The following is a 135656-nucleotide window of genomic DNA, read 5'->3' on the forward strand; positions in this document are numbered from 1 at the left end:
TCCCTGATTCCTGAAAGGATTCCCTGGGTCATTTGAATAAAGACTGTTTAAAATTTCGTCCCAAAGGGTAGCAATTTCAGTAATGCAGCACATTATCAAGATGTGCTAATTGTCCCAGCCATTATGGCTTGTGCCTGATGCAAAGCCCTGCGTTCCACGAAGTTTTGTGAAATGTGGACAAAGACCAGGAGGACCAAATGGTTGATGCAATGGCATTTTGCTCAGTTAATCTACATTCATATAAATCCATGAGCAAAAGGAAACGTTTGATGCTTCTTTTTTTGTAATGAACAGGAGTGATCTTGATGCGCAATATATTCCTAGTTAGGGTTAATCAAACCACCTTACACCTGTACAATAAATCAGACATGCGCACGTGTTCAGTAGGCTTTTCAACTAGACTATTACAGATCATATCCTGGAACTGTAAAGAATTTATTTTTGAAGTATTATTTTGTTTTGACAATTTGAAGGTCGAGGCAGTTAAGTTGCTTTATGGCACAACGAAAGCACATTGTGAGATGACAGGAGTAATTGTGACGGGTCGGCGCCTTTCCGTCACCAGGCAACAGCCACTCAAAACTAATCAAGGCCGAGCAGATAAGATTAAGCCAATGGGAAGACAACATAAGTGATTGACGGAAGGAGATGTCCAATAGAAACTGCGCAGCGATGACGCAGAATTATATAAGCAATGTTGCGGGCGTTGGCAGCGCAGTCGCCGACAGGAGTAGTGTAGGGAGAGTTTCGGTATGCGGGAAATCGTGCATCTGCAAGCCGGCCAGTGCGGCAACCAGATCGGGGCCAAGGTCTGTAGAGTTCGCCGCTTTAGGATTAGGGAAAGTTGACCACCTGGGGAGAAGGTGATGGGCGCGGGTGCACGGCCCGGCGGTCACCTGAGCGGCTATGCCGTTGGGCGCGCCCCCCCACCCCCCGGCCGGCGTGCCCGTGACTGCCGGTGGCAAGCCTCTTATAAAAGTGTTGCTGCCGTCGGCGTACACCGACCTGGGTCTGGCGCCGCAGTCCGTGTGTTGCACAGGTGCACACCAAGGATCCTATGGAGGGGGATCGTCCCACTGGCGGCTGGGCTAAAATCAAGTGACCGACGGTTCAGAAACCATTTTCACACAGGGTCTCTGTGGGACTAGTTTCTCCTATTCTTTTTACTGAGCACTTCAAGCAGTACTTAACTGCTGTGTAAAGCCCCAAGGTCCTGGAAAGATGCAAGGACAGATTGCATTTATGCAGAAGGTGCTTTAACAAGTGCATAAGCAAATCAATGTTTGTCACTGATCCTCTGCAAGAGAGGAAGTAAGGCCGGTAGAGTTATTGGTTTGCACCGCTGGGCAGCGTTCAGCTTGCTGATTGGACCTATCCCATGCAGTTCCCCTCCACTTGTCCCCAGAACACCTTCGTCTGGCACTGGAGTCTCTGAAAGCTCCAGAATGGCGCGCAACTTGTTAAGATCGAAGGAGCCACACAAAATAAGAATGTGTATGTACTGTTTCATTGGTAAATAAGTCTTAAGATACTGCCTGTACAAGGCAGAACGATTGAGTATTGAGAGACGGTGGGAAGCTGATCTCAAGCATTGTCAACAGTATGGATGAGGGAATTCAGCGATAGTGAATGTTTTATTTATTGATTTGAATATTTCTTTGTGACATGTTTGCATTTTTTAAATTTCTGAATGTCAATTGTTATGAAATCTATGAGATTAATGAAACAACTCTCCAAAAAATGGAAGTATGAATCAAAAGGTGAAAGGATCTTGAATGTTATCTATTTGTATAACTTGATCATTAATATATTGATGATCCTCGATAATATGCCATATTGATATGTAGATATTCAATCACATAGTGTTTTTCAACGATGTAGGAGTTCATATAGCCCAATGAGTTATGCCAGGTAGGAAACTTTGGCAAATGGTGTGAGCAGAATTATCTGCAGCTTAATGTGAAAAAGACTAAGGAGCTGGTGGTAGACCTGAGGAGAGCTAAGGTACCGGTGACCCCTGTTTCCATCCAGGGGGTCAGTGTGGTGAAGGATTACAAATACCTGGGGATACGAATTGACAATAAACTGGACTGGTCTAAGAACACTGAGGCTGTCTACAAGAAGGGACAGAGCCGTCTCTATTTCCTGAGGAGACTGAGGTCCTTTAACATCTGCCGGACGATGCTGAGGATGTTCTACGAGTCTGTGGTGGCCAGTGCTATCATGTTTGCTGTTGTGTGCTGGGGCAGCAGGCTGAGGGTAGCAGACACCAACAGAATCAGCAAACTCATTCGTAAGGCCAGTGATGTTGTGGGGATGGAACTGGACTCTCTGACGGTGGTGTCTGAAAAGAGGATGCTGTCTAAGTTGCACGCCATCTTGGTCAATGTCTCCCATCCACTACATAATGTACTGGGTGGGCACTGGAGTACATTCAGCCAGAGACTATTTCCACTGAGATGCAGCACAGAGCGTCATAGGAAGTCATTCCTGCCTGCGGCCATCAAGGTTTACAACTCCTCCCTTGGAGGGTCAGACACCCTGAGTCAATAGGCTGGTCCTGGACTTATTTCATAATTTACTGGCATAATTTACATATTACTATTTAACTATTTATGGTTCTATTACTATTTATTATTTATGGTGCAACTGTAATGAAAACCAATTTCCCCCGGGATCAATAAAGTATGACTATGACCATTTTTTCAGGCTGGGATTATTTCAGTCCCATGTAATGGGAGATGTTAAAGTGAAGTAGAATGAGAGGGCAAGCACTTGTCCCAGAGTGCTTAAGGAAGTAGCTCAAGAAATAGTGGATGCATTCGTGATAATTTTTCAAAACTCTTTAGATTCTGGACTAGTTCCTGAGGATTGAAGGGTGGCTAATGTAACCCCACTTTTTAAAAAAGGAGGGAGAGAGAAACCCGGGAATTATAGACCGGTTAGCCTAACATCGGTGGTGGGGAAAAATGCTAGAGTCAGTTATCAAAGATGTGATAACAGCACATTTGGAAAGCAGTGAAATCATCGGACAAAGTCAGCATGGATTTGTGAAAGGAAAATCACGTCTGACAAATCTTATAGAATTTTTTGAGGATCTAACTGGTAGAGTGGATAGGGGAGAACCAGTGGCTGTGGTATATTTGGATTTTCAAAAGGCTTTTGACAAGGTCCCACACAGGAGATTAGTGTGCAAACTTAAAGCACATGGTATTGATGTGGATAGAGAATTGGTTGGCAGACAGGAAGCAAGGAGTGGGAATAAACGGGACCTTTTCAGAATGGCAGGCGGTGACTAGTGGGGTACCGCAAGACTCAGTGCTGGGAACCCAGTTGTTTACAATATAATTGGCTTAGATGAGGGAATTAAATGCAGCATCTCCAAGTTTGCGGATGACACGAAGCTGGGTGGCAGTGTTAGCTGTGAGGAGGATGCTAAGAGGATGCAGGGTGACTTGGATAGGTTAGGTGAGTGGGCAAATTCATGGCAGATGCAATTTAATGTGGATAAACATGAGGTTATCCACTTTGGTGGCAAAAACAGGAAAACAGATTATTTGAATGGTGGCCGATTAGGAAAAGGGGAGGTGCAACGAGACCTGGGTGTCATTATACACCAGTCATTGAAAGTGGGCATGCAGGTACAGCAGGTGGTGAAAAAGGCGAATGGTACGCTGGCATTCATAGCACGAGGATTCGAGTACAGGAGCAGGGAGGTACTACTGCAGTTGTACAAGGCCTTGGTGAGACCACACCTGGAGTATTGTGTGCAGTTTTGGTCCCCTAATCTGAGGAAAGACATCCTTGCCATAGAGGGAGTACAAAGAAGGTTCACCTGATTGATTCCTGGGATGGCAGGACTTTAATATGATGAAAGACTGGATTGACTAGGCTTATATTTGGTGGAATTTAGAAGATTGAGGGGGGATCTGATTGAAACGTATAAAATCCTAAAGGGATTGGACAGGCTTGATGCAGGAAGATTGTTCCCAATGTTGGGGAAGGCCAGAACGAGGTGTCACAGTTTGAGGATAAAGGGGAAGCCTTTCAGGACTGAGATGAAGAAAAACTTCTTCACACAGAGAGTGGTGAATCTGTGGAATTCTCTGCTACAGGAAACAGTTGAGGCCAGTTCATTGGCTATATTTAAGAGGGAGTTAGATATGGCCCTTGTGGCTAAAGGGATCGGGGGTATGGAGGGAAGGCTGGTACAGGGTTCTGAGTTGGATGATCAGCCATGAACATACTGAATGGCGGTGCAGGCTCGAAGGGCCGAATGGCCTACTCCTGCACCAATTTTCTATGTTTCTATGTTACACATGCCTCTAGAAATTTGAGCAGATGCTTTTGGTAGCGATCCATGCTAATATGTGTGACAAGAATGTTTTCAGATGTTTGTATTGATAAGGCTCGACAGGCTATGGACTAAATTGAATTATTTACATCCTTCATGTACATGAGTAAAAATCTTTACACTATGTCTTGATCTAACTGTGCAATTATAGTAATTTATAATAAATGTGTACAACAGGACAGTCATTATAGCATAGAAATACAGTTGTGTCAGCATGAGTTAATCAGTCTGATGGCCTGGTGGAAGAAGCTGTCCTGGAGCCTGTTGGTCCTGGCTTTTATGCTGCAGTACAGTTTCCCGGATGGTAGCAACTGGAACAATTTGTGGTTGGGGTGACTCGGGTCCCTAGTGATCCTTCAGGTCATTTTTACAGACCTGTCTCTGTAAATGTGCTGAATAGTGGGAAGTTCACTCTACAGATGTGCTGGCCTGTCTGTACCACTCCCTACAGAGAATGATGGGTGATGATAATGGGATTAATATAGATGGGTTCTTAACGATTGGCATGGATGTGGCCCGGTTCCCTGCTGTATAACTAAAACAAATTCACAGGGTTGGTGTTGGGCTTGTTTGACAGCTATTCCTTCCCATAACTTCATTGCAGTGCTGTGTAAAGGGCCACTCACATTACACTGTGGAATGACTGCACAAGTGTCTGGAAGCCACTTTCATAGACTTAGGAATGCTCAGTTACCACAAAAAAATTTGGGCAGCACAGAGGAGCAACTAGTAGAGCATCACCCTCCCAGCTTCCTAGGTCTATTCCTGACTTTGGATGCTCCCTGCATGGAATTTGAATGGTCATCCTGTGACTACATTGATTTCCTATATTCCAATTTTCTCTGAGTGTCCTGGTTTCCTCGTACACCCCAAAGCTGTGCACATTGTGAGGATAATTGGCTTCTACAAATTGCTCCTTGTGTGTAAACAATTATCGAGTGCTGGGGAACACTATTTACCCTCCCAGGTTGCAGTTCTACTGTTATCCTTCATTATTTGCAGACTTCTTGAGGAATGAGTAAGCAAGTGTTCTGATTTGCTGTGACCCTGTCCTTACTCACAAGCTCCAGACTAGATTTGGATGAGGTTGTCACGTTAGACTGAGTAGCTAGGCTCCAGTAGGTGAATTTGGTTGGTAGCAATTTTGGGGTAATAGATGTGTGTTTGGTTGGTGGGTGGCACAAGTTCCCAGCATATAAATGTGGGAAAATTCAGTCCCAAATGCTGGGGAGGGTTTGTCATGATCATTAAGGCCCTCCACATCCCATCACTCTTCTCCCACTTCATCTTGCCCTTGACAGATGTCCTGGGTTTAGGCTGCCCTTAACAAATGCTGGAGCTCAGTGCTGCTTCTCCTGGTAATAGACTGTTTTGGGTCATAATGCATTTGCACCAGCCTTCTCAAAAGTGGGCCTCTACCATATTCCTCATTCGAGTGTCCTGGACACAGTTGCCTTTCTGGCAAATCACTGGCCCAGAATGCCAGTTGCCCCCTGCCACTAGTGCAGGTTGCTCTTGTGTACCATGCCTCTCTGTGAGGTACCATTCTTCCCCTAGGCTTCCAGTATCTGATGTTGTGCTTAATGTAGCCAAGCACAATGGGGCAATATTGCTGTCCATCACCTTCATTCTTGCCCTTGTCACCATGCTGCTCTTGTTCCTGTGCAGGTGGTTCAGCTGGGGTGGTGGAGAAGCCTCTCAGCAACTGAAACTGCAGAGGCTGTAACCCCCAATGCTATCTACTTTATTATTGTTGCTATAATTTCGCATATCACAGTTGGTTAGCTCAACCCTCCCCCAACTCCTCTGCTCCAAGGAAAATAAATCCAGCCTATCAAATCTCAAAATTAGCCTCTCCATCCCAGACGTTATCCTCCTCTGTGGTATCGTGTTCTTTCTACTCGGCAACCAGAATTGCATGCAATATTTCCAGCTGTGACCTGATCAATGTGTTATAACGTACCATAACGTTCCTACTCTTAGATCTGTGCACCTTCTAATGAAGGCTCATTTTTGCCACCTTATCTCTACCCATGCTGGCATTTTCAGAAATTCTGAGATCTTATTCACCAAGGTCTCTTTGTCCCTCAATATTCCCTTGAGTCCTACCATGTATTGTATGTCTTGCCCTTATTAATCCTCCCAAAATGCATCGCCTTGCACTTACCAGAATTAAATTCCATCTACAATTGATCTGTCTGTGTTACCAATTAATATCTTTCCGTAGCTAAGACTGTTGTCCTCGTGATAATAAAAAAAAATGTTTGTGTCACCTGTGAATTTACCGATTAGTCCTCCTGCATTCATACCCAAATTGTTAATTGATATGTCAAACAGTTAAGATCCCAGAACTGATCCCGACAACATACTACTGGTATCACAAAACAACCCCCTACAAGTGAGCTTAAGAATGCTTCCTTGCCCCTCCCTCACCTTAAATATTGATTGAACTTTTCCACTTTAAGTGTTTTTCAATGACATTTCTAAACTGAATGCATCTTGTATGGGTGACAGCTTGTGATTTAGAGGGGATATTGGTGTGAATGATGTATCATTAAGAAGTTTTAGTGTTATATCACTCATCTTAATAAACAAGGTTGTTGTACGTAGAAGTCAGGATTTCTGTGACTTTCTGCAAATGCATTGAATGGCTTCATGACCCCACTGGCACAATGTGCGTCCTGTACCTCTAGAACAAGTAAAGGGTGTGGCCTGCCGCCTTCCCTCTCCCGCTTCTCTTTCTCTGTGATAGTTACTGTGTGTGTTGCTGCTGTTGGCCAACTCTGGAAGCCCTCTCATCGTTACTGTGTGGCTAATTATTGGCAGCTGCTTGAGTTCAGATGAGCCACGGTGATCTGTGCAGCCTCCTGTACAAGATAATGACCATTTTCTGTGGATTCACTGGACATTGGCACAACATGCAAAGATTTTATAGTGCTTCATAATGGGGCTATTTAGTTTCCAGTTAAGTATCCAAAAAGGCTAATCTGCCACCCCCTCCAATTTCCACCCTTATTTTGTTATTAGGATATTGAATTGTTTTCAGTGTAATCAGTTGTTATGGAGAAGATACACAAAGCTGGTAGATATTAACATCAGGTATACATTTTGGTGCCTGCAGCCATTGATTTGACAGACACCCATTTTCAGCTCAATCTGGAGTGTTAGCCAATCTTTCACAAAGTCACAGTGGAGATCCCCAAGATAATTTGCAATGTAACTGTTCAATTGTGCACAGTTAATTATGTAGGAATACATTTAAACTGATCCACTATGACATTGTAACTCAACTTAAGAAAAGGTGATTAAATGTACAGCCCCATTAGTTTCCTTTGAAAGATGATGAGATGAAAGGCTGGGTGATGGGTGCATTTGAGCCGGAGTAATAGAGGATAGTAGTTTGATAATTTTATGGTCCTCATTTATATATTGATTTGTTTGATTATTATTTGATCTCATTTATTGATCTGAGGTGAGAGTAATGGAAAGCTGACAGAAGAAAAATTAGAACTAGTAATAGCATGTGAAGAATTAATGAGAGAGAGAGCAGTGATAAGAATCAAGGCTTGAGATGAACTGGAATGTTGTGCATTGGCTCCAGGAAAGGAAGCTGGTTCTACATTCTGCAGTTTCCGTGTCATTAATCCAAAGAATGTCTAAGCAGCGTCTAGAACTGTGACATCACTAAACCCTTCCCTCCTACATAGCTGCCCCCCCCCATTTTTCTATAATCTCTGTGCCTATCTAAGAGTTTCTTTAATACCCCTAATGTATCTGTCTCTACTATCACATGTTCCACACATCTGTGTAAGGAACTTACCTCTGACAATACCCTATACTTTCCTTCAATCACCTTAATATTATGCCCCTCCATATTAGCCATTTCCATCCTGCGGAAAAAAGTCACTGGATATCCACTCTATCCTTGCCTCTGGTCATCATGAACATCTTTATCAAGTCACCTCTCATCCTCCCTTGCTCCAAAGAGAAAAGCCCTAGCTCGCTCAACCTACCTTCATAAGATGTGCTCTTTCGTCCAGGCAGTATCTTGGTAATTAGGAGAAAATCTGCAGATGCTGGAAATCCAAAGCAACACACACAAAATGCTGGAGGAACTCAGCAAGTCAGGCAGTGTCTATGGAAATGAATAGATAGTCCATTTTTTGGGCCAAGACCCTTCTTCAGGACTACTGGTGAATCTCTGTCTCCTCTCTAAAGCTTCCACATCTTTCCTATTAAGAGGCAACCAGAACTGAGCAGAATAGTCCAAGTGCGGACCACCCAGAGTTTCACACAGTTGCAACATTACCTCCTAGCTCTTAAACTCAATCCCCTGATGAATGAAGACAGTCACACCATATGCCTTCTTAACCACTCCAGCAACTTTCACGGCAACATTGAGGGATCTATGGACGTGGACCCCAAGATCCATCTGTTCTCCACACTGCCAAGAATCCTGCCATTAATCCTGGATTCTTCCTTCAAATTTGACTTCTTAAATGGCCAATTCTGTTTGAGTAGCTGGAGAACAATAGCTGGGTAAAGGTGGTCAAAATATCAGAAGCAATGATCCCAAAGATTTAATTTAGAATGCAGAACAAGGTGTGAATGTATGTACAGTAAACACAGGACGCTCAGCACCATGGCTCTGGGTTGGCAGATTTTCCACTCACTCAGATGTTACTTCATTTTCACTCCAAAGCATTTGAATTCGAGACATTGTGCTGTCTTAAAGATCAAGTGAACCATCTAAGTTTAAAGGGAGTGCTGGAGCCAGGAACATAGTGAGAGGAAAATGAGCACAGAGATAATGACCCTAGTAAGTGGAAAGGGAGTACAGGAACTGAGGCCAGGGGAAGTGGAAAGGGATTGTGGATGCCAGGATCTTGGTGATGGAAAGGAGTGTGCAAATCGCGCCGTGGATGGAAAGGAAGACTGAGAATTGGGGCCTGGGGAGCTTGGGGGGAATGTGGGAACTGGCACCCTGGGTGAGTTGATCAGGAGGGTGGGACGCATTACCAAGTGATCAAAATACTGAACAATCAGGAATTCTGAATGTCAGAAAGCTTATTACTGTACTGCTTTAAATACTGAAAATACTTTAAAAAGGATAGGAACATTGCAGGGAGACAAGATTGAATGGAATATCATTAGAAAGATGGTTTCAATGTTGGCTGCACAGCTAATCGACATTTGAGAAAGTTGTGAATGGTTTGTGGATGGAGTGTTATGAGGTAAGAAGTTTGCTGTTTGATACAGAAACCATGAATTACTGGGGTCCACAGACCTCTTGGTTAATGGTAGGGGCTCATGGCGTATCAAAGGCTGTGGACCTCTGCATTAGAATGATACACAAATACCAAGAGTCAAACAAGTAAAATATTGAACAGTCAAGCTGATGAATGACTTGACCAGAAATATACCACGTACACTTCAGAGATTTAACACAAGAAAGCAGAGATTGGGTGTCTGTATGGAACAAGAGTTTTGAAGCCAGAACTGTGGCAGCACGTGCCAAGTCACCAGTGCCAGAAATGCAAACATTTGAGTGTTTGAACTAAACCTCGAGGTTTAACTGGAAAGGAACTTACAGATGATTAGATTAGATTGAGGACACTCAGTCCTCGTTTATTGTCATTTAGAAATGAATGCATTAAAAAATGATACAATGTTCCTCTTGAAAGATATCACAGAAAACACAGGACAAACCAAAACTAAAACTGATAAAACCACATAATTATAACATATAGTTACAACAGTGCAAAGCAATACCGTAATTTGATAAAGAGCAGACCATGGGCACGGTTTTAAAAAAAAGTCTCAAGCCCTGATAGCCCCATCATCTCACGCAGACGGAAACGCCGCAAACTTGCCGATGCATTGGAAGCACCCGACCGCAGCCGACTCTGAGTCCGTCCGGAAACTTCGAGCTTCCGACACCGAGCACCATCTCTGCCGAGCGCTTCGACCCCGACCCCAGCCCCGGCTGCCAAGCATCAGGCAAAGCTGAGGATTCGGGGCCTTCCCCTCCCAAGATTCAGGATCACACAGTAGCAGTGGCAGCGAAGCAGGCATTTCAGAAGTTTCACCACATGTTCCTCCGTGCTCTCGCGTCTGTCTCCATCACATCAGGATTGTGCACGGCACCCTACTTGACAGATAACAGATATTCATCACCGGAGTGGCTGCTGCAAGCTGTGTCGTGTCACCCCATCTTCTCCTCCCTCCACAGGAGACAGGCAGATGCTGAAGTTATTTGAGGAAACTGGTGGTCATGGCTGGCATGGTAATCTCTGACTCTCTCCTACTGGAGATTGAGATCTGAGGAACGACAGAAGGAGAACCGTTTTGAAGGATGATCTGAGCAAGAAGAAAGTGACTGAATTTGGAAATGGCATGGATGGTGTTCAGTGCAGATTGAGAATAGGTTTTATATTTAATGTTGAATGTCATGAGCGAAATACACAATTCTTATTTAGCTGTTCTTTGAAAGAGTAGGAGTATCCAGCTCTCAGGGTTCACTGTTCACTAAGAAACTGTTGTCAACTTTAATATTTCTGTAGATACTTAGTTTAACAGGGAGATCCCACAGGTGGTGTGAGAGACACTGTCCGTGTCCACTGGCAACAGGGTTATCCAGCCTTTTGTTCTGCAAGCAAAGAAAGAGTTCTATTGTTGTAAAATATCCTGCAAATGCTGCACTTTGTGGCACGTGGTGTAATTAAATTTTAATGATGTAACTTACTTTGTAAGTTCTCTAGCCGTAATTCTAATATTACACATCTGGATTTTAATTCCCTTGCATATTTCAAGCTAAACTGGACTTCAAAATGCTTTAGTCTGTAAAGAAGAATCTTGAAGGACCTAGCATTCTAAAATCAGAAATTCGAGCAGCCATAAATAAAACAAGACATAACAGAGCAGCTGGTCCAGACAACATCGCTGTTGAAATGATACTGGCCTGGGAAGATTTTGGAATAGAGAAAATAACAGAAATAGCAAATGAAATCTATGATCATGGGGAGATACCTGATGATTTAAGTAAATCAGTGTTCATCATACTTCCAAAGAAAGAGGGAGCAACAGAATGTGAGTTACATCGTACAGTAAGCCTGATGAGCCACGTGGCAAAAATTATTCTCAGAGTAATCATGATGAGAGCAAGACGCTGTATAAAACTAGAAATCAGTAAAGAACAATACGGTTTTGTGGAAAACACTGGAACCAGAAATGCAATTTTCATGCTACGGATGATCTGTGAACGAGCCATCCAGGTACAAAAAGACATCTACCTATGTTTCATTGACTGTACAAAAGCTTTTGACACTGTCAGACACCAAGATCTTCTGGAGATGCTTCAAGATCTTGACACAGATGGGAAAGATATACGTTTCTTAAGAAACTTATACTGGGACCAGACAGCATCCATCAGAATAGAAGGAGGAGTGAGTGAGTATGTGCATATCATAAGAGGAGTCAGGCAAGGTTGTGTCTTTTCACCAGACTTATTCAGCCTGTGTAGGAGGAGGAGGAGAAGATGGCGGCTCCGGTGAATGATACCTGTTATGTGTCAAGTAGGGGACCATGCACAATTCTGATTTGATGGAGACAGACGTGAGAGTACGGAGGAACATCTGGAGAAACCTCTGAAATGCCCGCTTTGCTGCTGCTGCTACTCTATGGTCCAGAATCTCCACAGGAGAAGGCCCCGAATCCTCGGCTTTGCTTGTTTCGGTGGCCGGGGCAAGGTCGAAGGCGCTTGGCAGAGGATGGTGCTCAGGAGGCTGTATCAGAGGGGCTGGTTAGAGGCTTGAAGTTTTTGGACAGATGGACTCAGAGTCGGATGTGGTTGGGTGCTTCCAATGCATCGGCAGTTGTCGGTGCCTGGAGGTTTATGGCAGGGAGTTTCTCCCTTTGCCGCCTGCTATCAGGGACTATCGGGAGTCGATCGGGACTTTGAGACTTTTTTTTATCGTGCCCATGGTCTGCTGTTTATCAAATTATGGTATTGCTTTGCACTGCTGTAACTATATGTTATAATTATGTGGTTCTGTCAGTGTTAGTCTTTGGTTTGTCCTGTTTTTCTGTGATATCACTCTGGAGGAACATTGTATCATTTCTTAATGCATGCATTTCTAAATAACAATAAACGAGGACTGAGTGTCCTCATAATCTAATCTAATCTAGTGAAAATATCTTGAGAAGTATCAAAGACATCAAAGGATTCACAATTGGAGGCCATAATATAAATAACATCAGATATGCTGGTGACATCATATAGCTGATTCAGAAACAAAACTTCAAGAACTACTCACTATAGTGGCAGCAGAAAGTAATCGCAGAGGCCTCTCAATCAACACCAAGACGACAGAAAGCATGGTCATCTCCAGGAAGACAAACATCCCACAATGTGTGATCAAGATCAGAAATACAAACACTAAACAAGTCAACAAATTCAAATATCTTGGCAGCCTAATAACAAGTAATGGTGGGTGCGACACAGATATCAAATACAGAATAGCAACGGCGAAAGAAACTTTCCAAAAAATGAAGACCATATTAACAGACAGAAAGTACAGTAAAAACAGAATACTGCAGTGCTACATTTATTCCATCCTGACTTACGGAAGTGAATGCTGGACCATTTCTCCAGCAATGGAAAAGAGACTAGAAGCAGCTGAATTATGGTTCTACAGGAGAATGTTAAAAATATCATGGACCACACACACATCAAATGAAGAAGTTCTCAGAAGAGCCCAAGCAGTTTGATCAATCATACCAACAATAAGAGAAAGACAACTCCGATTCCTAGGACACATCATGCAGAAAGATGAACTAGAAAATCTCATACTCTCTGGAAAGATCAAGGGGAGCAAACCTGGAGGAAGACCTCGGCTTATGTACATCAAACGTCTAGCCAGGTGGCTACACATCGAGGAAATGGAAGTCATCCAAAAAATGAAGGATAGATCTATATGGAAAACCGTGGTCACCAAAGTCCGCATCGGATATGGTACCTAGACAGACAGACAGTCTGCATTTATGATTTCATCATTTAATTTAATGTTGTATATATTCCAATCTTTATTTTGTATTACTATTTGCTAAATAGATTTTTTAAATTTCTCTTTTCAAATCAACGTGAGGCTGATTTGGTGATTTACTACTCAGCCAGTTTGATGTATTTGTGAGTAAAGACAAAGCTGGTGTCATTAGATGTCAGTTGTAAGTGTAGCTGCAGCTGCCTCGTTGCTGCCCATAAAACCTGGGCCAGTGCGGCTGCACTGATAGGAAATATTCTCTTCTCTGCTAGATCTAAGTGGTCAAGTCACAAGATTTTTTAAATGAGGGCACATTAACATACCGTGTATAGAAACTAATTACAATCAAATTGATAAATTCTGCAGAATTATTTAGTTTCTAGGAAATATTATGGCTGAATAACAGTGTAAGTTGGTTGTTAGATCAGAAACCTTTGGTTGTACAGTTTCAGTTCTTTTCTTGCCTTGGAATCTAGGAACTGTCATAAAAAATCTGCAGATGCTGGGAATCCAAAGCAACGCACACAAACGCTGGAGGAACTTAGCAGGCCAGGCAGCATCTATGAAAAAGAGTAAACAGTCGATGTTTCAGGCCAAGACCGTTTTCGTAGATGCTGCCTGGCCTGAGTTCCTCCAGCATTTAGTGTGTGAATCTATTCATATGCAAGTGACACTTAAAGTTAAATTGGACAGCTATATGGACAGGAAAGGAATGGAGGGTTATGGGCTGAGTGCAGGTCGGTGGGACTAGGTGAGAGTAAGAGTTCGGCATGGACTAGAAGGGCTGAAATGGCCTGTTTCCATGCTGTAATGGTTATATGGTTATTAAAAGCCATCATAATCTGCACTGTCCGGCCAAGGGAAGGCTAATGGAATGTTGGACTGGATTACAGAAGATGGAATGTTGTGTTTCAAATTGTACACAATGTGCTCATTCATCTGGGCTGCATTGTATCTTGCTCAGGCTGTTGGTCATGTTGGAAGGACTTTCATGCAGATGAATCGAAGTGATGTTGGGGCTAGGTATTAGTAGAAACGACTTTTATTGCTTTGAATATATGGGATTAAGGGGGTTTCCCCACCAGAAGCTGAGCCATTAAAGAGGAAAGTCCAGAAGCATTTTTCCCCAAAGGATGGTAGATTTTGGAACACAATTTTAAATTCTGGGAAAACTGAATCTGAAATGTTGATCAGACCGTTCCTATTCTTTTGGCAGAGCAGGCCTAGTGATTGTTGGGTCTGCTCCTGCTTATAATGTCCTCTTTTAGGTAAAGGGTAGTACCTTTGCAGTTGGGTCATTGTGCCTTCACTAACACGAAATGACGGAAATACAAGTGTCCATTTGTTTCACTGTCCAATTATGGGCATATGTTATTTAGAACCAGACTGACGAGTTATTTTGCAGTCACTCAAGGATTTGAATAATTTCATGATTATTTGCAGGAAGAATTTAGACCAACGAACAGGCTTTTCAAATGGCTTTAATTTTTATGTGTATTAGATAGATGGTTACCTCGTTTACTATTTCAGAGAAAACATAGCACATGCCATTAAAGTGGCTTTCTTTGATGCTTCAGTCAATCAAGGTTTGATAGAAGCATCAAGTGTGTTGTGATCTGAGCCCAGATGATATCTAAATCACAGAAACAATGTCGATTTTGGACATTGTTGAACCAGGCAGACAGGAAATGCAGAGAAACCATCGCAGAGGGATAGCAATGACCTCTACTTTTGGTGTTGAATGAAGCTAATAACCTACTTATATTATTGATTAGAATTAACTTAGCTTAAACACAAACAAGGCTTTACAGGCCAGGTTGCCTTTTGTTCACTCAGGTGTAAGGGATCCTAGTAGTCCTTAAAGATTAGATTGGCTTTTATTTGTCACATGTACAATGTAAAGTGAGTCGTTAGGCATCAGTGACCAATACAGTCCGAGGGTTGTGCTAGGGCAGACTGCAAGTTTTGCCGTACTTCCAGCGCCAACAGATGAGGCCCAAACTCACTAACCCTAATCATAAATCCTTGGAATATGGGAGGAAACCAGAGCATCTGGAGGAAACCGGTACGGTCACAAGACATGAACACTCTTCACAGGCAGTGGCAGGAATTGAACCTTGATTGGTGATAGTTTGTGCTGTAAACTGAATGTGCTAACTGCGTCACTACCTTGGGAACTGTGCTGACAGAGCTACTGTTCACATTATTATTCTTAGCAGATGACTGATGCTGAGCATCATCATGGAAAACATTCTGGGTCAAAAGTAGTTCTGTATTCACAAGCCTGTAGGAATTGATGGTACTGCACCTGCAATAGTGTTACCCATTTGCTAAAAGGTGGATAGTGAACAGGGCTGGGACCAACATGGTGGTAGTAAAATAATTTAAGGCAGTAGAGCTAACTTTGACAGATTTTTATTTCTAACTCTTAGACAATAAAGATGACCCTTAAGAAATGGAGAGCTAAGGAGACTGGCAACTAAAATCCTCTAAGGAGAAAATTATAATGATCAATTTACCAAATATGATTAAGAACAATCTGAAAAGCTTGGATGTCCAAAAGAGCTGCTGCCTCACAGACCCATAGCCCCATGGCCCCAGGTTCAGTTTGGACCTTGAATGCTGCTTGTCTGGAGTTTGCAAATTCTCGCTATAACAGGTAGATTTTCAGCTGATGCTCTGGTTTCCTCGCCCCAGTGTGTAGGTGGTTAATCTTCCCTTACTGTAGGTAAATAGCAAGAAGAATCAAAAATGGGGAGTTGCTGGGTATGTCAGAGAGAGTAAGTTTCAAGGCTACAGAGAAAATAAAAAGAGAGACCGGATGGGATTGCCCTATTAGGAATCAGCATGGATCTGATGGGCCAAGTGGCCTCCTGTTTTATAATAAGTAAACAACAATTTAATTGGTAGAAGGTGGATCAATGTACTGTTGCAGGCATTTGTCAGCTGTCAAATAAAGCATAAACCTATAGCTCTGTGGCTGGATTGAAATAGTCTGAAAAGCTTGAGCATATAGACATGAAGAAAGTATATGCTGGAACTTTTGGAAAGCATCAAGTTGGATAAGTCACCGGGACCGGACGAGATGTACCTCAGGCTACTGTGGGAGGCAAGGGAGGAAATTGTTGAGCCTCTGGCGATGATCTTTGCGTCATCAATGGGGATGGGAGAGGTTCCGGAGGATTGGAGGGTTGCAGATTATTATTATTATTATTATTATTATTATTCAAGAAAGGGAGTAGAGATAGCCCAGGAAATTATAGACCAGTGAGTCTTACTTCAGTGTTTGGTAAGTTGATGGAAAAGATCCTGAGAGGCAGGATTTATGAACATTTGGAAAGGTATGATATGATTAGGAATAGTCAGCATGGCTTTGTCAAAGGCAGGTTGTACCTTACTAGCCTGATTGAATTTTTTGATGACTAAACATATTGACGAAGGTAGAGCAGTAGATGTAGTGTAAATGGATTTCAGCAAGGCATTTGATGGGGTACCCCATGCAAGGCTTATTGAGAAAGTAAAGAGGCATGGGATCCAGGGGGACATTGCTTTGTGGATCCAGAACTGGCTTGCCCACAGAAGGCAAAGAGAGGTTGTAGATGGGTCATATTGTGCATGGAGGTCAGTGACCAGTGATGTGCCTCAGGGATCTGTTCTGGGACCCCTACTTCTTTGTGATTTTTATAAATGACCTGGATGAGGAAGTGGAGGGATGGGTTAGTAAATTTGCTGATGACACAAAGGTTGGGGGTGTTGTGGATAGTGTGGAGAGCTGTCAGAGGTTACAGCGGGACATTGATAGGATGCAAAACTGGGCTGAGAAGTGGCAGATGGAGTTCAACCCAGATAAGTGTGAGATGGTTCATTTTGGTAGGTCAAATATGATGGCAGAATATAGCATTAATGGTAAGACTCTTGGCAATGTGGAGGATCAGAGGGATCTTGGGGTCCGAGATCATAGGACACTCCAAGCTGCTGCGCAGGTTGACTCTGTGGTTAAGAAGGCATATGGACCATTCGCCTTCATCAATCATGGCACTGAGTTTAGGAGCTGGGAGGTAATGTTGCAGCTATATAGGATACTGGTCAGTCCCCACTTGCAGTACTGTGTTCAGTTCTGGTCACCTCACTACAGGAAGGATGTGGAAACTATAGAAAGGGTGCAGAGGAGATTTACAAGGATGTTGCCTGGATTGGGGAGCATGCCTTATGAGAATAGGTTGAGTGAACTCGGCCTTTTCTCCTTAGAGTGACGGAGGATGAGAGGTGACCTGATAGAGGTGTATAAGATGATGAGAGGCATTGATCATGTGGATAGTCAGAGGCTTTTACCCAGGGCTGAAATGGCTAACACGAGAGGGCACAGTTTTAAGGTGCTTGGAAGTAGGTACAGAGGAGATGTCAGAGGTAAGTTTTTTATGCAAAGAGTGGTGAGTGTGTGGAATGGGCTGCCGGCAACAGTGGTGGAGGCGGGAATGATAGGGTCTTTTAAGAGACTCCTGGATAGGTACTTGGAGCTTAGAAAAATAGAGGCCTATGGGTAACCCTAGGTAATTTCTTAAAAAGTACATGTTTGGCACAGCATTGTGGGTTGAAGGGCCTATATTGTGCTGTAGGTTTTCTATGTTTCTATGATGTAACAGTTTAAAACAGTATGTTTTTGTGTAATAGTCATGATATCAGTGTGATATGGAACTTTACAATCTTCCTTAACTTGTTCTGCATGCAACTGATGCCCTTTATGTGATATTTTTACCAGTGTCCGTAACGGGTTTTAGCAGATTTTTATCTGAATGCATACCATATGTATATTTGATACCTGGGGTGATCAGTGTGTTTAACTGATGGCCATATTTATTAAAGGAAAAGGTTACCAAAGGTTACCAAATCATACCTATCTTGGGACAGTTCGAGGGCCGCGGTGGTATAGCGATTGGCATGACACTTGCATCTTGGAGCGTCACAGTTTGGAGATTAATTCATCTGTACATCCTCCCTATGGAATGCATGGGTTATCTCCGATTTCCTCCCACAATCCAAAGTAGGCTAATTGGTCATTGTAAATTGTCCTGTGATTGGGCTAGGGTTAAATCGGGCTATGCGGCTTGTAGAGCCGAAAGAGCCTATCCTGTACTGTATTGTTAAATAAATACAATAAGTTAAGCATTATTTATTCATCCTGCCAGATTTCTTGCATAAATTATTTCAAATCAAATGTACTTTTAAATTTGTAAGACCCTTTGCAAGAATTTAGAAGGAAGAAAAAGTGCATGATCTTGAAAATGTATTTTCTTTTTGGTTAATGTACCAAAAAAAGAAATAGTAACTCTCTGTTAAAAGAAAACAGACCTCATTACAGAACATATTCAACTGAACCCAGTGTGCTCCTTTAAATGACATGATCATAGACATCAAAGACATAGGAAGAGGCCATTAGAATCATTGTTTCCAAGCTGATCAAAAATGAAGCAGTTTTTAAGATTCACGTTTGAATAGCTTTTATAGTTTGCACTTCTCCCGGTGTTTGTAAGGTGGTACTGAAATGTGATGAAGGTTTTTGGCTCTGCTTCTGTTTCAGAGAGTGAGTTCCAGATCCCAATCACTCAACTGCCCTTTAATAAAGCGGCAAATTACATTTAAAAATAACGCTAGCATGACATAACATCACGTAATCATTGAGCGTGAGTAGGCGGAACGACATCCTTCCGTTTAAACAAGATCGCCCTCCTAGCTATAAGAGAAGTAAAAGCCAAAATGTGCAAATCAGATGCTCCAAAATAATATCTTTTCCTCCAACAATACCGAATAGGGCGGGCAAAGGGTTCAGCTTAAAATTTACCTTAAAAAGTACCGAGAAAGTTTGGAATACTTCCTTCCAATATCTTTCAAAACTCGGACATGTCCAAAACATGTGAATTAATGAAGCTTCTCCATTGTTACATCTATCACAAAAGGGAGATATATCCGAATAAAAATGGGATAGCCTATCCTTAGTCATATGAGCCCTATGGACCACTTTAAATTGTAGGAGGGAGTGGCGGGTACATAACGAAGAAGTGTTAACCAATTTAAAAATTTCATTCCAAGTTTCCTCAGAAGTTGAAGTCTGTAAATGTTGTCATTCCATCTACTCACGCTCAATGATTACGTGATGTTATGTCATGCTTAAATTTAGAGAAGATCTGTTGTTCAGTTTCTGAATCTAGCCAAACCTTTGACTTGCTGTTAAAGTACGGATGGTGGCTAATAACATATTTCACTTTATGATCAGGGTTTTTTTCCCTTTTTTCTTTCTTTACCAAACAACTTTGATCTTGGTAGTGGGTTTAGATTTTTTTTCTGTATAACATTATTATATTTCAATATTACAATTTAATTTAATTTACATGAATATAGGGTAATGTGATTGCAAGTGTGATTCTAATATGCATTTGGTACTTTATTTTTTTTGACTTATAATATACATCTTGTACTCTGTATTCTTATATGTAGAAACTAATAAAAATATTGAAAGAGAAAAATAACATTAACTTACAGCCACTGACCCAGCAATCAAAAGGAATGATCATATTGGATTTCCACTGTAATCAATTTAACCTGAACATTTTTTTAAAATTTTGAAATATACTACAGTATTAGTATTTTCAGTGTCACCAAAACCAGAGTACAATGCAAGATGAACACCACTAAACACAATTTAATATACTCAGTGGCCACTTTATTAGGTGCACCTGTACACTTTGTTAATGCAGATATCTAAATGGCCAATCATGTGGCAGAACCTCAATGCATAAAAGCATGCAGACATGGTCAAGAGGTTCAGTTGCTGTTCAGATCAAATGTCAGAATGGGGAAGAAATGCGATCTAAGTGACTTTGACCTTGGAGTGATTGTTGGTGCCGGACAAGGTGGTTTGAGTATCTCAGACACTCTCTGATCTCCTGGGATTTTCACGCACAACAGTCTCTAGCGCTTACAGAGAATGGTGTGAAAAATGAAAAAAACATCCAATGTGGCGGTTCTGTGGGTGAAAATGCCTTCTTAATAAGAGAAATCAGAGGAGAATGGCCAGAGCCGTACAAACTGAGAGGAAGGCGTCTTTTTCTGTTAGCACTAGAATTGATCATTTCTGCTGTAATTTTGTATGTCTGTAACTCAGTTAATTCAATTCTTCCCTTCCCACAACACTGCCAGTCTGAAGGACATTTTTGGGACTCTGCTGTATGTTTCGAACCTCAGGAACAGCTCTGACCTGAATTTCACAACTTTACCATGTTGCTATGTTTCCTTGCTGTCTAACTGGCTTCATTAATCTGTAATCAGATGGTGCATAAATAGTGGAATTACCTAGACACAGGACTACTCTTTGTCCTGTGCACCCATCTCCACCCACTCGGCAACTTTAAACCAACTTTTGTTTTTACTTGCCCAGTTCTAATAGGCTTCAACCTGAAACATCCAACTCTTCTCATTTGCTGGTTTTTTTTGACAATTTTCTTTTTAGTTCTGTGTTTAAATAATAATTAATCTGCAACCACTTTGTTTTATTTATTTTTATATGTTTATCCATCAAAAATTTATCCATCTTAAATTTTTATATTGGTTTCTCTGCTGAGGGAATTCAGAGCCTTGCAATGATAAATAGTTCCATTTGTCCAGGTATATGATTGGATATGTGGCCACATATTTGAGCTTCCACTATACACCTAATGGAGTCAGGAGCAAAATTAGAGATTAGTAATTGGTTGCCTCTGGTACATACCGGACGAATGTGGCAACAGGGCATGCAGGTAATGAATGTGTCTTATGACATTAATTTAGTATGTTCAGTAGCCCCAGATTTTAATTACTTCCTTCAGTAAAAAGTGATCTCTGCAACAGGACTAGCCACTAGCTGACTAAGTGTAGCAAACTGGAAAAGTGCTGAACTATCTGTGATTGATTTGAATAATGAGCCACTGATTGAAGAAACCAGGTTGCAAATCTTTAGTATTACCCTCTCTGAGCTGTGGTTTGATGTGATCAGGTTACATTATTTTTAAAAATATATTTCTTATTGTAATTTGTTTTTTTGTGTTGTACTGTACCGCTGCTGCAAAACAACAAATCCCATGACACGTAGTGATAATTAAGCCTGGTTCTGATGCGTCATCAACATGTACCATCCAATGTGCTCCGGTGTCTGAGTTTAAACTCCCTGTCCGAGTGGGGAACTTGGGCTCTGACAAAGACTCGGTGCCTTCCTTAATTCCAGAAGGAATCATTGACTTCAATTGATGTCAGTGCAAAATTCAGAGAACAACATTGAAGTTCCCAATGTACTTTTGCATAGAGGTAGCCAGTTTGTTCATGGCCAGTGGTCTAACCCTGTAGAAAAGAAATTTAGTTCAGTTTCCCAAGCAAGAGGTGACTTCTATCTCTAGTTTAGGTAATCTATTGGGCTCCCTTGAATGGAAGAGATTGCTGTGCCATTGGTGATCATCTTTGTGAAATCACTAGCCACAGGAGAATGGCAAATGTTATTTCTTCTTTCAAGAAAGGTAATAGGGATAAGTCTGGGAATTACAGACCAGTGAGTCTTAACATCACGGTGGACAAACTATGAGAGAAGATTCATAGAGACAGGATTTACAACTAGTTGGAGAAGAGTAATCTGATTAGGGACAATTAGCAAGGATTTGTTAGGGCAGGTCGTAATTGTTTTACACTTCCTTAAACAAGTCAGATTGATGAAGGTAGAGCGGTTGATGTGGTGTATATGGATTTTAATTTAGTAAGGTATTCAGCAAGGTTTTCTATGGTAAACTTATTCAGAAAATCGGGAAGCATTCAACCTAGGGAAACTAGGCTGCGTGGATTGGAAATTGGCTTGCCCACAGAAGTAGAGGGTGGTAACAGATTAAAGCGTGTTCTGCCTATGGTCCGTGACTAGTGGTGTTCCACAAAGGTCTGTTCTGGGTCCTTTTTTTTTTATATAAATGATTTAGATGAGGAATTGCAAAGGTAGGTTATTAAGTTTGCAGATGGTGCAGAGGTTGGGAGTGTTGTGGATAGTGCAGAAGTTTGTCATAGTTTACAATCAACAAGGTGCAGAACTGGGCTGAGAAGTGTCAGATGTTCAATCCAGAAAAGTGTAAAGTGACACACTTTGGAAGGCCAAACTTGATTGCAGAATATGAAGTTAATAGCAGGGGTCAGCATTGTGGAGGAAAAGGTGGACCTTGGGGTCCAAGTCCATAGATCCCTCAAAGTTGCTGTGCAAGTTGATAGGATGTTTAAGAAGGCATCTGCTGTGTTGGTCTTTGTTAGCGAGGGGATTGCGTTCAAGAGTCATCAGATAATATTGTAGCTCTATTATTAAACTTGGGTTACACTAGGTGTATTGGGGTCAGTTCTAGTCACCTCTTTAAAAGAATGATGTAGAGGCTTTGGAGAAGGTGCAGAGATTTACCCGGATGCTGCTAGGCTTTTTTTTCCCCAGAGGAGACATGATAGAGGTGTACTGTATAAGATTTATTTTTGTTTATTTCAAGATAAGTGTGGAATAGTCCTTCTATTATACCAAGCCACCCACTGCAACCAGCAACCCACTGATTTAACTTAGCCTAATCACAGGACAATTTACAATGACCAATTAATCTATTAACCAACACATCTTTGGACTGTGGGAGGAAATTGGAGCACCCGGAGGAAACCCATACATACTTGGGAAGGACGTACAAACCTTCTTCCAAAGGATGCTCAGAACTTCAACACCCCAAGCTGCAATAGTGTTGCACTAACCACTACGCGACTGTGGCATAGACTGGACAGCCAGCACTTTTTTTCCAGAGTGGCGATGGCTAATATGTCCACATCACGCAATTTGTATCAGCAGACCAACCTCCAGAGCACCATATAACATCAAAAGATGTAAGCATTCTGCAGGTTGCTCAGGATTGGAAAATGGACGTGGACTTGGAGAAAAAGCTTTTGTTTCCCCCAGACATTGCGGCTACAGTACTCTGGCCAGACATGGTCCTGTGGTCCACAACAGCCAAGCTGGCATTGTGGAATTGACAGTACCATGGGAAGATGGTGTCGAAGAAGCTTATGAGAGGAAAAAGACCAAGTACTCTGAACTTGCAACTGAAGTTGCCCAGAATGGCTGGAAGACCAAGATTTTCCCTGTATAAGTGAGATGCAGGGAATTCGTTGCTACATCTACGACCAGTCTATTGAAGAAGATGGGGGTGAGGGGTTATTCCCTCCAACAAGCAATCAAGTCCTTGTGAAATGCAGCAGAAGAAAGCAGCAATTGGATTTGGATGAAAAGGAAAGACAACAACTGGGCTGCAAGATGAAGATAGGAGGGTATGGAACTGAGAGAGGTGTATCTGGGACGTCAGGTAGCACAGTTGAGCCCTCTGGAGACGTCGTGGGCTTATCAACGAAACGTCAAAGAAGGAGGATGCCCACCTGATGACCCCGATGACGTACCTACCCTCCCTCCTTGTCACCACTCCAAACCCACTGCCAACATCGAGAGTGCCAACTTACCATACGGACTGAAACATCAAGTTCTAGTAGCTCTACATATTCAAGGTGACTGGAGGCAAATATAGGGGGTGATGTCGAGGTAAGTTTTTATACAGACAGTGTTATATGCAAGGACGAACTTCTTGGAGTGATGGTAGAGGCAGATACAGTAGGGACATTTATGAGACTCTTAGATAGGCACATGGATAACAGAAGAATGGTGGGTTATGTGAGAGGGATGGGTTAGATTGATCTTGGAGTAAGTTAAAAGTTCACAGGAAGAGCTTGCTCTGTCCCACGATCTATGAGTGCAAGTACACTTTCAGAATACACAGTATGTGGGAAAATATGAAAATTTGAAAACTATAAGGCTGGAGATTTCAATTTACTTAAAGTCAACGGACATAATGTTGCTTTGCACTGTTAAGGCAAGAAGGGGTTTCTGACGATTTGTCAGTTGTAAAGCAGACAACAAGAGAAGAAAACATTTTAGATTTGACCGAGTAATGGGACTGATGAGAACTTCAGGTGAAACAGTGTGAGATTAAATGCCTGTGATAATGATGCATTTGACATAACACGATTTTGGAGATATTATTAAAATTCAACAGATTTTTTCAAATATAAATGCTTGAAACCTCGCCTTGGAAGTTTGAATACAATTGGAAGAAGAGAGCCCATCTGGAGATCCTTCAGTATGGTGATTCTAAATCCAGTGAATTTCTGTCTGGTTGAATGAGAAGAAGGAAGAGAATATAAACACATGAAGAAAAATAAGCACAGAAATTATTCATTTGATTCCAAAAAGCATAACCCAAGACTGAAAAGTATTAAGATGATTACGATAGTTTTTCATTAAATTTGACTGTAGGAGTTCTTTTGTTTCAGTTTTTATTGAGCTGAAAATGGGCAACTTATCTGATCTGCCAAATAAACCAGTGAGGTTGTTAAAAACAAATCACAATACTATTTGTTCACAATACAATCAATGCTATTTGTTAGCACAAGAGATTCTGCAGATGCTGGGAATTTTGAGGAGCACACACAAATGATGGAAGAACTTAGCGAGGTAGACAGCATCTATGGAGGAAAATAGACAGTTCTGATGGAGGATATCAGCCCGAAATATAAACTGTTTATTCCTCTCCATAATTGCTGCCTGACTTGCTGAGTTCCTCCAGCATTTTGTGTGTGTTGCTCAACACTCTTTATAAGTTTGCAAACTTAAGATGAAAGGCTGTTAAGAGCTGAAGATGCACCCATAAGGAAGTATAGAGAAAGTTGAAGGTTCTATTCTTCCATTTTGATGATGATTTAAAAAAAGCTAGTGTTATTTTTAAAAAGATAGCAAAAATGACTCTGGATTTGATCAGTAGATTTGATTTCATTTCTGTGAGTAGATGGACAACACGTAGATCATTTTTCATTGGAAAATAGAAGTAATTTGTATTGATTCCTATAACGGCATGTTTAAGTTGCCATTGTATAGACTTGCATGTATGCAAAACTGGAGCAAACTCCACACACATGATACCACTCAGTTAAAAATTTGTGAATGTAAAACTCGAATCCACAGAAGTATCTGTGAAACTTTGTGATTCAAGCAAGATCTAACTGGTTCATCAATGTCCATTAGAGGAGAAAACATGTCAGTCGTTCCCACTTGTGACTCAACAATACCTCGTACAGGTAGCTCTTAATTGTTGTTTGAAGTAACAACTGTATTTAATCTCTTTAAAGGACAACAAGCTGATGATAGACAGTAAATGTAGACTTGCCAGCTATGGCCACGTTCTAGAAGACAGCGCAAAGGACATTTACCTGAGTATTGTAAAGGCTCTTGGGTCTGAACTGGAGGTCCTGCTCTCCCAGTTCTTCACAAGCTACAATTATGGGATTAACATGTAAGATTTCAATTAAGATTCAGTTTTGACCCATGTGGGATATAACAACACAGATTTTTGGATTCTCCCATTGTAGAAGGAAGTAAAATAAAAACAGAAAATGCAGGAAGCCCTCGCAGATCAGGCACTGTCTGTAGGAAGAGAAACAGTTTAATCTTTCAGGTCAAAGACTCTTCAATCGAACTGGGAAAGAGAAAGAAGTTAGTTTTAATTTGCAGATGGGGCGGAGGATGGACCATTACTGCAGTTTAAGTTACCTAGCTCTTCTTCACTGTTGTCCCTTTAAAACTGTCTTTCCGGTTATGCATTGTCAATGTTGAACCAGGCAAATATAGTTGTAGTGCAACCTTTTGAACTGTAAGAAAAGCCCAACTTACCTTGAGCTTAAGCATTTCTGGATAGCTGAAACCACACCGTTGTGTACAGAAATTGGATTTGAACTCTGTCATTATTTGTACATATTTTGTTATTGGACAACTTTTAAAGTTGATTAACCAATTAATAACTCAAAATTCCCAGGGTGTGATTATTTGAATGCATCACCAGGCAACCAGCTGACAATAAATGCATTGTCAGCTGGTTGCCTGGTAATAAATGCATTGAATAATGTAAAATCCACCTCAAATCAACTTTTCATAAGTTATTAATCCTTACTGTATTACTGTGAAACATCTCAATGTATTGGAAGAAAAGAACACATTTGTAATCCTGTATACAGTAGATGCATAGGGTCAATGAGAGGGTCAAAGTGTCCGTTGTCTTTCAGCATTCAAGCTCTTTTTTTGCAAGTATTGTAACTATTATGCTGTGAAGCTATAACTAAGGCAGGGAAAGAAGAGAGTAAGATTTGGAATGAGACTAATAAAATGAGGAAGAGATGTATCTATTTTTGTTGACCAGTTATTTCAGAAAATATTAGATAAGCCAGGGGTCTAGCGTGCATGTTATGTAATGGACAAATGAGTTTACAAGGTAGCCAGTTGATGGTTTTCTTGGAGAATAGAGTTCAAGGAATCAGGCTGCTGGTGGCTGCTGTGCATGCTGATTCACTGTAGTCCTTAAGAAAGCAACTCAAGATTGGTGTGTCTGTGTGATGAACGTTATGGCAGCATCTGTTCTATATGGTACTTAACATCATATTGATATTGGGTCTTCACCTGGCCATCAGGTTTTATATTTCAAGATCATTATTTCCTTTGAAGGCTTAACTTTAGAAACAGCATCCTCTAATTCTGCTTTGTCCCTGAATGGTGCTCAGCTTGACGTATTCAGGCAAGTGAGGGCTATTCCATCACAGTTTGATTTATGCCTTGTGGATGATGGGTTTAACTTTAGGTATTAGAAGGGATCACGACTCTAACTTACCTTAGTAACCATAACACTTAGATTAGGTCAATGTCGGGGAATGTGATGGTGATAATGTCTTTGAATTTCATGGGGACATAATTTACTGCTGGCGATTGTTCATGCCTCGATGTGTACAGGAGTGAGCTATGTCAGCTGGTTGCCTGGTGATGAAACAACCCTGTGCCAGTGTCAGTAAGACCAAGCAATTGATTGTGGACTTCAGGAAGAGGAAGTCAAAGGAACACACACCAGTCCTCATCGAGGGGTCAGCAGTGGAAAGTTCCTAAGTGTCAGCCTCTGGAGATCTATCCAGGGCTCAGTATATTGATGCAGTTATGAAGAAGGCACACCAGCATCAATATTTCATTAGGAGTTGGTATGTCACTGAAATCACTCGCAAATTTCTACAGATGTACTGTGGAGAGCATTCTAACTGGTTGCATCACTGCCTACTATGGAGGGGCCACTGCACAGGATCAGAAAAAGCGGCAGAGCTTACAACTCAGCTAGATCTATCATGCCATTGAGCTTCTTAGCATCGAGGACATCTTCAAAAGGCGGCATCCGTCCGTCATTACAGACCCTACCACCCAGGACATACCCTCTTCTCATTACTGCCATCTCGGGAAGGTACAGGAGCCTGAACAGTCAACATTTTAGGGTTAGCTTCTTCCCCTCCGCCAACGGTTTTCTGAATGGTCCATGAACCCACAAACCCTACCTCACTATTTCTTTTTGCACAACTTGTTTAAAAAATTTTAATACATATTTCTTATTGCAATTTACAATACAGTGCCTATAAAAATATTCACCCCTCTTAAGTTTTCATGTTTTATAACCTTGAATCACAGTGGATTTAATTTGACTTTTTTGACACTGGTCAACAGAACAACGCTCTTTCGTGTCAAAATGAAAACAGATCTCTACAAAGTGATCTAAATTAATTACAAATTTTAAACATAAAATAACTGCATAAGTATTCACCCTCTTCAAGTCAGTAATTAGTAAATGCACCTTTGGCAGCAATTAGAGCCTTAAATCTGTGTGGATAGGTCTCTATCAGCTTTGAACATCTTGATACTGCAAATTTTTCCCCCATTCCTCTATACAAAACTGCTCAAACTCTGTCAGATTGCATGGGGATTAGCCCTTTTCTAGTTCAGCCACACATTCTCAATTGGACTGAGGTCTAGACTCTGACTTGGCCACTCCAGGACATTAAACTTGTTGTTTTTAAGCCATTACAGTCTAGCTTTGACTTTATGGTTGGGGTCATTGTCTTGCTGGAAAACAAATTTCCCAAGTCGCAGTTCTCTTGCAGACTGCATCAGGTTTTCCGATTTGATTTCCCTGTACTTTGCTGCATTCATTTACCCTCTACCTTCACAAGCCTTCCAGGGCCTGCTACAGTGAAGCATCCCCACAGCATGATGCAGCCACCACCACACTTCACAGTAGGGATGGTGTGTTTTTTGATGATGTGCTGTGTTTGGCTTACACCAAACATAGTGTTTAGTCTGGCCAAAAAGCTCAATTTTGGTTTCATCAGACCATAGAACCTTCTTCTAGTTGACTTCAGAGACTCCTGCATACCTCTGGCAAACTCTAGCCAAGATTTAATGTGAGTTTTTTTTTTCCAGTAGTGGCATTCTCTTTGCTACGCTCCCATAAAGCTGTGACTGGTGAAGCACCCGGGCAACAATTATTGTATGCTCAGTCTCTCCCACCTCAGTCACTGAAGCTTGTAACTCCTCCAAAGTTGTCAGTCTCTTGGTGGCCTCCTTCACTTTCTTGCACAGTCACTCAGTTTTTGAGGATGTCCGGCTCTAGGCAGATTTACAGCTGAGCCATATTCTTTACATTTCTTGATGATTGACTTAACTGTACTCCAAGGGATTTCAGTGACTTGGAAATTTTCTTGTATCCATCTCCTGACTTGTGCTTTTCAATAACCTTCCCATGGTGTTACTTGGAGTGTTCTTTTGTCTTCATGGTGCAGTTTTTGCCAGGATACTCACTCACCAGCAGTTGGACCTTCCAGATACAGGTGTATTTTTACCACAATCAATTGAAACACCTTGACTGCACACAGATCTCCATTTAACTAATTATGTGACTTCTAAAACCAATTGGCTGCACCAGTGGTGATTTGGTGTGTCATATTAAAGAGGGTGAATACCTATGCAATCAATTATTTTGTGTTTATATTTGTAATTAATTTAGATCACTTTGTTGAGATTTGCTTTCACTTCGACACGAAAGAGTCAAAAAAGCCAAATTAAATCCCTTGTGATTCACTGTTATAAAACAATAAAACATGAAAATTTCTGCTGGGGGGGAATACGTTTTATAGGCACTGTATATTTTACATAATGTACTATACTGTACTGCAGCCACAAAACAACAAATTTCATGACATATGTCAGTTAAACCTGATTTTGATCTGTAGGTCCTGTTGCATGTAGGTATGGGCTAAGTGCTGCAATCATTGGCCAGTGCTCTCACTTTTGACTACAATAGATGGAAGACAAATGATAAAGTGGTTATAAATAATTGGATTCAGGATACCGCCATCAGGAACATCCACAGTCATAGAATTGGTCATCAACAGCTGCACTCATATTTCTTTTTTTCTAAGCATGGCTCCATCTACTGAAGAATTTCCCTGCGTTCTCATGATTTTATTTCTTTTTACATGTGTGTGTTGAGGAAAGGAGTTCATGACTCATGAACTGATCAGGTTGGCAGAGAGTAAGTGAAGAGATTCTCCAGTTTGTGTCCACATGGAAGCAGACCTCTCAGTCCACTGTGTCTATGCCATCATCAACCACACATTTACACCAGTCCTTCCCTAACCCATATACTCAAGTGGACTATGATATTTTTCTCCTGAAGACAGTTTCTTTTCAGTTGCTGTTGTCTGCACTGTAAAATTGAGACATTGTTGTATATTGCTACTTGCTAGTTTTTTTTAGGAAGTCGGTTTTGATGAAGAAAGCCTTTAATTTATTTTATCCTTCAGAATACATTTGACCATTCTCAAAATTGTTTGCTTAATAAAGCTAGTGTTGTGGTCTAAGTCTTCCAGCTAGATAAGCCAAATACTTAATGGGATACTCACTTATGTGTGTCTCATCTGTATTTAACTTGTATATCTTTTATTTCAAAATATAACAATGCACAAGTTTTTTCATTAGCTCAAGTGGGCTCTGTTAAGAATGTACCACTTTAGAAGTGTAAAAGGCTCAGGGATCAGGGATGAATTACCTCCAATTGATGATAGTGTCCATACATTCTAGGTCTAGTTCTCTTAAACATGCCTTACTGATTTACATATGTTAACAATGACTTTATATTTTATTTTAGTTCTGGGAAGTTATTAGTGATGAGCATGGCATCGATCCTACTGGAACCTACCACGGAGACAGTGATCTCCAGCTGGAGAGAATTAATGTCTATTATAATGAGGCTACAGGTATTAATTGGCATATTTATATATCTTAGGTTATATAATATGGATAAAAATAGTGATTGCTCCCTACATCACATTCTGTGATCACTTCCACCATTTACAATTCTAGAATTGTTTAGAACTTTAAAAAAAAAATTCTGCTGCCAATAACATTTGGTAATTTGTGTCCCATGAGAATGGTACAACCTGGTACTTCAGGACAAAGAGAGATAATTTCCTTAGAAATTTTGTGGATTTGATCAAACACCCTCAAAGTTCAACATTATTTTTAACACTTGATTCATAAAGAGATGTCAGGTATTAAAATCTCTCCTCTTGCAATAACAATCCAAAATCAGGGGGCTTTTAGTAACTAATACCAAGTGGGAAGTACAGAAATACCTTCTGATAATTAATTTAATTATCTGTATTTTGAATGGAAGCACAAACCAATAAGAACATATCCAAGTTCAAACAAGTGCAGAAGACATCACCAGAAGGCAAACAATTTGGGGGCATTTTTCTACCTTTGACTGCTGTCTTGCCTTCTTCCCTGCCCCTTCCCACTGCCACTCTGGTGAGTAGAGAAATGAATACTCCCTGATGTCTACTGAAATCAGTATGTAAGGTAGTAATATTCTGTACATGCAATAAGAGTCCCTGTTGGAAGCTTCCATTACAGGTTAAGTTTGATGAGAGACACATGGTACAATCAGACTTTAGGATCACCTGCTACTGAAGAACATATATTTTTCTAACATTTACTTGTACTGTATGTGACGCTCATTCCAACTCCACATTTAGAGAGCTTGGGCCTCCACTCACTGCATCATAGTCCCAGATCGATTGACCCTAGCTGAGACTTTTAGCAATGGAGATTCAATCTTCATTGAATCTCTCCCATTTTATGCATAAGCCCCATATCCCAATATCATTGCAACCTTAGAGCTTCGACTGCTAATGTAAGATAATCCTCTGAAACCCCTACATATCCTAACCCTGCAGGAATGTGATTGCCTATTTACACAGCTTCTGTCTCAGACATGGGTTGCCTCACAAGAGGGTTCAAGGATAAAGTTTAAAACCCTTCAAATTCAATTATGCTTCTAGTCTTCTATCCTAACCAAATCTATGAGTTACAGATATCTTGAAAGACCAAAAGACAGTAAATGCTTAGCCCATTAGCCAACAGTTGTGGAGAGAGAAACAGAATTAATGTTTCAGATAAATGACCTTCCATTAAAAATTACATTTGGAAATCAAAGATATTCTCATCTGTGGCAGGGCAAAGAGGGTGGTAGGAACGAAAAAAATATCTGTCATGGTGTAGAGACCAAGAGATTTGTTACTAATGTTTATTAATGTTACTATTGCTGTTTGAGAAAGGGTGGTAAAGATTCCTCCTGGTGTTTAGCCTTCCTTTCATAAAAATGCTGCAACAAGAAGTGTGGCCGTTTAGACCCTCAAAGTTTCTTGGCAATGAGCAATTGTCAGTTCTATTCCCTTGCTTTTACCCTGCAGTCTATCTGTTCCCCATACCAATATCCTTGATGTTGTTTCCAATATACCTTCACAGGAAGCAAATTGTGTTTCATAGCTACAGGATCTGATCAGCAGCTGTGTTGTGTCCTTCATTAAGTAACTTGTTTCCTGTCAACTCAAAAACTTTCCATTACAGGGCACCAGTCAGGAGAGTGATGGAGTATGCTTCATTTAACCGAATAAGTGTAGCTTCAACAACACTCACAAAGCTTAGAGGAAACCAGCCTGCTCGAATACCTACCAGCCTAAGCATTCATTCCTTCCACAAATGTTTTCACTCTGTAGACTACCCTACATTCTTCTGACAACACCACCCAAAAAATTCTAGGATAGCCAGCACATGGGAACATGACTACCTAAATGGTCTCTTCCAAGTCCTCCAGGTGCCAAGATCAAGGAAATTCTCAGTCTCTTGAAAAAGTAGCGATTATATTCACATTTATTCATGGGAATCCTTGGCTCATCACTGCCCAGAATCGAGGAACATATGGAATTGGTCTGGATGCCTAGAGTTTCTTGATTGTGTTGATTGAAACACTTCCAATTGGGAATCCATACAGAAGCATGGAGTGAGAGGCTTTGTTCATGTTACCATTCTATTCTTTAAAGATCTGTAGGAAGGCGAGGAATCCCCAGACCTGTAGAAGTTTCAGCAGCTCTCCTTTTGTTCGGATTGAAGCAGAGGGATTTTGTCTTTGACGTAGACGACCACAAGAGGAGCTGCCCAATGGGGGCTAACCTGGACAATAAATCTCATGGCAGCCACTTTACTTATAATCAAGCAGCACCAAAAAGAAGGTTAATGACAAGATATTAGGAATCGACCACACCATGTAGACAGAACAGTACCTGGGATATTCAACTCCTTAATCTTCAGTCATATATACTATGAGTGCACAACTTTGCTTTATCAATATAAAAATGTAATGTATTAATTTTATCTTCCGGACGTGAGATTTGGTGATGTTTATAACCGTCTGAAGTTGCTCTTGAGAAGGCAGCAATGGGCCCACTTGACCACCTAAGGTCTATGTTGTGAGTTGCCAGACTTCAATCCAGTAGTTTTGAAAGAATACTGACACATATGCAAACGGAGATGCTGCAGGAGTTGGTGGCATTTCCACCAGTATGGCTTTTATCGGTTCATCTCCGTGGTGGTGTGCTGATGTAAAGTATTGTTATGATTATACTAATGAGTCATTCTGCATTGCTGGAGCTAATCTGTAGTCACAAGGTGCTAAAGAAAGATAAATATCAAGCTTCCTCAGTGTTGCTGTATAGGGCGTTCCAGAATATTGATTTATTTTTACGAAGGTAAGCTGCTGTCAGGATAGAGAGAAATGTGGATATGGTATATTGCTGTGAGGGAAGCTTCAGGTGTGAATGGTGCCGTTCAAAAAAGCTTTGAGTTGTTGAACACACCTTGTTAAAAATGGTTATTGCTTGAGTGGTGTGATTGTTACTTGCCACACTTCAATTAAAGCCAAAATGTTGTCCAGTATTTTCTGCAGGTAGCCACGAAAACAAACCTCATGGTTGTGTATGATGACATGTATGTACTTTAATAATAAATTTACTTTTGAATATTTAACTTTGAATTGTTTCATTATCTAAGGAATTGTAAATTGTGCTGAACTGTGTGTAATAATTAGCGACTGACAGTATAAAAGTGAGTAAGTCATTGATGAAGCAGCTAAATGTACTTGAGCCTAGAAGGCAGCCATGAAGAACTCCTTCAATAATTATTTGGACTGAGATAATTGATCTTCAAGTGTTAGTAGCTATAATTTTTAGTCAAGATATGCCTCCACTTCCCATCTTGATACCCTGTGTTTTAGATTTTGCAACAATTTTTGGTTGTCCTTCCTCAAATTATTCTTCAGTGCCAAAGGCAGGCATTCTTGCCTTATCTTTGGAAATCGGCTGCTATCACATTACATTACAATTTTATTACAGGCAAGCCTTGTTTGTACTGACTGTACTAAGAGTGAGGGGTCTAGTCTGAATTCAAATTCACTTTGGTAATCACATTACTGGTTAATAGTGGGTGCTACTTGATTGTTGATCCTTTCCATCACTTTTGGAATGGTTAGGAACAGGTCTGGTTAGATTGTCCTTTTAGGGCACAGGACATAGCTCCATTTTTCCAACTGTGGTGCAGTTCAGGACCTCGGGGCCTCAGTACTCAGTGCATGCAATTTGTACAATAATTTTGTATACCTCAATCAGATCTGCTCTTGTTCTCCTAACACTCTAGTCCTAACCTATTCATCCTTTTCCTGCAATTCAGGTGTTCGAGTCTGGCAACATCCTTGTAAATTTCCTCTGGACTGGTAGTCTTATTGATATCTTTCCTCTAGATAGGTGACCAGAACTGCACACAATACTCTAAATTAGGCTTCACCGTGGTCTTGTATAACTTCAACATAGCGTCCCAGCTCCTGTAACACAATACTTTGATTTATGAAGGCCAATATGCCAAAGGCTCTCTTTACAACACTATCTACCTGTGATTACACTTTCAAGGAATTATGTATCTGCACTCCCAGATCCCTCTTCTGCCACACTGCTTCAATGTGATTGTGGCTGATCATCGAAATTCCATACCCTGATCCAGCTTTCTCTGCATTTCCCTTGATCCCTCTGGCCCTAAGAAAAATATCCAACTCCTTTTTGAATTTAATGATTCGGCTTCAACTGCTTTCAGTGGTAGGGAGTTATATAGGTTCACAACACTCTCTGGGAGGGACATTCTCCTTATCTCAGTCTTTAAAAAATGCTAGCAGGGCCAATCAGGACATACTGTGTGCTTCAGATCACGGTAATTATGCACTTGTCAAGGACCAATAAAAAGAATTCAGATTTAAGTGGAGCAGTCATTGTGGATGTGACCATATTTGAGTGGGCCCGTGTTAGAATGGAGAGTTTGAGGCTTTGGCTTAAAGGTGCTTTGGTGAGAAGAGGTGAGGGCTAAGGTAAATTTCTGGGAAGTTTCTTTCTTTCTTTCTTTGTCTATTAGTGCCTAGCTAGTGTGGTGAGAATGGGTCCAGGGCTACTGGTTCAAGTCAGACGTGGGAATTCCGGGAGACCTCCAGACTACATCTGTGTGAGGTACACCCAGCTGCAGCTCCTTACAGACCAGGTTAGGAAAGCGGAGCTACAGCTGGATGAGCCACAGTTCTACGAGAATGTGGAGACAGATAAGACCTACAGACAGCAGGCAGGTAGTCAACCATAAGTTATGGGAGGTAGGCAGCTGGGGGAATGTCAGGGTAGGGAAAACAGAATAGACAGACAGTGCAGAGTTCTCATTAGTGGGTATACGGCTTTGCACGGTGTTGGGGGAAACCAGGGGAAGCTGCAGCAACCAGGTTTCTGACACTGACCATGTCTCTAGCTCCGAAGGGAAGGGGGAGAAGAGCAATGCTGTTGTGATGGGTGATTCAATGGACTATAAGACATAGGAACAGGATTAAGCCATTTGCCCCATAGAGTCTGCTCTGTCATTCCATCATTGCTGATTTATTATCCCTCTCAACCCCATTCTCCCGCTCTACCTGTACCTTTCATGCTCTTACTAATCAATCATGGCTTTAAATATACCCAATGACTTGGCCTCCACAGCCATCTGTGGCAATGAATTCCACAAATTCACCACCTTCTGGCTAAAGAATGTTCTTGTCTCTGTCCTAAAGGGATGTCCCTCTGTTCCGAGGCTGTGCCCTCTGGCACTTGACTCACTCACGATAGGAAACATATTCTCCACATCCACTCTATCTAGGTCTTCCAATGTTTGACAGGTTTCAATGAGATTAACCCTCCTTCTTCTAAACTCCAGCAGTTACAGGCCTGGAGCCATCAAATGCTCTTCATACTCAGGATCACTCTCATAAACCCCCTTGGACCCTCTCCAATGAAAGCACATCCTTACTTGGAAAAGCAGCCCAAACTGCTGGCCGTATTCCAAGAGCGGTTTGACCAATGCTTTATAAAGCCTCAGCATTATCCTTGCTTCTATATTCTTGTCCTCTTGAAATGAATGCTAACATTGCATTTGCCTTCCTCACTACTGATTCAGTGACTTTGGCTGAGTGGTGTAATAACAACAGCCTCTCACTCAATGTCAATAAGACCAAGGAACTGATTGTAGACTTCAGGAGAGGGAAACCAGAGGTCCATGAGCCAGTAATCATTGGAGGGTCAGAGGTGGAGAGAGTCAGTAACTTTAAAATCCTGGGTGTCATTATTTCTGAGGACCTGTCCTGGACCCATCATATAATTCTGAAGAAAGGATGACAGTGCCTCTACTTCCTTGGGAGTCTGTGGAAATATAGCATGTCGTCAAAAATCTTGGCAAGCTTCTATTGATGTGTGGTGGGCAGTGTGCTGACTAGCTGCACTATGGCGTGGTATAGGAACACCAATGTCTTTGAGTGGAAAATCCTACAAAAGGTAGTGGATTCGAGTACATCATGGGTAAAGCCCTCCCAATCAATGAGCACATCTACATGAAACATTGCCATAGAAAAGCAGCATGCATCATCAAAGATCCTCACCACCCAGACCGTGCTCTTTTCTTGCTGCTGCCATCAGGTGGAAGGTACAGGTACCTCAGGACTCGCACCACCAGGTTCGAGACCAATTACTACCCCTCAACTATCAGGCTCTTGAACAAAAGGGGGTAACTGCACTCATTTAAGGACTCTTTTTTTCATGTTATTCATGTAAATTATTTATTTATCTGTCTCCCGCCAGTCAGCGGATCTTCTATCCATGCAAGTATCTTTCCTGTAATACCACAGGCTTTTATTTTGCAGCCTGAGGTTCAGCCGCCTTAAGATCTAAGTAACAACATCTACTGACTCTCCTTTGTCTATTCTGCCTATTATCTCAAAGAATTCCAATGAATTTGTCAGGCAATATTTCTCTTTAAGGAAACCATGCTGACTTTGGCCTATTTTATCATGTCCCACCAAAACCTCATCTTCAATAATGGACTCCAACATATTCCCAACCACTGAAGTCAGGTTAACTGGCCTATAATTTCCTTTCTTTGGCCTCCATCCCTTCTTAAAGAGTGGAGTGACATTGCAATTTTCTGGTCCTTTGGAACCATTCCAGAATCTGGTGATTCTTGAAAGAACACTGCTAATGCCTCCACAATCTTTTCATCTACCTCTTTAAGAGCCCTGGAGTATAGTCCATCTCATCCAAGTGACTTATCTACCTTCAGACTTCTCAGCTTCCCTGGCACTTTCTCCTTAGTAATAGCAACTACACTCACCTCTATCCCCTGACACCCTTGAATATCTGGTATACTACTAGTGTCTTCCATAGTGGAGACTAACGCAAAATACTTATTAAGCTCGTCTGTCATTTACTACCTCTCCAGCATCATCTTCCAGAGGTACAAATTCCTCTCGCCTCACTTTTACTCTTTTATATATCTGGACAAAACTTCTGGTATATTATTGGCTAGCTTGCCTTCATATTTCATCTTTTCTCTCCTTAGTGCTTTTTTAGTTGCCTTCTGTTGGTTTTTAAAAGCTTCCCAGTTTTCTAACTTCCCACTAATTTTTGCTATATTATGTACCCTCTCTTTTGTTTTTATGCTGTCTTTGACTTCCCTTGCCTGCCATGATAGCCTCATCCTCCGTTTAGAATATTTTTTCTTCTTTAGAATGTATCTATCTTGCACCTTCTGAATTGTTCCCAGAAGCTCCAGCCATTGCTGTTCTGCCGTCAATTCTGCTAGTGTCCCCTTCCAATCAACTTTGGCTGGCTCACCTCATGCCTCTGAAATTCCCTTTACTCCATTGTAATACTGATACATCTGATTTTATGTTTTTCTCAAACTGCTGGGTGAATTCTATCATATGATCTCTGCCTCGTGAGGGTTCCTGTACCTTAAGTTCAAATCAAATCTGGTTCCTTACACATACTCAATGCAGCATTTCCTTTTCCCAAGTGGACTCAACCACAAGCTGTTCCAAATATTTAATTGGGGGAGGGAGAATTATGATTCTATTAGTCAGGAACTTAGGAATGGATGTAGTCAGTGAAATGCGCAGCAGAAATATGGAGGTTGTTCAGGGAGCAGGGGATTTTGGATAAGACTATTCCAATTGAGACAGGGATAGGATGTTAGGATTAAGGAACCGTGGTTGACAAGAGGTGGAACATCTAGTCAAGTGGAAGAAAGAAGCTTACTTAAGGTTTAGGAAACATGGATCAGACAGGGCTCTAGAGAGTTACAAGGTAGCCAGGAAGAAGTTGAAGAATGGACTTAGGAGAGCTGGAAGGCAGCATGAGAAGGTCTTGATAAATAGGATTAAGGAAAGCCCAAGGCATTCAACATGTATGTGATGGCTAGAATGAGGGCAGGTCTGATCGGGGTAGAAGAGGAAACATGCCTGGAGTCAGAGGAGATGCAAGGTCCTTAATGAATACTTTGCTTCAGTGCTCATCAGTGTGAAGGACCTTGATGCTTGTGAGGACAGTGTAAAACAGACTAATGTGCTGGAGCATGTAAGAAAAAGTATGTGCAAGAACTTTTGAAAACATTAGAATGTATAAGTCCTCAGGGCCAGATGGGATATACCTCCGGTTACTACTGGAAGAGAGGAAAGAGATTGCTACACCTTTGGCTATGATCTTTGACTCCTCGCTGATCACAAGAGTAGTACTAGATGCTTGGAGGGTGGCAAATGTTTCTTTGTTGAAGAAAGGGAGTAGGGGGAATCCTGGGAATTATAGACCAGTGAGTCTTACTTCAGTATTGGGCAAATTATTGGAGAAGATTCTTAGAGACAGGATTTATGAGCATTTGGAGAAGTATAGTCTGATTAAGGATAGTCGGGATGGCTTTGTGAGGGGCAGGTCATGCTTCATGAGCCTAATTGAATTGTTTGAGGATGTGACAAATTACAGTGATAATAGTAGAGCAGCGGTTGTGTATGCAGACTTTAGTAAGGTATTTGAGAAAATTCCCCATGGTTGGCTCATCCATAAAGCCGGGAGCTATGGATCCAGGGAAACTTGGCTGTGGGGGTACAGAATTGGCTTGCCCATAGAAGGCAGAGTGATTGTAGATCAAGTGCATTCTGTCTGGAGATGAGTAACCAGCAGTGATCTGTAGGGATTTGTTCTGGAACACCTACTCTTTGTGATTTTTTTTTATAAATGATTTGGATGGGGAAGTGAAGGAGTGGGTTAGTAAGTTTGCAGATGACATAAAGGTTGGTCTACTTGTAAAGGTTGCAGTGGGACATTAACGATGCAGATCTGAGCTGAGAAGTGGCAGATGAAGTTCAACCTGAGGAAGTGCAAAGTGATTCACTTCAGAAGGTAAAATTTGAAGGCAGAATACAGGGTTAACAGCAGAGTTCTTGGCAGTGTGGAGGAACAGAGGAGCCTTGTCCATAATCTCTCAAAGTTGCTGTGCAAGTTGATAGGGTTGTAATAAAAGTGTGTGGTGTGATGGCCTTCATTTTGGGGGATTGAGTTCAAGAGTGTGAGGTAATATTGCAGCTCTATAGAACCCTGGTTAGACCTCAATTGGAATATTGTGTTCAGTTCCAGTTGCTGAATTATGGAAGGATGTGGAAGCTTTAGAGAAGGTACAGAGGAGATTTACCAGGATGCTGGAAGTCTGGACTAGAGGGTATGCCTTTTGAAAACAGGTTGAGCAAGCAAGGGCTTTTCTCTCTGGAGTGAAGGAGGATGAGAGGTGACTTTATTTTATGTACAAAATGATCAGACACATCGATCACCTGGACAACCAGAGACTTTATACAAGGGAACTTAATTTTAAGGTGACTGGAGGAAAATATGGGAGGGGGGAATGTCAAAGGTAAGTTCTTTACACAGAGAGTGGTGGGTATGTGGAACACGCTTGAGGGGTGGTGGTAAAGGCAGATACATTAGGGGCACTTAAGAAACTTACACAAGCACATAGTGTTAGAAAATTGGAGGGCTATGTAGGAGCTGTTGCAGCTTGCGAGGGGGAATGATGACACTGAGCAAAGAATCAGATTATGTAGTTCATTGGATGGAAAGCTCTGGTGTCTAAATCTCCTATCAGGCAGACCCTCAGAGTTGAGGATGACTTGGTTTGAGTGGATCTGGGGAGACTAATGAGGGCAGTGTTGTGACACAAAAACTCTACTTCGCATGTGACAAAAGACTAAGCGGGGTATGAGCCTTTTGCTGTTTTATCTGGACTTCTGTACTCTAACGATGGACTAGCTCTTGGTGGCATCCTAAATGCTCTCTTCATTTTGTGTAATCGCGGGCAAAAGATTTCCATCAGTCTAAAGGGTTCTGCCATTTCCAGGAGGCTTCGAGAATGTCTTTGAACCGTTTCCCCTGTCACCTAGATATCTCTTGACGTGACAGTGCTCAGAATATAGTGACTATTTCTGGAGTCAGGTGTCACTCAACATCAGATTACCAAAACAAATGTTGCATTTCAACCTCCATTACAGCAAGTTATTACCAGGTGAATTCTACTTCTCTGGGAAGAACGATGCTTACGTAGAATCAGGTGTTGATGCATCTATTAGTTGCAGTGCATATAAGTTTGGTGAAGAAGTTTATTATGTTGTGCTTCAGAGTATAGATTTCCAACTTCACTGTTCATCATGCAGCATTGGTTGCTCTCACAACATCTGTGATCGAGGATCTCCAAGGAAGAATCCGCAGTAGTCTGTACCACCTCCATGGATGCTGATATGGCTAACTTAGTGGTCTGAGATGTCAAAATCAAGGAGATTTACCCATCACTAACTGAATTCCAGCTAACGTGACAAAACTTTGTAAATACAAGAGATTCTGCAGATTCTGGAAATCCAACTCCACAAGAGTGGATATCAGATCATTAGAAAATGATGCGGGAGAGATAGTAACACACACAAAATGCTGGAGGAACTCGGCAGGTCAGGCAGCATCTCGGGGAATGAATAAACAGTCGATGTTTCGGGCCGAGGCCTTTCATCAGGACTGGGAAAGGAAGGGGAAAGATTTCAGAATAAGAAGGCGGGGAAGGAAGACCAGCTAGAAGGTGATAGGTGAAACAACACACATAAAATGCTGGAGGAACTCAGCAGACCAGGCAGCATCTATGGAATTAAGCCAGGTTGGGTGGGGTTGACAGATGAAGTAAGAAGCTGGGAGGCGATGGGTGGAAAAGGCAAAGGGCTAGAGAATATATCTGATAGGAGAGGAGAGTGGACGATGGGAGAAAGGGAGGAGGGGAAGCACTGGGGGGAGGTAGGATGCCAGAGTAGGGAATAGAAGGCGGGGGGGGGGGGGGAAGAAATTACCTGAAGTTGGAAAAATCGATGTTTATACCATCAGGCTTGGAGGCTACCTAGATGGAAAATGAGGTGTTGCTCCTCCAACCTGACAATGGCTTCGTTGTGGCAGAAGAGAGTGCCATATCTGACATGTCGGAACAGGGATAAGGATAGGAATTAAAATGGTTGGCCACAGGGAAATTCTGCTTTTTGCAGTGGATCAACAAAGTGGTCCCCCAATTTGTGCAGAGTCTCAACAGTGTAGAGGAGGCTGGATTGGGAGTACCAAACACAATAGACGACCCCGACAGATTCACAGGTGAAGTGTTGCTCACCTGGAAGGACAATTTGGAATCCTGAATGGAAGTGAGGAAGGAGGTGAATGGGCAGGTGTAGTATTTCTGTCACTGGTAGGGATGTGTGCCGGAAGGGAGGTTAGTGGGGCGGGACAAATGTGGAAAGCAGAATGTGTGGGTGGGTTGGGGGGGGGGGGATTAAAGATGTATTTGGTAGTAGGGTTCCATTGAAGATGGCAGAAGTTGTAGAGAACAATGCATTGGATACGGAGACTTGTGGTGTTAGGTGGGGACAAGAGGAGCTCTATCCCTGTTAAAACAGTGAGAAGATGGAGTGAGTGCAGATGACTAGGTAATGGAGGAGATGCAAATAAGGGCAGCATCAGTGGTGCAGGAAGGGAGATCCTGTTCTTTGAAGCAGGAAGACATCTCTGATGTCCTGGAAAGCCTTTAGTGGTATCTTTGATCACTGAATCTGTCTTGACTTGAGTTACTGGCTATGATAACCTAATGCTATAGGCACAGCCAATCATCTCCACTTGAGTAGAACTGGATATCTGTTACGCTAACTGTCTCTAATACCTGGATAACTGACAGAGATAAATGCAGGACAGAGCTTCCTTAAAATGAAGTGTTATTGCAGCTTAGAGGAAGAATAAGGGTTTATTTACATAATATATGTGGAAATCATTTTGTACTGGTTAACAGGCACACTGAAGGGAACCAAATTGGTCAACATTCTCCAGTCTATACAGCTTAGTTCTTTGGGTAGTGTGTATCTCTAAACTGTATTTGTGCAGTGGTTATTGCATCTGTGCATAGCTGTTGACTGATGTCATTGACACAATCAAAAACAGTCCTGAATTACTCTAGAGGTACTGTAAAAATTCTGAGTATAATGTAGCTCTGAGGTACTTAACGTAGAAATGATTTGAACTGCTACACATTTTATGGGCCTTTTCCATAATCTTAAGTTCATAACTACCTTCAAGGGTACTTAAAACAAAAATATATTAATTTCCTTCTTTTAAACCAGAATCTTAAACTTTCATTTTACACTTTCTGAGTACCAGGATCCAGACCTAGGTGACCGTGCAGTGCACTAATGGTATGTTGTGGTGTTTAGACAATTGCACAACAATGCTCGGGAGGTACTCTGCTGGTTGTAGGGAATGCATGAACAAGAATCTGCTATTAATGGTTAGGCTTTATGATAAAAATGCAAACAAAAAGAGTTTTGATTGAATTTCCAGTAACAAATTTCTAAACCAAGCTATGTTTTCATGATTTATTGACATATAGTCTATTGGTGTAGGTGGTAAATATGTGCCTCGTGCGGTGCTGATGGATTTAGAACCTGGTACTATGGACTCCGTTCGCTCTGGACCTTTTGGACAGATTTTCAGACCTGATAACTTTGTGTTTGGTAAGTATAGCTTATAAAGCAAGAGAGACTTGTATTTTTATTGTCTCTTTGACTAGAGCTAAAGCAGTGTTTCAGTGGTTGTGTCATTATTATGTCGTAAAAGCATATCAAGATCTTCAGAAGGTAATGAGCTTTTGATGTCTTTTATCTTTACATTGACATAATGGATGCCCACTAGGATGTCGAGGACTATTAAGCATTGGACCTTTTACGTATAGGCAGTTGGGCATCTGGTTTAATGTTTAGGTCTTGTTTAAGTGTGGCACTTGCTTTGGTGGCAGGGTGCAATTCTGACTTTGGCCACTGGATGTCCCACTATAAGTAGCTGGTGGGAAAATCTGGAGGGGGGCAGTAGTTTACAAGAGAAAGGTGGGGAGTAAGATTTATTGGACTTGGTTGGAGCGAGCATTGGTTTGATGGTCTGTAAACACTTCCTCTTATTGCACTGAGAATTAACAACTTATTTAAAAGTTGGAACTTAAAACAATCCGGTAAAAATTCTCAGTGTTATCTAATACTGTTGAAGTAAAGACTGCAGGAAATTTGGGACTTAAGATCAATTCCCTACAGATTTTTGTTATTTGTTGCCTTTGTTAGGTTATTGAGCAGAAAAATATAGTAACTAAACAGCAATTGGCAACAAATCTGATCCTCAAGGAGCTCATGCGTCTCGATGGGACAACCCTCTCATTCCAGGAATTCACGCAGTGAACCTCCTTTGGATTGCCTGCAATGCTACTGCATTCTTTAAAAAGTTCAGAGACTAAAACTGTGTACACACCCTGTACAAATGTAACAATACTTCCCTGTTCTTAAACTCCAACCCCTTTGCAAAAATGTAATTTGCGCCTTAACTAGCATTGGACTTGCTTGCTATTTTTGTTTTTATTGTGATCAGTGTACTGGAGCACCTAGATCCCTCTAAGCTTCAGCCATTTGCAACTTAACTTGCCGAAGAACAGAACCTCACATTTCCCTGCGTCAAATTCCATTTGCCAGACGTTTGCTGAATCGCTCTATCTGTGTACCCCTGCAGAATCACAGCGTACCCTTCTGCCCAGTCTCGTATCATGAGCAAACTATGAAACCTTGCCACCCTTCCCCAAAGCATTGATGTAAATGGAAAGCAGCTGAGGGCCAAGAACCAAACCTTAGGCTCCTCCACTGGTTACCTCCACTCAGTCTGAAAAGGACATGTTTATTCCAACCTCTTGATTTCTATGTGACAACTGGTTTTCAATTCATTCTAGCACACTTCATCCAATTGATGTACCAGCATCTCACATTGGAAATTTCCTATCAACCCTCAAAGAATCTGGACCAATTTGTCACCCATTAAGAAAAAGGGTAATGAACTTGGATCGGTGCAGGAAATTACGATCTTGTGGATATTACAGAAACTGGGCAGTTGCAAAGGCAGGATCAGCTGCTTGAAGTTCCGAGGTTTAGATGTTTTAAAAGAGGTTAGCGGGGGTGTTTAGGCAGGGTAACGGCATTGCTCATCAGCGATAATGAAGCAACTGCAGAAAGAGAAGATTTCATGGAGGGATAGTCTACTGAGTCAGTGTGGGTAGAAGGAGCAAATGCTCTATTGGCAGTATTCTGCAAGCTCCCAATACCCACTGAGACATGGAGGAGCAGGATAAGTAGGCAGATTTTGGAAAGGTGCAAAAATAACAGGCTTGTTCTTACACTGACTTCAACTTCCCTACTGTTGATTGGCACCTCCTTCATGCAAAATGTTCAGATGGGGCAGAACTTGTTAGATGTGTCAAGAAAGGATTCCTGACACAGCATGCAGACAGACCAACTTGAGGTGAAGCCTGGACCTAGTACTTGGCAATGGATGTAAGAAAAATGGAAGATTATTTTCTGTGTAGGTGGGAAGGTTTAGATAAATTGTATACTAGGTTTATAACAGTTAGCACAAAATCATGGCTCAAAGGGCCTGTACTGTTCTGTGATTTACTTTCATAAAACTCTATTGACTGGATTTGATTTTATTCAGCTTTCCAAAATGAACAGTTATTTCCTCTTTGATTATTGACCTCAGCATCTTGTCAACATTACGCTGTAAACTACAATTCCCCATCTTCTGTCTTACTGAACAAGGAAGTCACATTGGCTGCTTTCTAATCTAACTTGTACCCTTCCTGAATGAAGTGAGTTTTGAAAATTTTCAACCAATAGGCCCACTATTTCTGGAGCTACCTCCTTTAAAACTGCTGAGTTTAAGCCATGAGGTTCCAGTGATTTTTCTTGTCTTCAGTCCCATGAGTTTTGCTAATACTTTATCCCTTATCATAGGCATTTTTACATGTTTCTCCATAATATTTGAAATTAGCCCATCCCATATCTTAGGGATATTTGTAGTTCCCTACAAAGTTTATGTTATTTATGTTTGTCATGTAATGTTCTATGCAGTTGCTGCAAAATGCTGATGGATGTCTATGCCCATAATCATAAAATTGAACTTGAAGACTGACTCAACATATCTGTCTTTGTTTCCCATTATCAATTCAGCCCTCTCCCTATAAGGAGGTCCCACTCTTACCTTAGCCTCTGTCTTTATATATATATTACACACACACACACACACAAATAGGTGCAGGAGTCAGCAATCGGGTCCACTGAGCCTACGTGAAATAAGATGATGGCTGATCTGGCCATGGTCTCAGCTCCAGCTACCTGCCTTTCCCCACAAGCCTTCATTTCCATACTATGCAGGAATCTACGTATCTAATTGTGTCTTAATGAAGTAACCTCTGCTGCTTCCCTGCGCAGAGAATTCCACAGAATCACTACTCTGGGAAAACAAGTTTATCCTTTACTAACAACCGATCCTGCCTCTTACTGAATTCCTATAATTTTGATAAATTCCTAATGAGTGTTATAGACCAACTGTTTGAATGTCTGCCACTGTTCATCCAGTTGGTATGTAGATTAAAACCTTCCATCCTTCCGTAATTGTAATTCCCTTCAAACATCCCCTCAATAGTTCTCTATTTCTACTCTGCCATATAGAGAAGTTACATTCTGAGGGTCTGTCCTCTACATCAACCATACCTTTCCCTGATATTCATGATTTCAACCTAAGCTGATTCTACATTAACATCCATTGTCCCCATATCACAACTCAACATAGCTTTAATACCTTTCTTAATTAACAATGCTGCCGTGCCTTCTTTCTCTTTTAACCTGTTCTTATAAAATATAATGTGAAATAACGATAATCCAATCTTGGTCAGCCTGCAACTATGTCTCCACATAAATTCATTCTTAAGTGTTGTTATCGGTATTATCAAGTTGTCTATCTTTTGAAAATGGTATGTGCATTCAAATAATGACAAACTTTGATTTTTACAGTTTATACTGAAAATTAAGGACAAAATGCTCACCAATAATCTATCTTGTCCTGTGACGTCACTGTCCAGCACGTACAATGAGGCTGAGACTGGATAGTGTTATGCACGTTTTGTGATCTCAAACAACTTCTTCTGGTGTTAGATTTCCCTACTTTGATACAATTTGTGGGTACACTTTCTACCTTTATACACTTCATTTGCTGTTGCATTCTGCTCGTCATTTATCTATGTTACAAAACTGCACTATTACTTTATTTCTCTTCACTTTACAACTCTTCTATCAGATGTAATTAGAGAAAAGGAATTTGTTTCTCAAAAAATACTTCTGGACTGCAGGTATATAGAAATCTGTAAGATCGGTGTGAAGTGTGTTTGTAGTCATTAATAAAGCAGTAAAAGTTTGTTTTGGAATGAAGGACAATGCTTATCTACTCTTGTAAAGTTCAGTTGTGTCACCAATGCTCTCCTGAATGAAACGCAGTGAGATCATGCAGATTATCATCAGCTTTAAAAATAATATTGCAAACGATTACCAAAGAACAAAAGCAGGCTTATGGTTCTATTGCTTATGAGTCGTAAGGTTCTAATGTGTTCTAATGTCTTGCAGGTCAGAGTGGTGCTGGCAACAACTGGGCCAAAGGTCATTACACTGAAGGAGCTGAATTGGTTGACTCTGTTCTGGATGTGGTGAGGAAGGAGGCTGAGAGTTGTGATTGTCTCCAGGGATTCCAGCTCACCCACTCACTGGGTGGTGGTACCGGTGCAGGCATGGGTACACTTCTAATCAGTAAGATCCGTGAAGAATACCCTGACAGGATCATGAACACCTTTAGTATTGTCCCCTCTCCTAAAGTATCAGACACTGTAGTAGAGCCCTATAATGCAACTCTATCTGTCCACCAGCTTGTAGAGAACACTGATGAAACTTACTGTATTGATAATGAAGCTCTTTATGACATCTGTTTCCGTACCCTTAAACTGACAACTCCTACTTATGGTGACCTGAACCACCTTGTGTCAGCCACCATGAGTGGCGTAACAACCTGTTTGCGATTCCCAGGGCAGCTGAATGCTGACTTGCGAAAACTCGCAGTAAACATGGTCCCTTTCCCCCGTCTGCATTTTTTTGTACCAGGTTTTACTCCTCTGACCAGCCGTGGTAGCCAGCAGTACCGTGCCCTCACAGTACCCGAGCTCACCCAACAGATGTTCGATGCCAAGAACATGATGGCTGCCTGTGACCCTCGGCACGGCCGTTATCTGACCGTGGCCGCTGTTTTCCGGGGCCGTATGTCCATGAAAGAGGTGGATGAGCAGATGTTAAATGTACAGAATAAGAATAGTACCTACTTTGTGGAGTGGATCCCCAATAATGTTAAGACTGCTGTCTGTGACATCCCACCTAGAGGGCTCAAGATGTCTGCCACCTTCATTGGCAATACAACAGCTATCCAGGAGTTGTTCAAGCGCATCTCTGAGCAGTTTACTGCCATGTTCCGGAGGAAAGCGTTCTTGCATTGGTACACTGGCGAAGGCATGGAAGAGACTGAATTTACTGAAGCTGAAAGTAACATGAATGACCTGGTGTCTGAGTATCAGCAATATCAGGATGCCACATCTGGAGAGGAAGCTGAGGAAGAAGAACTAGGTGGAGAAGAAAATTAAGATATACAGTATATTGTGCATTTTGTCTATTGTCATTCTGCACTTTTATGTTTTCATATCAAATGCTACTTTTAAAAGGAATAAATTTAAATAATTTCAGTACAACTTTGTTTGAAGTGTTTTGTAGAACAGCACAGCACAGGAACAAGCCCTTCAGCCTGTCATGTTGTGCACAATGTGTTATCTGAGGACAATCTTCAATACCCCGACGATGAGCAGTGGGAAGTATATATGGGCCTCTGAGCATTGTTTGGAATGTTGGCGACAGATTACAATAAGAGATAGAAAATACATGTAGGAAGAGATTTCAATACACAGATAGATTGGGGAAAATCAGCTTGGTGCTAAATCCCAAGAGAAGAATTTGTTAGAATGTTTCTGAGATGGCTCTCTAGTGAAGCTTGTGGTCGAGCCCACTGGGGAAAAGGCAGTTCTGGATTGGATGGGTATAATGAACCAGATTCGATTAGGGAGATTTATGTAAAGGAAAAATTAGGAGGCAGTGATCATAATATGATAGAACAGTTTTGGAGGGGGAAGCTAAAATCTGATGTTATCAGTACTACAGTGCAGTAAAGAGAACAACAGAAGCTTGAAAGAAGAAAGGGAACACTAGCAGGGATGCTGGCAGAGTAGCCATGGCTGGAGTTGCTGAGAGCAATTCAGAAAGGGACAGGATGGATGCATCCAAAACAAGTAGTATTCTAAAGGGAGAAAGAGGCAACCAATCTGACAAGGGAAGTCAACGACTGCATAAAACCAAAAGAGGGGGCATATATTATAGCACAAATTAATGGGAAGCTAGAGGATTAGGAAGTCTTTAAAATACAACAACAACTAAAAAAGCAATAACGAGAGAAAAGATGAAACATGAAGGTAAAATAGCCAATAAAATAGGATACCAAAGTTTTTTTTCAGATATATAAAGAGTAAAAGACAAGAGTGGATATCAGACTGTTGGAAATGGGTGGATAAACAGTCAGTGTTTTAGGACAGAGAAGTATCTCAGAGTAAAACATTGACTGTTCATTAATTTCCATAGATGCATCTGATGAAGGGTCTTGACCCAAAACGTCGACTGCTTACTCTTTTCCATAGATGCTGTCTGGCCTGCTGAGTTCCTCCAGCATTTTGTGTGTGTTGCTTGAATTTCCAGCATCTGCAGAATTTCTTGCGTTCTGGAGAGGTAATCATGGGTACGAAGAAATAGTGGACTAATTTGATAAATATTTTGCGTTATTCTTCACTGTGGAAGTCACCAGCAGTATGCCAGAATTCTTGAGAGTGTCGGAGGGCAGAAATGTGTTGCTGAAGGAACTAAGGAGACAGTGCTTGAGAAGCTGAGAGATCTGAAGGTAGTGAAGTCAACTGGACTAGGTGGTCTACACGCCAAGGTTCTGAAAGGGGTGGATGACGATATTGTGGAGGCATTGGTAGTGATATTTCAAGAATCACTAAATTACAGAATGGTTACGGAGGACTGGAAAATATCAAATGTCAGTCCACCCTTTAAGAAGGTAGGGAGGCAAAAGAGAGGATTTCAGTGGTTGGCAAGATGTTGGAGTCCAATTTGAAGGATGAGGTTTCAGGGTACTTGGAGGCACATGATGAAATAGGCCAAAGTCAGCATAGTTTTCTTAAGGGGAAATCTTGCCTGACAAATCATTGGAATCCTTTGAGGAAATAACAGGCATGATAGAAAAGGAAATTGAGTGGATGTTGTTTACTTGGATTTTTCAAAGGCCTTTGATAAGGTGCCACATACAAGGCTGCTAAACAAGATACTAGCATGGATAGAAGATTTGCTGACTGGCAGGAGGCAGAGTGTGTTATTAAAGGAGTCAGTCTGCACTTGGAGTATTGTGAGCAGTTTTTGGGCCCCTTATCTAGGAAATGATGTGCTGGCATTGGAGAGGGTCCAGAGGAGGTTCACGAGAATGATCTCAGGAATGTAAGAGTTAACATACAAGGAGTGTTTGACGGCTCTAGGTCCGTACACACTGGAGTTTAGAAGGATTGCGGGGGGGGGGGTAATCCCATTGAAACCTATTGAATATTGAAAAGCTTAGATAGAGTGGCCGTGGAGCAGAAGTTTCCTATAATGGGGGAGTCTATTACCAGAGGGTACAGCCCCGGAATAGAAGGACACCCCTTTAGAACAGAAATGAAGAGGAATTTCTTTGGCCAGAGGATGATGAATTTGTGGAATTCATTACCACAGATGGCTGTGAAGGCTAGGTCATTGGGTATACTTAAAGCGGAAGTTGACAGGTTCTTGATTAGGGCTGTCAAAGGTTACAGGAAGAGGCCCGGAGAATTTTATTCCCATTTGTTGATTTGCTCACAATCTGCCACAGGCCAATCTAGCAGTGAACTCCTTCATGACTCAGCTAGTTCAGTTACTAGTATTGCTGCTGAGTCATTCTTGGTTCCCTGTTACATTTTATATCTCTCTTACTCATTGTTTCTTCTGCCTTTTCAAAAAGAGGTGTGCTGATTCACCCGTTAAAGGAACAATGAGAGGTGGTCATTAGGAGGAGGTATCCTGGCTTGTGTTTTACCCGATGCCAAGGGAATTCAGTGGCCTGAAGTCTTTGAGGAATACCCGACCTACTTCCTCCTGTCTTGTCTACCACTTGAGCACCACCTCTGATTGTTGTGTTCTGGCAGAGCAACTAACACACACCCAGGGTTGCAATGGAAGAAACTGGTACTGCGGCTGAAAAGTTTGGTTTTTATCAGGCTGTTGCTTGACAAGTATGTGAGTTGGCTGTCCCAAATTAGACACCAGTACCCAGTTGTTTTTGAGGAGTACTGTGTCTGCAGTGCTAGGAGAAATTTGCTGGGTCTGAATTCAGTATCTAGTTGAACTGGATGGACTTCTGCAATGGTTCAGTGGTTTTATTACATGGTTGCAAATGCTGGCTTTTTAAAAACTAAATCTAGGTTGTTTAAAAAAAAAATGAACTTGTATTGTATAGCTATCATGGTGATGGCTGGATTGTCTTGGCCTTTGGATTACTGATTTGGTATTTGATCATTTAAATGCTTTCACCATTATTCCCTCTCACCCTGGGTGGCAGCGCTTCATGACCATACTAAAATTTTCCACCCTTCTGTCCTTTTACAGTTCTACCAGAGATTGCGACAGAATCATGCAGTCTGCAATCTTTTTTTAAAAAAAGGTATTCACAGGATGTGGTGTCACCAGCTAAGCCAGCATTTATTCCCCATCCCTAGTTGCCCTTGAGAAGGTGGTGATGAGCTGTCTTCTTGAACCGCTGAGGTGTAGGTACGCCCACAGTGCTGTTAGAGAGGGAATTCAATGATTTTGACCCAACAGCAATGAAAGAATGGCGATATGTTTCCAAGTCAGGGTGGTGAGTGATTTGGAGGGGGATTTCCAAGTGATGGTGTTCCCAGGTATCTGCTGTTCTCGTCCACCTAGATGGTAGTGGTCGTGGGTCTGAAAGGTGCAGGCCCACTAATTATGTGAACACAGCAAATAGTGAGGGGATATTTGATAGATTGGATCTCCTCAACTGTAGAGTCTATTATCTTGCACACTACTGTATTTGTCAATGTGGAGTGGAGAGTGAATTTGCAAACTGGCAGGAGCAAAAGGTGCTGGGAATGGCAAGGGTGGAGCACTGGGAGGGGTGTGGGACAGGTGGCAGAGTGCTGGGGAGGAGGTTGGCACAGGTGCAAACACACCCGGCCCCGAGACGTCAGACCAAACAATTGGTTTATTGATCAACACAGAATGCCTCCCTGGTGCTTCGTGCTTCCTGCTCCCTCCCCTCCCCCTTGTTCCAACCATAATTCCCCTTTCCCTGCCTCCTTCCCACCTTCAGTCCACAAAAGACCCATATGGCACTCAGGTTTATCATCACTTGTCATGAAATTTGTTTTTTTTTACAGTACAGTGCAATACATAAAATATGATATATATTTAAGACTTTTGCACAGTACTGTATGACAAGAGATCCATAGAGCAGGAATATTTGTCCACAATATGGGCTCTGATTCATAAGTAGGCAAGTAAACTGCAACCACATGCTACATGGGTTTGTTTCAACCATAAAGCTTGTTTTGTGTGTACTCTGAGACTCCTTTGTATCTTGAAAAATTGCAGGTGGCTGTTTGTGACATGATTGAAATCAGGTGGTATTGCTGTTATTTTTTTTTACTGCACAATTGGTACAAGTAGAAAATATGTTTTTATTAGCCAGGTAATCTATGAATTGGGCCGGTTGCTGGTGTAGTGGCATCAGCACTGGACTTCGAGGCCGATGGTCCTGGGCTTGAATCCGGCTGGGTCCCTACTTGGGTTGAAGAAAGGGCTGGCAATCTGCTTCCGTATCTTACCATGAGAACACGTTGGACAATTATACTATCTATAGAGTCGCCATGAGTCGGTGACTCCACGGAACATTCCAGAGAATTTATCCTGGGTCCAATCATGAAGGAGGCACCCTAGCAGTTCTACTTCATTAGGAGTTTAAGGAGATTTGGTACGTCACCAGACTTCAGCAAATTTCTACCATGAAAAGTATTCCGACTGATTACATCAACATTTACGGCTGATTTATACTTGTGTGTCAAATCCACGCCGTAGGTATGGCGTAGCCGCAAACCCTATCAATTAAAATCAATTGAGTGAGGCTGGAAATACCTCAATAGGTAAGGCACAATTGTGGAGATTTAGCATCCCACAAAATGCTACAGAAACTCAGCAATTTATTCAATATCTACAATGGGAAATGAACAGTCGATGTTTCAGGCCAAGACCTTTCGTTGAGAAGGCAGAATAAAAGGGTGGGTGAAGAGGCTGGAGCACAAGCTTGTCAGCTGATGTGCGAATCTGGACAGATGATATTTAAAAACCTGGGAGATAATAGGTGGAAGAGGCAAAGGACTGGACAAGATGGAATCAGATAGGAGAGTGCAACAGACAATGGAACAGAAATGAGGTGGAGAACTAAAGGAATGTGGTATGGGTGGTAGGCAGGTCATGATGGGAGAATGTGGAAAAAGGACCATAGGGACTGGGAACATGGGAGGTGGGGAAACAGAGGATTAGAGGAACAGCATTTCGTGTGTTGGTAGTCTCCAATCTGACAGCATCAACACTGACTTCTCTAACTCCCAGTAACCACTCCTCTCTGTTCACTACACCTCTTTTAGTTGTCCCTTACCCCCTCTCTCTCTCACTCTCCCGCCCTCACGACGTGCTCCTTCCCTTTCTTCCATGGTCTACTATCTTCTCCTATCAGATTCCACATCACCTCCTAGCTTCTCAGATCATTTCCATTATTATCCTCTCCTACCTTCCCCCGTCTCCCTTGGATTCACCTATCACCCATTAGCTCGTGCTTCTCCTACCCCACACCGTTTTATTCTGGCTTCTATCCCCTTTCTTTCCAGTCCTGACGATGGGTCTCGACACAAAACATCGCCTGTTCATTTCCCTCCGCTGATGATGCCTGAAATGCGGACTTCCTCCAGCGTTTTTCTCTTATTCCAGATACCCAGGTTCTGTAGCATTTCTTGTATCTGAAGATTCGGTATACTGTACATGAAGACTCTCCGTCGATGCTGGCTGGACTTTCTCAATAAGAGTTTATTTGAGCACGTTTACTTTCCCCCAGTTCTCACTCAATAAAGACAAACAGCACACCCCATCTTTTCCCGCCTTCCTCTCCCTTCACGTGGGCCACGAGCGCTAACCCGGCCCGGGCCAATGAACAACCAATAGGAGATTGAACAGGATTATCCTATGGGGAGACGCCTTTCCCGGGGAGGGTGGGTATACACTTTGATTGCCACATAGCAAGCCAATAGCATGTTAGATAGCGGGAGGTGACGCAGGCGGCGTATAAATTGGGGCGCAGGCAGCTCGCTGGTGTTTCGCGGTGTGCTTTGCTGAGGTAAAGTTTGGCAGGATGAGGGAGATCGTTCATCTTCAGGCAGGCCAGTGTGGAAACCAGATAGGAGCCAAGGTTTGTACAGCTGCGTAGGAGTGAGGAAGTTGCCCCACTGAGATTAATGAGGTTGTGCATCTTCAGAGACTGCAGACACCGAGGTGTTAAGACCGTAGGTAGCAGAATTAGGTCATTTGCCCCGTCGAGTCTGCTCCGCTATTTCATCACGGCTGATCCAGTTTCCCTTCAACCCCAAACTCCCGCCTTCTCCCCATATGCCCTGATTAATCAAGAATGGAATGCGTGCCCGTGGTAATGGCGTCCAGGTGCGCATGGGGATATTTTCCTGACGGAGGACAGGTCTGTTGGGGCGAGAGGCCGAGGCTGGGCCCGGGCCCGCGCCCGCTGACCGTTAGACGCTGCTCACCCGGCGGTTGGCAAGCGCGCGCTTTCCGTCTGCGCACGCGGACATCCCGCGTGGGCTGTGTCGAGGGCGCATGCGTATTGCCGTCAGGCGCCACGTGCGGTCGACGGCCCTCGCTCGTTGCCTGAGGCCAGGTATCGGAGAGTCCTGGAGAAACACGGCTTTCCCCCACTCTTCTCGCCCATAACGTATTATATCTGTCGGTAGTGGCTCTGGCATTTTGTGTGTGCTGCTCTGGGGTTTCCAGCGTCTGCACTGAAACTACCCGGAGTCCTAATGAGCGGGATCGATGCTGCCAATGTCACCGGGCAACTGGATGCCATTAACAATTTCTCTGACAATCGTGAAAGCACAGTTTACAGCTGCTAACCAGTTCAGTTACTTTTTTTTTTCAATTTTAAGTTGATAGTTGACTAATAAAGTGTATTGAAACGGCACAACCCCCACTGACTTCAATAATAAAAATGCCCTTTTCAGTATTTTACAATGTTTGTATTTACAGACATCCGTTAGTCTCATGAGACCATGGATTTGCGCCTTGGAAGGTTTCCATGGCACAGGCCTGGGCAAGGTTGTATGGAAGACCAGCAGTTGCCCATGCTGCAAGTCTCCCCTCTCCATGCCATGGATGTCCAAGGGAAGGGCATTAGGACCCATACAGCTTGGCACCAGTGTTGTTGCAGAGCAATGTGTGGTTAAGTGCCTTGCTCAAGGACACAACATGCTACCTCAGCTTAGGCTCTAACTAGTGACCTTCAGATCACTGGACCGACGCCTTGGCCACACACCAATGCAATGTTTGTACTTCTCTGAGCAAATCACAACATGGTTTGATAGATATCCAATAGTCCACAAATGTGCTTCCCATTGCCTCAGTACGTAGGTAGCAGGAAAACAAAGTAATGTAGATTTTGTTTTGGCAAACTGGGTTACTACGTTGCCGGTTACTATTTTTTAAGAGCTGACATTGCACCAAACTTGGTATCATTAAAACCTTTGGTTCCATGTGTTATTTAGCTGTAGGTGTGATCAACATGTGGACAGAAGTTCTGTGGAGCTGAAATCTGGAGCGACAAGTAAGCTGCTGGAAGGAGCTCAATGGGTTGAGGAATATCTGTGTGAGCGAAGGGCCTGATTGATTCCTGATGCACCAAACATTTTAACTGCATGTCAACCAGATTGTTTAGTTAACATGAGTCTCGTGCAGGGGTCCCCAACATTTCTATGCCATGGACCAATACCATCAAGCAAGGGGTCTGGCCACCAAGTTCACAACCCCTAAAAGTGGAATAGGTTCTTGAGTTGACTCACAACAGAACTTGAATTTTGTTTTATGGTAATGTAAGTTCTAGCATGGGTCAAAACTATCCTGCTGACATATTCAGGATTGTTATCACTGACGTGGAATGTTGTGGCAGCAGTACAGTGAGAGACAATTACATTTTACAATTGTAAATGAGGAATAGTGGGGTAGTACTTGTGGACAGTTTAATAATGTAATGGCAGAGGGAAAAGCGATTCCTCATGTTGAGTTTAGGTCCTTAAGCTCAGTACCTCCACCCTGGTGGTAGTATTCTGGATGTTGAGGGTATTTAATGATGCCTTCTTGAGGCACCGCCTTTTGAAAATGTCCTCAGCGGTGGGGAGGGTTGTGTCTGTGATAGAGCTGGCTGAGTCTACAACCCTCTGCAGCTTTTTCTGATCCTGTGCATTGGAGACTCCACACCAAAGGCTGATTTATACTTGTGTGTACTAGCTTGCACCATGGCCTACGCAAGTGGGCCATGCCGTTGTGAGCATTTATAGTTGTGCGTTGGTGTGTCTGCATCACTCTGCAACTTGGGCACATACACACATGCGCGCACACCTGCCCAAGCAAGGCTTCATGGTCATGGTAGTCTTTCTCGGGGTAAACAAGTTTAAAGCGAGCGTCTTTTTTCATAAAAGTGAAATGTGTCTTCCATAATTTCGGAGGTCTATAAAGCTTTATGGAAAGCATTGCAGCCAGAGTTCCTTCCCTGCCCTTCAGTCACCCAGTGGGAAGCTCTTGCAGCGTAGGAGGAAGTGCGATGCTACTAAGTGGACCAATCACAGTTGTTGCGGTCTGCATTGCCGCGATGCATAGTTACATTTTGGGAGAGGTGTGTGTCAGGCTACGGCATAGGGTTTGCGGCTACGCCATACCTACGGCGCGGATTTGACACACAAGTATAAATCAGCTGTAAATGTTGATGTAACCAGTCGGAATGCTTTCCATGGTAGAAATTTGCTAAAGTCTGGTGATGTACCAAATCTCCTTAAACTCCTAATGAAGTAGAACTGCTAGGGTGCCTTCTTCATGACTGGGCCCAGGATAAATTCTCTGGAATGCTGCTGCCCACTCTTTCCACTGCTGACCCCTTATGAGGAAGTCCACGATCATCTTGCTGATGCTGAGTTCAAGGTGGTTGTGACAGTATTCAACCAGCTGATCTTCCTTGCTCTTGTTCTCTGCCTCTGCTGTCTGGGATTCAGCCAACAATAGTGGTGTCATTAGTGAATTTATAACTAAATGTTCAGTAAGTTTTGACAAATTTTAGTGGATGAGTTTTAAGTGGCCAATGTACAAGTGAGATGTAGGAAATTTATAAATGTTCTGGTCATACGGGAACAGTTCCATGACAAAATGCTGGTTACTCATAGTGGTTAATTTTGATCTTTCAGGTTTGCCCTTTGTATAACTCCACAGCTACAGGAATGTGATTGATTCTGAAACCAAACCACTTGACTATATTCTATCACCTATATTTAAAGGGTTATAAATAAATGGATTGTCAAAAGTGGTTTAGACACTGAATTCTACAGCAGTAAACTGGTTTTTAAATTGAGCAAACTGGTCCACAGACAACATGAGTTATCTGTAACCAATGTCATAGGTTACTTCATAATCTCTGAATGTATGGTGTCTGGGACCAAATACACCCTAATTTCAACATCACGACATCTAATCTTTTAATTTATTATTACTGAGAGCTCACAATGTGGTGCTATGCATTATTAAATCAATGTGCACCATCACTTCTGTAAATTCATTACTTGGTATTTGTTCTATAAATACTATCAAAAGTGTGGGATTAATGCAGGTTCAATAAAAAAATTGCAGAATATGTTTTGAGGTGATTTTAAAAATGAGCAATAATGGATTTTGGTTAATTGGGCCGTCAGTTAATCAGTCAGCCACTTATTTGGGACAACCCTCAAAGAACAAAAAAACAATCAAGAAAATTGCCAGGGTTCCTTCTTTTATTTGGGATGCTATGCCACTTAATTGGGGCAGAAGACTGCTGCTGAACATTTTCTAACTAGCATCAGTCATGTGCACATTGTGTGGCTTTTAGACACTACACCATGCTTAGAGTGAACAGTTTTTAAATAGCATTATTTGTGTTTGTGTTCATAAAGCAGTGATTTTTGACACTGATAGTTAATGAGTAATGAACACAATTCAGAATTATTCTCACTGGTTTGAAGCATTCAGTCTAGGAAATACTGGAATCAACTGAGTGAAAATGAAATTATTTCGCTACTTCAAGTTAGGATCTATGAAGAATTTGAAGGTATTGACAATCATCTTGAATGTTACAGTTAAACGGAAGACACAATTGTTGAGCGCACTGTTTGAAGGAGATCCACTACCTTCACTAAATGTCTGCACTGATTTTGTTAGTCAATAAAATGACATCAGTGTACTTGATAACTAGGAACTAATACAGTGTTATAGTACTGTAGTAGTTTTGGTAATGTAGTGATTTATTATGTATTTCATTTAAATGCACAATTCATTGTTCATTTAAACAACAGTATTTTTTTAAGATCTTTTTAACTATTTCCATGAAACTTGGGGCAGCTGCCTAAATAGGCCAAAACTTACTGGTCCTCGTGTCACAATTAACTGTACTTATGTGCTGAGGATGCATTATATCACTACATGTCATCAATTTTCAATGCAGATCTCTAAATGATCTCAACTGATAGCAAATCAAAGCTCAGCAGTTCTGATACATCTCCTTGCAATTGATGAGGATACAGCTAACAATGTTCCCATCTGCAACAATGGAGAGGGCATTGGATATATGTGCTAAGGTCAAGGCTGAAGCACTTGCAGCTATTCAGGCAGGTGGACTGTGTGTCTTCGGGAGCTTACTGTCATTACAGATCTAGTCTTCCAAACAATTTGATTTGCGTTACATGATTTCCAGTAACAGATGAGAGCAGGATACCAGGCTAAGGGATTTAAGTGTTGGAGATCTTTCCAGGACTGATTGGAAGACTATTCTATTACTAAGACAGTGTTATCTGTCTCAATGAAAAATTACCCTGGCGTGTCATGTTTAAAAAGAACAAGTTTGCCTGTTACTGTTCCTGGCATACTAAATTATTTCCTAATCAGTCAACTGTCATCAATAAACCAACTACTGAATGCTTTGAATTCAACTTGGTAATGGTGGGTAAATTTGTCCAAGCCCACTTGTCTTCAGATCTCATCAAAGTCTTCGTCTAAATATGGACTAATCTAAATTCTATAAATAACAAACAAGATTGTGATATTAGTAATTCTGCAAAACCACTTTAATATTATACTTTGCACAAAGGAAAATGATTGTCATTCAATCATTTCAAACTAGGGCATTCATGCTGTTAATAAACAAAACACTCTTAATTCTATATGCTGCAAGACCTAATCAATTATCCATGGGCTAATAAGAGAGCTGAATTTGCTGACTGCTGCTGATGAATGATATTAGATTGGTTAAGTAGTAATTTAGTACGCCAGAGTAGCACCAGCCAAACCTCTTCAAGGACAATGTATTTCAGACATCTTTTATATATTGGCAGAAAGATGTTATTGTGGAATAATTTAACTAAATTCCTGGTCTTTAATACTATTAAAAGTTCAAGCAGACAGCCACATGGATACTGTGGTTAAAGGCTGGATATCCTCCATTGCTAACTTGCTTGATGTTAAAGGCAATTACCCAAAGTACAAGGAGCAAATTAGGACTGTGGTGGATGCATTTGTTTTGGCTGGGTGAGTCCAGACTCAAAAGCATTCAGAAGTTCAGTGCAAGACAAATCTTCCATTGGGTTGGTATCCATCCACCATCCCTGAATATTCATTAACAATATGGCTGGAGTGTTGTACTATCAACAGAATTTGTGGCAATTAATGGCCTAGCCTATTCAAACAACTTTTACCAAGACTGGCATCTATCAGCAAGCACAAAGACTGCTGGTGCATTGAACACACCCACCTGCAGAATATCGCTTCAAGTTACATAACATTCTGACATAGAATTATGTTGCTATTATACATTTGTGCTGAATCTAAATGCTGAAAACTTACAAAGCGTTGCAGTGGTAGTATCCGATCCAGGATGACAGCAAGAAGGCCCCTCAACACCAACTTCCTAGAGTATTTGAACGTGGCAATGTACAACATTGATATTGACATACTGAGAAATTAGTAAAGGAAAAACAAGTTGTCAAGGGAGATATCCTCAGCTGTAGTTGTACAGTTTATTTCATTGTACAATTTAACAAGTGCTGAAAGGGGGAGGGAGTACAATCTTAAAAATTGTTCTATGTGGCATTTCATTGTAATGTGCAACTGCCCTAATGTACTTTTTGTGGTGCTCTATTTGATAAATGATTGGCTAACATTGATCAAAGGAAGAATCAGAAATAGTGGAGTCTAATTGCAGAAAAAATTAGTGGGTTTTGACCAGTTGAGATCTTAAAGCATTTTGTTTATTGCTTCCAAATGAAATATCTGCAGTCACTTGTGTCTGCAAATCCAAGAGCATATGTATTTCATCCTATCTTGTCCATACTGGCAATGCCAAAATGTTAATCAAAATCTTGGAATACCTGGCATTTTAAATAGATCTGTAGAATTCTTTTTATCATCCAGTGCTTTATTCAAAAATACGATTAGAGTCGCAACATTTTAATCTAGAAGAGAACTATCTTCTGCAGTTTCTTGTGTCTTAGCTTAACATTTCAAAATTCTACCAAAGCAACATTTATATTTAGAACTTTGGGTACTATGCCTTGATCAGATTATTGTTTTGATATAACCAAACAGAACCTTTTCGGTTTGAAGATAAAACTTATTTTAAATGAAGACTGTGAAGTGAAAGGTGGAAAATTTATCTTGAATCTCTAAGGAATACTGTGCATTAAACTTTAACTGCCTAGTGTTTGTGGATTTTTCCACATATCAGTTCAATATTGAATTTGGTGGATTACCATTTGTTTCATTGAATGAATGAAGGCTGTGGTTTCACTTTTTGATTCCAATCGCGTTGCTTCATGGTCTTTAAAACATTCTTAAAGCCTACAGCAATCTAATCTGATCATGGTAAGTTCCAAATATAAATTTTGCTTTTGTAGAATTTTGTAATATTTTGTTTTGAACAATATTGGAAGTTTTGTTTGAAGCTCTAATTATGCCCTCATTTACCCAATGCCACATGATAGGAGAGTGATTGCTTCACTTGGTGCTTGTGTTGCTTTCGACATTAAGATTGTCTTTAAAACACTTAGCCTACTTCAATTTCTAGCTCTATGACATTTTAAACATGTTAATGGTTCTGTTTTCCTTTTAGTTCTGGGAAGTCATTAGTGATGAGCATGGCATTGATCCTGCTGGAGCCTACCACGGAGATAGTGATCTTCAGCTGGAAAGAATTAATGTCTACTACAATGAAGCCACAGGTAGAAATTGAAAATATTGATTTTATTTTGTTTGTAGTATGAATGCAGAAACATTTTTATTTTTGAACAGGTGGAAAATATGTACCCCGAGCCATTCTCATGGATTTGGAGCCTGGTACTATGGACTCTGTGCGATCTGGACCCTTTGGACAGATTTTCAGGCCAGATAACTTTGTGTTCGGTAGGTAAATATTATAAAAGTGATTATCTGAAGATGATTGCCATTTCTATGATAAAATTGACTTTGAGAGGTTGATTGTCCAAATTATTTCATTATTTAATGGTTTATCAACAACTTCCGATCATTAAGCAGTTTCATTTAGTTGCAGATTACCTTAAGGTAGTTCGAAGAAGTATCATGAAATGAAATCAAATTGAAGCTGAGACCATGAGGCGATACCATGGATGATGACTAAAAGCTTGGTTCTAGAGTTAGGTTTTGAGGAACATCTTTTATAGTAAAAAAGGACACTGAGGCAGGTTTTGGGAGAGAATTCCAAAGCTTAGGGAGTTAAAAGCATGACCACCTGCTGTGAAACAGTTACATTTGGAAATCTGCAAATTAAAAATAAACACTGATTTGAGAGGGTGCTGGTCTGCAGGGGTATGACTGCACAGGAGCTGGAAAGGAGAATAAATTTTTAAAAATGTAAAAGTTGCTTTATCATTCATTTCAACAGGTATAGGTGATGTCTGATTGAAACTTGATGCGATATAAGCTGTAAACAATAAAGTTTAGAATCATTTCAGGGTCCATAGAGAAGAGTAAGGGCGACTGGCCATAATTTGGTTTCAAGTTTGCAGATGATAGGCACAGTTGGACACAGAATCTGAGGGAATGTTTGAGGGGTCATTTATAGAGCTGAAAATAAAGATGATGCACTTGAAGTCCGTAAATTAGATGTGACCTTGATTGTAAAAATGGTTGAATGAATGAATGTGAAACTGTAATCCAGGCAATTTTTGGCATTAAGTGTAGGGTAAACAGTTATCCTATAATTACCTCTGTGCTTTAAGCATGATTCAGTTTCAGCTAGCTGCAAGGGAGAGAGTTGGTGCCATATTCAAGTATTGTTTGTCTTGGGACTTGAAGATGAAATCTCACTTAATGAAGAAAAATTCCAATGTACTCCGTACTGGATTTTGAACAATCTGATGGTAATTTATTCTGTATCGTCAGCACCTGCTGTCAAACTGATGACATTTTTGGATGATGCTGCTGAAGGCAACCATGCAGGTAAAAAATTGTGATGTATCCAAGAATGGTACCTAACAATAGCAGAGCTTAGGGCTGGGATGCAGATCGAAATGCTATCATAGCTGATTCTTTAGACTGGGAAATCCAGTAAACATAAAATCAGGTGAGTATATATTTATTCATTGGTGAAATATTGAAAGAAAATATAAGGTTTGCCTACAAGCCTAGAATGTCAAGGAAGAATTTATTGTGTTGAAGAACTTCGGTCGGATGTAGCTGAGGTAGAAACCTAAATGGAAGGATTCAAAGAAAGAATTCTGTATTAAGATGGACAACTATAATTCTTTTACTTTCAAGGACTTTGGTGGGGAACTGGAAGGTGATAGCTTTCAGGATAATGAAGTTTATTTTTGGAATTTATGAGATGCACATGAGGGGAGATGACCATTAACAATCACAAACAAGAGAAGATCTGCAGGTGCTGGAAATCCAAGCAACACACACAAAATGCTGGAGGAATCAGCAGGTCAGGCAGCGTCTATGGAAAAGAGTAAACAGTCGTATTTTAGCCTGAAACCCTTCAGCAGGACTGGAGAAAAAAGATGAGAAGTCAGAGTAAGAAGGGGAAAGAAATGCAAGGTAGTGGGTGATAGGTGAAAGTTGGGGGAGGGGGTCAAATAAAGAGTCAGGAAGTCGATTGGTGAAAGAGAGAAAAGCTGGAGAGGGGGAAGTTTGATAGAGTACAAAATGCCATGGAAGAAAGGGAAAGGGGGAGAAGCACCAGAAGGTGATAGGTATTTAAAGAGATATGGTGAGAGAGGGGAATGGGGAATGATAAATGGGGGGGGGGTGGTATTACTGGAAGTTTGGAAAATTGACATTTGTGTCATCAGGTTGGAGGCTACCCAGATGGAATGCAAGGGGTTGCTCTTTCAACTGAGTGTGGCCTCATTGCGGCCGTAGAGGAGGAGGTGGACTGACATATAGGAATGGGAAGTAGAATTAAAATGGGTGGCCACGCTTTTTCTGGCGGACGGAGCGTAGGTGCTCAGCAAAGTGGTCTCCCAATCTACATCAGGTCTCACCAATATACAGGACTGGATGGATGGACTGTTTGGGGTCCTGAGTGGTAGTGAGGAAGGAGATGTAGGGGCAGGTGTAGTTCTTGTTCCGCTTGCAATGATGAGTGTCAGGAGGGAGATCAATGGGGAGGGACAAATGGATAAGGGAGTCTTCAGAAAGCAGAAAATTGGACATATAGGAGGTTAAATTGACAAAGAATAAAGGTGACAGAAATTAGAGGTAGGCCCAAAATTGGGATTAATGAGAATCTAGCAATAGATGCCTACTAAAAAAAATCAAAGAGAAAGTAAATTAGCAAACTAGTGAAATATTTTTTAAAAAACTAACCATCATTTAGTGTCAAGTATATTAAAAGGAAGAAAGAAAATGAAGCTGAAGAACACTAGAGGAATTAACGAAATATTGCATCAGTCTTTATGTTAGAAGTCAGCTGTGAACACCCCACTCATACCAAAAAGTACAGGGAAAGAATAAAATACCATCACAAAATAAAAAGCTTTCGCATGCTAATGACACTAACTGCCAATAAGAACTCTAGGCCAGGAGTCCCCAACCTTTTGTTTTGCAATGGGGGGGGGTAGGGTTGCCAACTTTCTCACTGTTTACCCCGAGAAAGACTACCATGCCGTGAAGCCTTGCGTGGGCACCTGTGCAGATGCGCGCATACATTACGTGGGCATGCATGTACGTGCCGATTTTTTTCTACAAATCATTTTGGGCAATTCTGCTCAGTGAAACTATACTGTACATACATTATTTCTACTTTATATAGGCTGTGTATTTATCATATCATTCCTGCTTATCTCTTGGGTCTGGGAACGCTCAAAAATCTTTCCCATATAAATTAACGGTAATTGCTTCTGCGCTTTGCGCCATTTCAGCACAAAAGGTTTTATAGGAACACTCTACCTTAGCAGGGGAAGTACGGGACAAGGGCGGTCCCATATGGGACAAACCAATTTAGCCCAATATACGGGATGTCCCGGCTAATATGGGACAGTTGGCAACTCTTTGGCGGGGGGGTGGGGAGTGTTAACCACGACTGGAATGTAGGTGATAAGTCAACTATAAGTGAGTTATAAGTGGCTAATACACTCAATTTCATTTCTAAAAGGGTTTATCTAAGGAATTTAATATTAAAGACAGCGCATATTTTCCTCGCATGAATATAGTGATGTCAATTATAAGTCAATAGCATCATAACCTTTTAAGTAATGTTTGGATATTAAACACATGGCGCATATTTTCCTCGTATGAACATATGAAATCATTGCAACACACCAATATCGCTGAAACAGTGGGAGCCCTGGGCTTGTTTTTCTGCAACAAGGCGGTCCCATCGAGGGGTGATGGGAGACAGCGATACTTGAATGGGGTCCTTATGTCCAGTCTATTCCACGATTTAGTTTTCGTTGCATTCATTGCAGAAAACTCTGCTTCGCAGAGATATGTTGGAAATGGAAGCAACGTTTTCAGTGCTTTCGTGGCAATCTCAGGATATTTAGCCTTGACTTTGATCCAGAATGCCGACAGAGATGTTATGCCAAGCATACTTTTCAACCCTCCATCATTTGCAAGCTCGAGGAGTTGATCTTCTTCCCGCGCTGACATGGATGACGTGAGCATAATGACCTCGCGTGCGTTCAAGTTCAACAGTGCGCATGACAGGGAATGAGCAAAGGTGCAGTTGACTCATAGTGTTTCATATCGCCAAATCATATTGTTTCCTCACGGCCCGGTAGCGGTCCGTGGCCCAGTGGTTGGGGACCACTGCTCTAGGCTGATAGTTTTCATTTGGGAAACTGGCAGAAATGGATGGAGATGGAGGATTTATAATTTTCAAAAATTTTTAAATTCTGGAGTGGTACCAAAGACTGGAAAATATTTCAATAGCTCCATTTAATATCAGAGAATGTATACAATATACAACCTGAAATGCTTGCATTTTGCAAACATCCATGAAAACAGAAGGGTACCCCAAAGAATGAGTGACAGTAAAAGGTTAGACCCCAAAGCCCTCCCTACTCCCTCTCACGGACAAACAGCAGCAAGCATCAATCCTCTCCTCCCCTGCTTACTGCAGCAAAAAGCATCGCTACCCACCAAGCAAGCACAGGCCATGATCTGCCCTACAACAAAAACACAATTTGACGTGCCATAGGCTCTCTCTTTCCGTAATAAATGACAAGAGAAGTGTTGCACAGCAAGAGGGGAGACTAACAAAAACTCACTGATTACAATGTTAAAGTGTTTCACATTACTGTTTATTTCTGAGTTCTCTGACTCAAGAATTGGCAACAAACTCTCCCCCACCATTGAGAGAGACAGAGCAATTCACCGAGTGTAGAGACCTCCGACAACTGATCAGCTGTAATTGATTTTCTGCTTTTTCCCCTGACGCTTCAGTTGGTGATACTGGTTAGGAGTCGGCTCATCCACAGGGCCACAAAGCCTCAGCAAATGGGAGGCATGCTCGTCTTCTTGGCTGTACCCTTGAGATACTGAAAAAACAGTTAGGCAGTGAGACCCAGCTGTGGGAACCATCGCCATAAAGAACCGCAGTTGAGTGCAGCTGCGGGTCAAAAGCACTGACAGAATCCCATCACCTTGAAAGTGGGAAAAAAAAAACATTAAGCTGTTTCCACAGACGGCACCATTGTAGCTCCACCGTAAGGCAATGGCAAATTAATATCTTTATTCGGAAAGGATACAAGGCAAAAAGCTAGTAATCACAGGCTAATTGGCCCTGCATGTCCTCCTTCTCCCGCTTTCTTATTCTGGCATCTCCCCCTTTCCTTACCAGCCCTGATGAAGGTTTTGGCTCAGAACGTTGATCTTTTTATCCATTTCCATAGTTATTGATCTGCTGAGTTCCTCCAGGATTTTATGTTTGTTGTTAGTGGAAAAATGTTACAATTAGTCCTCAGAAGATAACAGTTGAATTTTTAATCTGATCAGCATCGGCATGGTTTCATGAAGGGGAAATGATGTCAGATAAACTTAAGAGGGTGCTTTGATGAATTATCAGCCTGAATGGATTAAACTTCACCAGTAGATTTAATATATTGGCTTTCTAAATGCATTCAGCAAGAAAACACACGAAAGGCAAAATAAGAGCATAGGTAATAGAAGTACTAAAGATTGATTCATTAGTAGGACTCAATAAGTAGAAATAAAAGGGATCATTTTCAGGTTAGAATTCCATTAGCATTAGGTACAATAGGTATTGGTGCTGGGGCTGAAACTGTTAAAAGTAATTGGATTGCAGCCAGATTTGCCGACAGTACAAGGGCAGCTGAGTGTGAGCAGAAAATAGTTTACAATGACATATTGATAAGTGAAACAAGAAGGTAACAACAAATAATGGAAAGGCTAATGAAATATTGGCCTTTTTTTCAAGTGGGGAAAGTCTCACAGTGCACCTATACACAGAACTAGTGAGACCACATCCAAAACACTACATACAATTATGATCTCCTAATTCAAGATGTATTGTTACTGGAGAGAGTTCAGAGAAGGTTTAATAGGATGACCTCTGGGTATGGAGGAACTGACTGTCTTATGGGGAAATGTTGAATATGTTTGCTCTGTGTTAGTTATAATTAGAATAATGAGAGGCTGTGTTGTTGAAATGTGCATGGTAATATAGGGCTTGACCGTAAATTCTGGCTGGCTGTTTCTCTTCCCAAGGAACTCTAGGATAAGAGAACTGACTCTCTAAGTAATAGAATGCCCTCTTAAAAATGAGATAAGAATTTATACTCTGAATGGCTAAGTCTTTGAGTTGTAGAGGCCGAATCCTTGAGTATAAGTCACCTCTTCATTATGAGAGGATAGTGTTCCTGGAAAGTAATCCATATTGTAATTTTCCGTAATAGGAATCCATTTCATCTGCACATGTCAGAAAACATGAGTTTTAAAAAAGGTTTTGTGTTGATTTTATTTTTTCACGTAAATTCCATTGAGTGAATATTATTCCATATCTCAAATTTTTGAACAGTTACTTGAATTCTGTAAGAACAGATCTCCCCAAACTGAATAGCCATGTATTCAAAGGAGATTAATACAGGCAGGGATTCTAACGATAGGATCGTCTTGAGAAAAGTTATATCAGTCACAATTTTCTTGAATGATTGAAGCAACAAAAGTGGCAGAATTGCCTATTTTTCATATTTCTGCGGTCTTTTAGATACTTTGTCATTTGGTTTCCCTTCGTTTGACTTCACAAGATTCTTTAGCTTGATTATACAGGTTTTATATTTTAGTTAAAGTAGTATAAGGAGGCTGATGTGAAAATGTTAGCTAATGGAATTTACTTGGAAGATTGAATAGCAGAGCTATTACACCAGTACCCTGGAACCAGGGTGGATGGAACCTTGAGTATTGTAGTCCTATACTGGAGGGAGATTATTCTTGGGCACATGGTTATCTTGCACTATGTTTTTAAATTGGTGTATTAATACATGAAAACAGTAAAAATTGATCTCTTTATTTCTTTTAGGTCAGAGTGGTGCTGGCAACAACTGGGCCAAAGGTCATTACACTGATGGTGCTGAACTGATTGACTCTGTTCTGGATGTGGTGAGGAAGGAAGCTGAGGGTTGTGATTGTCTCCAAGGCTTTCAGCTCACCCACTCACTGGGCGGTGGTACTGGATCAGGCATGGGTACACTTCTAATCAGTAAGATCCGTGAAGAATACCCTGATAGAATCATGAACACCTTTAGTGTTGTGCCATCACCTAAAGTATCAGACACTGTTGTAGAGCCTTATAATGCAACTCTATCTGTCCATCAGCTTGTAGAGAACACTGATGAGACCTTCTGTATTGATAATGAGGCTCTTTATGACATCTGTTTCCATACCCTTAAACTGACAACTCCTACATATGGTGATTTGAACCATTTAATGTCAGCTACCATGAGTGGCGTGACAACCTGTTTGCGGTTCCCAGGGCAATTGAATGCTGACTTGCGAAAACTAGCAGTAAACATGGTTCCCTTTCCCCGACTGCATTTTTTCATGACAGGCTTTGCTCCTTTGACCAGCCGTGGTAGCCAGCAGTACCGTGCCCTCACAGTACCAGAGCTCACCCAACAGATGTTTGATGCCAAGAACATGATGGCTGCCTGTGACCCTCGACATGGTCGTTATCTGACCGTTGCTGCCATTTTCCGTGGCCGTATGTCCATGAAGGAGGTGGATGAACAGATGTTAAATGTACAGAATAAAAACAGTACCTACTTCGTGGAGTGGATCCCCAACAATGTTAAGACTGCTGTTTGTGACATCCCACCTAGAGGGCTCAAGATGTCTGCCACCTTTATTGGCAACAGTACAGCCATTCAAGAGCTATTTAAACGCATTTCTGAGCAGTTTACTGCTATGTTTCGAAGGAAAGCGTTCTTGCATTGGTACACTGGTGAGGGCATGGATGAAATGGAGTTTACTGAGGCTGAGAGCAACATGAATGACCTGGTATCTGAGTACCAGCAATATCAGGATGCCACAGTTGGAGATGAAGGTGAATTTGAGGAGGAGGAGGGGGAAGAAGAGGCTGCATAAACAGACTTGTATATTACGAACTTCTAGCACGTTTTCTTTGTTATATTAAGATCTGTTTCTAAAGTTTGCCCATTTTCTTGTACTTTCATATATTTTGTGCTTTCTATTGACTAATGCTTTGGAAGTTTTAAATAAAATTGTTTCTAAGTTGGTTTTAGTGTTTCAATCCCCACAAAGCTTAGTTTCTGCATCAGTAAATTCTTAAACGAGGTTGGAGCTTGAGGTGTTTATTAGAAAACATCACACTGTATTGCTGAAATCGTTCTTCCTTGGCCAAAACACATGCTGCATTTAATTGAAAATATTACGAATAGTTGTCATTTAGACAGTCTCATCAAACCATTACACTAACCACTTACTTCTGATTGTGAAATTGAGGAATTTAGGTGAAGGTCAGAAAATACCTGAAGAATTAAAAAGAATGGGACGAGTCAAATCAGATTGGGGAATAAAAGGTAGTAAATTACGGAGAGAGAAAAAAACGTTAAGAAAATTCAGAAGCTAATTTTACCTATGTTTCTTTTAAAAGAATGTGATGAATAGCATTGAATTTTTTTTTAAAAACAGGTTGATCAGAAGGAAAGGCAACAGTTATGCATTGGCCTTCATCAATTGTGGGATTGAGATTAGGAGCCGAGAGGTAATGTTGCAGCTATATAGGACCCTGGTCAGACCCCACTTGAGTACTGTGCTCAGTTCTGTTCTCTTCATTATAGGAAGGATGTGGAAGCCATAGAAAGGGTGCAGAGAAGATTTACAGGGATGTTGCCTGGATTGGGGAGCATGCCTTATGAGAATAGGTTGAGTGAACTCGGCCTTTTCTCCTTGGAGAGACAGAGGATGAGAGGTGACCTGATAGAGGTGTATAGGATGATAAGAGGCATTGATTGTCTGGACAGTCAGAGGCTTTTACCCAGGGCTGAAATGACTAGCGCAAGAGGGCACAGTTTTAAGGTGCTTGGAAGTAGGTACAGAGGAGGTATCAGGAGTAAGTTTTTTACGCAGAGTGGTGAGTGCGTGGAATGGGCTGTTGGCGACGGTGGTGGAGGTGGATACGATAGGGTCTTCTAAGAGACTCCTGGACAAGTGTATGGAGCTCAGAAAAATAGAGGGTACGGATAACCCTAGGTAATTTCTCAGGTAAGGGCATGTTTTGTCACAGCTTTGTGGGCCAAAGCACCAGTAATGTGCTGTAGGTTTTCTATATTTCTATAATATGATAAAATTTTACAATAAGTTTAAATGTGAAACAGGGATCCTAAATCTTAGTTTTAAAAAAAAGACTTGAAGATATGAGAGGAGAGTTGGCTGTGGTTGATGAGAAAGATAAATGGAAAAGCTTGAATTTGGATGCAGTGATTATTCAAAGATAATGTGCAAGATGCAATAAAGAAATCATAAGGCATACAACCTCCAAAGGAATAGTAATATTAGCTCAAGAGAGAAGTTAAAAGTTGCATTAACTCAAAGGCTTATAAGTGTAATGCCCTGGTTCATATTTTTATTGTTATGCTGTATGTATTTCATTTAGTAGTTCTGTAAGAGCAGTCTGTTTTCTTTTCAGCTTATTTGGGTTATTGTTGAAGATAAGAGATGAGAAATGTGTGCTATCCAATTAAGATGGTCGAATTAATGGGAGGTTTCTCTGGTGAGGAACACTAAGGTTGGGTTGGGGCTTTTGTTTGAGGGGAGGTGAAGAGGGAAGATGCAGGAGAGAAGAAGTCGTAGGATTCTACCCGCTGTGAACATATAAAGTAGAATAGTACAGCACACTACAGGCCTTTCGCCCCACAATGTTGTACCAACCCTTAGACCCTGCTTCCCATATAACCCCCCACCTTAAATTCCTCCATATACCTGTCTAGTAGTCTCTTAAATTTCACTGGTGTATCTGCCTCCACCACTGACTCAGGCAGTGTATTCCACACACCAACCTCTCTGAATAAAAAAATCTTCCTCTAATATCCCCCTTGAGCTTCCCACCCCTTACCTTAAAGCCATGTCTTCTTGTACTGAGCAGTGGTGCCTTGAGGAAGAGGTGCTGGCTGTCCACTCTATCTGTTCCTCTTAATATCCTGTATACCTCTATCATGTCTCCTCTCATCCTCCTCTGCAAAGAGTAAAGCCCTAGCTTCCTTAATCTCTGATCATAATGCATACTCTCTAAACCAGGTAGCATCCTGGTAAATCTCTGTACCCTTTCCAATGCTTCCACATCCTTCCTATAGTGAGGCGACCAGAACTGGACACAGTACTCCAAGTGTGGCCTAACCAGAGTTTTATAGAGTTGCATCATTACCTCGTGACTCTTAAACTCTATCCCTCGACTTATGAAAGCTAACATCCCATAAACTTTCTTAACTACCCTATCTACCTGTGAGGCAACTTTCAGGGATCTGTGGACATGTACCCCCAGATCCCTCTGCTCCTCCACACTACTAAGTATCCTGCCATTTACTTTGTACTCTGCCTTGGAGTTTGTCCTTCCAAAGTGTACCACCTCACACTTCTTCGGGTTGAACTCCATCTGCCACTTCTGCATCCTATCAATGTCTCTCTGCAATCTTCAACAATCCCCTACACTATCCACAACACCACCAACCTTTGTGTCATCTGCACACTTGCCAACCCACCCTTCTACCCCCAATGGGATTGGGATTTGACGAAGCCAGGGGCGAGATTGATTGAGGATCGCTGACTATGGAGAAACTTTGAGGTTCAACTTGTGCACATTTGACTGTTTTGTTAAAATGGCCTTTTTTTGTTCTTTACTAACCCTTTAGTCAGATTAAGATCTATAAATATCTTTTAATTGTATGTGGTGTACTGTCTGTTATTTCGTTGCACTAATATGTAACGGCAGCAAATTACACCACATCCACACAAACTGGGTTGGGAAAGTGTCTCAATCTCACAATTCAGTGGGGCCAGAAGTTGTCTTCCCTAGACTTGCACAGCCGACTGAACCAGGGGGTTGCATAAGCTTGGGTGGAAAATCAAGTTCTGAAGGTTATGAGCAATTCATAAACTTCGCAAGAAATCTGAAAACGTGTAAGATGATGTTTAGGTATACACAGTGCTTTGATAAAGTATTCAGCTCCAACCCTTTGTTCACATAAATGAGTATTACAACCAGGGATTTTGATCAATTTAACAGAATTATTTGTGAATCACGCTCCTTTTTTCACAATAGAGCTCAAAAAACAGTTAATTGTAAAGCATGTAAAACTTAAGAACTCAAAAACTGAAATGTCAGTAGTTCAAAAGTAATCATCCACCTTGCTCAATAATTAGTTGAACGACCTCTCACAACTATTAAAGCCAGTAAGTCTTTTTGGATAAGTCTATAGCTTTGCTGAACGTAATGGACCAGGATTTGCTCATTCTTCCTTGCAAAATTCCTTAAGCTATGCTAGGTTATTTGGGGAGCTAAGGTGGACAGCAATCTTGAGGTCTTGCTAGAGATGTTTGATCGAGTTGAGGCCACCCAAAAACAGATTTTCTTCATTTGAAGCCACTCCATGGTTGCTCTGGCAATGTGCTTTGGGTCATTGTTTTGCTGAAAGGCAAACTTACTTCCCAGTTTAAGCTTTCTGGCAGAGCCTAGCAGGTTTTTATCCAGGATCTCTGTGTATTTGTTTTCCTATCAATCCTGACCAGATTTCCAGTCCCTCTTGCTGAAAAGTATCTCCATATTATGATGCTACCTCCACCATACTTTATAGTAGGGATGGTGTACATGGCTGATATGCAGTACTATATTTATGCCACTTGTACTGCTTAGTGTTGAGGCCAAGAAGTTCCACTTTAGTCTCATCCGACTACAAGACCTTCTTCCACATCTTTACAGTATCTTATGAAGCTTTGCAAAGTCCTTACAGGCAAGGATGTACTTTTAGTGGTACATATGACATAAATATAATACTGCACATGAGCAAGGTAACACCATTCCTTCTGTAAGGTATGGTGGAGGTAACATGCAATGGGAATGCTTATCAGCAGCAGGGATTGGAAATCTGGGTGGGTTTACAGGAAGATGAATGCTGCAAAATACAGAGAGATCCTGAATAAAAACCTGCTAGCTTCTACCAGAAAGCTTAAACTGGGAGGAAGTTTGTCTTTCAGCAGGAAAACGACACTAAGCACACTACCAGAGCAACTATGGAGTTGCTTCAAATGAAGAAAATTGACATCCTTGAGTAGCTCTGTCAGAATCCTGATCTCCTGCTGTCCCCTCTCCCACTTGCCCAGACTACACACCCTCCCTGCCCCCAAAATCTCCCTCCCCTCTGGTGAGCATTTGTGTTCCAAACCCCTCAACTTGGAGAATTGTGCCTCCATGACCACCCTCCACAGCCTGACTGACTGCTGGTCAGGGTTAAGAAACAGTTGGAGACACTACATCAAGGCAATGGTGCTGAACTGGATAGTATCATCCTCAGGGTACTTACTGAAGGCCTGTGTGAGCCAGCTGCCTGGTATTTTGCAGTACCTTTACAATCACTGTCTGGAAAAGATACCAGTACTGTGGAAGACTTCCTGCCTGGTTCCTGTACCCAAGAAGGTGACTCCATCTGAACCTAATGACTATAAACCAATTGCCCTCACATCCCATGTGAAGAAGGTGCTAGAGAGGCTGGTTCTGACTTACCTTGGACCGCAGGTGAGAGCTTCATTGGACCTTCTACAGTTTGCCAACCAATCTCATGAGAATGGATGATGCTGGTGGCATTGTGAGAATCACATTTTTTTGATTTCTCTAGTGCCTTCAACACAATCCAGCCACTTCTAGGTGAGAAGCTGCAAAGGTTGAGCATAGACATATTCTCTGTCTCCCGGATTACTGACTATTTGACAGACCCCAGTTTGTACGACTGGGAGTTCTCTATCTGATTATGGTGAAGAACTAAGGGAATAGTACCAGAGAAGTTGATGAGTTTGAAACTGATAAATCTGAAGGACTTGATGGTCTATATTACAGAATATTGAAAAAGTTGTCTCTAGAGGTGGTGGATACTCTGGTATCTAGATTCTGGAATTGTCCCTGTGAATAGGAAGAGACAATTGTGACCCCCACTATTTAAGAAAGGATGAAGAGAGAAAATGGGGGACCACCAATCTGTTACCTTAAAGTTAGTGGTAGGTAAAGTGCTGGAACATACAGTATATAAAGGATTAGTAAAAATATCTTGGAAAGAATGATATCACTGAGCAGAGTCAACCTGAATTAATGAAGGGAAAGTTATGTTTGACTAAAATGTTGGAGGTCTTTGAGAATGTAATGGATGTGCTGTATTTTGATTTCCATAAGGCAACATATAGGAGGTTGATTATCAAGATTAAAGCATAAGGAAATGGGATAATGTGTTGATACAGTTTGTCTATTGGACAGAAATGAAAACACAAGTATTCTTTTGGTCTTAGATTAAAAGGATATGCTTGCATAGCAAGATTGCAACAAATATTTATTGGACTAGTTTCAAACTGGCAAATTTGCTATCTGAGAAAGATTGGAACTGTGTTCTCTGGAGTTCAGAAGAATGAGAGAAGATATAATTAAAAAAGAGGCTTGGTGTAGATGTAGGGAGGATGTTTTGAACATATAACAATCTGCTGTAGTACAGAAAGCAAGGCAAATCTAGGATAAGATGGTTGAAAACAAATTTCCATTGAAAGTCACTACATAAAGTGTGCAGCCTTATTGTCCATTGTACCCATGCCATCCATTGTATCTATCTACATTAATCTCATTCACCCACATTAGGTCCACGGCCTTCCATAGCTTGGCTATTTAAGTACCAGTTTAGATGTTTCTTAAAGGTCATGCTCTCCACCACCTCTTCAGGCATTGCAATCCAGGCTCCCAGCACTTGAGTAGAAAAAAGAAACTTCCCTTTGAGCCCTTCTAATTCAACTAATTTTCACCCCAGAACTATACCTCCTTGTCTTCAACATCCTCCATATCCCCCACCTTTCAAGTTTCGTTTGCAGCACCCCCAAGATTTTCTGTTTCACGAACACAAACCTAGCCTGCCCAGTTCCTTATAACTAATGCTTCAATCCAGGCAGCATCTTGATGAATTTCCTGTGCACATTATGTTTGTTCTGAATGAACAAACCTAAAGTTGCACAGTTTTATGAAAAAGCATTGAAATAGGACCACAAACACAAGGAATTCTGCAGATGCTGGAAATTCAAGCAATACACATCAAAGTTGCTGGTGAATGCAGCAGGCCAGGCAGCATCTCTAGGAAGAGGTACAGTCGACATTTCCGGCCGAGACCCTTCGTCAGGACTAACTGAAGGAAGGGCTAGTAAGAGATTTGAAAGTGGGAGGGGGAGGGGGAGATCCAAAATGATAGGAGAAGACAGGAGGGGGAGGGATGGAGCCAAGAGCTGGACGGGTGATTGGCCAAGGGGATATGAGAGGATCATGGGACAGGAGGCCCAGGGAGAAGGAAAAGGGGGAGGGGGAAAAAAATCCAGAGGATGGGCAGGAGGTATAGTCAGAGGGACAGAGGGAGAAAAAGGAGACAGAGAGAAAGAAGTGTATATAAATAAATAACGGATGGGGTACGAGGGGGAGGTGGGGCATTAGCGGAAGTTTGAGAAGTCAGTGTTCATGCCATCAGGTTGGAGGTTACCCAGACGGAATATAAGGTGTTGTTCCTCCAACCTGAGTGTGGCTTCATCTTTGCAGTAGAGGAGGCCGTGGATAGACATCAGAATGGGAATGGGATGTGGAATTAAAATGTGTGGCCACTGGGAGATCCTGCTTTCTCTAGCGGTCAGAGCGTAGGTGTTCAGCAAAATGATCTCCCAGTCTGCGTCGGGTCTCGCCAATATATAGAAGGCCACATCGGGAGCACCAGACACAGTATATCACCCCAGCCGACTCACAGGTGAAGTGTCGCCTCACCTGGAAGGACTGTCTGGGGCCCTGAATGATGGTAAGGGAGGAATTGTAAGGGCATGTGTAGCACTTGTTCCACTTACAAGGATAAGTACCAGGAGGGAGATCAGTCGGGAGGGATGGGGAGGGCGAATGGACAAGGGAGTCGTGTAGGGAGCGATCCCTGCGGAAAGCGGGGTGGGGGGAGGGAAAGATGTGCTTAGTGGTGGGATCCCATTGGAGGTGGCAGAAGTTACGGAGAATTATATGTTGGACCCAGAGGCTGGTGCGGTGGTAGGTGAGGACCAGGGGAACCCTGTTCCTAGTGGGGTGGCAGGAGGATGGAGTGATAGCAGATGTGCGTGAAATGGGGGAGATGCGTTTGAGAGCAGAGTTGATGGTGGAGGAAGGGAAGCCCCTTTCTTTAAAAAAGGAGGACATCTCCCTCGTCCTGGAATGAAAAGCCTCATCCTGAGAGCAGATGCGGCGGAGACGGAGGAATCGCGAGTAGGGGAGGGCATTTTTGCAAGAGACAGGGTGAGAAGAGGACTAGTCCAGATAGCTGTGAGAGTCAGTAGGCTTATAGTAGACATCAGTAGATAAGCTGTCTTCAGAGATAGAGACAGAAAGATCTAGAAAGGGGAGGGAGGTGTCGGAAATGGACCAGGTAAACTTGAGGGCAGGGTGAAAGTTGGAGGCAAAGTTAATGAAGTCAACGAGCTCAGCATGCGTGCAGGAAGCAGCGCCAATGCAGTCGTCGATGTAGCGAAGGAAAAGTGGGGGACAGATACCAGAATAGGCACGGAACATAGATTGTTCCACAAAGCCAACAAAATGCCAGGCATAGCTAGGACCCATACAGGTGCCCATAACTACACCTTTAGTTTGGAGGAAGTGGGAGGAGCCAAAGCAGAAATTATTAAGAGTAAGGACTAATTACGCGAGACAGAGCAGAGTGGTGGTAGAGGGGAACTGATTAGGTCTGGAATCCAAAAAGAAGCGGAGAGCTTTGAGACCTTCCTGATGGGGGATGGAAGTATATAGGGACTGGACGTCCATGGTGAAAATAAAGCGGTGGGGGCCAGGGAACTTGAAATCATCGAAAAGTTTAAGAGCGTGAGAAGTGTCACGAACATAGGTAGGAAGGGAATGAAGAAGGGGGGATAAAATCGTGTCGAGGTATGCAGAAAGGAGTTCAGTGGGGCAGGAGCAAGCTGAGACAATAGGTCTGCCAGGACAGGCAAGTTTGTGGATCTTGGGTAGGAGGTAGAAATGGGAAGTGCGAGGTGTGGGAGCTATAAGGTTGGTAGCAGTGGACGGGACATCCCCTGAGCGGATAAAGTCGGTGATGGCGTGAGAGACAATTTTACTTGTGTCTGCAGGGTGGAGTGATGTCAGATACAGAATAGAATGCAAACAGAAAATACTGGATGCATTCAGCAGGTCAGGCAACTGTAGAAAGAGAAATTCTGCTTTTTATGTTTCTGGCATCTGTAGTATTTTATTTTCATGTAAGTATGCAACTAGCAAATTGTCAGGCTAATATGGGTGTCTTTCACTGAAGCAAGATAATATTGGGATAAGGCAATGGCAGACAAGTCTTTATGGAAGCAGATGCAGAAAACCTCCCAGAAATAGTGAACTACAGGTCTAAAGTGAATGAGTTCAAATATATTAGTATTAGTGTAAAGAATTGTATTATAGAGATGCATGGGATTAGAAGGCAATGAACTCCTAAATTCTGATGGCATGCATCCTGATGAAAGTGGCTATGGAGATGAGAAATGCACCTAAAATTTTCTAACAGTTCCTTTAGTTTGAAAGATAATAAATTCAACTCCATTACTTAAGAAAGGAAGGAGTGAAAAGAACATTGTTGATTAATTAGCCTGTTGTCAGGAATATTAAAAAAATGTTAAACACCTCAATCATTCACAATCCTTATCGAATGCTTTGAAGAGGGGATCATGTAATAAATGTAAGTTTGTAATGATAAAATATAGGCGGTAGGAGGGAAATGCAGAGCTACTTGCCAGTGAGGATAAGAATAGGATGAGTAGGCAGATGAATGTGTGGCTGAGGAATTGGGGTATGGTTTCTGATTTGTGGATCATTGGGATCTCTTCTGAGGAAGGTATGATGTGTACAAAAAGTATGGGTTACACCTGAATTTGAGGGGGACCAATATCCTTGCAGTCGGGTTTGCTAGAGCTGTTGGGAAGATTTGAACTAGTTTGGCAGGGGGAGGAGAACCAGAACGACAGGGTAATTGGTATACAGTAAATGCAGCATATAGTGAGACAGAGGGAAGACAGACAGTTACAGGGAAAAATTGCAGTCAGTGGAATGGGTTGAAAAATGCAAGAAGTATCAGGAACAAGAGTGATGAAGTTAAAGCATAGGTCAGTACATGGAACTACAACATTGTGGCCATTGCTGGATGCTCCAGGGTTTAGATTTTCAAAAAGGATAGCGAGGGTTGTAAAAGAGGTGGAGTGACATTGCTAATCAGGGATAGTATCACAGCTGCAGAAAGAGGACATCATGGAGGGGTTATCTACTGAGTCAGTGTGGTTGGAAGAAACAGGAAGGGAGCATCACTATTGGGAGTATTCTATACACCTTCCAATAACAACAAGGGAACAGTTCAGGTAGCAAATTTTGGAGAGGTGCAAAATTAACAGGGTAGTCGTCATGGGTGACTTCAACTTCCCTAATAATGATTGGTACCTCATTAGTGCAAAAAGTTTAGGTGGAGCAGAATTTGTTAGGTGTGTCCAAGAAGGATTCCTGACACAATATGTAGATGTGTCTTCTAAAGGAGAGGCCATACTGGACCTGGTACTAGGCAATGAACCAGGTATCATATCTTACAGTGGGTGAGCATGTCGAATACAGTGACCACAGCTCCCTGACCTTTACCATTGCCTTGGAGTGGGATAGGAGCAGACGATATGCTAAGGTATTTAATTGGGGGAAGGAAAATTATACCTTTAGATAGGAACTTGGGAGTGCAAACTGGGAATGGATATACCCAGGAAATGCACAACAGAAATGTGGAGGCTGTTTAGGGAACACATGCATAGGGTTCCAAATAGGTTCATCCCATTGAGACAGGGAAAGGATGGTAGGGTGAAGGAATCGTGTTTGAGGAGATGTGGATCATCCAGTCAAAGAGAAAAGAAGCTTACTTAAGTTTAGAAATCAATCAAACAGGGCTCTAGAGATTTACAAAGTAGCCAGGAAGGAGCTTAAGAATTAGCTTAGGAGAGCTGGAAGGGGGGCATGAAAAGGCCTTGGTGAGTAGGATTAAGAAAAAATCCAAGGCGTTATACATGCAAGTGAAGAACAGGAGGAGAGCCAGAGTGATGGTCGGACCGATCACGGATAGAAGAGGAAATGTGCCTGGAGTTGGAGGAGGTAGGACAGGTCCTTAATGGATCTGTCCCCGGGGACAGATGGGATATACCCTGGGTTACAATCGGAACTGAGAGAAGAGATTGCTGCACCTTTGGCTATGATCTTTGCATCCTCACTTGCCACAGAAGTAGTACTAGGTGCTTGGAGGAAGGTAATTGTTATTCCTTTGTTCAAGAAAGGGAGTAGGGATAACCATGGAAATTATAGACCAGTGAGTCTTAATTCAGTGGTGGTCAAGTTATCGGAGAAGGTTCTTAGAGACAAGATTTAGGAGCCTTTGGAGGAACATAGTCTGATTAGGGATTGTCAACATGGCTTTGTAAGGGGCAGATCATGCCTCTCGAGCTTATTTAAATTCCTTGAGGTTGTGACAAAACACATTGAAAAAGGTAGAGCAGTGGATGTATGTAGATTTGATTAAGGCATTTGATTTTATTAAGCCCATATGATAGGCTCATTCAGAAAATCAGAGGCATGTGATCCAGGGAAACTTGGCTGTGTGGGTTCAGAATTGGCTTGCCCCTTGAAGGCAGAGAGCGGTGGTAGATGGAGCAGAAGTGTACAAGTGGAAGGATGTGTTAGTAACTGCAGATGATGGGAAGGTTGGTGTTGTTGTGTATAGTGCAGAAGGTTGTCTTAGGTTACACGGGACATTGAGCTGGGCTGAGGGGAGAAATGGCAGATGGAATTCAATCCTGAAAAATGTGAAGTTATTCACTTTGGAAGGTCACATTTGAAGACGGAATATGGGTAATGGGAAAATTCTTAGTAGTTTGGAGGAACAGAGGGATTTTGGGATCCACGTCCATAGATCGGTCATAGCTGCCAAACAAGTTGATAGAGTTGTTAAGAAAGCATATGTAACATTAATTAGTTGGAAGGGATTAAATTCAAGTTGTGAGAGGTAATGTTGCAGCTCTATGCAACCCTGGTTAGACCACACTTGGAATATTGTGTTCAGTTCTGGTCACCTTATATAAAGGATGTGGAGAATTTAGACAGAGTGCAGAGGAGATTTACAAGGATGCTGCCTGGTTTAGAGCATGCCTTAAGTTCAAAGTAAATTTATTGTCAAATTATGTGTCCCCATATACAAATGTGAGATTTATTTTCTTGTGGGTATACTCAATAAATCGTAGAATAATAACCATTACAGAACCAATGAAAGACCACACCAACTTGGGTATTCCACCAGTGTGTGAAAGATAACAAATTGTACAAATACAAAAATAAATAAATAACAACAATAATAAACAAGCAACAAATATCAAGAGCACAAGACGAAGAGTCTCTTAAAGTGAGTCCATTGGTTGTGGGAACATTTCAATGGAAAGTAAAATGATAAGTATGTAAAAAAAGAGAGATACGAGAGTGGATATAGGACAGCTGGAAAATGAAGTGATAAGCCAGGGAAATAATAGCGGGGGACAAGGAGATGACAGATGAACTAAATGAGTATTTTACATCAGTCTTCACTGTGGAAGACACGAGCAGATGCCAGATGTTGTGTGTGAAGGAAGAGAAGTGGGTGCAGTTACTATTACAAGGGAGAAGGTGCTCAAAAAGCTGAAAGACCCAAGGGTACACAACTCACCCAGACCAGATGAACTGCACCCTAGGGTTCAGAAAGAGGTAGCGCTAGAGATTGAGGAGGCATTAACAATGATCTTTCAAAAATCATTGGACTTTGGCATGGTACCAGAGGACTGGAAAATTGAAAATGTCACTCCAGTCTTTAAGAAAGAAAGAAGGCAGCAGAAAGGAAATTATAGTCCAGTTAGCCTGACCTCAGTGGTTGGGAAGATGTTGGAGTCAATTGTTAAGGATGAGGTTATGAGGTACATGGTGACACAGGACAAGATAGGACAAAGTTAGCAAGGTTTCCTTGAGGGAAAGTCTTGCCTGACAAACCTGTTGGAATTCTTTGAGGAGATTACAAGTAGGATGGATAAAGGGGATGCAGTGGATGTTGTATATTTGGACTTCCAGAGGGCCTTTGACAAGGTGTCACACATGAGACTTCTTACCAAGTTAAGAATGCATGATATTACAGGAAAGTTACTAACATAGCTAGAGCATTGGCTAATTGGTAGGAGGCAGCGAGTGGGAATAAAAGGATCCTTTTCTGGTTGGCTGCCAGTGACTAGTGGTATTCCACAGGAGTCTGTATTGAGACTATTTTTTATGCTGTTTATCAATGATTTAGATGATGAAATAGATGGCTTTGTTGCCAAGTTTGCAGATGATAGGAAGATTGGCGGAGGGGCAGGTAGTGTTGAAGAAATAAGTAGGCTGCAGAAGGACTTAGGCAGACTAGGAGAATGAGCAAGAAAGTGGCAAATGAAGTACAATGTTGGAAAATGCATGGTCATGCACTTTGGCAATAGAAATAAATATGCAGAGTATTTTCTAAAAGGGGAGAAAATCCAAAAATCTGAGATGCAAAGGGACTTGGGAGTCTTTGTGCAGAACAACCTAAAGGTTAACTTGCAGATTGAGTTGGAGGTTGATTTGGTGGTGAGGAAGGCAAATGCAAGGTTAGCATTCAGTTTTAGAGGGCTTGAATACAAGACCGGGGATATGATGCTGAGACTTTACAAGGCACTGGTGAGGGCTCGCCTGGAGTATTGTGAACAGTTTTGGGCTTCTCATCTAAGAAGAGATGTGCTGGCATTGGAGAGGGTCCAGAGGCAGTTCACAAGGATGATTCCGGGAATGAAAAGATTATCATGCAAGGAAAGCTTGATGGCTCTGGGTCTGTACTTGCTGGAATTTAGAAGGATGAGGGGTAATAACTGTTCCTGAACCCATGGTGTGAACCCTGAGGCTCCTGATGGCAGTAGCGAGAAGAGAGCGTGTCCTGGGTGGTGGGGGTCCCTGATGACGGATGCTGCTTTCCTGCGACAGCATTTCATGTAGATGTATTCAATGGTGAGGAGGGCTTTACCTGTGATGGACTGGGCTGTATCCATTACTTTTGTAGGACTTTCTGTTCAAGGGCATTGGGGTTCTCATACCAGGCTGTGATGCAGCCTATCCACCACACATCTATAGAAGTTTGTCAAATTTCTAGATGTCATGCTGAATCTTTGCAAGTTACCAAGTAAGTAGAAGCACTATTGTGCTTTCTTCATAATTGCACTTACTTGTTGGGCCCAGGACAGGTCCCCTGAAATAATAACAATGAGAAATTTACAGTTGCTGACCCTCTCCACCTCTGGTCCTACAATGAGGATTAGCTCATGGACCTCTGGTTTCCGCCTTCTGGTCAATAATCATCTCCTTGGTCTCGCTGTCATTGTGTAAGAGGTTGTCATTGTGACACCACTCAGCCAGATTTTCATTCTCCCTCCCATATACTGATTCATCACCATCTTTGATTTGGCCGACGACAGTGGTGTCGTCAGCAAGCATTCGATATGTGCTTAGCCACACAGTCATAGGTGTAAAGCGATTAGAGCACATAGCCTGTGCTGCTGGAGATTGGGGAGGAGATGCTGCTGCCAATCCAAACTGACTGTGAGCGAGGGCATCGAAGATCCAATACAAGCAAGTATTGAGGCCAGGGTCCGGGAGCTCATTGATTACTTTTGAGGGGATGATGGTATTGAATGCTGAATTGTAATTGATAAGGAGAATTCTGATGTGTGCATCTTTGCTCTCCAGGGTTGAGGGAAGAGCCAGTGAGATGGCATCTGCTGTGGACCTGTTGTGCCGGGAGGCAAATTGGAGCGGATCCAAGTCGCTTCTCAGTCAGGAGTTGATATGTTTCATCACCAGCCTCTCAAAGCACTTCACCACTGTGAATGTAAGTACTACTGGACAATAGCCTTTGAGGCCAGTCACCATGCTCTTCTTGAGCACCAGTATAATTAAAGCCTGCTTGAAACAGGTGGGTACTTCAGACTGCCAAAGCGTGAGGTTAAAGATTTCAGTGAACATCGCAGCCAGTTGATCAACATAGGGCTTTTGTACTTGGCCAGATACCCCCTTTGGGCCACATCTTGGCCTCCGAGACTAAAATCATAGGGTCACTGGGGACTGCAGGAGTTGGTGATGGATCTGCCATGTTTTGACGGTTAAGGCAAGCATAGAAGGCACCGAGCTTATCTGGAAGCAAAGCCCTGTTGTCACATGTTGCTTAGTTTAACTTTACACGAGGTGATAGTATTCAAACCCTGCCACAACTGTCGAGCATCCTTCATTGATTCAAGTTTAGTCCAGATAGACTGAGCAAGCTAGGGGTTTTTCTCTCTGGAGTGAATGAGAAAGAGAGGCGACTTGGTAGAGGTGTACAAGGTGATAGAGGCGTAGATCATGTGACATTTTCAGAGGGTGTAAATGGTAAAATACAAGGAGGCGTAACTTTAAGGTGACTGGAGGTAAGTATAGTGGAGATGTCAGAAAGTGGTGACTGCGTGGAATGCACTGCCGGGCTTGGTGGTAGGGGCAGATACACTAGGGACATTTAAGAAGCACTTGGGCAGATGAATGATGGAGAAAGTGAGAGCTATGCTGGAGGGAAAGGTTAGATTGATCTTAGAGTAGGGTAAAAGGTTGGCACAACATCATGGACTGAAGGGCCTGTACTGTGCTGTAATGTTCTAGAAACATCAGGGTTTGCAGGCAGATTAATGGGCAAGGTCATGGCAGATGGCATATAATATGGAAAACCTTGAAGCCATCTTCCTTGATAAGAAAAATAACTACTTAAATAGCGAGAGTTTAAATGATTTTAGGATGTTTTAAGGCAAGAGACCTGAATGTCTTTGTATATGAAGTTAGTATGTGATTCAGGAAGCAAATAGTCACTATCACCTACTCTAACAGGATAATTATAATCAATTACTATTGAGACCGCAGCATGTCTACAGGATTGGTTTGCCTGTATAAGGTAAGATGGAGTTGCTGGAAAGGAAATGAAGCAAAGGATCCTGGGATTGAAGATAAGGTACAGGAGCAGAATGGACTATTCAGCCCATCAGTCTACTCCGCATTCAATCATGGCTGATCCTCGTCAACCCCATTGGTCACCCTTTTCCACATAATCCTTAACCACTTTACCAACCAAGAACCTATCAATCTCTGCCTTAAATATGCCCAGTGACTTGACCGCCATACAACGAATTCCACAGATTTGTCACCCTCTAGCTGAAGGAGTTCCTTCTCATCTCTCTTTTAAAGGGACGTCACTTTATTTTGAGGCTTTGCTGTCAGGTTCTAGACTTTCCCATCACTGAAAATTACTAATATCCACTCAATCCAGACCTTCCAGTATCCAGTAGTTTCAATAAGATTTTCCCCTGTCCTTCTGAACTCTGCCAAGTAGAGGCTGAGAGACTTCAAATGCTCCTCATAAGTTAAACTTTTCATTCTTGGGATTATTCATGTGAACCTCCTTCGGATCCTCTCCAAACCCATCATGACCTTCCTTAGTTACAGTATAGGGCCCAAAGTTGCTCACAATGCATTCTGACCAATATGCTATAAAGCCTCAGCACCACATCCTCATTTTTATATTCTAGTCCTCTCCAAATGGCGAGAGAGAGAGAGAGAGCAGCGCGCTGCGCGTGCGCAGCCCTCCGATGAAAAATGATATTGTATCTGTTAAATAGGGGCCGTGGGCAATTCTGATTTGATGGAGATGGACGTGAAAGCACAGAGGAACATCTGGAGAAATTTCTGAAACGCCAGTTCACTGCTGTCGTTACTGCGCGATCCGGAATCTTTCAGAGGGAAGGCCTCAAAATCCACGGCTTTGCCTACTGTTGGCGACCGAGAAGGAGGTTGAATCGTTTGGATAGAGATGGCGCTCAGTACTCGGTGTCGGAGAGCTGATCAGAGCTCGAAGTTTTCGGATGACTCAGAGTTGGACTGTGGTTGGGCATGGCAGGGAGAGTTTTTCTTCCTTCTCCCGTCTGCATGAGATGTGGAACATTTGAGAGACTTTGAACTTTTTACTGTGCTCATGGACTTCTTCATCAAGTTATGGTATTGTTGCACTGTTGTAACTATATGTTATAATTATGTGGTTTTGTTAGTTTTTTTCAGTCTTGGTCTGTCCTGTGTTTTGCGATATCACACTGGAGGAAATATTGTATCATTTCTTAATGCATGCATTACTAAATGACAATAAAAGAGGACTGCGTGTCTTCATAATCTAAAAAATAATGAATGCCAATGTTGCATTTACCTCCTTTTACCATCTCAACCAGCAAATTAACTTTGAGGCAATCCTGACTTAGAACTCCCAAGACTCTTTGCACCCTTAATTTCTCAATTTTCTCCCCATTTTGAAAGACAAGACAAAGGAGCCGAATTAAGTCATTCACCCCATCGTGTCTGCCATTCTTTCTGGACTGATTTATTGTTCTTCCTTAACCTCATTCACTGCCTTCTCCGTGTAACGTTTGATACTTGGGCTAATCAAGAAATGATCAACCTTCGCTTGAAATATACCCAATGACTTGGACCCCACGGCTGTTTGTGGCAATGAATTCTACAGATTCACCACCATCTGGATGAAGAAATTCTTCCTCATCTCTGTTTTAAATGCATGCCCAATTATATTGTGGTCTTGCCCTCTGGCCCTAGATTCTCCGACTACTGGAAAAAATCTCTCCATGTCCACCCTATCCAGGCCTTTCAATACTTGATAGGTTTCACTGAGATTCCACTTAATCCTTCTAAACTCCAGTGAGTACAGGCCAAGATCAAATATGGTCTGACCAACAACCCCCCCAACAACTCTCAGATTTCCGCAGGGATAATTTTCTCCACGATTCTCTTGTCAATTCATCCAACCCCACTCATCTCCCTCCCAGCATTTATCCCTGCAAACAGCCAAGTGCCACACCTGCCTATTCACCACCACCCTCACATCCATTCGGGGCCCCAAATAGTCCTTCCAAATGAGGCAATACCTCACAGGCAAATCTGCTTGAGTCTTCTATTATATCCAGTGCTCCTGATGTAGCAACACACATCAAAGTTGCTGGTGAACGCAGCAGGCCAGGCAGCATCTCTAGGAAGAGGTACAGTCGACATTCACCTCTTCCTAGAGATGCTGCCTGGCCTGCTGTGTTCACCAGCAACTTTGATGTGTGTTGCTTGAATTTCCAGCATCTGCAGAATTCCTGTTGTCTCCTGATGTAGTCTCCTCTCTATTGCTGAGACTGGTTGTAAATCGGGGGTTCACTTTGTGGAGCACCTCTGATTCATCCATAACTTCCCGATAGCCCAACATCTTAATTTCAGGATTCCCATTCCTGTTCCAACATGTCATTCCATAGCCCCCTCTTGAGCCATGATGAGGCCATCTTCAAGGTCGAGGAGCCTCGCCTTATAATCCATCTGGGTAGCCTCCAACCTGATGACATGAATATTGATTTCTTCTTCCAGTTAAAAAATATCCTTTTCCCTCCCCTCTTTTTCTATTCCCCACCCTGGCCTCTTACTTCTTCTCTATCTGCCTATTACCTTCCCCTGGTGCCTCTCCTCTGTCCCTTAACCCATCTTTTTATCCTGGTGTCTTCCCCCTTCCTTTCCAGTCCTGAAGAAGGGTCTTGGCCTGAAATGTCAACTGGTTGTTCATTTTCACGGATGCTGCCTGACCCGTTGAGTTCATCCAGTATTTTCTGTGTGTTGCTTTGGATTTCCAGCATCTGCAGAATTTCTTGTGTTTACCATTAAATCCTTGCTTTTCTATTTTATTTTTCTTGAAATCATTGCAAACATTGCATTTGCCTTCTTTACCACTGATTAACCTCCAAGTTAACCAGGAGGACTCCCAGTGCAGGACTACCTACAGATTACGTTGCACCTCGAATTTATGGATTTTCTTTTCACTTAGAAAGTGGTCTATGCCCTTATTCCTTCTACCAAAGTGCATAACCACATATTTCCCCGTGCTTTTTTCCCATCTGGCAATTCTATGCCCATTCTCCCAAGCTGTCTACAGTCTACCTTCCCCTCCACCTACCTTTGTATCATGCACAGGCTTGGCCACAAAACCATCAATTCTGCCATCCAGATCATTAACATATAATGTGAACAGTATCAGGCTCAACGCAGACCCTGGGCAGCCCCCTTTATTCCAACTCTTTGCCTTTTACCAGTCAGTCAGTCTTCTATCTTCACCTTTTCAGTAGAAAATAGTCTACAACTTTATTCTTACTATCAAGTGCATAACCCCACATTTCCCTAATATGTATTCCATCTGCCACTTCTTTGTGCACTCTTGCAACCTGCCCAATCCTCTTCCGACTCTCTGCCTCTACAACGTTTACTCCACCCATCTTGGTATCATCTGCAAACTTGGTTGCAATGCCATCGGCTGGTCCATCCAGATCATTAATGCATGAAGTGAGAAGTTGCAGTCCCAATACTGACCTCTGCAGAAGTCCATCGCTCACTGGCAGCCATCCTGAAAAAGACCCCCTTATACCCACTCTGTGACTCCTGCCAGTCAGCCTATCTATCCATGCTGGTACCTTGCCCGTATACCCTCTGCTCTTCTTTATTAGCCTCATGCACAGCACCTTGTCAAAGACCTGAAAATTCAAGTAACACTGACCGACTCTGCTTTGTCTAATCTGCTTGTAATCTCAAAGAATTCTAACAGATTTCTCAGCTCACCTTCATGGACCTGTACTCACTTCGTCTTATTTTATATATACTTCCAAGTCCTCTAAAATTTCATCCTTAATAATGGACTCCAATATCTTACCTACCCATCAAGGTCAGGCCTGTGTTATAATACCCTGCCTTTTAACTCCTTCACTTATTAAACAGTAGTGATACACTTTCAATTTTCCAGTCCTCTGAAACCCTCCCCTATAGCATTTTTAGTTGTCCTCTCTTGGCATTTAAAGACATGACAACATCTGGATTCCCACTAATCTTCACTATAAAATGTTGTATGTTGCTTATGTTGTCCCTCACTTGTCTTGTTAGCCATGGTTGCCTCATCTCTCACCACCGCCCCCCCCCCCACCCCGAGTGTTTTTCTTCCTTGCAATCAGCTTCTCTCTCTCAAACTGCAGAATGAATTCTGGGTTTAGACATAGTCAGAATTATCTGTAGCTGGTATCACCTTTTGTGCTGTTCGAGTCAAGAAGTAATGTGTATGAATTGCTCAGAACCAGCCTGTCTTTATCAAATTCAAGCCTATTTTAACAATCTTTTCTTTCCTACTTTTCTGAATTTTATTCTGCTTGAGTTATGAATACTTGCCGTATGTCAATGGTAAGCTATTACAGATTTATATACTGAGCTTTATCAGAGACAGTGGATTTGTTTAGAAGCAATCCTAGAATTCCTTCCGAATGTTGATCCAACATCGAATTTAGATCCTGTAAAGCACAAGAGAAGAAAACACTGAGAAACGGAATATTGGTGTGCATCACTTTAGTTGGTAAAGAATGAGCTCATGAAACACTTGAAATGTGACATTTTGGTCATGAGCACCTACAACATAGAAAACTGGAGCAGGAATAGCTCAGTTAGCTCCTTAAATCTGTAAATCCTTTTCATTTAGATCATGGCTGGTCCATTCTTCTTCTCAACACAGGGAACGGTAGTGTAGTGGTTAGCACAACGCTTTACAGTACCAGCGACCCAGGTACAATTCCCACCGCTGCCTGTAAGGAGTTTGTATGTTCTCTCTGTGACCGCGTGGGCTTCCTCCGGGTGCTCCGGTTTACAAAATTGTACCGGTTGGCAGGTGAATTGGCAATTGTAAATTGTTCCATGATTAGGCTAGGGTTAAATCTGGGGACTGCAGGGCGGCAAGGTTTGAAGGGCCAGAAGGGCTTATTCCACTCTGATTCTCAAATACATAAATAAAGGGGCTGACGAGACGGCCTACAGGGACAAGGTCCAGCACCTGGCCGCGTGATGTGCCGACAACAACCTGGCCCTTAACACCCAGAAGACCAGGGAGATCATTGTGGACTTCAGGCATGCCAGGAGTCACACTCATGTCCCCATCTACATCAACAGAGCTGTAGTGGAGTGTGTATCAAGCTTCAAATTCCTTGGTGTCCACATTTCCAAGGATCTCACCTGGTCCGTGAACTCCTCCATCCTGATCAAAAAGGCGCAACAGTGCCTTTATTTCCTGCGGAGCATCAAGAAAGCTCACCTCTGTCCCAGGATACTGACGAACTTTTACTGCTGTACCATTGAGAGCATACTCACCAACTGCACCTCAGCGTGGTATGGCAATTGTCCCGTATCAGACCGCAAAGCACTCCAGCGTGTGGTGAAATCTGCCCAGCACATTATCGGCACCCAATTGCCCACCATTGAGAACATCTACTATAAACGCTGCCTGGGCAGGGTGAAAAGCATTATCAGGGATGCATCTCCCCTTAACCATGGACTTTTTACTCTCTTCCCATCCAGTAGGTGCTACAGGAGCCTCCGCTCCCACATCAGCAGACACAGGAAGAGCTTCTTCCCTGAGGCTGTGACCCTGCTGAACCTCACATCACAGTGCTAAGCAGTATTGCACCCATATTATACTGTCTCAGTACTTTTATATTTGTGTGCTGTAGCTCTTACTTTTTATTCGCAGTTATTTTGTAAATAACACTATTCTTTGCATTTCTGGTCAGATGCTAAATGCATTTCATTGGCTTTGTATCTGTGCTCGGCACAATGACAATAAGGTTGAATCTCATCTAATCTAAAACAACCCTTGTTCTTTCTTTGACTGCCTTATAATTCAATGTATTTTTGTAACAACCTTACACCTTCAAAGACGTAAGCCTAGCAAACTCGATTTTCCTTTCATAAATTAATATCCTTATGATTTCTAAATGCCCTGCTTTTGTCTCAGTAGTGGATTCCAGTGTTTTCCAATGGCAGATGACTGAGAGGGGCCACTTGACCCAATTGTGTGACAGCTGAAGAAGAGCTTTCTAGCTTAATTCCACTTTTCATTCTTATAGTCTTGTGGAACAAAACACCTCAAACGTGTATCTGACTTTACCTCTGTTGTCCTTTCAAGCTCTATGTTCTAGATCTCTAACACTTCCAGACAAATATATTTTTAACAACCTTATAATCCAACCTTATAATTGGATGGAAGGATGGAAATGTGTCTCTATCAAAGGAGGTGTAAGATGCTCCTTCCCTTTGTGAGCCTGCAGGTCACCCTTGGGCAAGGTGTAGCACCTGCTTCGCCCTCTGATCCGAGTCACGTTAAACCATGGGAGCAGGTAGTGGATGGTCATTTGGGCAGCCTGTGCGTATCACAAGCCCTGGTTATGTGACCAATGATGCCAAGCAGACAATTTCTGAAGAGTATTGATAATGGCTGAGGTCACCCATCTTGTAAAGACACTGTCCCGAAGAAGGCAATGGCAAACCACTTCTGTAGAAAAGATTGCCAAGAACAATCAAAGACCATGATTGCCCATGTCATATGACAAGGCACATGATGATGATCCACATACTAATTATTCTAAACCCGTAATCCTGGTTGATAACATCCTTGCTAAAGGACATATCTCTTCACCCAATTTATTCACGAATGGTGTGATTTTATGCAGATCAATTAATCTCCCCACAACCTGTCCATGTTTTCCCTCACACGTAAACTACACAATCCCAGCAATATCCTCAGAAAATTCCTTTGGATTTCTCTAATATAACTACATTGTAATATGACCAAGACTAGAGACAGTATCTTCTGCAGCACAGCCTTGCTTTGTATTCTATACCTATTGCTTGAATAATACAGTATCTTCTACTTTGTCTTACCTACCTGTCCAGTCACCTTAAAGTATCTGTGGACATGCAATCCAAAGTGCCTTCATTCCTCTGCAGTTCTCATTAGACTCTTATTTATGAAATATTTCCTTCACTTGTTGGTCCCCCTCAAGTGCAAACCGTGCCACATTTGATTCCATTTACGCCATTGGAAGAATGTCATCAAATCATTTTTGGATCCCTTATATCTTCTTATCACAAAACATATGCCAATAAATGCTTTTACTCTCAAACCAACTTTCCATTCTCATTGATTGTCATGGTTAAAGATCTGTCAAAGATCTTGCTGAAATTAACACAAATGACATCAAAACAATTAGCCTCATTACAAACAAGAGGAAATCTACAAATGCTGGAAATCCAAGCAACACACATGAAATGCTGGAGGAACTCAGCAGGCCAGGCAGCATCTATGGAACAAAAGTACCGTCGACATTTCAGGCCGAGAACCTTCAGGCTCATTAACCCTTTTTGTTACATCCTTTAAAAAAATATGGTTTTAGTCGGATATGTCCTTCCTTCCAATAATAAATCAATGCTTTTGTCCTTCATTAACCCATGCCTCTCTAAAAGAAAACTAATTTGGGATTTTCCCCTACTTTGCCAATGAAAAGGGATCCAAAACTGATCTGATGACGTAAAACAAATGGTACTCAACATTGTAACAAGAAGGAGTCACATACTGTATATGATCTATCTGAATTAGACAGATGTTGGGTGGGGTGGAGATAGGATAGGATAGGAGAAAGAAGATTGGATGTTGTCATCTTCAGTTATGTTTGATCCTGCACTGTTTATTGGCAGCACTGTGACAGAAGCTGTGATCTCCTACATCTCTCCTGTAGACGCAATGGGGCCCTCACCAATCTGCGCTGCATAGTCATTTTTTTTTTTGCAAGAAAGGTAGAAACGTACAGACCCATTAAACCCATTCTGGTTTCCCCTTTACACCTTCTCTTCTCCTCACCTGCCCATCACCTCCCTCTGGCATCTGTCAAACTTCCCTTTCTCCTGTGGTCAACTCTCCTCGCCTGTCAGATTCCCTTTACTTCCTCAACCTATCCACCTCCACCCACCCACCTTGCCCCTCACCTGGTTTCACCTATCACTTGTCGGCGTGTACTCCTTTCCTTCTCCACTCCTTGTTCTGGCTTCTTCCCCCTTCCTTTCCAGTCCTGATGGCAGGTCAAGGCCCGAAAAGTTGGCTGTTTATTCCTCTCAGTAGATGCTGCCTGACCTGCTGAGTACCTCCTATATTTTGTGTGTGTTGTTCTGTGCATGGCATCCTTGCTATTGTTAAATTACAAACTGTTTTAGAGGTGAAGGCTGGCATAGTGTTTGGTGTGTGAACATGTAAAGCCATTGGTGGTAGATGGGTTTTGTTGGTGTTTCCACTAAAGCTGAGCAGGTGTGTGAGGTCAGTAAATATTTCTGACATTTGCGTCGCATCCTTGAAACACAAGATATACAACTCTGACTATCTTTTCTCCAGTGTCATTTTATTCCTCTCCCTCAGCCCTCCCCTCAAGGCTTCTGGATCTCCAAATGTACTGGACCTCTCGTCAGGGATCTATCTCCTCTGTAAGATCATTGAGGTTCATGTGTGTGAAACGGATATACTTCCATTCTGCCTTTATCACCATGATTACCATAACTGCACAATTCCCAGCAGTGGTTGGATTCTGTGGTCAAGTATCTTAACAAAGGGATTGAGAGTGTATCTGTTAGCCCAAGTTGGTTTCAGAAGGCATACACAAGCCTATTGCATTCTCATGGGAAAAGTGATATGACCAGTGCTTCCATACTGACAATCAGCTTTGAGCCCCATACAGACGTTTAAATGATCAATTGGATTCTGAGACCATACGGGTTTAAATCTAGAAACAAATTTGGTTATATCAATATTTGTCCTCAAGCAGATTTCATCTGCAATCTGTGACATCACCCAGATGATCATGGGCAAGGTTGAAAATCTAGTCAGTGGAGGATGGATGATCCACGAGAGAAGTGGTTGAATTAGAAATTTTTGATGATTGTCGGATAGTTTGAGATAATAGGTTAGATAGAGAGAACTCTTTCCTCTGATAAGGAAGACCAGAACAAGTAGGTGTAAAATTAGATCTGGAACGTTCAGGATTTTTTCACACAAGTGACTATAGGAACTTGGAACTCCTTCCCTAAGAAGTTTTGGGGTAGGAATTTGGGACAATTGAAACCGGTATTGAGAAATTTTAGGCAAAGCATTAAGGGAATTGGACTCAAAGTGTATAAATGCAGATTAGGCATGACTGGATTATATAGCTGACAGGTTGATCAAAGATTAAGTGGCCCTACTGCATTTCCAGTGTGCTTCAGTTTCTTGCAACTTGTTTGGCAAGAGGAGAGCATCAAGTGGTGCCAGCTACCTGAGAATAAAACCTAGTTTATACAAACATGGCTGGCGGTCCATGTTCAGCTTCAAGTGTCGGCACAATACAGCAATATCAGAGCAGCTCCTCCATAAAACTTCTGTTATTCAGTAAGTGTACATGCATCCTCAGTTAGATATCTGTGGGAAACCAAGAAGCACGGGTTCTCCGGGCCTGTGCAAGCCAGCTAGCTGGAGTGCCTGCTGACATCTTCAACGGCTCCTTGCTTCAGTCTAAGATCCCCTCGTGTTTTAAGAAGGCAACGATAATCCCAGTGCCGAAGAAGAGCAAGGTGGCATGCCTGAATGACTATCGACCTGTGGCTCTGACATCAATTGCTATGAAGTGCTTTGAGAGATTGGTTATGGCACACATCAACCACAGCCTACCAGTCAACCTCGACACTTTGCAATCCGCCTACCGGAGCAACAGGTCAACGGCAGATGCCATCTCTCTGGCCCTACATTCCTCCTTAGAACATCTGGAGAATAAAGACGCATACATAAGGCTCCTTTTCATTGACTACAGCTCTGCCTTTAATACCATCATTCCAGATAAACTGATTCCTAAGCTCTGAAACCTGGGCCTTAGCACTCAGATCTGCAGCTGGATCTTCAACTTCCTCACAGACAGGACCCAGGCTGTAAAAATAGGGGACAAACTCTCCTCTACAATCACTCTGAGCACTGGTGCCCCACAAGGCTGTGTACTCAGCCCCCTGCTGTACCCACTGTACACCCATGATTGTGTAGCCAAGTTTCCATCGAACTCAATATATAAGTTTGCTGATGACACCACAATTGTAGGCCGTATCTCAGGTAATGATGAGTTTGAGTACAGAGAGGAAATTAAGAACCTGGTGGCATGGTGCGAAAACAATAACCTATCCTTCAACGTCAGCAAGACGAAGGAATTGGTTGTTGACTTCAGGAGGAGTAGCGGACCGCACGACCCAATTTACATCGGTGGCGCGCAAGTGGAACAGGTCAAAAGCTTTAAGTTCCTCTGGGTCAATATCACAAATGACCTGACTTGGTCCAACCAAGCAGAGTTCACTGCCAAGAAGGCCCACCAGCGCCTTTACTTCCTGAGAAAACTAAAGAAATTTCGTCTGTCCCCTGAAACCCTCACTAATTTTTATAGATGCACCATAGAAAGCATTCTTCTAGGGTGCATCACAACCTGGTATGGAAGTTGTCCTGTCCAAGACTGAAAGAAGCTGCGGAAGATTGTGAACACGGCGCAGCAGATCACACAAACCAATCTTCCATCCTTGGACTCACTTTACACTGCACGCTGTCGGAGCAGTGCTGCCAGGATAATCAAGGACACGACCAACCCAGCCAACACACTTTTTGTCCCTCTTCCCTCTGGGAGAAGGCTCAGGAGCTTGAAGACTCGTACGGCCAGATTTGGAAACAGCTTCTGTCCAACTGTGATAAGACTGCTGAACGGATCCTGACCGGGATCTGGGCCGTACCCTCCAAACATCCGGACTTGCCTCTCTGTTTTTTTGCACTACCTTACTTCCCAGTTTTCTATTTTCTATTTATGATTTATAATTTAAATTTTTAATATTTACTCATTTTAACTTTTTAATATTTTTAATATTTAATATTTTTAATTCAGGGAGTGTGAAGCGCAGAATCAACTATCGCTGTGATGATTGTACGTTCTAGTACCAATTGTTTGGCGACAATGAAGTATAAAGTATACGGGCACATGGGCTGCGTAGAGTGTCATCAACTAAACATACCTGGCACATGACCTCCATAGTTGGGAATCATTGGTTTGTTAATGTAAATTATACTATTAGGTTGAGGATCATCTTCACGGTAACCTCTGAGCTTGTTCCTTGCAAAGTACTGAAAAGAACAAAAAGAATCAAATCAGAGCAAATCTTTCAGAGTTTGGCTCAGCTTTCCCGCTGTTGGCACGTCATTTATATCCAGAATTGGCAGAAGCTCCCCATGTTGGGTCACTACTGCTTGAACCATTTCACTGGAGGCCCACTGGTGTCAGAACGCTCCCACATCGGTCCCATAAATTCAGTCTAAGCTCTGGATAGCCAGGCTGTCCTGAGTCTTTCTGGAGATGGAGTGAGAGATCCTGGGGCCAACATGCTTCTCCAGTGAGGAAGGAGTAGTGGAACGCTCCAATTTCGGCCTGTAGTTTGCTTACCAAGAAATCTATTTGATCAGAAGTCAGAAGCGTACCAAGCTTCCAAGCCTGTTCTTTTGAGGTTCGGGCACTTCACAGAAGTGGTTGAGTTTCTCCTGACATGAAACCATTATACTCAGGAAGTGAGAGCTGGTTCAATGGCTGGACTAGAAACTGTGACATCCCGGCACCTCTGCAGATTACAGAATTTAGAAATTGGCACCTTTACCCATCTTAGGTCAAATTAACTTGAGAACGCAAAGATTTAGAGATAACTGGATCCCCTCTCCAACCTCCTTCCCATGCTTCCAAGCCCACACTCTCTTTGTTCCGGGGATGATACAATGTCAGAGCATTGATTTCTGAATAGCTGAAAAATATCTACTTTTTTTAAAGCCAAGGGAGGGTTCAGGGTTTCAAAGACCATGTGTTCAATCAGCGTTTGAGCTGAGACCTAAGCAAGGCGGTGAAAGGACTGCAAGGCTGCAATTACGTTGGAACAGCCATGGTCTTATTACATCGAGAACACATCTGAGGGGAAGAGTGGCCTCCAGCCGCTTTCACTTCAAATCTTTGACCACTGTACAAAAGTTACTTTTTACCTGCTTGCGCTGAAACCGATCCATGGCGTTCTTCACCTGTTCTCGGTAAGAATGTGCAAGTTCATTGGACATAGATGGGATAAATCCGGTGTAACCTGCACCAAACAAACAGAAGGACAGAGTATATTTAAAATGCACAGGATGTGCTGACCCCTTGTACTGCATAATTCCTGTGCATGACAGACGAGTCAGAATATTCAGGCACAATACTGAAACTGATGGTATGTAGACACAAGGTTCATTGAAACTTTCCCATCCGTCCTTATGAACTACATTCTCTACCCGCCCCCCCGAATGAATTACATCCTCTGTCCCCCCACTACTGTGGTTACATACTCTGCCTCTGCCTCCTGGTGAAATCACCCGTCCACTTGGGTATTGTCTACCCTGCCTCTTTCTACGTGCTCTCTGATGATTCCTGTGGATTACTTCCCTCGCCTCTCTCCTGTGGATTGTAGTTCATGGTCCCTCTCCAGTAGATCACAGTCTCACTCATTATACAAACGTTGTGTTCAAAGTCAATTATCAAAGTATATATATGTCACCACGTACAACAATGAGATTCGTTTTCTTGCAGGCATTCACAGTAAATACAAAGAAACAAAAAATAAAACCTAATAATGATAGTGACTAAGCAGTAAGTATCGAGAACATGAGGTGAAGAGTTCTTGAAAGTGAGTCCATAGGTGCGGGAACAGTTCAGTGTTGAGGTGAGTGAAGTTATCCTCTTTGTTCGAGAGCCTGATGCTCCAAGAGGACCACAACCTTGTCAGGGCTTGGAGGCCTTTTGTGCTTCAATGACCCAGAGAGCTATGTCGGCTGGAACCAGGGCTTTATGCTTTGGCTCTTGGTAGGGTCACCCATGCCAAACATGTTAAAGGGTAGAGACCACTCTAAGAGTGGTCCACCGAGCCTCTAGGTTTGGGGGTTTAGCTCAGGGCTAACAACCATTACTGGTAAATCAAAATTATTTATGGAAACAGCAATGAGGAATCTTTCCACATCTGAGTGCAATGGTATTCCTGAGGCTCCATCCAAGGCCTGCATGACTGGCAGTAGTGAAAACCAAGAGGAAGCGACCGACAGGATGAACAACAGAGTCACAGGACTTCATTGCTGCTCTAAACACCAGCAGTGTAATGGGCAGCAACATCAGGAGCCTGATGACTGAGGGGTATTAACTGTTCCTGAGTCTGTGTGGGACTTGAGGCTCCTGTACCTCCATCCTGATGGCAGCAGTGAGAAGAGAGCTTGGCCTGAATGGAGAGGTCTCTGATGGTGGATTCTGATTTCCTGCGACAGCACCCTGTGTAGATATGCCCAATGGTGGAGAGAGTTTTACGTGATGGACTGAGCTGTCTCCACTACCTTTTGTAGGATTTTCCATTCAAGGGCATTGGTGTTTCCATACCAGGCTGTGACGTAGCCAGTCAATGTACTCTCCACTGCATATCTATAGAAGCTTATCAAAGTGTTAGGTAACATGCCAAATCTTCACAAACTCATCATACAGGAGACTAAAAGTTTTTGGCATCATCATTATAGAGGATATGATTCAGATTGTACATGGAACTCGCTCTTTGATGTTAAAATAAACAATAAAATTTCAATGGGATATCGGATTCAACAAAATCCTACCCAACCATGTTAGTGCCCTTCCTACCCACCTCCCATTCCATAGCCTATTTACCCTCTGACAGCCCATAGCTCCTCCCCTCCCCATCACCATGTTCCTCAAACCCACCCATAGAACTTTTACCTTCAATCTCACCCTCCAGCTACCTACTATTGCTTCAAAGTGACCACATCCTTCACCCTGGCTATCATGGTTGTTACCTACGAATCTCCACTGTCAACTAATTTAGATTAGATTATGAGGACACTCAGTCCTCGTTTATTGTCATTTAGTAATGCATGCATTAAGAAATGATACAATGTTCCTCCAGTATGATATCACAGAAACACAACAGACCAAGACGAAAACTGACAAAAACCACATAATTATAACATATAGTTACAACAGTGCAAAGCAATACCATAATTTGATAAAGAGCAGACCATGAGCATGGTAAAAAAAAGTCTCAAAGTCCCCATAGCCCCATCATCTGACATTTACATGGCTACTGTTCTCCATTTTGTCTTCCTTCCTAAGAAATAACTCCACCAAACATGGTTTGGGTGAAAAATCTCCTGTCAGCTCTTTTAGCTCATTGGAATTAAATCACATTGGACTGGATTGAAAGCGTGTAAAGCAATTTCACTATGTTAAAACATGAAAATCGGTTTGTTGTTTTTACTGAAATATAATTTGGTCACATATTCCATATGCTTTGATTATTGTGGACGTCTCCTTTCAGCCTAACTACTTTTTCCAAGATTGATCCTGTCGCCTACCTGAGATTGCTCTCCTCTGGAGTTCAGGAGGCTGGGTAGCAAAAAGGTGCTTGTTCTTGTATAGATGAGCCCAGGTTACTGGATCCACGTTTGCAGCTACAGGTTTCAGAGGCCTGTGCTCATTGGCCGTGACCAGCTAAGGAAAGGAAAAATCATCTCATTAGGCAGAATTAACATCTCATCTACATTATGAACGTGAGCCTCAGCTCTCACTCCCTCTGTGTAGAGGTTATTGTGGATGCACTCAGTCCCTGTGCTTTTCTGTTGTCCTTTTCTCTGCTTTGCAGATCAAGTATGAATCAAGTACAAAATTCTTCAAGGGCGTGACAAGGTGGATAAAAGGAAGGCATCTTCCCTGGTAGAGGAGCCTAGAACTAGGGACCACAGTACTACAATTAGGAGTAAGTCACTTTCCATGCTCCTTGAGGTGGGTTTCCACCGTGCACCCCATTTGTCCGATATACATGATGCACTATCAATTACTCCAAAAGACTGGAACTAGAGTAAATACTGAAAGGCCTTTATTAACAGTAAATGGTCCAATGTCCATGCTGAGTATCTGCCCAGGACTGAGGGAGGAGCAGGGGCACAATCGCCTTTATTCAGGGGTCTGTGGGGGGAGCCACAGGAGCAGTCAGCAGAGGGGTGTGTCCAGACAGGTAACCCAGTTACAACCCAGTTTACCACAATACGCTGCTGGGCACCTGCCTGGTGAAGGAAGCCATTGAAGTAGAACTAGAGGAAAATAATTCTAACAAAGGCAAGGGTCTTACTCTAAGTATAAGCTGGAATTTGATTGCAGACAAGGTGGGGGACAGTGGAAACCTGATTGGATGAGGACTAACCAATTAGGAGGGGCGGACGACGGCAGTGTAAATACCACTGGGCCAGACATGTCCAGGCGTCATCCCTAATGAAGGTGGCAGAGTTTATCAATGAAACATTGGTTAAAATCGATATGTGTACCCGGCAGAAAGCCTGAAATGAGTTTAATAATTTGGTACCTCACAGAGCTTACCTTTCTCCTCCCATCCACATAAGTAAAGAGCACAGGCTCTTTCAGTTTCTGCACGTATTCCATCTGGCGTTTCTGTAATTCCAGTCCTGACTTGAGGGTCTCCCTGTAGTAGTTCTCACCAAAGTTGAATAACCTTTGTGGAATGTAGCCTGTTAAGTAAGGACAGCGAGGGATGAGAAGACTGAGTATTCATCATTGCTCCATCCTTTGGATGAGGAAATCTGGCCTTCCATTTACCAGGAAGAAGCACAAAGTTCTAAAACTATGTTGTGTAAGGCTTTCATTGGACCCTGTTCAAGGCTCTGGTTTTTGGCGTTGGACAGGGTTTTAAACATGTGCTGCACAGATTCACCATCGTTAGATTACTGGGGTAGGTCCCTAGTCAAAGTGATCTAATTACGGTAATTAAGAATTTTGAAGCAATTTGTGAGAGTGGTCAAAGAGAACTAGCTATACCTTTGATGCTGCAGCAGAGGGCATGGCACTGGAAGAGGGGTGCAGTCAGCAGAATTGCCTTCAGCCACAGAGGCCTGGAAATTTCCCCACCCCATCATATGAAGCAAATGCAAAACAAAAGTTGATAGATATTTGCTGGATGGGAATACAAAATAATCCTCAGCTACAGAGCTGTGTCGGGCTACTGTGTATAAGCTGAGTGTGTGCACGGTAAGTGTGGCTAATGGGTGCAGGGAGAGTGCGGATTTGCTTGTGAGGAGCAAATGAGCAGAAGGGGTGTGGGTGTGTGTGTGGGTGTGGGTGTGTGTCTGTGTGTGTGTGTGTGGGTGTGTGTCTGTGTGTGGGTGTGTGTGTGTGGGTGGGTGGGGGTGTGTGTGTGTGTCTGTGTGTGTGTGTGTGTGTGTGTGTGTGTGTGTGTGTGTGTGTGGAAATTGGGGTGAATGCAAAGTGAATTTCAGAAAAGTGTGTTAGGTGTAAATATGTTCAGCTAAGGGCCAGCATGACAGGTAAGTAGAATTGAGTTTGTTCAGAATGAGTGTCGAGACTGAGTGCAGAGTGAGTGGGGATGAGAGTGTGCAAGGAGAGATTGGAGGGGGAGAAATGACATGTGGGACAGAGGTGAATATATTCAGGAATTGAGAGAAAAGTTCACAGGGTGGACAGGGAGGTGTACCGGGATGCAGGGGGAGGTGTACTGGGATGGAGGGGGGAGGTGTACCGGGATGGATGGGGAGGTGTACTGGGGTGGAGGGGTGGGGGTGTACTGGGATGGAGGGGGGGTGTACCGGGATGGAGTGGGGAGGTGTACCGGGATGGAGAGGGTGTACCAGGATGGAGGGGTGGTGTACCGGGATGGAGGGGGGAGGTGTACTGGGATGGAGGGGGAGGTGTACCGGGATGGAGGGAGGGTGTACCGGGATGCAGGGGGAGGTGTACCGGGATGGAGGGGGGTGTACTGGGATGGAGGGGGAGGTGTACCGGGATGGGGGGGGGTGTACCGGGATGGAGTGGGGAGGTGTACCGGGATGGAGGTGGGAGGTGTACCGGGATGGAGGGGAGAGGTGTACCGGGATGGAGGTGGGAGGTGTACTGGGATGGAGTGGGGAGGTGTACCGGGACAGATGGGGAGGTGTACCGGGACGGAGGGGGGGGGTGTACCGGGATGGAGGTGGGAGGTGTACTGGGATGGAGTGGAGAGGTGTACCGGGATGGAGGTGGGAGGTGTACTGGGATGGAGTGGGGAGGTGTACCGGGATGGAGTGGGGAGGTGTACCGGGATGGAGGGTGGGGGTGTACTGGGATGGAGTGGGGAGGTGTACCAGGATGGAGGTGGGAGGTGTACCGGGATGGAGTGGGGAGGTGTACTGGGACGGATGGGGAGGTGTACCGGGATGGAGGTGGGAGGTGTACCGGGATGGAGGGGGGGGGTGTACCGGGATGGAGGGGGGGTGGTGTACCGGGATGGAGGGGGGGGTGTACGGGGATGGAGGGGGAGGTGTACTGGGATGGAGGGGGAGGTGTACTGGGATGGATGGAGAGGTGTACTGGGATGGAGGGGGAGGTGTACCGGGATGGAAGGGGAGAGGGTGTACTGGTATAGATGAGGAGGTAGAAGTGTTCCAGGATGGAGGAGGAGGTGTACAGGGGTTGGGGGTATAGTGAGGTAGAGGTAGAATTGTATTGGGGTTTGGGTATACTGGGGTAGTTGTAGAATTGTACAGGGGTTGGGGGTATACTGGGGTAGAGGTAGAAGTGTACAGGGGTTGGGGGTATACTGGGGTAGAGGTAGAATTGTACAGGGGTTGGGGGTATACTGGGGTAGAGGTAGAATTGTACAGGGGTTGGGGGTATACTGGGGTAGAGGTAGAAGTGTACAGGGGTTGGGGGTATACTGGGGTAGTGGTAGAATTGTATTGGGGTTGGGGTATACTGGGGTAGTGGTAGAATTGTACAGGGTTGGGGGTATGCTGGGGTAGAGTTAGAAGTGTACAGGGGTTGGGGGTATACTGGGGTAGAGGTAGAAGTGTATAAGGTTGGAGGGGGAGGTGTACAGGGGTTGGGGTATACTGGGGTAGTGGTAGAATTTTATTGGGGTTGGGGGCATACTGGGGTAGTGGTAGAAGTGTACAGGGGTTGGAGGTATACTGGGGTAGTGGTAGAATTGTACAGGGGTTGGGGGCATACTGGGGTAGTGGTAGAATTGTACAGGGGTTGGGGGCATACTGGGGTAGAGGTAGAATTGTATAAGGTTGGAGGGGGAGGTGTACAGGGGTTGGGGTATACTGGGGTAGAGGTAGAAGTGTACAGGGGTTGGGGGTATACTGGGGTAGAGTTAGAAGTGTTCTGGGGTTGGGGCATACTGGGGTAGTGGTAGAATTGTACAGGGGTTGGGGTATACTGGGGTAGTTGTAGAATTGTACAGGGGTTGGGGGTATACTGGGGTAGTGGTAGAAGTGTTCTGGGGTTGGGGGTATGCTGGGGTAGTGGTAGAAGTGTACAGGGGTTGGGGGTATACTGGGGTAGAGGTAGAATTGTAGAGGGGTTGGGGTATACTGGGGTAGTTGTAGAATTGTACAGGGGTTGGGGGTATACTGGGGTAGAGTTAGAAGTGTTCTGGAGTTGGGGGTATGCTGGGGTAGAGGTAGAAGTGTACAGGGGTTGGGGGCATACTGGGGTAGAGGTAGAATTGTATTGGGGTTTGGGTATACTGGGGTAGTTGTAGAATTGTACAGGGGTTGGGGGTATGCTGGGGTAGAGGTAGAATTGTACAGGGGTTGGGGGTATACTGGGGTAGTGGTAGAATTGTATTGGGGTTGGGGTATACTGGGGTAGAGGTAGAATTGTACAGGGGTTGGGGGTATACTGGGGTAGAGTTAGAAGTGTTCTGGGTTTGGGGGTATACTGGGGTAGAGGTAGAAGTGTACAGGGGTTGGGGGCATACTGGGGTAGAGGTAGAAGTGTATAAGGGTGGAGGGAGAGGTGTGCACGGGTGGGGGGGCTGGTACACAGGGGTGGTGTTGGAGGTGGAGGTGTGTGCCGTAGTGGTGAATCTGGCTGCACAGATGGTATGAAGGTGTGTGTCGGGGAAGGATTTGAGTGGGTGTAGGTGTATTTGTGCGAATGTGTTGGAAGTGATTAAGTACTAACATGTTCCTGGTGAGTTCCTGTGGTGGAAGTGGGTCTGTACAGGGTGAAGAATGTGCAAGGTAAGAACATTAGAAGATCGGAACTAGGAGCAGCAGTGGCTCATTTCGTTTCTTCAGACTGTGGCTGACCTACCTCAATGGCATTTTCCGGCACCTTCCCCATGTTCCCTGATTCCCATAATAACGGAAATTAATCAACCTCTGTTTGGTGCATTTCAGAGTTCTACAGGGGCAGATGATTACGAAGTGAAAGCATTTTTTCTCCTCTCAAGCCTGAAATAGTGCACCCCTAATTCTTGGACTGCGACTCCTGTCCCTAGAGCCCTCAAATGGGGGAATTGTCCTCTCTACATGGAGCCGAGCCCTGTGGGAATCGTGCGAGCTTCAATGAGTCCCCGTCTCATTCTTCTAAGCTCAAATAGGATAAAAATAATAAAAAGGCAGCCAAAGATAAATAAGTACAAGAATAGGGCCTAGACTGCCACTCTCTCCTCAACCATCTTACCCAATTTACCAGGAATTAATCTTCCCCGCAGTCTCTCATGGCGTGTATAATCTTTTTAAAGTAACAAGACCGGAGCAATACACAATACTTCAGCTGTGATCTCACCTATGCCCAGTCCAACTACATACAACTCCTCTAGCTAATAAACTAGCCACTGAGTGTATGTTTGTGGTTTGTAGTCCATCCACTTCGAGGTTCGATGTGTTGTGCATTCAGAGATGCTGTTCTGCACACCACTGTTGTAATGCCTCATTATCTGAGTTACTGTAGCCTACTGGTCTGCTTGAACCAGCCTGGCCATTCTCCTCTGACCTCCCTCGTTAACAAGGTGTTTTATCCACAGAAAGGCCGCTCACTGGATGTTTTCGTTGTTCGCACCTCGTGACCATGTCTGCGTGCTTTTATGCATTGAGTTGCTGCTATGTGATTGGCTGGTTAAATATTTCCATTAACAAGCAGGTGTACAGGTGTAGCTAATAATGTGGCCACTAAGTGTAGCTATCTAACAGCTTCACTCTCGGCTCCTTCACTCTGGGGAAAACAATTCAGCCGAACTCTCCCCATAACTGAAGTCTTCCAATTCTGGCAACGTCCTGATGAATCCCAGTGCACTCACCTCCTTTCTATAGTGTGGTAACCAGAACTGCACACTCCAAGTGCAACATAACTCATGTTTTGTAAAAGTCACAGTGTTACATTCTGTGTCCTGACCCCTGTAGTGAAACATGCCATAAGCCTTCTTCACCATCCTGTCAACCCGTGTTGTCAGTTTCAAGGAACTATGGACTTGAACTGCAGGTGTCTCTGTTCATCAAAATTCCTTAGTAGCCATTTGCTGTATATGTACAGTATGTACTGCCTCTATTTGACGACAGAAAGTGTATCATCGTGCACCTGTTAGGATTAAATTCCATCTGCCAATCTCCACTCAACACTTAAAGTGATCTATTTCCTGCTGTTACTTTAGACAACCTTCCTTGCTCTCCAGAACACTATCAATTCTTGAGTCATCTATAAAGTTATTAATTGTATCTCCGACACTCACATGCCAGTGATTAACACATATCACACACAGCAAAGGGCTGTGGAGCACCACTGGTCGAGACTTCCAATCAGAAAAACATCCTCCATTGCTGCACTCTGCCTCAGATCAGCAACCAAGTGTTGGATTCAATGACCTAGCATGCTTAAATGCCATGAGGATCAGTTTGTCATGTGGGGCCTTATCAAATACCTTTCTGAAATCCATATAGACAACTGACAGAGTTTTTCCAGCATGCTGTATGCGTTACTCGGGATTTCCAGCATCTGCAGAACCTATACCCAACCTTCATTAATCTCCTCAGGTTCTTCCTCAAAAATCTCAATCAAATTAGTGGATCAGAAATCACATGGTGCTCAGCTACTAAGTCTGTAGGAACCGTTTCTACTGACAGGAGAAGGGGCAAAGGCGAATTACTGTGCCTCAAAACCAGTCTCTTCGGGCAAAAGGGGCTGATCAGCCATGGTTGGCGTCTCATCTAGGAGAAGGAAAATTCTGATCTCAGGCCTCTGCTGCCTTGTGGCTATACCCACTCATGCAGCAGGCTTTGGGAGTAAACCCTGAGCTGGAGTCCCTGAGGCAGTCCTATGTTGAGTTCAATGTTGACTGGCACTGCTGGTGCCAAACTCTGTCAGTTTCTGCCGTACTTTGGGATTCATCAACTGTGTGGAGAGGGGGAGCCTGCTGTATGGGCGACAACTTGCTCGTCATATCCTACAGCCCCGGCTTGCACATTGACTTGACCTTGCAGCATCAACACTAATCAGGAGAGGACATTCCTGCTTCATCTCATGGCATTGGCTGTTTGGATATTTGCATTAATGAGCAGGCATACATGTGTACCTAATAAAGTGGCCACTGACGTAAGTATGTTTCAGGTTGACTCTAAATCAGGAATTTAATTGAATTGTCTTTATTGCTTACATCCTTCATATATAAGAGGAGTAAAAATCTTTCTGTTACATCTTCGTTTAAATGTGCAATGTATAGTAATTTGTAATAAATAGTAGGTACAACAGGACAGTCAATATAACAAAGAAATACAATTGTATCAGCAGGAGTTAATCAGTCTGATGGCCTGGTGGAAGAAGCTGTCCCGGAGCCTGTTGGTCCTGGCTTTTATGCTGTGATACAGTTTCCCGGATGGTAGCAGCTGGAACAGTTTGTGGTTGGGGTGACTCAGATCCCCAATGATCCTTTGGGCCCTTTTTACACACCTGTCTTTGTAAATGTCCTGAATAGTGGGAAGTTCACATCTACAGATGCGCTGGGCTATCCACACCACTCTCTCAGAGTCCTGTGATTGAGGGAAGTACAGTTCCCATACCAGGCAGTGATGCAGCCGGTCAGGATGCTCTCAAATGTGCTCCTGTAGGAAGGACTGAGAGGGAAAACGAGAGATTGTTGGTATACGGGAGAGGTGGGACAGAGGTTGGTACTCATAAGTGGGACCAGGTGAGGATATGAGATGTGTACAGAGTATGTGAACAGACCGGTATGAACAGGATGAGTGAATACAGGAAAAGTGAGAAGTGGCTCTGGGGTTTGATCAGCTTTCAGATCATCCCTTTCACCCCTCAGCCTGTCAGACCAGCATTCATATTTTTCGTTACAGCATCCAGTTTTTGTTCTGTTGTCTGCCACTACTGTTAATTGTTCATCCATGCTTATTAACTGAGAGGATAGGCATTAGGTGTCTGGGAAGATTGGGAAACTGTTGATTATCTAGGCCTGTGGAGCATTCTCGAGCACTGCATCTCTCTGCTGGCAGGACTGACTCACCAGTGTAACCCGGAATGAGCTTCTGTGGATGGATCTGGTCCGACACATCAGGCATACCGTATTCCTCATATTCCGGAAGACACTCATCTGGAGGTTCAGTCATTGGTGACAGGATTGATTGGCCAGCTTTCGACTTTCTCCGATCCTTCAAGACATCATGAGTAGTCTTTCCATAAGTCTTCCCAACCCGGAATGGGAGTGTCTGGGTGTAACCTCCATATCTGGATTGGGGACAAAAAACAACTCATTTCGCGAGAGCTCCCAAACTAGATATAGCAATGAAACAGGCCATTCTGCCCACCATGTCCATGCCAGCCATCAAGTACAGTGTACACATACTAATCCGATTTACCAGCACGTTGTCTGTAGTATTGTATACCTTGGTGCGTCAAGTGCTTGTCTGGATACTTAAATGTTGTAAGAATATCCGCCTCCCTTCACTCACTCAGGCAGAAAGGTCCAGATTTCAATCACCTTCTCCATAAAGAAAAATATTCTTCCTTTAAGTATCATACATCTTACTCTAAACTTATGCCCTCAAGTTTCAGGCATCTTTGCTCTAGGGAAACATTTCCTAGTATCCTATATAATTATGCCCTTTATAATTATGTATACCTTAATCAAGAATCTTCAGCGTCTGGCACTTCAAGAAAAACTAACCAAGTTACCCCTATTTGTCACCCAGGGTGCAATTGTCCACGTTTCAGTGTGTGGTGACTTGTTAGAGTGTGATGCTGTGGAGACTGGAGAAGCCAGATGAGCTGCAACTCTCTTTTCTCTCCAACACCTCCGCTCCCCTTCTTTCCCTTCCCTTCCCAGCCCCGCAGATCATGATTTCTGGACTAAATGTCCGAATGCGTGAGAAGAATGGTGAAATCGGCAGCTAGGACACTTGTAAGAGCAGAGAAGTTGAACATTGGTTTGGCCAAACTGGAATATATTGAGCACTTTGGATTTCATATTATGGGAAGGTTGTGACTGCGCTGCAGAAGGTGCAGAGGAGATTCACAAAATGTTTTCTGGGATAGGGTGTTGCAGTTGTGAGGAGAGATGGCTAGGCTGGGAAGAAGAGGGATGACTTGACAGAGGTGTACAAAGGGGAACAGAGAACATTGATAGTAGGAGGTGTCTAAAACTAGAGTTTTAAGGGTAAGGAGAGAGAGGTAAAATCTAGAAAACACCACAAGAAAATGATGAAAGCAGAGACTCGCATCAGATGAGCACTGTAATTGCCGGGATTCAGAAGGCTGCAGGACAAATGCTGGAAAATGGTTAAGTATAAATGGGGACATGGTGGACCAAATGACTTGCTTTTGCTCTTGATGACGCAACTCTGAGACTTTTCTGAGCATGTAATCAATAGGTGAGCTTAGGAAAAAGGTAGATTCAGGATATTCGTATTTCTAAAAGGCATTCGATATAGGTCAATAACGAAAGTTGCCCAAGGTCAGAGATCACAGTTTGGAAGGTAATCTAATAACGGAAATAGAAAATAGGGGTCATTTTCATGTGGATGGACTGTACCAGGTAAGACCAAGTATTGGGACTTCTGCTACTTTCAGCGTAGATCAATGGCTCAGCTGAAGGTTGTGTTGTTGATAATACAAAAATAGATGGAAAACAGGCTGTGCCAGGGCATGACAATCTGCAAAAGGATGTAGACAGGTGAAGTGAAAGAGCAAAGAGATGGCAGATGGAGTAAGATATGGGAAAAGGTGACGCTATCCACTTTGGAAGGAAGAATAGGAAAACAGAATCTTGTTGGAATGGAGAGAGAGTGCAGAATGCACCACAGAAAGTGAGGATGGCAGTACGGCAGCAAATGGGGTAAGACATACAGCAACTGTATAGAGATATATACACACACACACATTTGTACAATATTGTATTTGTCAACGTGGAGTGGAGAGTTTGTAAATCTGACAGGACTGAAGGATGGTGTGTCTGGTGACAGTAAAGCACTGCGGGAGGGGTGTGGGACAGGTAGCAGAAAGGAGTGTCGGGGCAGGTGATGGTGTGGGTGCAGACACACCCAGCCCTGAGACACCAGGCAAGGCCATTTGATTCCAAACAATCGGTTTATTGATCATTGCAAAATGTCTCTCTGGTACTTCCGGCTCCCTCCTCTCTCCTTTCCCCTTATATCAACCGTGATTCCCCTCTCCCTGCCTCCTTCCCACTCTCAGTCCACAATAGAGACCCACATCAGAATCAGGTTTGATCACCACTCACATCTGTCATGAAATTTGTCATTTTTTTGCAGTGTAATACATAAAATTGCTACAGTACTCTGCAAAAGTCTTAGGCTCCCTAGCTATACTTTTGTGCCTGAGATTTTTGCAGGGAACTGTAAAACTAAGGAAATCCTTCAGCAGCTGCTCTGGGTGCTGGTGTTATCACCCAGGAGTTCTGTGTTCAGATTTTTATCCTATTTATGAACATATATACTTGCATTGGAGTCTGTTATTGGGTTGGTTTCTGCTATGAGAGCATTCATTTTCTAGGAAAGATTATGCAGACAGGCTCTATAATCTGAGTTTAGAAGGGGACCTTATTAAGTATATAAGATTATGATGAGGTTTACAGGTTGGATGTCAAGTAGATGTTTAATCCGGGAGATATCCAGAACTAGCAAGCATGGCCTCAGGATAGAGAATTACAGAGTTGTCCATTAAGGATGGTAATAAGGGGGAATTTATTCTCTCAGAGGGTTGTGAATCTTTGGAATTATCTCCTCCAGAGCTGTGGTGACAGAATTTTGTTGAAGTTTATCAGTTCACTGGTGGAGGGCGGGGGGTGCAGTTGTCAGATTTCTAGACACTGGGCTCTGGGGATGGAAGGGAGGAAAGGTCACGGAGAACGGGTAGGTAGGTGAAGCTGAGGCAAGGACAGGTCAGCCAAAGTCCTGTTGAACGGTGCAGCAGCCATGATAGGTGACATGGCCTATTCCTGGAAGAGTTCTTCTGTTCTCCTGTATCCAGGTGAAAATGTATCCCATATCGACATCACCGAAACAGACTAACTCACCACATTCACGTTGCTGTGTTACCTACAGTCAGTCTACCGTATTTATTGAGAAATAGCTTGGGGCATTTTGCAAGGTGCTATATAGAAACATAGAAAATAGGTGCAGGAGTAGGCCATTCAGCCCTTCGAGCCTGCACCGCCATTTATTATGATCATGGCTGATCATCCAACTCAGAACCCTGCCCCAGCCTTCCCTCTATACCCCCTGATCCCCGTAGCCACAAGAGCCATATCTAACTCCCTCTTAAATATAGCCAATGAACTGGCCTCAACTGTTTCCTGTGGCAGAGAATTCCACAGATTCACCACTCTCTGTGTGAAGAAGTTTTCCCTAATCTCGGTCCTAAAAGGCTTCCCCTTTATCCTCAAACTGTGACCCCTCGTTCTGGACTTCCCCAACATCAGGAACAATCTTCCTGCATCTAGCCTGTCCAATCCCTTTAGGATTTTATACGTTTCAATCAGATCCCCCCTCAATCTTCTAAATTCCAACGAGTACAAGCCCAGTTCATCCAGTCTTTCTTCATATGAAAGTCCTGCCATCCCAGGAATCAATCTGGTGAACCTTCTTTGTACTCCCTCTATGGCAAGGATGTCTTTCCTCAGATTAGGGGACCAAAACTGCACACAATACTCCAGGTGTGGTCTCACCAAGGCCTTGTACAACTGCAGTAGTACCTCCCTGCTCCTGTACTCGAATCCTCTTGCTATAAATGCCAGCATACCATTTGCCTTTTTCACCGCCTGCTGTACCTGCATGCCCACTTTCAATGACTGGTGTATAATGACACCCAGGTCTCGTTGCACCTCCCCTTTTCCTAATCGGCCACCATTCAGATAATAATCTGTTTTCCTATTTTTGCCACCAAAGTGGATAACTTCACATTTATCCACATTAAATTGCATCTGCTATGAATTTGCCCACTCACCCAACCTATCCAAGTCACTCTGCGTCCTCTTAGCATCCTCCGCACAACTAACACTGCCACCCAGCTTCGTGTCATCCGCAAACTTGGAGATGCTGCATTTAATTCCCTCATCCAAGTCATTAGTATATAGCGACAGATCTTTCCTTGGTAGGATTAGCAATTTCAGAAAGTACCCGAATGTGGAAGGATTACAGTGACCGGCATTGGTCTACGAAGTCCTGTGGTCCCCAACTGTACCCGGCAGATGGGAGCATTGCGACCGGCTGCACGCTGCTCGACCTCATGAACAGCAGCCGGCGCCAGGGGAGGAGCAGCCAGGAGACCCGGAACCTGGGGACAACAGGGCTGAGCCTAGAGAGGGAAGGAGGAGAGCGGAGAGGGAGTAGGTAGGAGGAAGAGGATGGGAGGAATTGGTAGGAGAGGGCAAGAGAAAGAACAGAAGGACAGCAAGGGAGAAGGTTGGAGGGTAGGGTTCCTCCTACTCTCCTAGGGGTAGGAGGAAGAGGCAGGGGGAGAAGGTGTGAGAAAGAGAGGAGGGGGAGTGTAGTATTTAGCAACTCCCAGATGAGTGGAGAGGCTGGCTTTGTCTAGCTCCTTAACATAGGGTTTTCACTTTCCGAGCATTCCCCAGTGCAAACCCTGAAATGGTTTGCACCTCGATGGTTACTAACAAAAAGAGGACCACAGTAATCAAGACGGAAAGTCCAGGAGCTTGTGGCAAACCTTCAGGAACTGCTCTGCAGATCTGCCTACAATCAACAAAAGAGTCAGAGAGGAAACCTGCCCAGAAGACGGATATCTGAAATACAGTCCTGTGCAAAAGTCTTAGGCACATATATACTGTATAGCGAGGGTACCTATATAATGTATAGTTAGGGTACCTATATAATGTATAGCTAGGGTACCTAAGGATTATGCGCAGTACTGTATTGGCCAACAGGGAGCAGAGAGTGAGTTTGTAAATCGGATGGAAGCAAAGGGCATCGGGAATGGCAGGCGTGTGGCACTGTAGGAGGGGTGTTGGACAGGTGGCAGAGAAGGAGTGCCAAGGGTGGGGTCGGGGGAAGATGGCACGGGTGCCGACATGCACAGCCCTGAGACACCAGGCAAGGTCATTTGATTACAAACAATTGGTTTATTGATCATTACAGAATGTCTCTCTGGTGCTTCCGGCTCCCTCCCCTCTCCCTTCCCCTTTTCCCAACCATGATTCCCCTCTCCCTGCCCCCTTCCCACTCTCAGTCCACAACAGAGACCCACATCAGAATCAGATCTATCATCACTCATGTATGTCATGAAAAATGATTTTTTTGCAGTACAGTGCAATACATAAAATTACTACAGTACTGTGCAAAAGTCTTAGGCACCACAGCAATATACATGTGCCTGAGACTTTTACACAGTACTGTTTAAACAGTAAATGCAGTATTGGGCTAAAATATCTTTATAGCTGCACTATCACACATAGTGTCACAAACACCATCACCATCACAATGGTCCCTGTGCCCTAACAACCTCCTCTCCTCAAAGTCAGACTTATCTCCCCCCAAGTTCCAGAAAAAAATTAGGTTTTCCCCCTGGCACAATGGCAAAGCTTTGAAGCCACTTATGACAGATATACACTGAGTAGTACATATAACCACAGACAGACCCTCACTCAGTGATGCATGCATTCAAACACGGTAAATGCATTGAGTGGTATATATTAAATCATTATTGAATAGCACAAACAGCATTTTAAAATAGCACATAATTAAGAGAAGAATGGCCAATTTCTGATCCTAATGCTTCCTGAAAGAGGAAATATTGCAAAGCAGACTTCCTGATTATGAAGTCACAGCACTGGGGGGTGTTGAGAAGTTGAGGGGAAGAGAAGAGAATTCCAGCATTTCTCTCAGGAGCATAAACAGAGAAAAATGGGCAGCAAACTGAAGAAGGCATCTGGGGTGTTGGGAGGGGGAGAGCAGGGTGGTGATGATAATCTGAGGCAAGAAAAAGGTACGTTTCTAGAAGGAGGCAAAGAGGAGAAAATCCGGAATGGGAATTCCGGAACTCAACACACAAACACCTGAGAATGGCAATGGTGTGAGAGGGAGAACAGGAGGTTGAGCTGGAATTGTTCTAGGTATTGAGGTAGGACTGGGATGGAGGGAATTGAGGTAGGAGGACTGGGATGGAAGGAATTGAGAAAGAGAGGACTGAGATGGAGGTAGGACTAAAAGGGGATTGAGGTAGAAAAGGCTGAAATTGAGATGGGAGTGCGAGGCTGTGAAAAAATTTAAACTCAGTTACATGTCAGGTGAGAGAGTCAGTGTCAGTTGATAGGTGCAGAATAGAGTGTGTGCTGAAGGCTTTGAATGAGCTGAATTTAAAGAGCGGTGTAAAGAAGGAATCCGGGTGAGTGTGTAAGTCAGAGTGTCTGCAGGAGACAAAGCTAGCTCAGAGCCCTAGCGATAAGATGAGCCAGGGCAGGGGCCGTGATGGACACTGAAGTGATGGAGAGGAGGTGAAGAGGGCTACAGCTTAAAGAATGATTTGCTGGTGATTCTCCACAATTACCTGATGCAGTGATCGCAAAACACTGCAGATGCTGAGAGCCTGAAATTAACATCGGAGATGTGGGAAATACTAAACAGGGTCAGGCAGTGATGATATTCCTTCTTGTTTTATTAGACAAAGATGTGCTTCTATTAATAGTCTGAGGGTCACTTACCCAGGTATATAATGAGGTTCTGGAGTGAAGAGATGGTGTTTTGCTGTTGTCATCCTGCTAATTCAGGTACGTTACTAACTTGAATATTTAGGAGATGCAGGGACACAACCCTTTTCCTACTGTCAATGTCAAGTGGTTACTAAGCAACCAGATGACAGTGTCCATGACAACAGCAGTGGCACCTTTGCCGGTCAGTTTGCTGCTGAACATCGATGAGCACTGTTGGGCGGGAAAAATGATGGGCTCTTCGATCCCGTTCCGATCCCACTGGCCTAAAGTGTGTGTTGATAGCCACGGGCGTTTCCTTCAATTACAACCAGTGAACTTGGGCCAGCAGGACTTGGGTTGTCCATCAGCCCACCAGCCAGCCTGTGGCAAGAAAGCTCCCGCCCATCCACCTCACCTCCACTTCACGAAGGAGAAGTATTTCCCTCATGGCAGCCAAGCTTTCCTATCCCTTCTTGCTCAGTATGAGGCAAAGGCGATGGCACGGGCTGGCCTGGAGTGCGTGGGGACACACATCCCGTCCCCAGCAGAGCGGCGAGCCCTGCAAGAAGTCCTGCAGGGAACCGGAACAGGACCTTCATCGACAGCTGACCAGGCCCCAGGAGCTCAGCCAGTTAGCCAGGGAGGCCCAGAGGAAGATGCCCAGAACGGCCAAGGGACAGAAACAGCTCAGGCCCCTGAAGACCAGAAGGCAGTAACTGATCAGGCCCCGAATTACTGCGTGACACATGAATTAAGACATTGCGGGCAGGCAACTGGAGGGTTTGCCTTTGGGTCATCATTCTGCCCGGATACCACGACAGCCCCGATACCAGGATTTCAGCCACAATGTCCATGTGAGATGATCACTATGACCTATTGTCCTTGTAGGAAACAGAAGGAAGATGAATTAGCAACAACTCCAGGGCACGATCAGCAAGGGACAGAACTCACTGAAGCAGCAGAGCAGCCTGAAGTAGCTCCCACAGAACCAGTAGAGGATACTGACACTACCCCAGCTCAACCAGCAGAGCAGACTGACACAGATCTCACTGAAGCAGCAGAACCAATCAACACAGCTGAACCAGCAGAGGAAGCTGCTGTGGCTTCAGCTGAACCAGCAGAAGGGGCAGACACAGTTCTTGTAGAACCAGCAGAGGAGGCAAACACAGTTTTGGCAGAACCAGCAGAGGAGGCGGACACAGTTCCTGCAGAACCAGCAGAGGAGGCAGACACAGTTCCTGAAGAAACAACAGAAGAGGCAGACACATTTCCAACAGAACCTGCAGAAACCCTGGAAAACTCGCCTGATCAACCAGCAGAAGAACCTTAAGCATTTGTCGAACCAGAAGAGAACTGAAACAGTCACCAGGTAAACACACTCACGTCTTATTCCTTAAAAAAAAATTACAATAATGAGGAATTGTTTGTCTGTTTATGTTGATGGTTTTGATATTGTGCTAACCTGTTATCATGTTGAATCTGAGTGTTCTAGTCCCTGACCTGACACAGAATCATCGTCCATCCTGTCTGGCTAGAGTTCAGCATTGGCCACAACACACTTCACACAGCCTGGCTCAGCCTTGCAGCATTAGCTTCTCTCAATCAGCAGAATGTGTTTGTTCTTTTACAACCAAGCTCTCAGTCGAATCCCTTTCTTCAGTGGGAGCTTGCATACCCTTCCACCCTACACGTGCAGCTGTAAGGTGGACTGGTTGAAGGTCGGGTTGGTAGAGCAGAGAAAAAACAGGCTCATTTCCCAGTGGGAACGTCTCCCCATGCATTGGGTGAGACCATTGCTGAGTGAAATCTCACACTGTGAAGTTGATTGTTTTATGATATCACTTGGAAGTAGCTTTGACATCACAAAGTGACTGGGAGAGGAGGCACATCAGCTCACGGATGAGAAGTCCCCTCCAGAAACTATTCTAGTAGTTGTAGTGATGGGGTTTCCTGATTGCGTTATTGTCTCCTAACCTACTGAATGCACTTTCCGGCCCTTTCCGTTGTATGATGTACGCTTCACACTCAATGTCCAGTCAGTTCCTGCCCTCCTCCGATGCTGTGAAAAAGTGAGACCCCTGGGGACAGAATTGGGTGCCGAGGTCCACGGTTTGGGACTCATGGCTACAGTCACGGTTTGGGACACAGAGTCTCCCGGTTGTGGAGCAGTGGGCCACGTGGATCCTGTTTCAGCCAGTCACAGCCATGGGAGGGGTAGAACTGGGGCGGGCATCGCTGTGGGCGAGGAGCTGAGCTTTCCCGCATTGTGCGTGTCCCGTGGTCGCTTCCAGCTGGAAGGATCCTGTTGATGCTGTTTCTCAGAATGGCCGTCCATATAGGGAACAAGTTGACGTCCCTGTCTGGGGACGTGGAGGGCTGAGATGTTGGTGACGTACTGTCATCATAGGACTGTGATGAGTGGTAGGAGAGGAGAGTTGAGCGTGCCTGGTAGTCAGTGGGAGAGGACTAAGGGGCATTGTGGCACTGAGTTGTACAAAGCTGTGACTGTGAGAACACTGTGTCTGTGTCTCCCCATCGACTGTGCATTCCTGTGACTGTGAGAACACTGTGTCTCTCCATCGACTGTACAAAGCTGTGACTGTGAGATTACCATGTCTGTGTCTCCTCATCGACTGTACATTCCTGTGACTGTGTCTGTGTCTCCCCAATTCACTGAGTCCCAGAACAAGTTTGCTCTTGTATTCACTTTCCACCTGGGCTCAGCTGCCGGAAGCCAGGATCCGTGCGCCCTGCCCAGGCTGGTGCTGGGTACTTGTGATGTGCTGATGGACCGCATGGCTCCAGTTCCCTAAGAATGAGCTGGAAGCAAGTACAGGTTGCTGTGAGCATTTCAGTCCAATGCCAGATGGTATCCTCAACCTCCCTTCACCTCAATCCTGTCACCAAGAAGCCCCTGGTTCCCTCTGCCTTGTCCCCTTTTTACAATGTTACGTAACCAGCAACAATGAATATTAATCGAGACAGGTTTTATGAAAACAACCAAACATTTATTAAACACATATAAGAGATAAGGGGAAAAAAAACAAAGGAAAACTTTAAGCGGAGGTTAACAGGTACGCAGCCGTTCATCAACTCCACTCGGCTCTGGTTCTTAAAGCGTTAAATGCGAAAGCAGTTCTTAAAGCGATATAGTTAGATACAGTTCTTAAAGCGATAACTTCGAAAGTCCAACAGTTTTACACATTCAATTGGGAGAGACTTCTCTGGAGAAGGATTTCTTCACAGACGCATCTTTACTGCTGGTTCCGTCCACAGGATTCCCGATGCCGAAAATAAACAGTTTAAATCGACTGACCTTAAATTCCTTTTAGAGAGAGAGAGCCTTTGTGCATGAACTCATTGCGCTATTACAAGAGTTATCTCAATGCAGGTTCTCTTCAACGAAGACTCAATAAGGTTGGTCCTTTATTAAACTGCCAAACGATGCCGACTTCACTTCGATGAATTCTTCACTCTCCCTTCAAAACTGTTGGAATTGAGTAAATTGGCACTTCCAGCCACAAATTTCCAGTCCAATAATACATATCTTGTAAGAGAACGCACCTTCCGTCACAAAAACAAACACGCAACAGAAACGGAGGACAACGCGTTCTACCCGGAAATCTACAAACTCAAAAACCCCCTGCGTCACCTGGGTCGACCCTTATATAGTCACGGGGCACGTCACATCGGTGGGAAAATCACATCAGGTGACCTCCAAAAGACCATTACAGCATTCTCACAAAAAAAACCAGATCTCCTTGAGCATGTAACAACAATTAAAAACTCATCCATTTTTCTAATTTTTCTGAATTCTGGTGCAAGAAGTGTCAACTCTGTTTCTCTCTCCACACATGCTACTTGGTCTTCTGAACATTTCCAGCAGTCTCTGTTTTGATCTCAGATTTCCAGCGTCTGGAGTTGTTTGTGTTTTGCTGTGCATCCTGCTCTCCAGTGTGGTCACTGTGGGGAGGAAAATAAGGAGAAGCGTTCAGAATGCTGTTGTACAAGTGAAACTGGGTGAACTTGTTCACCAAACTTATAAAGTTAGCATGCAAATACAAAAAGTACCTTAGCAGGTTGGGCAGCATCCGTGGAAACAAACAGTCAATGTTTCAGGCCCAGACCCTTCGCCAGGACCTGCTGAGTTCCTCCAGCGTGTTGTGTGTGTTGCTTTGACCCCAGCATCTGCAGAGTATTTTGTGCTTACAAAAAGTTCCTTGCAAAGTAACTGAAATATGACCTTCTTTGCAAAGGAAGGACTATAAAAGTAAGGAGGCCTTGTTACAATACAACATCATTGAAACTAGACACAAGCAATGTGTAGTTTTGGCTTCCAGTTTTACAGAGGGATATACTTGTTCTTGAGGCCATTCAGAGAAGATGCACTGAGATGTTTCCTCGGATAGAGAGGTTATTTTCTGGGGAGAAGTTGACTAAGTGAACTTATATTCCCAGAGTCACAGAGAAGTACACCACAGAAATAGGCCTCGGTGTTGGTTCCCTCCACCGACCACCCAGTTACACTCTTCCCAGTTTGTTTTTGCTGCATTCCATAAGACCAGAGGACATAGGAGTAGAATTAGGCCAGTTAGCCTGTTGAGTTTTCTTTGCCATTCCATCTTGGTTGATTTATTATTCCTCTCAACCCCATTCTCCTGCCTTCTCCCCATAACCTTTGACGTCCTTACTAATCAAGAACCTATCAATCATAGCTTTAAGTATACCCAATGACCCAGCCTCCATATCCGTCTGTGGCAAAGAATTCCACAGATTCACCATCCTATGGCTGAAGAAAGTCCTCCTCATCTCTGTTCTCCCAGGCTGTCCTATTCTGAGGCTGTACCCTCTGGTCCTAGACTCCCCACTATATGAAACAGCCTCTCCATGTCCACTCTTGGACTTTCAATATTTGATAGGTTTCAATGAGATCTCCACTCTTTCTTCTAAAGTTCAGCGAGTACAGGCCCTGAACAATCAAGTGCTCCTCCTACATTCACCCTTTCATTCCCAGAATCATTCTCGTGACCCTCCTCTCCAATGCCAGCACATCCTTTCCTAGATAAGGGGGCCAAAACTGCTCACAACAGTCCAAGAGTGGCCTGATCAATATCTTATAAGACCTCAGCATTACATCCTAACTTTTATATTCTAGTCTGCTCGAAATAAATGCTAACGGTGCATTTGCCTTCCTTCACAACACACTGGAGGTCGGGCAGCATCCGTGGAAACGATCAGTCAACGTTTCGGGCCGGAACCCTTCGTCAAGACTGAAGAGGGAAGGGGCAGAGGCCCTATAAAGAAGGTGGGAAGGAGAAGGCTGGTAGGTTCCAGGTGAAAAACCAGTAAAGGGAAAGATGAAGGGGTGGGGGAGGGGAAGCAGGGAGGTGATAGGATGAAGGGTTCCGGCCCAAAACGTTGACTGATCGTTTCCACGGATGCTGCCCAGCCTGCTGAGTTCCTCCAGCGTGTTGTGAGTGTTGTTTTGACCCCAGCATGTGCAGAGTATTTTGTGTTTACGATTTGCCTTCCTTACCATTGACGCAACTACAAGTTAACCTTTAGGGAACCCTGCACGAGGAATCCCAAGCCTCTTTGCACCTCTGATTTCTGAATTTTCTCCCCTTTTAGAAGATAATCTACGCCTTTATTCCTTCTACCGAAGTGCATGACCATACACTTCCCCACACTGAATTCCATCTGCCACTTCATTGCCCGTTCTCCTAATCTGTCTAATTCTTTCAGCAGACACCTTACTGCTTCAGAACAACCTGCCCCTCCACCTATCTTTGTATTGTCTGCAAATCTGGCCGCAAAGCCATCAATTCTATCATCCAAATCATTGACATATAACATGAAAAGAAACAGGTCCCAACACCGAATCCTGCCAATTATCACTTGGCAGCCAACCAGAAAAGGTTCCCTTCATTCCCAATCTTTGTCTCCTATCTTTTATCAATAGTGATAGTAATATCTTTCCTGTAATGCCATGGACTTGTATCTTGTTTAGCAGCCTCATATACGGCACCTTGTCAAAGGCCTTCTGAAAATTCAAGAAAGCAACATCCACTAACTCTCCTTTGTCTAATACTGTCTGTTATTTCCTCAAAGAATAACAGACGTGCTAGGCAAGATTTCCCTGTAAGGAAACTATGTTAACTTTGACCTATTTTATCATGTGCCTACAAGTACCCTGAGACCTCATCCTTAATAATGGACTCCAATGATTTCCCAACCACTAAAGTCAGGTTAACTGGCCTACTTTTAGCCTCTCTTCCTCTCTTCTTAAAGAATGGAGCAATATTTACAATTTTCCAGTCCTCTGGAATCATTCCAGAATTGATACTTGAAAGATCATTACTAATGCCTCCATAATCTCTTAAATTACCTTTTTCAGAACGCTGGGATGTAGTCCATCTACCTTCAGACCTTTCAGTTTCCCAAGCACCTTCTCCCTAATAATAGCAACTCCACTCACTTCTGCTCCCTGACTTTCGAGTTTCTGGCGTGTTGCTGGTGTTCCCTGCGTGAAGACTGATACAGAATGTTTATGAAGTTTATCTGTGTTCGTTTTGCGCTTACTGCCACTTCTCCAGCATCATTTTCCAGCAGTTCCTATCAACTTCCCTTGGGATCTATGAGCCACCTGCCCAATGGGCCAATTTACAGCAGCCAGGTAACTTACTAACCGCAGTCACAGGGAGAGCGTGCAGCCTCCACACGGACAGTTGTGGCAGGTTACAATGGAGCCGGGTACTGTCCCTCTGGGCCATCCCCACTCACCGTGGGACAACAGGAGGTGTCTCAGTGAAGCAGAGGAGGCTCTGAGGGAGTTTGACAGGCAGGAAGTTCACGTGGCCTCTCCCTGAGGGTGAGGGTCTGGAAGGAGAAGGCTTTATTTCAGGATGAGAGGTCACACAGTTAATCATTTAATTCTCCTAGTTTTGACTCTTCTTACCTCAGAGAACTGTGCAGGTGAAGTCATTGATACATTTAAGGATGGAAGAGACAGATTTTCAGTGTTTAGGAAAGTAATGAGTGGACTGGAAACTGAAACTGAGGCCAAGATCAGAACAGCCGTGACCTCACTGAATGCTGCTTCAGGGTTGCTGGGCTGAATGGCTGACACTTGCTCCTTTATATATCTTTGTCTTTTTATATTTTAATGACAGGGCACTATCTGGCCCAATAAACCTCTCGGCCTCTTGACAAGGCCTTGTCTGACCTCTGACCCACCCACAACAGGAGATGACTGACAACTACCCTCCACCCTCCCCACACTTTTTCTGCCCCCCCAAAGGACAGTGCGTGATCACTGACAAGTCAGAATCTGTCCCATTACTGAACGTAAAAGCCTAACAGTGCAAAATCGGGCCCACTCCACACTCCACATACGGGGCAGCATCTGATCCTCTGACTCACCTGATACAGTAGCAACTGACCTTTGCTCACTGTCTGAAGCATTTGGTCAGTGACGCACTCTCCTGACGGACAATACCTGTCCCCTGGAGCATGCGCTGCCCTGACAGAACCTTCCACTGACCCTCTGATCCCTGTACCAGTGACAGGACAGTGACTGACCGACTGACCATGTATCCAGTGACAAGACAGTGACTGACTGACTGACCCATGTATCCAGTGACAAGATAGTGACTGACTGACTGACCCATGTATCCAGCGACAGGACAGTGACTGACCAACTGACCCATGTGTCCAGTGACAGGACAGTGACTGACCGACTGACCATGTATACGGTGACAGGACAGTGACTGACCGACTGACCATGTATCCAGTGACAAGACAGTGACTGACTGACTGACCCATGTATCCAGCGACAGGACAGTGACTGACCAACTGACCCATGTGTCCAGTGACAGGACAGTGACTGACCGACTGACCATGTATCCAGTGACAGGACAGTGACTGACCAATGGACCCACGTATCCAGTGAGAGGACAGTGACTGACCAACTGACTCATGTATCCAGTGACAAGACAGTGATTGACTGACTGACCCATGTATCCAGTGACAGGACAATGACTGACCAACTGACCCACGTATCCAGTGACAGGACAGTGACTGACCAACTGACCCATGTATCCAGTGACAGGACAGTGACTGACTGACTGACCCATGTATCCGGTGACTGACTGACTGATCCATTATCCCAAGTACGCAGTAATATGTCCTTGTCTGAACCATTGACTTGATTACTGCTTGACCAATTCACAGATTATCATCGACAACATGTTATCTTGTAATATTCCACAAGATCAATAACGACCTGTTTGTTTTTCAACCACCTAACCCCAGTCACCATGTCACCTCATGAGCAGTCCTGTGAAACACTTCATCCTGCTTACAACAACAAAGAGAAAGCTGAATCTGGAACACTGGTAAGTTTTGATCCTCTCTCAGTAACTATAGGAAGCCAGTGTAATCACCTTTAGAATGATAACGTGGGGATGTGGTCCAGCCAAATGTAGACTTGTGACTGGCTGTGGCCCGCAGGAGCCCAAAATGTAATTTGGTGTGAGTACTAATTTGCTTTGGAAAATTAAAGTTTTCTCTCAAGCCTTACTATTGTTCATGATCCAGTACAAGGCACAAGGATGTTGACTGGGATGGCTCCAGTGCTAAACATGCCAAATGCAGCTTTGTAGTAGCATATGGGACAGCCAGGCTAGTGGAAACTGCCTCTAGGAATGCAAAGCACTGACCAGTGCACATCCAATCGATGCCCGAAGCCGTTTACACAATACAGATATGGATGAGCAACGTCAGGAGTGCACTTTGAACAAGATAAACAGTAATTCCTCAATTTATAAACATTTGGTTTATTAATTTTTGCTACAAGGCCATTGAATTTCGGGCTGTTTTGGACTTCGGAAGCTACTTTTTTTGTTTGTAACAAGCAGCATACCATTCCCGCTATCAAGAACCACACTGTATTGAAAATATCCATAATGTCCATTTGCGTAATGAACAAAGCATTCCTTTCATACGCGGATGAATGACAGGACTCGAGTGGGAATGAGTTATACACTGGAACATAATGGAAATACAAGCTCACACTGTCTCTGGTTTCAAATCACAGCATTTCCAGTTTTTAAATTTAGATTTCCAGCATCTGCAGTTTTTTTTCTTTTTTCACATAATATGAAGAGGTAATAACAATGATTTAAAAATCAAAGGGTGAATAATTGAGACATTGCCGAGTACTTGTACAACAGCTGGTGAATGGACACAGTGAAAGCGGTTCTGTGAGGGTCAATTGAGATTGACTGGTTTTGTTCTCTTTCACATCACGCACCTCGGTGAATATCGTTCTGGTGTAATTAACCTGGTCTGGAGTGGGCTACTGAAACAGTGATTCAAGCCTCTGAGAGAAGCGGTTCACTCTGCAGCCTGGAGTTTGAATGCTGCAATCTCCCGCTGGTTGGGAATACACTGATCAGTATAGAGGGGCGATAACCTGGTCAAGGTTTAATGACCAATTACTCTGGACACACAGCATTGGGATGGTGGAAAGGAGACCCACAAGTAATCCCCTCTAAGGTGTGCGCGTGAGCATCGACAAATCTCTTGCCACTTGCTCACAAAGGAATTTAAACTGCGCACATAAGATTTTCACCCTCTACCTCAGTGGCGTGTAAAGTATATTTCACGATCGTACACAATCACATTTCCTTTTCCGATTTCTGATGTGGACAGTGTTGACAAAGTGGATTTTGCAATGGTTTGTCTGCAGATTTTAGAACTGGCTTATTTATACTGTTTTTATTGAAGAAATTATTGATTCACTATGTCAAGTTCCAAAGAAGCAAAGTGCGTGAAGCACAAAATAACTGCTTGTTCATTGAAAGCGGAATGGCTTAATGAAAGAGTAGGAACTGCTGCACGGAAAGCTCATGCGGTCGGGAATGGGCAGTTACGAGACATATTTCTGTACAATGGGGAAACTGGTATTAACTGTGTGTATTGTCATGATGCAAAAGTTGCTGGAGAATTTCCAAGTGGAAATGGCTTAGGCCACGAACCTGATGAGTTATTAACTTCAAACTTTCTGCGTAATCACTCAAAGAGTTGAACTGCATGTGCATCTAACGAGAGCTGTATAACTCATCTCCTTCTATCTTAGGCCACGAACTTATCAATTACCCCTGCTGTGGACACTTTCTGGAGGTCCAAGATCCGTATGCTCCACGACCGCTGGACTAAGTGTGTAAATGTAGGAGGGGACTATGTTGAAAAATAAATGTGCTAGGTTTTCTAAAATTGACTCCTTCTACCTTAGGCCACAAACTTATCAATCACGCCTCGTATATCCTGGATCCAACAGGAGTCTTCACCACATGAATATTAATTGAGTGGTAGGAGCCAGAGTTCTAGGGACTTGAGGGAGGATGTGGCTCTATTTATTACCCACTGCTAACTTCCCTTTACCAACTCCACCAAGCCAGTCAGAGGGCAGTTAAAAGTGACTCGTTCTTCTGGCTGGAAGAAGATTAATTAAATTGGCATGACGTGATGGATAATGTCTCATGAGGATTTGTGTCAGGCTCACAAATACTCACCGTAGTTGTAGAGCGTAAACATAGTTGGTGCGTATCTAATATTTGAATAATATTATAAATATATTGTTTGATTAAGCGTTCTTTGTTTACATAATTCACTATGGGTTATATGTACAAAGTACATGAATACCATATGTCATTACAGGTTTCCTGTGCAAAGTACATGAATGCTATATGTCATTACACCACCACATTGTTTGTGCACACCTCACTAAAGAAAAGGAAGGTAACAATGGAGTTGACACATTTATACCTGGGCTCCCATTACTTTCTTCTAATTAGTTTTATGCTTTGGAGTCTTAAAACCTAACAGTGGTGACTCAAACGTATCAAGGGTTAAAATAGTGCTAACTGAAAATGCCGCACCCAAGTGTTACCAAGTCCTTCTGGTTTTAATACCATCTGTGATAAAGTGGCCAGTGAGCTAGGTCACATGGAGGCTGAAGGAATTCTTTCCAAGGTTGAGTGGAGTCCGTGGGCAATGCCAGTGGTCCCGATAGCCAAGAAGGATGGGTCTGTCAGGACCTGTGGTGATTTTAAGGTCACTATAAACCCAGTACTGAAAGTAGATCAAAACTCTCTGCCCAGGATAAAGGATATCTTTGCAGACCTTTCTGGAGGAAAATACTTCAGCAAAGTGGACTTAACTTGGCCTAGCTACTGATGGAGATGGAAGAAGAGTCCAATGTGTTTCTTGTTATTTATCAAGTAGGGGGCCGTGCACAATTCTGATTTGATGGAGACAGACGTGAGAGTACGGAGGAACATCTGGAGAAACTTCTGAAATGCCCGCTTCGCTGCCACTGTTACTGTGTGGTCCGGAATCTCCGGAGGAGAAGGCCCTGAGTCCTCGGCTTTGCTTGTTTCGGCGGCCGGGCAAGGTCGAAGGCGCTCGGCAGAGGATGGCGCTCGGGAGGCGGTATCGGAGGAGCTGGCCGGAAGCTCGAAGTTTTCTGACAGGTGGACTCAGTGTTGGCTGTGATCACCTGCTTCCAATGCATCGGCAGTTGACGGTGCCTGGAGGTTTATGGCAGGGAGTTTCTCCCTTTTGCCGCCTGCTATCAGGGACTCGGGAATCGATCGACTCGGGACTTTCAGACTTTTTTTAACCGTGCCCACAGTCTGTTCTTTATCAAATTATAGTAATGATTTGCACTGCTGTAACTATATGTTATAATTATGTGGTTCTGCGTTAGTCTTTGGTTTGTCCTGTTTTCTGTGATATCACTGTGGAGGAGCATTGTATCATTTCTTAATGCATGCATGCATTTCTAAATGACAATAAACGAGGACTGAGTGTCTTCATAATCTAAAAAAACCCAGGCAGGCGGGACGGGCTCAGGTAGGCGATCCTGACTGACATGGCAAAGTGGGCTGAGCTCCGGTAGGTCAGTGGCGTATCTAATGTATGGCAGGTGTGGCACGTGCCCTGGGCGCCACTGAGCAGTTTCTATTGAAGTCAGACAAGCCATCCTCAGATAGTGAACAAAGAATTTTCTCCAGATGTATGATCTGTCTTTGATTGCCATGGGTGAGAAGCACTAGGATGGCCTTATTTCACAGCATTGTGTAAGAAGACCATGAAATGTTTCTTCACAAAGAAGAAGGAAAGTGGATCTGAAGGACGGAAGAGACGGAAGTTGGAGGCGGAGGAAGCCAAGAAATCGAGTAAGTTCTTCATGCCCTTCTTTGAAAAGCCTGGAACAAGTAGTTCGACACGTTCCATGGAGTCGCCTTCACCTGCTACAAGTTTGTTAGAATCCGAAGGTGGATCAAGTACAAATGCGTCACAAGCCGAGGAGGAAGTCAAGTCAAATAGAAACATGGAAACATAGAAAATAGGTGCAAGAGTAGGCCATTCGGCCCTTCGAGCCTGCACCACCATTCAGTACGATCATGGCTGATCATCCAACTCAGAACCCTGTACCTGCCTTCTCTCCATACCCCCTGATCCCTTTAGCCATAAGGTCATATCTAACTCCCTCTTAAATATAGCCAATGAACTGGCCTCAACTGCTTCCTGTGGCAGAGAATTCCACAGATTCACCACTCTCTGTGTGAAGAAGTTTTTCCGAGTAAGATGAGATTAAGAGTGAGGCTGCCACAGAGAACGTGGACATGACAGGAGGGGAAGACGATGGTGGTGGTGGTGATGTTGAGTTTATTGACGAGATTGAACCTGACGACGCTGAACCTAATGAACTGGATGGTGTCAAAGAGTCTCGAACTGTCATACCAGAAGTGATTGAACAGCATGACATTGGACTTCTGAAGTTCGACAAGGATACTGGAAAAGCAATTCTGCCCGACGCATTGAGAACTGAAATAATAAAGCTGGGTTCAAAGTATTTCCAGAACAGTGAGGGGCCTTGCTTACCAACAAATAACCGCTCATTGAACAAACCTTGGTTCAAGAGGAAATTGGGAAATGGTCGTGGTGAGGAAGTGACTCGCTCGTGGCTGGTCTATTCTCCTTCTAAAAGTCTGCATTTTGTATCTGTTGTCTTCTCTATTCCCGGTCAGACCATCAATCCTCACTGGAGCAGGGAAGCGGATTCAACCAGTGGAAAGCATCTGAAAGGATTAGTGTTCATGGAAATGCCGAGAATCATCGGGAATGCTTCACACAGTGGAAAGAAGTGGAAAGAAATTTAGCTGGAAGCAGAGGAGTTATTGACACGGTATTTCAGTCACAGATTGAGAAGGAAAAGCAGAAGTGGCATGATATCTTAACGAGAATCCTTCACTGCTTAAAATTCCTTGCAACTCAGGACCTGGCTTTGCGAGGACACGGGGAGTCACTTCAGCTAGACAATGACTCCAATGTGGGAAATTTCCTTGGCTTACTGAAACTGCTGGCCATCTTTGACCCTGTCATAAAAGAACACCTCACTCATTTGGAAAGTCATCCTGGATCCACGTCTTATCTTTCACCGGGTGTCCAGAACGAATTCATCCACATGATGGCATCCACTGTTCGCCAGAGTTTACTGAGAAGCATTCGTAAAGCCAAGTACTTTGGTCTCATGTTTGACTCGACTCCTGATCAGGCACACCGTGAGCAGATGTCAGAAGTAGTGAGGCATGTGGAGGCTGATTTTGAGAGGAAAACAGTCCATGTTAGAGAGTCCTTCCTTGGTTTTATCCAGATAAGCCAGAAGGATACTGAGAACTTGGTTGAAGACATCTTGAAACAGCTAGGGAAGGACAAAATGGAGCTACAAGATTGTCGGTCACAGTGCTAAGACAACGCTGCTGTGATGGCTGGACACAGAAGTGGTGTTCATCAAAGAGTAAGTGAGAAAAACAACCGGCAGTGTTTGTGAATTGCGACAATCACTCACTCAAACTCGGTGGGTGCACATGTAGCCAAGCAGGATACAGTGATGGTCATGTTTTTTGGAACCATCGAAGCTCCCTATGTGTTTTTCTCTCGTTCAACACAGCGCTGGGAGTCAAAAACGCCATGCCTGTGGTTGTTAAGTCGGAGTCTGAAACCAGGTGGAGTGCAAGGACAGAAGCAGTGAAGCCCGTCAACAAGTACCTTGAGGAGATACTTCAAGTACTCCAGGACATGATAGACAATGAAAACCAGACCAGTGAAACAAGAAGTGACGCAAGGCAGCTGTACAGCTGCATGTTGAGTTACGATTTTCTGATTTTGCCAGGGTTTTGGAACAAGGTACTCATTCGCATTGACCGTATTCAAAAGAGGCTGCAGGATCCTAGCATGAACTTCCACGTAAACAGTCCCTCTCTGCTCACCTCTGGAATTCAGCTCTCAGATCCATGTTGGAGCAAGGATGTGATGAAGTCTGAGTCTGGGGTCTCTGGTGAGCTCAGTGTGGTCGTTCCTGAGCGGGTTATTGGTAAGTGAGTGCTGCTTAACAGGAATGTGGAGAATCACTTCATTGCTTTGTTCATGATTGATAGTGGATGGTCGGATTAGATATGTCCTGCTTTCTGTGAATGGGATCATCTTTGTCATGTAGATGGCCAGTGATGGAGCTGTGCTGGAGCATCTCAGCAAGAGAGCAGGCTTTCAGTACAGTGGCTCGAATATTGTCTGGTCCCACAGCCAATTCTTCATCTCACATGCAGTGAACTGGATTGGCTGAAGAGTGTCTTCAGTGACTGGGGGACGGGGGTTTGGAAAAAGAAGCTGTAGTGTGTCACTCCTCGGACTTTGGACTAGACGTAAATTCAGCCCACTGTCAGGCCCTGCCATCCCTGAGGCACTGGAATTGATTATTGGTATGTGTGTGGGTGTTAGTGTGAGTGTGTTGATGTGAGTATGTGTGCGTGGGTGAGTGTGTGGGTGTGAGTGTTGCTGTGAGTATGTGTGTGGGTGTTGGTGAGGGTGTGGGAGTGTTGATGTGTGTGTGTGTGTGAGGGGGGTATTGGTGTGAATGTGGGTGTGTGTTGGTGTGAATGTGTGAGTGTATGTATGTGAGTGTGTGTGTGTATTGATATGAGTGTGTGTTTGTGAGTGTTTGTGTGAGTGTGTGTGAGTGTGTGTGTGTGTGTGTGTGTGTGTGTGTTGAGATGAGTGTGTGTGTATAGGTGTTGGTGTGAATGTGTGTGTGTGTGGGGGTATGAGGTATAAAGATCCCTGCACTTCCTCCTTATCGGACAGTTCACACCGGACAGTAAGTACAGTTTGGCAGTACTGTGGTGTGGTGATCGATGGAGCTATGACCCCAGTACTGAGGACATGACTTGTGCACCCCAGGATCTACAATAGATCATCTGGTTGAGTGATGCCACAACACAACCTTACACTCAATGTCAGAAAGGCCAAGGAATTGATTGTGGACTTCAGGAAGAGGAAGTCAAGGGAACACGCACCAGTCCTAATTGAGGGATCAGCAGTGGAAAGGGTGAGCAGCTTCAAGTTTCTGGGTGTCAACATCTCTGAAGATCTGTCCTGGGCCCAACATATTGATGCAATTATGAAGAAGGCAGAACAGTGGCTCTATTTCATTAGGAATTTGAGGAGACTTGGTATGTCACCAAAGCATCTTGCAAATTTCTACAGATGTACTGTGGAGAGCATTCTAACTAGTTACATCACCGTCTGGTATGGAGAGGCCATTGCACAGGATCAGAAAAAGCTGCAGAAAGTTGTAAACTCAGCCAGCTCCATCATGGGCACTGGCCTCAAAAAGCTGCATCCATCATTAAGAACCCCCATCACCAAGACGTTGCTACCTTCTCATTGCTACCATCAAGGAGGAGGTACAGGAGCCAGAAGGCACACACTCAACATTTCAGGAACAATTTCTATTCCTCTGCCATCTGATTTCTGAATGGACAATGAATCCATGTACTGTATATTGCATCCCTTTTTTAAATTTTTATAGCTCTCTTTTGCACTACTAATATGATTTTATATATTTTTTTTCTCCTTTTCTTGGTTGATTGATTGATTGAGATACAACACAGAACAGTTCCTTCCGGCCCTTCAGGCTACACTGCCCAGCAATCCCTCAATTTAATCCTTGCCTAATCATGGGTCCATTTACAATGACCAATTAGCATACTGACTGGTATGTCTTTGGACTGTGAGCAGAAACCAGAGGAAACTCATGCGGTCACGGGTAGAATGTACAAACTCCTCACGGGCACCGGTGAGATTACGTACTGCCGCCGCAGAACAACAAATTTCATGACATACGCCAGTGACTCTGATTCTGATATTAGGACTGTAACAAGAAAACTCTGTTCATTATTTTTCAGGAGCGCTAACATGGCAAACTCAGCAAAGTGCTCGAACCTGGGCAGTGGCATGGAGACGATCTCTTGCCAACAGTGGCTCTTCCTCACCAGCGGGAGACACAATAAAGATCAGCAACTGGCAGAATAAATTTCTCACTGGCATCTTTTTGTTTGCTTAGTTACAAGGAAGTGTGTTCAGTGGGTGTGGGATTCATCAATTTAAAGAACAGTTAGAAAGGGGAATTGCAACATCATTTGATCTCAGAGAGTGGTACTTTTATGGAAATACACTTTATTAGGAGCATCAGCTCATTAATGCAAACATCTAATCAGATAATCATGTGGCAGCAACTCAATGATAAAAGCATGCAGACATTGTCAAGAGGTTCAGTTGATGTTCAGGCTAAACATTAGGTTTGGGAAGAAATGTGATCTAAATGACATTGGCTGTGTAATGATAGTTGGTGCCAGATTGGGTGGTTTGAGTACCTTAGAAACTGCTGATCTCTTAGGATTTTCATGCACAACAGTTTCTTGAGTTTACAGAGAATGGTGCAAAAAACAAAAAACCATCGGGGGAGTAGTAGTTCTGTGGGCAAAAATGCCTTGTTAATGAGAGGCCTTTAAGATGGCACTACGAAGCGGCAACTGAGCATGCATCTTCGATGGGAATCATCAAATACTCCTGTTTAGGTCTACTACAGCCGAAATCCAGACATAGCCATCAGTATGTCAATAAGCAACATCATTTTAAGATGTTTAAAAATCTATTAATCCTCAAAATCGGTGGACTCCATCAGGTCACAAGTTCCCCTTTAAGAAAAGGGAAGCTTGGAAGGTGTGTGGGGATTCATGCACAAATGAAACACAAACACCTTAGACCCCACTCTTGGCTATCCTATTGGTGAATGTACAGTCTCTGGAAAATAAAGTTGAAGACCTCAGGGGCAGATTGCCTACCAGAGGGAAATGAGGGATTGCTGTGTATTTTGCCTCATGGAAACGTGGCTCACTTCTTCCACTTCAGACATAGCACTGCAGCCCAATGGGTCAAAGAGCCTGTTCTATGGGAATAAAGCATTCAACAATCCAGGATTTAAAGAATAAAGTGAAAACTTTAACATGGCTTTTGACAAGGTCCTGCTATAGTCTAGAAAGTCAGATGGTATGAGATGCAGGTGGAGATAGCTATTTGCACATTGGTAGGAAACAGAGGGAGATGGTCAAAGGCTGTTTCTTGGACTGGAGGCCTGTCATTATTTATGTGCCACGGGGGTCATTGCTGGGACCTTTGTTCATTACTCACATAAACAATTTTGGATGTACATGTGCAAATAAGTTTGTGGATGATACAAAAATAAGAAGGCATTGTAAACAGTGAAGGAGGCTATCAAAAATTACAGGAAGATCTTGATCAGCTGGGTAAGTGGATCAATTCAGATTAGTGAATGTTGCATTTTAGAAGGGTTGACATGTACAGTGAGTGCCCTGGGTAGTGTTATGGAACAGTGGGACCTGGGAAAACAATACACAGTTTGCTGTAGGTCACAACACAGGGAAAAAGGGCATTTTACATGCTGGACTTCTTCAGCCAGGGCCCGGTAGGCTGCAGATGTAGAAGACATTGTTGAGAACACACTTGGAGGGTTGTGTAAAGTCTTGGTAGGATAGGGGTCATTAAACTGCCAAGAAGAGTTACGAGGACGCTGCCAGGATTTGAGGACCTGAGTTATAGGGAGAGGTCGGACAGGCTGGGACTTTTCCTTGGAACACAGGAGTGTGAGGGGCGACCTTGTAGGCATGAGTAAAATCCGGAGGAGTATAGATAGGATGAACACACGTGGTCTTGTGCCCAGGGGCGTGGAATTAATAACTAGAGGGCATAGGTGAGAGGTGAAAGACTTAAAAGGGATTTGAAGAGCAACTTCTCACACAGAGGGTGGTGTGAATATGGAATGAGCTGCCAGAGGAACTCAGCAGGTCAGGCAGCATCTATCGAAGGGAACATACAGTTGACAGTTCAAGCTTAGGTCCTTCCTCGGGACTGCAAAGAAAAAGGGCAGAAACCAGAACAAAAAACTGAGGGAAGTGGGGAGGGGGACAAGCTGGCAGGTAAGAGGAGAAGGTAGGTAGGTGGAGTGAAAAGGAATAAAGTGAGAAGCTGGGAGGTGATAGCTGGTAGACCATGGAAGACCATAGACCAAGGAGGTGATAATCAGGTTGTGAGAGTGGGGAGAAGAAGAGATGGGGTGAGTGGGCCACAGGAATGAGGAAAAACAAAGATGGGGTGGAGGAAAACAGGACAGTGGTTACCAAATGCTGTCAGGTTGAAGACTACCAAGACAGATATAAGGTGTTGCTTCTCCAATCTGCATCTATCCTTATCATGGCCATGGGCAGACGTGTGGGAATGTGAAGTGGAAATGAAATGGGTGGCCACCGGGAGATCCAGGCTGCAATGGCAGATGGAGAAAAGGTGCTTCGCAAAGCGGTTCCTCAATTTACGTTATGACTCACTAATGTAGAGCACTAGATACAATAGATGATCCTAACGGACTTGCAGGTGAAACGCAGCCTCAACTGGAAGAGGGTTTGGGCTCTGAATGGTGGCAAGGGAGCAGGTGTAGCACTCAGGCAGGGATAAGTGTCAGGAGGGAGTTTGGTGCACATGGACAAGTGGACAAGGAGGTCGTATAGAGAGTGACCCCTGCAGAAAGTGGGGGGTGGGGGTGGAAAGATGTGACTGGTGACGGGAAGCTCTAGCAGAAGTTACAGAGAATGATGAATTTAATGCTGAGGCCCATGATGTGGGATTTATTTAGAAAGATTTGAAAAATGATAGCCCAATGAGCCCCACTAGAGAGCATGCATTTAAGGCGAGAAGGGGTAAGTGCAGAGATGTGTGGGACAGGTTTTTTTTCACACAGATCTTTAATGTGATACCGGAGGTGGTGTTGGAGGCAAATACGAATGAGGCATTCAAGGGGCTCTTAGACAGGCTCATGAATGTGCAGGAAAAGGACGGGTATGGACATCGTGTAGGCAGAAAGGATTAGTTTAGTTGTGCATTTGATACTAATGTAATTAGTTCAGAACAGCATCGCGGGCCGAATGGCCTGTTCCTGCACTGTACTGTTCTATGTTCGAAGTGAAAACGGCAGCATTGATAAATAGATAGTGCATGGTTACAGTATCTGGTCATCCCAAAGAAACTTATTGAATTGAATCAAGGACTTTGAAAACTAATATAAGAAAGTTAGCAATAATAAATCAAGTTTAATTATCATTCAAACCATATAGCTGTGTAGGAGAGAGAGAAAGGAAGTGGACTGAGAGTGAGGGTGAGGAAGTGGGAGAGTGTGAGTTGTCATGTCTCTGAAGTCTATGTTTGGACCCAATGAAACCCATTCTGAGCTGCTGAGTAACTTAAGTCATTTTGTTGACTGACTGGGTGGCAATGAACTGGATGGATTTGTCCTGCTTTTTGTGAACAAGCTATACCTAGGTAATTTTCTACGTTGTTGGATAGATGCCAGTGTGGCTCGGGGCAATGTGAGTTCTGGAGAGGTCTGCACTAGCTGGGACATTATCTGGCCCCGGAGCCTTTGCTTTCAACCAATTCTTGACATCATGTGGAGTGAATTGCACTGGATGAAGACTAGCTTCAGTGACGGTGTGAACCTCAGGAGGAAGTTGAGGTGGGCATCCATTTGGCACTTCTGGCTGAACATGGTTATAGTGCTTCAGACTTGTTTCCTGCACTAACATGGGTCTCACCATCACTGAGGACAGGGATGTTGTTGGAGCCTTCTCACCTGCCATGTTTAATTGTTCACCACCTATTCAGGACGGCGGACTGTTGATCTAATCTTTTGGTTCTGAGATCACTTTGTTCTATTTCCTGCTGTTTAGCATGGATTTAGTTCTGACTGTATCTCCTCCAGGCTGCACATCATTACTTTTACATCCACTGGTACTGTCCCACACAGCCTGCTGTACCCCTCTTTACACCAGGGTTGATCTCTTGGGTTGACAATGACAGTGAACCAAGAGATGTGCCCACCCATAAACTTACACATGGTGGTGGAGGACATTTCTTCTGCATCTCATGGAAACCCATTTCTGAGCTGTAGTGTCCATCCCCTTTAGCAGGACTGTGGTGTCAGAGGGTGTCCACCATGTGAAGACAGGACTTTCTCCACAAGGCAGTGGTCACTTCTATTAATCCTGCCAGAGACAGATGCACCTATCACAGGTAGAGTGCTGAGACCAGCTAGGTACATTTTTTCAAGTTGCTTCACTCACTGCTGGTTGCAGTCCTAGTTTGGCAGCTTAGCCAGCTTGATCAGTGGTGGTACCGACAGCCTGTTGAAGATCCCCACCCAAAGTCCATTCCATGTCCTTGCTGCTTCTTCCAAGTGTTGATCAACATGGAGAATCACTGAGTCAGCAGCTGAGGGAGCTCGGGGGTTGGAAATCACAAGGAACTTCCCTTGCCCACTTGATCTCAGGCCATGAAACTTCATGGAGTCAGTGATGACGACTATCAAATCTACTATCTTTGGTGAGTTTGTCCTGCTGTTAGGACAGGATTTAACTAGGGATTGAGAGAGCCTGGCATCTTGTCTGAATTTTAAGACTATACTGGACTGTTGCTCCTCTAAACATCTTGCCCAGTTTGGATACATATCTCTAGAAGTTTGAAAGGTCAACTGGGATTTCTGGGCTACTTTGGAGGGCGGTTAATAGTCAACCACAATGTTGTCTGGAGTCACATAGACTAGAGTATGACTGGAACATTCCTCCTCCATCTCCAAAACTGAACTGATGTTAGATAATATCGACACTGGTAACTCAATGGAACGATGGATGAGACACTGACACTGCAGGTGTGATACTTGTTACACTGACACTTGGGTGTAATAAACATACCCTACAATGAAAAGAAGTCTTGGAGATATTGTGGGAGAGATACAGGCATTTGCTGTCATATAGACATCGAGTACTGTGGTCATGACTAAGGATCCCAGCAGAAGAGCAGGAGCTTAGTTAATGGCAGCAATAAGATTTAACAAGAATAACCTTAATAACAATGAATAATAAACTAACAAAACAAATTAATAATACATCACAACAAAGATAATTTAACACATAGACAATCTATACAAAGCCTTCTAATCCCATTTTAAATACTGTTAAAAAGATTGATCATTAAGATCAACATGTCAGTTCCAGGACAGCCCAGAATAATGTACAGAACTCATCGACAGAAAGCCAACCACATTTAGTGAAATTACAGGAGGGAAGTGCACCTGAGTGGATTAGTCACAAATATTTAACACAATTAACAGTTATCAAATTTCTCATGTGAGCCAGTGTAAATGAAGGTTAGGTAAACCCCAGTCTATTTTATATATATATATATTATCCTCCCAATGTTACAGTGCAAGAAGTGGTATTGGGATTCTTCTATGGATGTTGTTGTTCAAAGTGAACAGATATTAAATGGGATACAAATAATGCAACTTGAGATAATACTTCTTAGTTTTTTTAAATAATTTCTTTCAGTGGATTGGAGTCTTTTCTCACAGCCGGTGGGATATCAGCAAGTAAGGGTAACAGTAGTCGGTCCCTATAGATTACACAACCCGTGAAGGATCTCTGGAAGCAGAGGGAGAAGACGTGGACTTGCATGATGCTCAAGGAGATAAGGGATTGTTCAATCTATTCAAAGGGGGAGATAACCACAAGTGTGAGAGCTGAAACTACAGCTACAACTGAGAGTTAAAGCTGCAAAATACCATACACTGTTAGGATATCACTCTCATGTGGCTTCTTGTACTGGTCTAGGTAATTGTTTCTATTGCACTTATTTTGTTTGCAGAATTTACTCACCTTTAATAAAAATTCCAAAAATCCCAGTTTGTCGAGTTTTACCTAAACCTG

At 43.2% G+C, this 135656-nt stretch overlaps 2 protein-coding genes across 7 annotated transcripts; one reads left to right on the forward strand and one right to left on the reverse strand.

The window, feature by feature from the left end:
* The first annotated feature begins 722 nt into the window (after positions 1 to 722).
* Positions 723 to 69266, forward strand: LOC140186385 (tubulin beta-4 chain-like). Of its 6 annotated transcripts, XM_072240581.1 has the most exons (8): positions 725 to 809; positions 30531 to 30639; positions 43065 to 43175; positions 47148 to 47227; positions 61201 to 61309; positions 61380 to 61490; positions 62490 to 62546; positions 68092 to 69266. In XM_072240581.1, the coding sequence occupies exons 1-8, from the start codon at positions 753 to 755 to the stop codon at positions 69153 to 69155; spliced, it is 1698 nt and encodes a 565-aa protein (XP_072096682.1). In that variant the 5' UTR covers positions 725 to 752; the 3' UTR covers positions 69156 to 69266. The 6 variants fall into 6 exon arrangements, with proteins under 6 accessions (XP_072096685.1, XP_072096682.1, XP_072096683.1 ...); XM_072240584.1 differs by lacking the exon at positions 30531 to 30639 and having other exon boundaries at positions 723 to 809; XM_072240582.1 differs by lacking the exon at positions 62490 to 62546.
* Positions 69267 to 93785: 24519 nt separating this feature from the next.
* Positions 93786 to 113480, reverse strand: LOC140186438 (ciliary microtubule inner protein 2A-like). The gene is made up of 8 exons (XM_072240709.1): positions 113428 to 113480; positions 110952 to 111065; positions 106759 to 106979; positions 99828 to 99976; positions 98810 to 98945; positions 96416 to 96510; positions 95410 to 95518; positions 93786 to 93793 (listed from the first exon to the last, which is right to left on the reverse strand). Exons 1-8 carry the CDS (start codon positions 113478 to 113480, stop codon positions 93786 to 93788), a joined length of 885 nt encoding a protein of 294 aa, XP_072096810.1.
* Positions 113481 to 135656: the final 22176 nt, after the last annotated feature.

This window comes from Mobula birostris, chromosome 22, assembly GCF_030028105.1.
Source record: "Mobula birostris isolate sMobBir1 chromosome 22, sMobBir1.hap1, whole genome shotgun sequence".
NCBI classification, from domain to species: Eukaryota; Metazoa; Chordata; class Chondrichthyes; order Myliobatiformes; family Myliobatidae; genus Mobula; species Mobula birostris.

Coding starts and splice junctions, on each gene's coding strand:
- LOC140186438 (XM_072240709.1), bottom strand. CDS start 113,480: ATGACAACAGCAAAACACCATCTCTTCACTCCAGAACCTCATTATATA. Junction 99,977..106,758: donor GCTCATTCCGGGTTACACTG/GTGAGTCAGTCC, acceptor CTTACTTAACAG/GCTACATTCCACAAAGGTTA. Junction 98,946..99,827: donor ATGTGGATGGGAGGAGAAAG/GTAAGCTCTGTG, acceptor TCCTTTCCTTAG/CTGGTCACGGCCAATGAGCA.
- LOC140186385 (XM_072240581.1), top strand. CDS start 753: ATGCGGGAAATCGTGCATCTGCAAGCCGGCCAGTGCGGCAACCAGATC. Junction 30,640..43,064: donor CTATTATAATGAGGCTACAG/GTATTAATTGGC, acceptor CTATTGGTGTAG/GTGGTAAATATGTGCCTCGT. Junction 43,176..47,147: donor ACCTGATAACTTTGTGTTTG/GTAAGTATAGCT, acceptor AATGTCTTGCAG/GTCAGAGTGGTGCTGGCAAC.